The sequence below is a fragment of the Toxotes jaculatrix genome, chromosome 17, assembly GCF_017976425.1.
Source record: "Toxotes jaculatrix isolate fToxJac2 chromosome 17, fToxJac2.pri, whole genome shotgun sequence".
Taxonomy (NCBI): domain Eukaryota; kingdom Metazoa; phylum Chordata; class Actinopteri; family Toxotidae; genus Toxotes; species Toxotes jaculatrix.
In genome coordinates this window covers 20,103,497-20,234,520 of record NC_054410.1, presented here as the reverse complement: position 1 = coordinate 20,234,520, position 131,024 = coordinate 20,103,497, and the positions used below count along the sequence as shown (strand labels likewise).

The 131,024-nt window shown below is 40.0% G+C and overlaps 9 protein-coding genes across 13 annotated transcripts; 5 read left to right on the top strand and 4 right to left on the bottom strand.

Annotated features, from left to right (window-relative positions):
• Positions 1-15,634: 15,634 nt before the first annotated feature.
• kcnf1b (potassium voltage-gated channel, subfamily F, member 1b) lies at positions 15,635-17,322 on the bottom strand. The gene has a single exon (XM_041061055.1). It carries the CDS (start codon positions 17,320-17,322, stop codon positions 16,003-16,005), a length of 1,320 nt encoding a protein of 439 aa, XP_040916989.1. The 3' UTR covers positions 15,635-16,002.
• Positions 17,323-18,655: 1,333 nt separating this feature from the next.
• Positions 18,656-25,109, bottom strand: atp6v1c2 (ATPase H+ transporting V1 subunit C2). Its single transcript, XM_041061326.1, has 12 exons — positions 24,981-25,109; positions 24,357-24,424; positions 23,710-23,795; positions 23,014-23,108; positions 22,428-22,519; positions 22,248-22,343; positions 22,086-22,154; positions 20,950-21,042; positions 20,766-20,853; positions 20,566-20,663; positions 20,337-20,466; positions 18,656-18,745 (listed from the first exon to the last, which is right to left on the bottom strand). Exons 1-12 carry the CDS (start codon positions 25,107-25,109, stop codon positions 18,656-18,658), a joined length of 1,134 nt encoding a protein of 377 aa, XP_040917260.1.
• A 1,046-nt stretch (positions 25,110-26,155) lies between these two features.
• On the top strand, positions 26,156-41,580 carry nol10 (nucleolar protein 10). Its single transcript, XM_041061228.1, has 21 exons — positions 26,156-26,299; positions 26,696-26,741; positions 26,839-26,937; positions 27,081-27,158; positions 27,245-27,282; positions 27,636-27,772; positions 27,870-27,935; positions 28,112-28,172; positions 28,776-28,861; positions 29,171-29,249; positions 29,797-29,946; positions 30,205-30,271; positions 31,234-31,286; positions 33,765-33,891; positions 35,386-35,465; positions 35,646-35,744; positions 36,065-36,157; positions 36,464-36,640; positions 37,569-37,882; positions 38,174-38,276; positions 39,035-41,580. Exons 1-21 carry the CDS (start codon positions 26,234-26,236, stop codon positions 39,185-39,187), a joined length of 2,172 nt encoding a protein of 723 aa, XP_040917162.1. The 5' UTR covers positions 26,156-26,233; the 3' UTR covers positions 39,188-41,580.
• A 5,143-nt stretch (positions 41,581-46,723) lies between these two features.
• On the top strand, positions 46,724-51,847 carry odc1 (ornithine decarboxylase 1). Its single transcript, XM_041060464.1, has 11 exons — positions 46,724-46,848; positions 47,730-47,878; positions 48,119-48,256; positions 48,429-48,602; positions 48,741-48,913; positions 49,031-49,247; positions 49,336-49,419; positions 49,571-49,733; positions 49,843-49,958; positions 50,083-50,297; positions 50,466-51,847. Exons 3-11 carry the CDS (start codon positions 48,155-48,157, stop codon positions 50,602-50,604), a joined length of 1,383 nt encoding a protein of 460 aa, XP_040916398.1. The 5' UTR covers positions 46,724-46,848; positions 47,730-47,878; positions 48,119-48,154; the 3' UTR covers positions 50,605-51,847.
• Positions 51,848-52,425: 578 nt separating this feature from the next.
• On the bottom strand, positions 52,426-57,122 carry LOC121197077 (G-protein coupled receptor family C group 6 member A-like). The gene is made up of 6 exons (XM_041060463.1): positions 56,925-57,122; positions 56,530-56,830; positions 55,515-56,321; positions 54,775-54,987; positions 54,569-54,686; positions 52,426-54,110 (listed from the first exon to the last, which is right to left on the bottom strand). Exons 1-6 carry the CDS (start codon positions 57,092-57,094, stop codon positions 53,185-53,187), a joined length of 2,535 nt encoding a protein of 844 aa, XP_040916397.1. The 5' UTR covers positions 57,095-57,122; the 3' UTR covers positions 52,426-53,184.
• Positions 57,123-58,376: 1,254 nt separating this feature from the next.
• Positions 58,377-70,339, top strand: LOC121197701 (matrilin-3-like). Of its 4 annotated transcripts, none has more exons than XM_041061422.1 (16): positions 58,381-58,756; positions 59,565-59,729; positions 60,062-60,748; positions 62,443-62,562; positions 62,843-62,962; positions 63,977-64,096; positions 64,227-64,346; positions 64,556-64,675; positions 65,320-65,439; positions 65,753-65,872; positions 66,016-66,135; positions 66,305-66,424; positions 66,732-66,857; positions 67,072-67,191; positions 68,927-69,028; positions 69,342-70,339. In XM_041061422.1, the coding sequence occupies exons 1-16, from the start codon at positions 58,462-58,464 to the stop codon at positions 69,392-69,394; spliced, it is 2,628 nt and encodes an 875-aa protein (XP_040917356.1). In that variant the 5' UTR covers positions 58,381-58,461; the 3' UTR covers positions 69,395-70,339. The 4 variants fall into 4 exon arrangements, 3 of the variants coding, with proteins under 3 accessions (XP_040917356.1, XP_040917357.1, XP_040917358.1); XM_041061423.1 differs by having other exon boundaries at positions 58,383-58,756; positions 60,062-60,637; positions 69,342-70,338; XR_005896263.1 differs by lacking the exon at positions 69,342-70,339 and having other exon boundaries at positions 58,377-58,756; positions 66,732-67,489; positions 68,319-69,028.
• A 942-nt stretch (positions 70,340-71,281) lies between these two features.
• On the top strand, positions 71,282-85,962 carry wdr35 (WD repeat domain 35). Of its 2 annotated transcripts, XM_041061340.1 has the most exons (29): positions 71,282-71,337; positions 73,571-74,119; positions 74,203-74,320; positions 75,253-75,324; positions 75,421-75,513; positions 75,598-75,726; positions 75,884-76,017; positions 76,230-76,395; positions 76,503-76,648; positions 76,944-77,069; positions 77,568-77,753; positions 78,018-78,053; positions 78,160-78,220; positions 79,131-79,275; positions 79,737-79,806; positions 80,100-80,153; positions 80,260-80,369; positions 80,506-80,725; positions 80,860-80,940; positions 81,263-81,399; positions 81,727-81,930; positions 82,027-82,173; positions 82,555-82,687; positions 82,858-82,968; positions 83,718-83,882; positions 84,086-84,226; positions 84,377-84,533; positions 84,855-85,095; positions 85,218-85,962. In XM_041061340.1, exons 2-29 carry the CDS (start codon positions 74,096-74,098, stop codon positions 85,366-85,368), a joined length of 3,558 nt encoding a protein of 1,185 aa, XP_040917274.1. In that variant the 5' UTR covers positions 71,282-71,337; positions 73,571-74,095; the 3' UTR covers positions 85,369-85,962. The 2 variants fall into 2 exon arrangements, with proteins under 2 accessions (XP_040917274.1, XP_040917275.1); XM_041061341.1 differs by lacking the exon at positions 78,018-78,053.
• Positions 85,963-86,776: 814 nt separating this feature from the next.
• On the top strand, positions 86,777-89,257 carry LOC121197045 (potassium voltage-gated channel subfamily S member 3-like). Its single transcript, XM_041060403.1, has 2 exons — positions 86,777-86,882; positions 87,709-89,257. Exon 2 carries the CDS (start codon positions 87,771-87,773, stop codon positions 89,070-89,072), a length of 1,302 nt encoding a protein of 433 aa, XP_040916337.1. The 5' UTR covers positions 86,777-86,882; positions 87,709-87,770; the 3' UTR covers positions 89,073-89,257.
• Positions 89,258-95,348: 6,091 nt separating this feature from the next.
• fosl2 (FOS like 2, AP-1 transcription factor subunit) lies at positions 95,349-102,657 on the bottom strand. Its single transcript, XM_041060404.1, has 5 exons — positions 102,494-102,657; positions 101,944-102,063; positions 99,389-99,640; positions 98,970-99,077; positions 95,349-97,326 (listed from the first exon to the last, which is right to left on the bottom strand). Exons 1-5 carry the CDS (start codon positions 102,503-102,505, stop codon positions 96,754-96,756), a joined length of 1,065 nt encoding a protein of 354 aa, XP_040916338.1. The 5' UTR covers positions 102,506-102,657; the 3' UTR covers positions 95,349-96,753.
• Between the last annotated feature and the right edge of the window lie 28,367 nt (positions 102,658-131,024).

Sequence of the window (131,024 nt, the reverse complement as noted above, 5' to 3'; positions counted from 1 at the left end):
ATGTGCAATATACTCAGCTCCATAAAGTCAGCTCCTATTTTGTCTGTCTATTTGTTTCGTTTGTGTAGGAGCTGAAGCAGAAGTCTTATTTACACGGAGGCTCTGCTTTTTTATTTGTCATTGTCAGGGATATTTTACTGTACGTGCTTATGATCCCTGTTGAATGTTTTGCTACAAGACCTTTTGTACAGTTCTGTTGTGGAGAGGAAGTGGAGCGAGCTGTACTATTTTCATGGAGGTTCTGCTTTTTTTTTATTTGTCACAGTCAGAATAAATGGAGGTCAACCCCAAGGGAATCTTCTTTGCTAACCAACTCTATGTGCAAGAAAGCTAAATTATGGTCTTTTATTACAAGAGAAAATCATTTTAGAATATTTATTTTTTATTTGGTTCCAACACGAGAAAACTTGACATTGTTTTTTCTTTTTTCATGCTCAGCACTGCTTTGTGACAAACTGCAATGTGCAGCATTTTATCTTCTTTGTGTCAGTGCACAGGTTATTGATCATAAAGGTTATTGACTACATAGTTATCGATCAGCTTTTCTTTCCACGCTGCGCTGCACAGCACAGCGCATTCCCAAAGCCCTCTCCATCAGTGGTGGCTTATGCAAGTTTCTATTGCCTTTCACTACTCTCCTTTTAGCACCTGAAATGCATCCAGCTCCACGGACTACTTTAGCTGGTGCAGAAGAGCATGAAATCGCAGCCAGCCAAGAATCTTGTGAAACACGCTGATTTCTTCAGGCACAATTTACCTTGCTTTCACTTTTTTTTTTTTTTTTTTGGATATGTTTTTCATGGCACGAAATCCATGAAACCGGGCACCCTGTGTTCTTGGATTAATGTCTTTATGTCTCTGTATTTCTTGGAGTTGTCGGCCATGTGAAAGCAGAACTCAAGACAGCTGATGTTGGTATGAGCTCATGCAGCCTGTCACCATGCCTTGGCATCCACATTTAAAATGCAGGCTTTACACACTGCATTTATAATGTGTGCATAGGTGTAGTTATTAGTCAGCATAACGTAAAAAAGGTTGCAGCTGAATGTTTGAGGCTTAACTACAAGACTTTAGTGCAACTATCTGACAGAAGCTGTCACATGCCCCTTTTTACACATGCAGAGAGCAGAGTGTTAGGATCTGAACGCAATCACATCTGGTCTGGATCTGAACCTTGCACAAACCATTAAACATCTGACACGTGGATGGTGTTGCTGTGGTCTTGCAAGGTGTGAGGAGTACATTATCACAAATGAACAAGCGTCAACCAAAGCTGGAAGGAGCTCTGAAGCAGCACATCGCTCCCTCTTATGATGTCCATACCCACTAATCTCCACTAACTGCCACCTGTATGTTTTATATTACAATTATTTTGCTGTCAACCAGCAGCCACAGTTCCCTGCACAGCTAAACCAACAGGCAAAAAAAGTGTTAGGTAGTCTGCAGGCCTGTTAGTCCCCTTGAATGGCTGGAATGACAGTGGTAATTATCCTGTCATGACACAGCAATTAAACAGAGGTATTTAAAGCCAGCGCCGATCGTGAAAGAGATTCCTCAAATGATAGGCTCACTTCCCACTCTTGTCCAGCAGTATTCTCTCCTCTTCTGTGTGGGCGTGATTTACTATGGAAATAGAAGGAACATGAATTTGCATATGGCCAACACCAAGTGTCACGCTGTACCAGCTAATCTCTGGAGTTGTTTTTCATATCACTGTGTAATGGAAAGATTAAATACTTTCATTTCATCCATCACTTTAAAACCCTGAATGTAACTTGCTCTCGAAACGTATTGTGCACGATTTACACTCACACTGTTGTCAGCATTCCCACTTTTTGACTCATCATGTAGGAAAAAAAAGAATGCACAGTATGAAGCCATTTTCCCTCATGCTTTGTTGACTAATTTAAGTCCCATATTCACTCTCCTTATGGCTGGATCTTGCACTCTACCAACTCACTTTGTGTTTCAGATTCAGGTAGTAATTATGTGTGGGTTTGACCCCTTCTGCATTTAACTTTGATCAGTTATTCATATGAAAAAAGAAAATTATTAGAGGAGCTTTTGCATGAAAATACTTTGTGTTTTTGCTCTGAATGCAGTCAGTAAAAATAGAGCCATCTTGAATCAGCTGGAAAAAGTGACCAATAAACTTAAACCAATAACTGACTCACTTTTTTTCTTATTACAAATGAAACTTCATTTTGTGGATTTGTTCTTTGGCAGCACTGCATTAAAAATTACCCATGACATTCATCTTCCACAGATCAGGTTGATTTCCGCTGACTGGCTACAGGGTGCCAGAGTCAGACTCATTTCTGTCCGTCCTTAAGCAGGAACTCATTGTGGTGTTGGCATCAATGAGCCTCACTCGGTAAGCAGGTGGTGCAGGTCTATGAGGCTATTTAGTCATTAGTCATCAGCATTTGTCATGCCATTTGGGATGCATGGAGCCTCCACGTTTTTTGCTTATATGGTGGAGGAAGTTGGGCATCCTCCCGCTCCCCCACTGATTGAAACGGTGCAGCTTTGCAGTTTCAGTGCATGTATCACATGTATCAGTTGTGGAGAATGCGTTATTTAATGGTGCAAAATGCAAATAATTACAAGTATCGATGAGATTACTGTTCTGTCAAGCAGTTTAAAAGACACAGTGGCACTGGTAGCTCAGTCAGGTTGAACCACTTTGATCCAGTTGGGCGTGAAGAGCAGCACAGTAATTAGGTATAGACGCTCAAGGTAAGCTCATATTATACTTTCACGTTGCTTTCTCTTTAGTTCAAACACTTGCAGATGGCGAAGTAAATGTATATTTTTCTTTGTGTTCAGCTTCAGTGAACTTTAACTGAGGAGCTCATACAATCTAGACACAACGTGGCCAATTCACTCACAAAACAACCTCAATCATTTTAATGAGAAAAGAATTTAATGGAAGGTTGAGGGAAGTTGAGCATGCAAATGATTCAGGTGTGCAAAATGGAGTCGCGGTTAACTGTATGTAAATTTCTGGCATCCGTAGCAACAACTGAGAAACAAAACATGGATATATTTGACTGAAATCTGGAAAAAAAAACACAACTTCTTTTACTCTTAGGTAAGAACTTGGAGGATGAATTTATAATTGCAGTCTCTTTCCCTGTTTTATATTATCTGTATCTTAAGTACAGAAACAAAAGACTAGAAATGGGAAAGGAGGCAGTGACTGAGAATGTCATAATGCATGATGGATGGAGAGAGACCATCTGATGTTTTTGAAATTACATCAGTCTGGTTGACTAATGGCACTGTGGCATTGTTAACTCCATACCCATTACATGCCCACAACGTGTCCTAAATTATTGAATGCAGTGTTTTCTTTAGAGATGGAGAGGGAGCAAAGCCAGTGGACATTCACCATTTGCCAGTAACACCAGGTAAAGAGAGTGATGCATCCTCTGTCTTGTCTCACCATGTATGTAAGAGACATGGAGGACAAAGGAAAGAACAATAACCCATGGAGCAACCTCCATGATCTGTACATGCCAAGGTCACTGGGAGAGCAAGTGATGGGGGCACACCAGCGGTAGCTTCTGAAATATGTAAGGAGAGATACTACGACTGTAATCGTGTGTGTAATTACATGACATGAATGCCTGCTTAGGGATGTATTGCTGCAGAAAGCCTAGAAGGTGACTTTCATGTTTATGCACCTCAGTAATGTTCATGTGTGGCTATCGAAATCCAGATGAGTCTAGCAGCTAACTGCTTCTGGCTTTCTGAACTTCTGAGTGCAGCTTTATGTGTGGCCACTTTGTTTACAGATAGTCTGTCTCTGCAGCAGTCTGCTCTTGACCTTTATACTGGGCAAAATGAATCTTTATTTAGGTTTAATAGCTTCATGACTGCTGGGAGGATTTTCATAGTGCCGCTAAACAGAATCCACCAGGGATATATAATAACAATAATCAATATCCTCCAGAGCTGATTCGTTGACATCCAGTGTCGCCTGGGGACAAGGCATTGTCCTTTGTTCACTTCATGCTTTAGCTGAGGGACGTGGGGGCTCCCAGCACACACGGTGCGTCTCTGAAGTTAATCCTCAAGCTGTTATCAATTCTCTGCCAGAGTGGGTGTTAGCCACAAGAGACAGATCTGAAAAAGGCTGGGACAAAAAGATGTTCAGAAACGAGAGGAGGACAGCCTCCAAATAACTTTGAACATCAAATGATAAGAGGAACCTCAGTGGTTTGGGACAAAGGATTTTCCTAATGATGCAGCGCTGCAAATGCACATTGACTATATCCATTGATTCTATAATCACAGTATACAGTTTCCCAGGCAGTGGAGAGGTTAATGTGATCATGCCTACGAAGCATTTCGGTCATTAAACTTTTAGATTGTTTTCCTAGTCAAAGTAGGTGCATTCCCCCACATTTTTGAGACATATTACACTTACATCTGGTTTGAAAGTTTGAAAGAGCTGTGGGATTAAGGGAAATGCAGTCTCACAACATGAATCGCAAATTGCATTTTTTGAGATGCTTCAGCAGAAAATGTCTTGTAATAGATGCCCATAAAGTGATATTAAACATACATTTTAAATGTTATTTTTATGATAGCTGACTGTGCAGGGGTAGAAAATGGGTTGGATGATGTGTCTAAACCAAACCCACTGATGCATCTATATATATATATATATATATATATATTAAAGACCACAGATTAAATCTAGATGAGAGTCAGTCACAACTCTTCTTCATAGTATAGTTTATTCGGTAGATTCCCTGCCTTAAAACCCCAACAACCACATGCACAAAGATTGTGTTTGGCATGGTGAAACACACTGGCATGTCCTGTATCTTCAGGTTAAAGGTATACTGACTAATATTACTCTGAGCCTCAGCAGTTTGGACTCTCTTCAGTCTTTTACTTCTTTAAAGGAGCTATTATTAACTCCTGCAGAGGTGAAGCACTTTCTGGTTCTCAGAGATTAATGAAAAGGTAGTCAGCATATGAATAATTTAGACTTGTCCTCTTCACTCATTGCTGAACTCAATTTGGACAGATACCCACTTAACCCCACAGTTTCTTCTCCTTTCACCCAAAACCTCAGGAATCTGACTGTAAAGGTGAGACTTATATATCATATGATTGTATGGTTTGCATGAAATTAGAAACAAAAACTGAAATCTGTGTTAATGTGAGGGGAATGAAAACGCAGCGAAAGACTGGAATTTCAAAAAGTCAAGCCTCAGCAGTTCAGCAGTGCAAAAAGCTGTTGAGGAAACCATCATTTGACATTTTCCTACCAAATTCCTTCTTCAGACTGAAACTTCCTAGAATTTACAGAAATGCTTGGAATGCAATTATGGAAATATTTGTAAGCAACTTCAGCAATTTCTTTAGCTTCATATACATTTTTTTTTTTTTTTTACCAAGACCCAGAGTGGGTTCATTCGAATGCTGCAGTGCGCTGAAAGTTAACTTTAGAATAGCTTGTTACAGAACAGTCACCGGTTTCCATCTATCTGATGTGTCTGAGTTTTCTTGGCAGCCTTAAAGTTCAAGAGTGAACTTTCAAGCAGCAATAACCAATATTTTATTAACAAAGGATCAAATGACTACATACATGTTAAAGGGGTCACTTGCAGCGATCCAACAATCAATAACCACCACTGCAGCTCCATCAGCTCTGTGGAGCAGCACATCGTCTTGGTTTTACAGTTCGCAACTTTCCTGTTTGGGCTCAGCATCACTGCTCTCATCATATTTCCAGGTGCAGCAGGCAGCACTTCCCACCAAATAATCCCTAAAACATCAATGTGCATTAGCTACCCTGCAGAGCAGACAGACACAGTTAACGACTAGCTGGTGGTGCATTTAGCAGCTAAAGAGGCAGAAGATTTTTTTTTCCAGGAGTTTGTAGAGACCCAGACCATCAGTATTGGACTTAAACTTGCCATGTAGCCTGAGACACGATTCCAGATGAACAATGTTTCCAGATGGACACAACTAGCCCACTCAGAACCTGCCCAATCATCATAAAATTAAGTGAATACACTTGGCTGAGGTGGAAAAGTTGGTGTAACGACAAAAGAAAAATTGGACAAAATGCAACGGAAACAGACAAACATGTCCAGTGAAGCTTCCTCTCCACTGAAGAGACTAAAAATGACAGCAGATGAAAACATCAGATGTGTATGTGTAGTGAGAAGACTGTAACCAAATCAATACAAACTTAAATGCCACATCCATCATGCTCTACATTGCTTTCCACCGTTTGAGGTTAGTGATCCTTCAATTACAACATCTTGTTGTGTCGTCTTCTTCTGCAATCGATAAATGACACTGGACTGGAAAATTTGTGCAACTGGCTGGTTATCTCAACAAACCATCTTGTAGTATTCACATAATGGTCCTGAGTGAGCAGAGGCCTACCAGCCAGAGGGCCTTGTACCTGAGTACATACTCAGGTGAGGGTGCAGCCGAGGACGAGTCAAACCTGTCACCTTTCAGACCATGGACACACGCTCAGCAGGGACATACAGGGACATCTTCATGTTAAATGTGCCAAATGCAGCCCCGGGCTCTGAGGTAGCATTGTGAATTGTCATTATAGAATGGCAAAATAATAAATGAAAGAACATTGATGGGACTCAGCTTCACATGTGCTCTCTCTTTCCTATTTTGAGGATATGCACAGTAATGTAGGAATTAAAATATGGTAATGAGAAATGTGAATATATAGCTGCTGTATCTCAGTCAAAAAAAAAAAAAACTGCCTTCAAGCGAAGAACAAGCTTCCTTCCCAATCAGTTTTACTTTCAGTTGTTTGTCCCCAGGCGTTCAGAGTGCTGGAAATGCAGCTATGTACATATGGCCAAAAGTACACCATGGACTATTCTATTCCCATCCTTCCCTCAAGGAAAGATTTTGCTTGCTTGCAGCAGCTCTGCAGCCGGTGACATTTTAAAGAGCAATTTGGGGGAAATGAATGTGAATAAGAAGCTAGCTCAACCATATGATTGAGTTTCCCTCATGTCCTCAATGATATTTAGAAAGGCGTATAGCTCAGAACAGTGGAGCTGTGAACACATCATCCTCAGCTGGGCTTTCTCAAGAATCGCAAAGTTATGTTTTTGTTCTGGTCGAGGGGGCATTGATGGTGTACGGGAGAATTAACAGTCTTATCTGATTTGTTGAACAATGTTCAGCAAAATACAAAAGGTGATGATAGCTCCTCAGCTTCTGAAGTGCTGTAGCACGCATCTATCTGAGCATTATCAGTCAAAGCAATGGTCATATTATGCAAACCAACAGGGAGGGGAAGCATTGGTTATGTTACATTTTCTGTATGGGAGATACACAAATGATCAAGAGCAGATTGTGTTACAGTATTAGAACAGTCAAAGCATTCAGTATTTAAAGGGCTGCTTCAAAGAAAGTGCAATAAAAGCCTAATCTTTCACTTCTTTCACCTCTAGTGGGATCTACTTTTAAAATTTGTCTGGGGGCACCATAACCTAGTGGTCTGTGGTGTACCCCCACCTTAGACCACTAAGGTCATGGTCACCATCTTAGTTAACGTGTTAGCATTAACATATTTAACATTTAACAGACTGGTGTGATGGCATAGATTAAGAGTTTAAGGGATCGCTAAACTAACACGGCTGTTTGGTCTGACTGAGGTATTTATATGGAGCATTTTAATTCTGTTTGTGCTTTTAAACCAATTTTAATTGGAATGTTTGGCCCCAGGTCAAAGCACTTAATGTCAATAGTATGTTTCTTTGACAGGAAGTAGTTTCATTCCTGTTGCTTCATGCACTACAAAAGTATAACATCTTAGAAAAGTAAACTATAAAGAACAACAATATAAACTTGATGTGATCTACGCTAATACAGCAATGGTTAGGATGACTTTTATTTCTCTAGCCAAATTTTTTTACCTTAAACACCAGCAGCTTACTGGGGCTATGTGATTTTTTTCAAAAATTTGACTCTTTTCTCTATTTTAGTTCTTAGTTGTGGAAACAGTAGGAAGTGTGTAATTAAGACAAAAACAGACACCAATAAGATTCTGATTCATATTTATATATGATCTATTCATTGGTTTCTCAAACCTTGTCTTCTTAAGAAGTCCAAAACACAGTGTTATAGAAATCAATTCACTAATCAATCAAGTATCATTAAGGGCTGGTCAGAGGGCTGCCACTAAGCTCGTATGGTCTGAACTCGCCTTCTGTTACAGTATGTGTGCCATAAATTAGAAGGTACACGGTCAGTACATGTTCACACAACACTCCAGACAGAACAACCTCTTCACCCCCCCGCCGGCTGCGGCCTTTACAGGGAGAACATGCATTATTGACCAAGAAGTGCTTTGCAAAACTAAAAAAAAAAGTGAGAAATAAAGAGTCTCCAGCGTCGCCGTTTGAAAAGACATTTCTCTGAAAGAGGCGAGCTGCCCTAAAAACTCCAGGGAGTGACCAGCTGTGAGCGAGCTGGGGCCGAGGAGGAGTACAAAGCAATCATTGAGCGGGCAAGGCTGAGTGCTCGCTCTGCATCCGACCGGCAGACTGAAAAAACTAAACGTCTGAAAGGACCCCATCCTGATGCTTTTACAGATTAATTCTCAAGATCAATAATTTATCTGTCAGAAGGACTATTGACTCTAAGGTAAGGTCAACAAAGTGTTTCTCACTCCATTCATTAAACGTTTCCCTCCTCCACTTCCTGGTTGAATTGAGACCGAAAATGAAGTGTTTCTTGACAACACTGAGACAAAGTTAAGTTCACTCTGATAGATTTCATCAAACGCTGAGAGAGCTGAGAGGGCTGACACTGAACAAAGATGGTGCCAAGGATTCACTTGTAAGTATGGGAATGTTGTCACAGTAAAAGATGTCCACTGCACCAGTGTCAGAGGCAGAAAAATGAAACTGTTCTGAGAAACTGTGCTTTCTGTTTCACGAGCCATAAAAAATAAATAAATAAATAAAATCAAAATGAAAACCACAAAAATAACAGACTTGGACTGTGTCTGTTTGCCCAAAAGACATTTCCAGAAATACATTAACAGCTTGAGTCACTCCACAAGTAATCTATCATTAGTGAGTCTCTCTCTGTTGCCTCGAATCCCGTCTAACATCTAGCTATCGTCCCCGGTGGCACAAGTGTGACAGCTGTTTTTGGCACCAGATACATAACTTACTGTGTTTGACTGACACAAATAAAACGCAGGAGCTTGTAAGACAAATATCTCAAATCATACAACCTGCAAAAAAGTGCATTTCGACAGTCATTTCCTCAAAATACTGACTTTTTTTTCTCAAAAGGTAAAAAAAAACAGTTGGTTTCAATGATTTTTTTAAATAAACTGGACTGCTGGACTGAGTGGGTCGCCATTTTGTTTGTATCTTGTGCACATGCACATGTACATGCACTTTACCATGTTGCTTTTTAGATTATTTCACTGATCAACAAGTGGTGGTAATGTGTCAGGAACAGAAGCAATGCTACAGGAAAATGAAGGGAAGAAGAAGACTTAAAGCTGGCAATGTCATAATCTGTAAATAATGTCAAGTTATGTTTTTGTCTTGTGTCTGTTGTCTCGTGATTTCCGCCTATAATTTGAAATCTTTTCTCCTCCTGTTTCAGGTTGCTTGCCCTTCCTTCATGTTTCCTGCCGGTCTGATTGCCTTCCCCGCTCTGATTGTTTCCACCTGTTCCCCATTACCTTGTGTGTATATATTGTCTGCAGCTCCGTTTGTCCTGTGCCAGTTCGTCTTGTCTCCTCTCTAGGAGTGATTTTGTGTTTTCCTTGTTTAGTGAGCTTTTATGGTCATCTTTGTTTTTCCTTGTCTTTTTTCCCCATGTGGGTGATTATTTTTTGTTAATTTGTTAATCAAAACTTTATTTGTGATTCTGTTTCTTGGGTTTACGTGGATGTAAACTGTGTGGGTATCAAATAGAGGAAAAATCAGCTTTGCTAATGTTTTATTTGGAAGAAAAGCTTAAACACTTTCTTTCTCTGCTTATTTACAAAAAAAATTCCCCAGGGTATCTTTAATTCAAGAAATCACTTTTTTTTTTCAAAACTGTCAAGATGAGTAAACGGACGTTCAGACAGAAAATAGTCCTGGTTTGAAAAATTCTGGGGCGAGTGTGTCACTGAGCTGAAAGGTTTCTCAGATGACAAAATACTGTGCAGCGGTTTTATATTTTACTCTGAGACAGAATATTTTAAAACTCTGGAAAGTCTTTACAGTGGTAACATTTTACCTTTCGAAGCAGCGATAAAGAAATATAGCATTCACATGATTCTACCAGGAAAAGGAATTAAGATGAATGAGAAGCCTAGTTTTTTCAAGCAGGGTTAAAGCAGGTGTGCACTCATCCTAAAGGCCCCTCAGACATGCTCCTCTTTATGTAAACATCATGGTAATTTTACGTGATCTACATAAACCTCAGTCAACTGAATGTCGTCCAATTGTCGAGGGGATAAGTCTTCAGGTCAGACTCCAACAGTGCTGGGCAAGTCATTTGAAAACTGTAATCAGCTGTCAGCTCTGTCAGAGGTGCCTCTAAACAGTCCCAATCATCCACACGAACACGTCACACCATTTTGTATTTAACGCATGTTGAAACAGAAAACAAGACATTGCCGTTTTAAAATAGGCAGCCCCACGATTTGGAGGGATCTACTAACAATACAGCATCTAGCTCAGCCTCAGCGAGTGCACAGAGCCAGAAGTCCTGAACCAAGACCATGATTAAACTCTTAAAAAAAAAGAGTGACTCTGGCTAATATTTGCCACATCAGTGAGAAAAGAACTCACAAAATTGAAATGAGACAACTTTGGACCATCCACTGGTCACAGAGAGACCAAACTGATATCAAGTGCCCATCAAACCCACAGTGAGAAAGTGAACAAGCCGACCAGCAAATTTCAAAGTATCAGTCTGTTACTGGGATTAGTACCTGCACTGTCATTACTGCGTTTCAAACTGTTATAATTCCTTACACTATTTGTAAAAATATTTGTAAAAAGTATTCCATGTCTGAAGATGGTTCACTAAATGTAGCAGACACACGTTTACATGCAAAGCAGGGGAGAAATCACTCACCACCACCACCACCCACCATACCAGATTCTGTGGTCACCCATTAACCATGTCAGCACTGCGCTGAATCAGAACGTAAAAATACTGATGAGAATTTGGATGCAAGAATAAAAAAAAGGTGCTGTTCTTCAGGTAGTGATTTATCTCCAGTGCAACGCTCATATACCAAGTGGATGGAATCTTGTTACATAGGGACATGATCAGATATCAAGTAATACAACTCCTTTCCTATTTTCATGTGCAACTCAGCAACACCTTAAAATATCTGGAATGAGTCAGTGTTCGGATCTGCTTTAAATTAAATAAAAAAACAAAACAAAACTGTGTCGCTCTATTAAATCTATTACAATGAACTGCAGAGTGCATTCAATGTGGGAGTCCAGTCTAAAAGCAAAAAGGCTTCGTTGAGGCAGAATAATGAGAGCGAGACTGTTATTTAAAGACTGGAGCCATGACAACAGAAGACCACTGCTGGTGAGGGACATTAGTTGTGCCTTTTTTTTTTTTTTGAGACAGAATAAAAAAAGGAGGGGGATACGTTGCTGTAATGTTGTACACGACATAAAATGAAGGATATAAGGTTTGATTCTGTGCTGAGTGCTGTGGGTTTGACTGGCAGATGTTTCACTTAAAGGTGTACTCAGAGACAGCCTGGTGACTCAGAATGCAGATTGCTGCATGATCAAAACTCATGACACTCCCTGAACAGGACGAGTGCAGTGGGTATATACTGACTGGTCAGCTGTCTGCTACAACTGAAAAGAGGAATGATGGGAGATGAGCGTAAACCCAAACAATGAGCTAAAAGATGCTAAAAGCTCTGTAGAGCTGAGGGGAAAACCTTAAAGGTCAGTGAAGGTTTTCAGTTTTCTGAGTGCCCTTTAGCTCTGGTTAATCAAAGTGTATCCATTTTGATGCTTATATTTGTGTTGATATACACAAAAAAGAGTTGTGCACCTTTACTTGGTGACTGGGTTGCAACAGTTTGGTACAGTGTGTAAATATGTTTCCTGGTTACAGGGGCCACGTGACTCTTGACAACAGGGGCCAAATTTGCTTGATGACTATTTGTCACATAAATGAATAGAACCTTATTCTTCAGTGTGTAAAACTTCCACATACTCTTTGAAAGAAACAGACGGTGGTTCTGTAGCATTATTCCACATCCACACATATTTCACATCCATCCAACCAACTTAGCCACTTCACCCTCCTTATTATGTCTCATCATCATAATAGCTCAGGTCTGGATTATAGATATATTTTTTACATCCAGTTCAAATGGGGTTTTATTTCATATGTACAGCATTTGCCTATTTCATCCTTGTTGTTTTGGTTCATCACTTGCTATTTGATTTTTTTTTAATTAGTGGACTGATGTGTACTAATACAAATGCCCTCTTTGAGTGTGTGTAATTACGTGGTTTTTGTTTGTTTGATTTTGGTAATATATTGAGTGTGCACTTTCTCTCAACGGAGACTATAACTACTTTGATAATCATTTACCACATTTAAGTAATCTTTCAAACAAAAATGACAAACATTTGATTGTTTCGTTCTCTCAGATGATAGAATTTTCCTCCTTTTACTAAATTTAATCAATTACCTTGATGAAAAGAGATATGAAAACACTCCTCTTTTTAAAAAAAAATGCGTAATTTATGAGGAAACAAAAACAGCTTTTCAGAATTTGTTTTTGGTCAAAATTTTCATTTATAAAATTCTCTCTGTGTGCTTGCTGTGGTGCTGCTTCACCAGTGTATCAAAAAAAAAAAAAAAAAAAAAGATGCAGAGTATGTGAAATGTTAGCCACCTTAACCCATAACCTACCTATCCACACATCTATGCTGCTACATTACCATTACCAGTGGGAACTAATTAAAAATGACTAATCATCAGCATTAAACCTTCCTTCAATCAAAAGCTATTAACTGTCAAATCCTCTTCCAGACACACATGTGCACTCTGGGAGTGGAAGGATCGTGGGAGACCTCTCCTGTGAAGCATCAAAGCACGCAGGGGAAGCCAGGTATTGACAGGGAGGCTCTTACGTCTTTGATGCATTTGTTTACGGCATGTCATTGATCAAAGATGGCAGGAGAGCCGCAGAAAGAGATGAATTGTACTTTAGAACATTAGCATGTTCATCCAGTGGCTGCGGATTCTGAGCTGAGATCAGTTTTTAAAGGTCATTTCAGACTGTGGTCAGCAACATATAATTTCAAACTGTGGGTGCCCGTGCCATACAGTAGGAGTGAGACTGAGTCATCTGTAATGGTTGTTGATGCATAACATATGAAGTGCTATATTTGGTTGTAGTCAATGTCAGCTAATGTCTTTCAATGAACCACCCCCCCCCCCACCCCCCACCCCAACATCCTCACACAGATCTTTCATAGCCTTTTTTTTTTTTTTTACCTCAGAATGCAATACATTTTTTTTTTTATTTAAAGTTTTAAGTGTTTAGTTTGGCACCACTACACACCCTCAAAATATGACAGCACTAACGCTTTACATATCACTGCGTCTGATCGCTGCTCTCTCAGCCAGTGAAGCTGACAGATCATCATCTGAGACGGAGGATGAGGAGGTGGAGGCAGGACGAAGGAGTGAAAAGGAGACAGAGAGAAACAGCGGGTGGGGTGGTGGCGGGGGAGAGAGGCAGGGAGGCAGTGTTTTTCAGTGTTCAGTGTGCGTGGGTGTGTATAGCCTTACTTTGAAGTGTTTTCCCGCTGGGGATGGCAGTTTCTCACAGACCACTGCCTTGGATCGTGTCACACACGATGCACAAGCAGGAATAAAAACCGAAACTTAGACGGAAACATGCTGATGGAGACGCAGACACAGACTTAGAAATGTGTATCCACAGTCATACACACACACACATTTCACAGAATAACAACAATGCCCTTCACTTAGATTACACAAAACACTGACCCAAGCCTGTATGTGCCTCACCTACAATACAACTGTCTCAGTAGAATAAATATGAGGGGTTTTTTTATTCTGACAAATGTAGTTTTACAATATACCTTTTAGCATATTAATGCCACATCAATAAACAGGTACTCAGCCTCTTGTTACTCAGCTTTGACTGATCCCAGGCCTGAAACTGAGAATATTTGCAGATTTGAAAATGTATGAACATAAAAAAACACAGAACTTCTGTTTAACCCTTGTATTTTATTTAACTTCCTCGTCATTTGTGTGAGAACCAAAGACGCAACTGCTGTGTTTATAAAAACAATAAAATGCAAGACCAACCTCATTATTTTTTCCTTTGAATACATATTTTCTTTTCCTCTAACCTTATTAAAACCAAACACAGCATTAGACTGAGGTGACAAAATATGGAAATAAGCACTGCTAAAGCATTGCTGTTACACCACATAAGCAAATAGTGAAATAGTTTGAGTTTTCTAAGTTATATGAGCTGTGACTATTTGTCATTTATATGTCATCGTATGCAATGTTGTTTTTTTTTGGGGGGGGGGGGGGGGCAGAAAGAAAAAAGACAAAATCAAGATAGATTCTTTGGGATGTGGAAGGTGTAGTGCTGGGTAAAAACTCCTGTCAGCACAATCGTAGATAGGCATGAAAAACATGTCATCAGTCAAAAGTCATGTTTAAAAGTAATTCTCATAAAATAAAGAAGTCATTATTTGAACAGTTAGAGAAGAACCGAGGGGGGGGGGCGGGACCATAACTAAAGTATTATATGGTCCTGAGCTATAAACCTAGTATAGCTAGAGGATTAAACTTGTACAGTTACCTCAAATGAACAACTTTTGTTGACCACAAATATTAAAACAGAATATTTGTGCACATCACTGCAGGAGTGGATGAAATGAGGATGCAGCAGCCACATGTAGTTAAGGTCTGGCTGTGTTAAATGCCTCCAGGACTAAGGACGCATACATGAGAAGCTTTCAAGAAGTTTTCAAAAAAAGTTGAGAAAGTATCAGGGAAGCACATTTGTTCGTGTGGCCTTGGTTCATTTTAATGCATCATTTATTTATTTAATTATTTGTTTATATATTTTTTTTGCACTTCATGCAGTCTTTCACCATCTGCCCCCATTACAATGAATAATTCTACCTACCCTCTGAGGAGTGGGGTCAACCCTACCCACAGGGTACATCGGTTTGATTCACATGAAATACTCCAGAGTAATCTGATCAGAGATCACACACCTGTTTTCTGGGGGCTGCATCTTATGACTCAGTTTTAGTCATAAATGTTCCTCTAATGTAAGTGATGGATGGCTCTGCAGACACACACACACACACAGAAAATCTGGTACTGAAAAGACTGTGGCTTTGCACGAGCTGTGACAAATAGTGAATCTATCTTTGAAATTAAACAGTATTTGTATTAGTTTTGATTTAACTTTACTCTCATTCATGCTGATGTGACAATTCTTTGTCTGCACGTACAGTTTTTTTTTCTTCATGCACAATTTTTAATTCTACAATAACAACAGTCTTCACAATGACAAGAGTTACAGACGAGATAACTGGAACAGAGGCAAAAGCAACACATCACAAATTTCCCAGAGAAAGCGACAGCAGAGTAAAGACAACAACTCTATTATGGTGCTATGTACAGGTGTCACTGTATGGAGCTCTACCAGGGTGTCTGCAGGTCCAAATGTCTTAAATCAAAGTATTGCATACAGCTTCCTAATTTTACTTCTAAACTTTACCTTTAGATGTTTCAATTTTTGTTTTTGGTGAATATAATTATGGACAACTTTGGACTATGGACACATTTTTTTACTCTTATTTTAACATTTAGTTTGGATGTGAACTTGCTTCTACAATTCAATGTGACGGCAATGACAAGTTTTAAAAAGTCTTAACTGGCTCACACTCTTGGTGCGCCCACAGTCTCCTCTTAATTCCTACTTTTTCTGCGCGTGTCCCTGCCAGACTTCAGCTCCATCAGCTCCACCTCGTGCTTTGCTGCTGTCTCCAGCACTTTCTGCTTATTGTAGAAGATAACAAAGTTATTGATGATGGGGTGGATCGGCAAGGCGATGGCTATCACCCCGCACAGAAAGCTCACGGCTGCGTTGCACTTGCCGAGTGTGGTTTTTGGGTAGATGTCTCCATAGCCCACCGTGGTCATGGTGATGATGGCCCACCAAAAAGACTGCGGGATGCTCCGGAACAGGGTCTCTGGGTGGCTTTGCTCCATGGTGTAGGCCAGCGCAGAGAACACGAAGATCCCGACGCTCATGTACATGAGGAGCAGCCCCAGCTCTTTGAGGCTCCTCTTCAGCGCGTAAGTCAGAGTCTGCAGTCCGGAGGAGTGGCGCGCCAGCTTGAAAATACGCGCGATACGCATGATGCGGAGTGCCTGAACAGCCTGTTGGACGTTAGCCAGCTCCATCATGGATGTGGTACCGAGGTAGGTCAGAGACAGGACCACGTAGAAAGGCATGATGGCCATAAAGTCGATGACGTTCATGATGGAGAGCGCAAAGTGCAGCTTGTTCGGGGAGGAGGCGAGACGCAGCAGGTACTCCGCCGTGAACCATAACATGCACACGGTCTCGATCGCTTCCAGGGTCGGGTGTTCCACGAGTTTGCCCTCGGAGTCAGTCACCTGGAGCTCCGGGATGGTCCCCACGCACATGACCACCGCCGAGACCAATATGGAGAGGAAGGATGCGATGGCGATGATGCGCGCCGGCAGGGAGGACCCCGGCTTCTCCATCAGCCTCCACAGGAACCTCTGGCACCGCTGGGTGCGCGTAATGCACTGGTCCACCTCCAGATCCTCCAAAATTACTTTCACTTTGTTTGCAATCTCTTTCAGCTCCTCCTCCTTCTCATTTAGGTAACTTTTACAGCATTCATCTAAAACACTTTGGTCTATTTTCCAGAACTCCATCTCTTTGATGAAACAGATGGGGCAAATTCCGCGTTTGATGTGAATTTCATCAAAGTAGTAAACGTCGATGATGCACTTGAAGGCATCAGGATCTCGGTCAAAGTAAAACTCTTTTCTTCCCGGATCAAAGTCATCACAAAGCGTCGAGATAACTTCATCGTTCTGAGTCGAGCAGTTCACCAACTCCGCCAGCCTGCTCTCCGGGTAGCGGTTCAAAATATCCCCGAAAAGCACCACTCGGACTCCGCCGATGTTCACAGCAATCTCCCCCTCGGCGCAGAAACCAGTCCTGTAATTTGGCTTCGGAATCGTCCACATTTTAGTGGAGATGCTAGATGTTTTTTTTAAATCAATATCAAGTCTGTAATGTAAAACTAAAGCCTACTAACCAGAATTCACGTCCATTATTTCGGTGCGTAAAATGTCTCCTCTTCAGACTGTTTCATGCACTGAATGGCACAGCTTGAGCGGCCAGCTTTTCCTAACACTTCCCACCTCTCTCTCTCTCTCTCTCTCCTTCTCTGTCTCTCTCTCTCTCACACACACTCACACACACACACAGCAAGAGAGAGAGAGAGGGAGAGTGAACTGCAACATACACAGCTTAATTAGTGGAATCTGCTATGTTGCTAATATCCAAAGGAAACATCCGACATAAGATATAAAATCATTTATAGCAGCTGTGATAAATATGAAACTGGTAATTGCACAGAGCAGAGATAGTGCACTCTCTGGTGATCATGTGATGCATAGCATTCAGTGGTACAAAGGGCATTAACTCAAGTCCTTTAATTAAGCACAGCTTTGAGGTTGAGTATTTGGATTTTCTGTTACTTCATGCTTCTACTCCACTGCATTTATCTGACAGCTGAAGTTACTGTTGAGTTTTCAGATTAAGATTTTTACATGATCTCAATCTTGGCCTGTAACCTTATAAAACAGTGATGTGCTTGACACACCCTGTCAGGTTTCAGATGTCTAAGAGCTGTTAGGAAACAAAAAAAAACAAACAAAAAACTGACAAACCCACAATGCAACTCCACTACTGACAGATCGGTTTGAGTTTTGGGTGGGTTATAGTTGGCTGAGCTGCTAATGTAGCCTTGAGCTGCTACGCTCAGAATATACTGTACAGTATAATGTGCCCAAAAATGTACAGTGCCTTTTTCGTTGAATAATGTAGGCTGTGACCACGCATGAAGAAAAGAAATCCACTTTATTTCACTGCGATGGCTTTGAAATCTCTAGGAAGGATGTGCTCACTTCAAACACTACAGGTTCTTTCAAAAGAAAACACGGAACAACACTTTTAGATGTTAAATGTATTTAAATGGTCCCACAATTCCATGGGCAGCACATCACAAAGTGTAGTCTGTGTGCAGCTGACACTGTCGTGAAGAGAACCCAAATCCATCCACTGTTAACCTGACAGGATTATTTACACCCCCGGCCGAGGCAGCCAGTATTTTTCTTGTCTCAAGAGAAATGGTGAAAAGACATTTAAGGATATATTCTTCACTAGATCTGTTTTATTTTAGCGTTGAGAGTCTTTATGCTCCTGGCTCTGAGTGACTGGTCTGGAACAACTTGAAGCATGAACGGCAGGGCCTTCTATGCTTGGTCACTGAGTGGGTGCTCTCTTTGCTGACGGCTAGCTGATCTCCAGCACGTTGGTGTTGATGTGGAAGCAGATGTAGGAGAAGTACTCCTGCTGACAGAGTCCTGGGATGTCACAGCTTACCTGCTTGGCAGAGGAAGACACAGAGAGAACACACACACACACACACAGAGTCACACAAACCGTGGACCTGTTAAAACCCATCTCTGTGCTGTAGGAGTGTCTGTGCACCATGCAAATTCAGTTCATTTCACAGGCAGTTCTGTGTTTTGTTCTTATTTGCGTGCAGTCAATGTGCGTGCAGCACAGAAGCCCACAATTTCACTTTTCTCACTGCAGTCTGGTAAGGCCACGGATAAATTTGCATGAGACAGATGTCATTTCAAGTAGGCTGGACAGCAGATGGTTGACAGTGCTCCTCTCCACTCTGACATCAACGTGAAATCTGGACAAACGCTTTACTTTGCTGTCATGGGTCTTATGAAAATGGAAGAGCATCATTAAATTTCCCCTAAATGATTCACCACAACCACTGTCTGAATAAATTTGATAACAGTTGTTTTATCAATTTGTGATAACAAAGGTTTCAGTATAACTGAACTTTCCAAACACTGAATTTAAGAAATGGAGTAAACCCAAAAAAAAAAAAAAGCTTTAATGAAGTGGCTATAGGCAGAGGGGGAAGATGTATTCATACCCCTTCATCAAAATCTTTATATTAACAATGAATCAAATGAATATGTGTATGGGAAAGGGGTTGCTTGTACTGATGAACCCACAGATAATTGTCTGTGTGTTTTGTTTGTTTCTACAGCTTGTTTCTACTGACCAATAAAAAAAAGAAAAAGAAAAAAGTTAAAGCAGGTTTAAGTAACAATTAGAAAATTTAAAAATGGTCCTTTGTACATTAAAAACATTGCCTAAATCTGAATTATGAGATTTTTTGACCACTTGAGGGAAGCAGAAACAAACTGCAAACTGGAATAGCACAAAATGGTACAATAAGTGAAGTACAGCCACTTCAGAACTGTACTTTAGGATACTAATGTTAATGTACTACTATCTAATACTGGCTATAGTTTGATGACGTGCTGTGTCTCTCTCAAGCCAACCAGTCAAGGCAGATGGCTGACCCCTTCACTGTCTGGACAGTTTATTGTGTTGTAGATTTAATTTTAAATGCACAAACCAGCCATATTTTTCATTCTATACTCAATAATCCTTTATGAAAATATGGTTTTAGATGTTTTTTGAAAGTGTATTTAGAAAATCAAACTGAAATCCCACATTTACAAAAGTATCCAGACCCTGTGCTGTGGCACTCCAGACTGTGGTCAGGTGCATCCTGTTTGTTTTAACTATCCGTGAGATTTATGTAGAAACTGATTGGAGTCCACATGTGGCAAACTGATTCAGTCGGACTTAGTTTAGAAAGGCGCACACCTGTGTATGTAAGTTCTCACAGCTCACACTGCATGTCAAGAAGACTTGAAGCTGTAATTACTAACAAAGGGGCTAAATGCATATGTAAATGAGAAATTTTGCTTTTCACTTCATCATTCTACAACAGAATAAAGTGTGCAAAAAATGTGGGGGTATGAATACTCTTTGAAGCCACTGTAACTCACCTAAGTAGGTGACATGCGGTTGAAAGCTACAAAAAAGCTAGTAAGCAGCAACACTCAAAGCAGTGAAGCTGAGTCTGGCCTCTTACATCTGTCTTGCTGGCAGTGGCAGTGGGGTCCAGATGCATGAACAGTGAGGCAAGTTCTTCTCTGAGTTTCTTCGAGCGCTTACTGTCAGTCTGCAGCAGGAGAGCCTGATAGTTCACAGGTAATCCATACCTGGCAGGGGATATCATCATGAGTGCACTCACACACACAAATCACGCCATTTTTCATCAGTGTAAATGAGAGAAAATTGCTAATGTTACCAGCACTGACCTGAGGACCGATTCCACAAACACCCTCAGTGCTTTCAAGTGAATCCAGGCAATGAACACCTGACTGAAATTAACCTTCAGCCAACGCACAAAGATCCCCTGTAGAGGAGACATGCACATTTATAATACACTACAACACACACACACACACACACACACAACAAAAACCTCTATAGAAAGTATATATTATTTTTGACGCACATATTGTTCCTTCTTGTGAACACTAAGCTGCTTCATCTCCTGCTGCCTCTTCTCCTCCAGATCAAAGCTGTACTCACGCACAGTGAACCTGCGTGGATCATAGGCTGCACTATGGTAACTGACACAGACAAACACAGCTTTGACTTGACGGGGTATTTTCTGGGAAGCCATGCTGCTTACTTACTTGCTCTCCTGGGCTTTGGCTTTGAATTCACACACAGCTCTTTTGAAAAGTGTAACTGAGAAAACTCCCCCCTCTCCGTCCTCGTGCAGCTTCCTGATGGTCGCACAAAGTAAGGACAGGAAATATGGACAAGACACTGAAGCATGCAGCAGCAGGTCAAACTGAGAGACAACATAAGAAAACGCCACTGAAAGCTGAGTGATGTAGATGAACTGTAACGGTGTAGCCTGATGTTTCAACGTACATTGTGAAGCTTACATGGTTTTCTGATATGAAGTTAAGTGAAGGTTCCTTATATTTGCTTTAGTAAGGCATGCTTTTTGTGGCTGTTGTTTTTCGCTACGCTAGCTGACATTTGACTGATGAACAGGAATAAAGACTGAAGAAGCTTATTGCATTTCCACGTTGCCCAGCAGAGGGCAGCACAGACCTGCCCATATCAAATACAAAGCATTGTTTTTATTAGTTCCTTAGCTTTCATGAGGATGTGCGAAGCATCTTTTTCTCTTTTTGAGATGGACACACATCTTCAGTGCCAAAATGAACTGTCCATCACAGGGTCATGGGTGGGGCCTTATCATCACTGACATGGTCTGATGGGAGCCATTACAGCCTTTCACGTTACAGTTTCCTGTGGGCTAGCCTGTCCTCTGCTGGACAACACTGAAATGCAATAACCGTCTTCTCTTGTTTTTCTGTGTTGCAATGTGATGCAGGGAAAACCAGTGAATTATACTTGAGTTCAACCCATACTGGTAATATATTCTATATATATATATAGAACCATTGCTTACTTTGTCATTAGTCTCTATACATTCATACACATATTTTAAGGGCCCTATATATCCACAGTGGTGTTATCAATTACCCCGACTAGTTTGTCCTCTACTCAGGGGAAAGGTTGGTGTAGTTATGATGGAAGATATTTTGACATGTCACAGTAGGAAAAGCACAGGTGTAAGTAATAAGAGTCACTGCACAGACTCTTACTTTCTGCTGGTAATGGAACACCAGTGGTTACTTAGCCTGACCTTTTGGATGCTGAGAGCAGGTATTCAGGGCTTTGCTGCTGCGCTTGTACCTGGATCAAGTAGAATAGCTTGTCTCAGTGCCAAGAGTGTATGAAGACGGCTCACCTGCTGGACCGAGGAACCACAAACTCTGACAAAGATTCATAGGTCCTCTCCCACTGCAGGTAGCTGCCCCTGTGACCAAAAGCAGAAACACATTTACACCAAAAGAATATCACAGGTATATTACACAGGCGCGTGCACACATGCTCATGTTATATCCCTGACCTGGACACCACCACCAGTAGAGTGGTGAGGTACTCTGAGACCACCAGGTCCTCTTTTCTCACGATGTCACTCAGACAGCAAGTTAGAAGATTCCCACTGGAAAAGAGACGTTGCTGTTTAAAATATACACTGTTAATGTAATGATGTATTTTTACTTAAAACACAACTTGTGTCACTCACTCTAGTTTGTGCTCGAGGCTTTGCAAGCTTGTTTTCACACTGTTGTACGCCGCGGCCCGAGATTTCAATTCTGTCTCCACCTGAGAAACTTCCTGAAGCACATGTAGGTATTAACAGCACATGTAAGCATCAGGACTACGTGATGACCACAAAACTAATATGAGAACTTGGAGCTAAGAAGTTATACACTGAATGACTGACATTGCATGCACACGCTAAAGATATACAGCAAAAATTGTTTTATTTCAAACTTCATTTAATTTTTCAGAACCACTTGGAATCTTTATAACTAACTTTATATTTAAGCTCATTGGGCATTAAAGGGCCATTCTGCTGATTTAACATATAAAAGTTAATCTACTAGTCCTGGTTAGTACTGCTCTGCCAGTGAAAACAGTTGTATGTCCTCTGTGGCTCTGGGGTGAGCTCTCCATATTCTGAAAAAGTAACGCTGATAAGATTAGTGTCTCCCATCTTTGTGAAAGTGTGATAATACATTTAAGGAGGACTCCTGTATGGTGGTTCTGATTCTAATAACTGTACTTACATGCCACCTGTAATCATTCTAGTTTTCATTGGTTTGTACCTTGTTGATGATGTCTGCCAGGCTAGAGAGAGGCAGAGCTGTGGGATACTTGGCTTTGTCCCACTGAAACTTTGTCACATAGCTCATCAGGTCCACTGAGAAACACACAAAGTTATTAAGTCATGACCTAATGAGAAACCAAAACTTGCACAGATGTAAAACACACGCACCAGCACGCTGTGGAACAAGAGTGTCATTCAGAAAACAAGAGGACAAAAGCACTGAAAAATGCACAAAGGATTCACACAACTTTGCACTCCAGCTCAAAGAGCAAACTGCCAGCAGTTAAAATACCCCTCAGAGACTTGAGGTAAGCTTTCAGGGGCGACAGGACGGCTTTCCGATTCGTGCCGTGGTCTGATGGGGAAAAGTGACCAGAGACAGTGGTTAGCCTGGTTTGTGCTGGGCAGCTGTTTTCCTGCCATTCACTGTCCTATTGCCTCTTTGCACAAGGCCATTATAAGGTAAAGTGGTGAGCGTAGGCTGTGTTGTCTCTGAGTGCGTGCGTGCATGTGTGCGTGGGGATGTTTGTGTACACATATGGACCTTGGTTTAAGTAGCTGTTTAGTCTCATTTGCAATGTGCATGTACCCTGGAGCTTCTATGCACTTACTTAATGAGTTTCTATACAATGTAATTAACACCCTCAGCATGTGTTTGTATGTGTGTGTATGTGTGTGTTTGTGTGTGACTCACCTCCATTGGCTAAGGCATTTTCCAGCACTTTGTCAGTAGAGTGCTCCATCACTTCCTTCATACACTGACATGTTTTTTTGATCACGCTGACCAGGCAACAGGAAAAATGTCACTATTACTGAGTGTTTATATGTTATTTAATACAATTTGAATAATTTACAGCTTTCATTCCTGGAAATTCTTCTGTAATTGACAATTGAGATACACAATGAAGCATTAATATGGAACAGGGGTTTCATTTATCCCTGTAAAGATCTATAACTGAAGACAAACTCAGAAAACAATGAATAAAACTTAATGCAGGGTATTTGTACTAAGATATAGAAGAATTCTGTCTGGTTTGATCTCCGTAGGCCACATTTCGATGTTGTAAACAGGCTTTAACATCCCCACTCATGCTATGTCAGCTCAGATACACCAACAATGAATTTAAAATCAGGAGGGAAAACTAACCGTCAGCTGCCCCTGACCATCAATTAATCATGGCGCAGACCGCACACAAGCTCACAGTTACTAGTCTTAATTATGGACAAAGGTCCACATTAAGCTACAAACGTGCAATGACCACAGAAACAAACAGGTCCCATGTGCTTCAACAGAGCATTGGCAGCATGTTCAGCTTGGCTCATCCTTGCTGGACTTTTTACCTTTCAGTCAGCGTGTCGAGCTTGAAGAGATCATCTGACGTACTGAGCAGATTGTCCAGGATTCCCACCTGAGGTCGCAGCATAGACAACACAGTTACTGTTACTGATGCTGATGCATCATCTGTCTGACATCATAGACAGCTAAATCATTAAAACAAGAGCAACAGCTCTGCACGTATAATCACTTGCGGGCTTGGTGATTTTTAGAATTCAGCCTGGACGTGTCCACATATCATATTCAATATAAGGTTTTTCATGTTTGAACTCTTTATATAATAATAAACACACACACACACACACAGCTGTTAAAATGTGATTCCTAGCAGCCAAGGTGAACATTGATCACGCTGAGTGAAATGGGTCAGATGGAAATTTTGCCTCAAACTGTAGAGAGCAACCTGAGCCTTTATCCCTTCACCAGAGAAGGACACCAAACACCATCATCCTCCCCAACGACACTCTACTGTACTGGTGTAAACACAGGACTAACATACAATGTTGTTCTCACAGGAGAGAGAGAGAAGACAGACTCTTTAATATCTACTCTTTGTGTGTTTATTTACTCTGTAAACCTCATTTGGTATCATCAGGCTCTTCACTGGGACAGATGATTAACAGCCTCACCTTGAGATCTGGAATGGAGAACTTGCAGCAGGAGGCCAGGTTGGTTTTGGCAATGGTGCGCTTGAGTTTCTCTACACTGGTTAAACTGGTCTTGTCCAGTGGGACAGAAATCAACCACAAGTCTGTCATGACTCCAAGTTTTTCACGATAGAGACCTCCAGTCAGAACCCTCCCCACGAGAACAGGCTTTGGCACCAAACAGGCTGTGACCCAGAGGAAACAAACATACAGTAAGATGAACTCTGTCATCAAAAGCATATACAGCCTTTCACGCTAAGTTGACTAAAATTACATGTAATGATTTTACACTTGTTTATAATTTTATCTAGTTTCCAGTGAGTTGTTGAGTGTCCTGTGATCACCTTAACATTTCCCCTGGTAATGGCTACACACAGTTAAGGAAAATACACACAAAAAAAAATAAAAAAAAAAGAAAAGAAAGAAAGAAAGAAAGAAAAGAAAGAGCATTTCAAAGCAGGGATCTTACCGTCAGGTCATCCTCATGACCGTCCTGTGTCAGTCCCACTGTTAGAGTTGGGAGAGTGTGAGCAGCAGCTCCACCTGGGTGAGACTGACTGACAGCTGACAGCCAGTCCACTGTCTTCAAGGATCCTAGCAAGCTGTTACATCACTCCAGGTGATTTGGACAACATACAGGCTGTTTTAACATTTAACTTTAATTTAAAAACCTTGGCAGCTCTAGCCCCAACATAACACTGAGCTTACATTTTAACGTTGCAGTATGTTTGTATAACGGCATTATGCCGTTATACAAACATAAGATGTTGTATGGCAGGTGTGGTCTTGAAAAATGTCTTAATATCATTCTCAATAATTTGTTTCATAAGAATAAATTGATGTTTTCATTGAAATTTAAAACAACAACGGAAACTACTCTAGCTTGCTTCAAGTTCAGTTAACGTTACGGTCAGTTAATTTAGCTGTGGCTAGCTAACTTAACTGACCTAACATTACAGATAAAAGCTATGCTATTAATGTGCAACGTGAATATAACTTTTTGTAGTGTTTTATTCATTTTATCGAGTACGTTATTTCTTTAATTGTTTAAACCTAGAATAGGTTTGGAGAGGAAGGGGACCGTTATCAGTCAGTGTTGTTTCTACTCGGATGCATTTCAGAAAACTCACCCTCACTTCCTGTTTTTGCTTCGGAGCAACAACGTGGATTCAGTGCAGTTCACCGGTGTGCAGTAATAGTGTTATGTGTGGCCAGAGTCTTGTTCTCTCTCTAAAATGCAGATATCTAGTGTGAATGATGTGAAGATTTACAACTTAAGCCATGGAAAGTCTCTTCCCGAGGTAAGAAACGCGACTCGCTCCCAACGTTAAGTTACATTTAACAAGCTATGAAGTTACTGCTTACCTCGAACCTAGCTAACTAGCTAACACACATAACAAGTCAGCTAACGTTACAAGAGAAGTCCTAACATTGTGCACTGAGGGAAAAATAAGCTCCTTTCAGTAACACACCACCTTAATGTAACCCATGTGTGTAGTAGAAAGTCATTTTTGACACCTCAGTTCAGCCCTCATCCCTCTTTATGCATCATTCATTTCAGTAAATGCTGTACACGTAATCTTAATTGACCTAAACTAAAGTTAACTACACACTTATAAGATCTGAAAGCATTGCTAAGCCCCGCTCTGTTTCTCATCTGCATGCAAATCCTAATCAACTCTACTTCTGTAATGTAGTGGTTGTCAGATCGGAAGAAAAGACAGCTCCAGAAGAAAGATGTGGGTGAGTTTACAGCTACAGTTTCACCTTTACAGATAGTCAGTTTTCTCCAAAATGCATTTCATTGTTGTGATCTCTATTTCTGGTCATTCCCCCCCAGACATCCAGCGTAGGATTGAGCTCATCCAGGACTTTGAGATGCCCACAGTGTGCACCTCTATCAAAGTGTCGAGAGATGGGCAGTTCATCCTGGCAGCAGGTAAGATGAGCTGAGGATGGCGTTTCAGCAAACCTTCCTCAAAAGTGAGCCTGGCTTCAGTTGTCAGGACAGGGCTCCAAGAATGTTCAGGTGGTCATTTCATTTCTTTAATTTTTGACTTACAAAAAATCGATTCATCACAGGCACTTACAAGCCCAGGATTCGCTGTTACGACACCTATCAGCTCTCCCTGAAGTTTGAGCGCTGTCTGGATTCAGACAGTAAGTCAGCAGACACACCTACTTGTTCCTTGGCCTCCGTGTTATGAACGACTACATTTGACAAATTTTTTTTTTCTCCCTGAAAGTTGTGGCCTTTGACATCCTGTCTGATGACTACTCAAAGGTAAGACATCAGGGGCCTGTTGCCCTTCACTTTACCAAAGCTTTTGGGATTGTTGGTTTTTGTGTATGATCTGTGTGTTATATGTGTTTGTGGTTTGTAAATGCTTAATATTGTCTTGCCATCACTAAAAATAGTTTTGTTCTTTACAGGGTATTTTGAAAAAAAAAGTGTAATCCTTGTAGTATCTTCATAAATAGCACATCTGCTTATGGTCTTATAATTTACATGTTACTCTCATGATGTTAATGTAATTTAGTGTCTGCGTGTGTGTCCCTGACATGCCTGGTGTTATTCAGGACTTTGACTGCACTTGCTTTTAAACTCACTGTGTGTTTTTCTGCGTGTCGGTGCAGCTGGTGTTTCTACACTGTGACCGCTACGTAGAGTTCCACTCCCAGCACGGACACTACTACAAGACACGTATTCCAAAGTTTGGACGGGACTTCTCTTACCACTACCCGTCCTGTGACCTCTATTTTGTGGGGACAAGGTGAGAGTGTGATGGAATGATACTGTGTCATTCTGGCATGTTTCCAGATTTATCCTGCACATGTCTTATGATTTTTTGTTGTTGTTGTTGTTTTCAGTTCAGAGGTGTTCAGACTGAATCTGGAACAAGGGCGCTTCCTCAACTCACTCCAGACTGATGCTGTGTAAGTATTACAGAGGGTTGTCCGTGGGTTAACTCTATATTCAGCCAGATGAAAACATTGACTTTGTTGTACCAGTAAAGTCTACGGTGCAGCCTGACATTAACCGATCAGCTCTTTGCTATCATTGGTCCTAGCTGATGTTCATGGTGCCTCTTTTATCTTGACTTCTCAACCAGGGAGAACAATGTGTGCCATATCAACCCCGTCCATCATTTGTTTGCCACAGGCACCTCTGAGGTAAGTGTCATAGCAGACTGTGTGTGAAATGAGGCACCAGTAATTAGCAGATATCAGTGAAACAGTAACTGTGGTTGGCTGTTTGTTGCTAATTGGATTTGAGAAAATACTAAAGTTGGCATATTGATCAGAATAAATGTCCTCAATAAGGATAAAAATGTATGAAGTGAAAACATTAGAAGTTATTTTTGCATTATTCACTATTGGGCTTCTTTGTGTTACATGTGCTTGAAGTAAAAGAGAGCAATTGCACAGGGTTTACACATGAGCATTTTTTGTTTTTGGATTCCTCAGTGGTGAGTCCCTCTCCCCCCTCTCATCATCGCTTTGATATTGTTTGGTATAAAGCATCACACACCAGCTGGGCTGATAAAAATAAGCGTGTTACATGATGATTTCTGGGTGTTAAAGTTCAAGTTTTTCAAACCGTTACCTCTCACTTACATTAGGAGCTGCCAGCATGAGAAGTTACCCAGTGCAGCTTTTAACTGGTCTTAAATTCAGCCCCAGTTAGTTTTAGAAAGTCTTGAGTTGTAAGCTTGCTAAAACCTACTGTCCCTGCATTTTCCTGACTGGCTGACACTTCTTCCGTTCGGTCACCAGGGAAGGGTTGAATGCTGGGACCCTCGTGTCCGGAACAGAGTGGGCATGCTGGACTGCGCCCTGAGCAGCCTCGCTGAAGGAACAGAGTAAGTACCAAGCTGTCGCAACTGAGATGTCAAATGATTTCAGCTGATCTCAGCCTGACGATGCATATGTAGCCACATGGCACTTTTCTCCACTGCCTGTATCTGTGCTGCATTAAAAAAAAAAAACAAGCAGCAAGCTGTGCATCATTATGGTACGGTGCAGAAATATCCAGCTTTTATCAGATCACAGATAAGAGCTGCAGTGTATCTACCATTATTACCTATTTTTTTCCTGTTGTGTACCACTTTTGCTTTTTTTACCCTCTATAAATGACTGTTCTGTTGATGTTCATGTGTTTTTGTCTGCAGAGTTCAAGGTTTGCCCTCCATCAGTGCTCTGAAGTTTAATGGCTCCCTCACCATGGCAGTCGGCACCAGCACAGGACAGGTGAGGGAAACGCTCACACAACATTCATCCTTTTCTTACTCCATCAACTTTGTTTGTTTTTTTTTGGCTGATGATTCAAAGAAGTGGGACACGCAGTATTTTCACGATGACTGTCAGCAGCAGCAGCAGCTGGACATCAGCACTGTTTGCATCAGTGTGTTCAGCTGTCTGTGGCTACATTCTTTGCTTCCTCTCTGTTTGTTGTTGTTGTAAACTCTCAGCTGCCCACACGCTGTGACATTCCGCCTCTTTTTCCTGTGATTAGTCAGCTCACAATGAATTGGCTGATGTCGGGCGGTCTTTCCTAAAAAAAGAAAAAGTGACACTGTTCTCAAAAAGAGCTCAGTTTCTGCCTGTAAAGGTCAGGTGGAGCCAGGTGCCCTTGTAATGTCGTCTCTTTTGGTTTGATGTAGCCGATTTTGCCGTTGGTTCGGATGTGACCGCTGCGTTTGGGGATAATATGGAGTAGAACACATCCTTAACTTTTCAGTATCATTTTAGTTTAAATTTCAGTTATCTGTTATCCAACCTTTGCTTTGTTTCGAAGGTGCTGCTGTACGACCTGCGCTCCAGCAAGCCGCTGCTGGTTAAGGACCACTTCTACAACCTTCCAATCAAGTCACTCAACTTCCACGATCAAATGGACCTGGTTGTGTCTGCTGACTCCAAGATTATAAAAATGTGGAACAAAGACAGTGTAAGACCTGACTCATCTGACTTGTGCTGCCTGTAAATGATCATGTATTAAGTCTTATTTTCATATTAACACTTTCAAGCATGCTTACACTACTATAAGCTTATGTAAACCAGTAATTGTCAGACATCTGTGCTTGTTCGCTATATGGACGTTAAAAACAGATCTAGACTGGACTGTGTATATCTGTATAGACTTTCTTCTTTCTTTCTTTCTTTCTGGTACCAATCATTTCATGTCTGTTCCATCTGTTCACTACAGGGCAAGGTGTTCTCCTCCATACAGCCTCAGACCAACATTAATGATGTGTGCATGTATCCTCATTCAGGTGAGAAAAACCTCTCCAACAAGACCACAACATAAGATACAGTTGTATTAGTCTTCTGTAGAGAAGCACCAGGGTCACAGCAGCAGAACCACAAGCACAGATGCATGAAAAAGAACTTTAAGAAAAAAAACGTAAATAATATGTGCACAATGAACATTGGCTATTTACAAATGAAGAATGAAAACAATTAAATAATGGTACTAAAAACTATATATACAAGCATACATTTCCATACATTTATCTATCTATAAATACCAACTATAAAGTCTCTTTAGAGAATAAAATAGCATTTTAATCTGCTTTGGAGACGAATGGAAATCATTGCTTCATGTGGCAACAAAATGGTCAAACCTTTTAAAAACCGTTTAAGATTAGTGCATCCTTGACACAACCTCTAGTGTTCCTGCAGCTCTTTTCCACCTGCAGGTGGAGCCATCTTACAGCGAGTTCACACACACTTGTTTGACTTTGCAGTTTGATCTTGTCTGTCATTTCACACCACACAGTTTATACAAGATACAAAACTGAAGGTGATACTGACACTGAAATCTTTATTTAGTTTTGAATGGATGTTTTTTTTTTTGTCTTTTAACTGAGGGTTTGTCCTTAAAGCTCTTATAGAGTAATGAAGTAAAGATACTTTCCTACGTTAATAGCCTCACAAATTCCTTTGTTTCTTTTCTTTACTACCTCTCAGCTGCCTCGCAGCTTTTAAACACTTCTCCAGCTCCCTTCTCATTACTCGGCAGAGCGTAATTGTGCCTCAGTCTATCCAAATTCAATTCTTAACCAGCAGCTTTCATTGCCGTACATACCTGTTTCATTTTTAAAAAAGTGTAACCAGACCTTGAAATGTATATTACTGGAACCGAGTTCGGTGTTTACACCACAGAGGAGCTCTATTAATATCTGCCCATTTTCCATCCTCATTGTTTTGCCTGCATCCTGTGTATCATTGACAGGTATGCTCTTCACTGCCAATGAAGACCCCAAGATGAACACGTTCTACATCCCGGTGAGTGCACAGGCTTCTACATGCCTGATGTGTGACTTTACAGCCAGCGTGCAGCAGACAGGTCATCACATCCACACCCTGTTCGCTAGGTGCTCGGCTCACAGACACATATCTGAGGCAAATACTTCACAGTGCAGTAAAAGATGGCAGCTTTGTGTACAAGCCTCAGTGACTCAGGTGATTGAAGGACATTTGTAGGAACAGGCAATAGGGTGTGAGGCTGCTACTTTACTGTATGAATAATCAGATACTCACAAGGCCTTTGCCTCTGCTGGAGAAAGCTTGTTGTCATCAGCAATTTGTCCTGTGACTCTGATATGATCTTATGGAGTGTGTTGTTCTAGAGAGCCTGCTGTGTGTACAGTAAACTAGACTTTGCGTTGTGTAAATGGGTAAATTCCAGACATGATAGACGTGGATGTGCTGAACTTCGGCCCCTCTGTCCTGCATCAGAGGGAAGGGTTAGGTGTCCTGTGAGTCGAGCAAAAAAAATGTGAAACCTTCTCTATTTCCAGCCTCTAAATTTAAGGATGTGCTGATTATCTTTGCCTCGGGTGAAAGTAAATATCAATGCCATCAATTCAGTATCTTTAGAGTTTGGACTGTGGGTTTGGCTTAATACAAAAAAATCTGAGGACGTAGCCTTTTGCTTTAGGAGATTGCATCTCTCCCTGCGTTTTTACGTTTAGTCGACTACACAATAAAGTGATTGAGAAATTAAATTAAACGATGATGACTAAAACAATTCATTGCAGTCAAGCTCAGGCTGACAGTTGTGTGTTGGCTCCGCCTTAAACCACAAGGTCTGATGTCAGGTTCTGAGAAATAATCTCAGGAAACAAAGTACTCGGGAAAAACTGTACATTCAGACTTCTTGGAGCAATCTGCCATTCGTGTTTCTACAATGCTCCCTCGTTGGAAAACTGCTCTCGGCCTCCGGCTCATCACGTAAGGCAGGTTATCTGTGAGGGACAGCTCGGAGCTTTATCAGCTATCATCTCCGCAGCGATGAGACTAAAGAATGACAAGGCGCTGGACGATGGATTCTGTTGACTTTGGCCTCAGTGTGTGACGCCATGTGACGTCATCACATGTGTGTGTGTGTGGACTGAACAGATTCCACAGACCGGGGGGTGGGGGGGGTCTGGGTTTAGCCTGTTCAACAGGACTCCTGTCCATCCACTGATTACAGCTGAGTGAAATGTGGCAGTGTGCATCTGACCTGCTCTGAGCGAGCTAACCCTTAGTTAGCTTTGGGTTTTGTTCAGTTTTTTTCTATCTTCACATATAAGCAGGGTAAAGACACACAACATAAGAGATAATGGCATAAAGGAAAATATATATTGATATGTGTTGGCAGATGTATGTAAGAATATGTGATCGGAGTGAAAACTGATATAAATAGTATTATTTGCCAGGTGTTGTCTTTCCTTTCACTCAGCATTCAGTGTTATGCAATACTGTATAGGATCTCACGTCTGTCTTCATACAGCAGTCACATGCCACATGTACAAAGAGTTATGTCAGTCCTCCTCTCCTTAGCAGCCATGACGCAACACCTTCATAGTGCCGCTCAGATGGGAAAAAAAATGGTATTCTTAAAAAGCTACAGTCTTTTTAGTACGAAGGCCCCTCTGTGTGTCTTCATTGTCTTCCTGGACATTGTTTCCTTGGTGAGACATGAAAATGGGATAGTTCCTGAGAGTCACATTAACATTAGCTGATGGGATAAAACACTCTCTCAGTCAGTACACAGACAAACAACTGCCAGGATGAAGAAAACCTTGAACCAACTCATACCACTGGGGCTTTATAATAGATGAAACTTTAGAATCCATTTTTGTACAAAACAAGGATTGTGGATTTTTCCTGCCCATGTCTCACACAGCAGTCTCCCAACATGCAACTTGATTTACACCCAGTACAGAAAGGAGGGAGGATTACAGTTAGCAGGAATGTAGTTTTTCAGGGTCATTTTTTTACTGAACATGTTAGCAATTATTTCATTATTTAAAAAATTACACAACACAAAGTACGCACGTTCTACCTTAATAAAATGTTTTTAAGATACTGGTGTGGCTTGTAATCATCACAAAATCCAACTCATTTCAGTATAGTATAAGTAATAGTAATGAGACAGTGGCAGAGACATGTCCGTGTTAGGAGAGTGGAATGGAATTGCTTCTTATTGCTGTGAAAACATTAAATGTGTAATGAAAAGGTTTTTCTCATCCTGAGAGGCAGCGGTACTTTGCAGCGCCGATGCTTTTGTGGTATCACTGGTGCTGGGTAGACATGTCGGCACAGTTCCCCAGTTAAAAGGGAAAAAAAAAAAAAAAAGAAGAGCTCAGTCATTTCTAACTGGAATGGTAACATAACCTCAGACAGTCAGTCTATTTTTGTTTCAACAAATACGTGACAGGTTTCATACCTACTCCGTTTTCTAAATCTGAACCAGGTATGTTTGTGTGTGTTTAGGCTCTGGGCCCAGCTCCGAGATGGTGCTCCTTCCTGGACAACCTGACAGAGGAGCTGGAGGAGAGTCCAGAGAGCACAGTGTACGATGACTACAAGTTTGTCACCCGGAAGGACCTGGAAAATCTGGGTGAGACCTTGCTGCCTCACATTGTCCTCACAAACCTCACTGTATGTGCACATGGAACCTGTACACAATTCAGCCGCATCCCTTTATCCTTTGTCACGAGTGATGCATGCAGTTAACGCATTTAGTCTTTTAATTAAAAGCACAGAGGGATAAAGAGATCACTGTACAAAGAGGGAACTTAAATCCCAGCCTTGCAAGTTAAACAAAACTGTGAAACAATGTGAGCAGTTTGCCGTCTCTTGGGGGCAAAGACTGTCTAAGTATAGACCTCGGGAATGATTGAGAGGCCTTAGGTAAGAAAAGTAGTGTGTGTGGGGGTGGGAGGAAGGAGGGTCGAGGGAGTGGACACTGGAAGGGTTGAATGAACATTGGAATGCAGGCTCAGCAGTTAAGAGATCAAATGACAAGAAGCAGAAAGGTGGTTGGCTAATGTGGAATAAACGGAGAGGAGGGGGCAGGCAGGGGAACAGCGGTGTTGATTTACAGGAGCCACGCACTGTGTCCCTGTTATGTAACCTCCTGCTCTTCCCAGGATGATCCTGGGACCAACTTGCTCCACATTCTCTGTGTCCCCCTCTCATCTACATGCACCTAAATGTTTGTGCACCAAAACCTGTGCAGGCTACGGTTCACAGTTCACACCTGAGAGTGAGCCATCTCAAGTTGGACATTCTCAGAACGTTCTCCAGTTTTCGTCAGTGATACTCAAAGTTACCGCTCATGTCATCCTGGTTAGTCATGCAGTTCATGCAAAGACATAATGTCGTGAAGCCGGTTTTTCACTCCCATTTTTAAATCTACAGACAAAACGCTATTTAAATAGTAAGATTTTGAGTTCCAAGGTGTGGTGTGGCTATTAAATAATAATAGACTAATTCTAGTTTGACTTACATAAGATAACTTTTGTTTTTTTAATAGCCTCACCTCATAAAGGAGGGGTGCTAATACGACAACACATTAGAGCCTTAGAAGCTAAATCAAAATGTGTGTAACTCATCCATTTGGCAAGGTGTGTGGGATTTAAGAAGAAGTCTAAGTAAAAGTGATATATTTAAGCAAAAGAAAGGTATTCCTCTAACTGTAAGTCACAATGAGAGCAGCTCTCTGAGACTCTACTCAGGCACAGCTGTGTTTTCACTTTCCCCAATCATCCTGAAGGGGGACATGAATTTATGTGCCAAACCTCATGGTAAACCATCCAGTAGTTGGTGAGACATTTCACTCTGAACCACAAATGCTAACCTCAGGGTGGCACTCAGAAGGAAAGTCAGGAGATCGCAGAAGTCAGTGGGATTTATCCTCTGGGGAAAATAAATGTCTGCACAGAATGCCTCAGTAGTTTCTGAGATTTTTCAGTCTGGACTCGAAACTGGTAGACCAGCAGACCAACAGACTATCAATGCTAACATTCCTCAATAGATTTCTTCTTCTGGCTTTATGATATATTTATTCCTGCAAAGCCCTGACTTTGTTTGTTTTCCTTATTTGTGCCAGGTTTGTCTCACCTGGTGGGATCATCTCTCCTGAGAGCCTACATGCACGGCTTTTTCATGGACATAAGGCTTTACCACAAGGTACGGTGTTCATCTCTGTATCATTTTTTTGTTTACAGGTCTTGAACATTTAGCTCAGCTGTTAAAGTCAGACTGATCATGGTATCGGCATGGTAACAGAGAAAGTCTAGTGTAAAAGTGCAGTTATTCTGAAAGGGGAATGTTTGGATTTGACAGTTTTGCCGTTCGGTTTGTCCGCAGGTCAAAAGCATGGCGAATCCTTTCGCATACGAGGAGTATCGCAAGGATAAGATCCGCCAGAAGATTGAGGAGTCCAGGACTCAGAGAGTGCAGGTTAAGGTGAGAGGTCCTGACAAAATGTCCTGTCTTTCCACCAGTGGTTAAAGGCTCGCTCAGTTTTTAGAGTGTGTTCGGGTCTCTGGTTCTTAGAAATTTCCCTGAGTCGAACTTGGTGTGGTAAACTGTATCTCTCAGACTGGTTTGTGCTGGTTATAAGCAACTGAATGCAACTTTGTTCACATCCTGTCACACTCATTGTGAAAGTGAAAACCACTTGTTTGATGTCAGTAGAAACGTGTGTGTTGTCTCACAAACCAAGCTCATTGGATCATGCTTCCTGTTTGTGTAATCAAACGCACAATTTGTTCTGACTGAGGCAGAAGCTGCCCAAGGTGAACAAGGAGCTGGCTCTCAAGCTGATGGAGGAGGGTGATGACGCAGCAGAGCTGGCTTCTAGGAAAAAGAAGGGCAAGGTAGGTGGAAAACAAAGATTACGAAATCAAGGTGCTCATATCTCCATCTGTGTTTCTTAGATCTCTGAAATGACTCATCCTGAACATGCTGTCTTCATTACAGAAACATTCCTTAAAAACTCGTCTGCTGTCATCAGTTTTTGTTTTTCTTTGGCACTCGGTTGAAACTTTTACCAAAAATTTGATTAAAATCAAAGTAAAGTTTTAAAGTTTCTCCTCTGACACAGCTTCTGGGGAAAAAATGTTCATATCAACCAACCAATCAACCCAAATCATTTCCACCCTCTCAACTTTTCCAAACAACAGGCTCTCCCCAGCATCCTGGGCGACGACCGCTTCAAGGTGATGTTTGAAAATCCAGACTACCAAGTAGACGAGCAGAGCGAGGAGTTCCGCCTGCTCAACCCCATCGTCTCCAAGGTTGGACAAAAAAGGAAGAAGAAGCTGCGTCTCCTGGCTCAGCAGGCCGCAGCCTCCCAGCAGGTAACGCCCCAGACGAGCTTTTTCCACTGATAGCACTGGTGCTCCTTACTGAACATTTCAGGAGAACTGGGAGGCCAGACACAGACCACAGGCCCGTACATGCTGCTGTTCCAGGTCACACCTGGGAGTGAGTAATCTCAAATTAGAGATTCTCAGAACTCAACTCTTCGTCAGTGATACTTGAGTGTGGCGTGTGTTACAGTTATCATATCATACATGTAATCCTGACAGTTACACAAATTCATTAAACTGGTTTTTCACTCCCTTTTACATCTACAGACAAAACGCTGTTTAAATAGTAAGATTTTGATATGTGAGGTGTGGCTATTAAAATAATGAGACTAATCCTGGTTTGATTTACATAAGCTAACCTTTGTTATTTAATAGCCACACCTCATAAAGGAGAGGTGCTAGTATGACAACACATTAGAGCCTTAGAAACAAAAACAAAATGCGTGTAGCTCATCCAAACCCAATATAAAAAAGATATATTTACATGTCACACCGGAGCCAAAAATGGTCTCAAACTGTGACTATATGGTCTCAGTCTGGAGCCTTGTTATGTTTGACTCCAGGCCTTTAGAGATGCAAGTATGAGTGAAGAACACCAGACTTGAACTGCCACTTTTTAAACTGCTTTCATGTTATAAAGGAGGGGTTTTAATTGGTTTGAGCCAGAGGGGAGCAGTATAACTAAACAGTGGCTTTCCACATTCAGCTGGAAGTAGTACATTAAGTGTGATATCAGTTTGCATCAGTCCATAATCCAGACACGGTCATCTGTTTGTCTCTTGTTCACAGGCCTCTGGAAGCATGCTATGTTTGGTCATATATTCTAGACGTGCTTAAGGATGAATGGTCAGACCCCTTGTCCAGAGACAGAATATCACATCAATTCATTTTTCTAAACCTTAATATCTCTGTCCAGGCAGCAGAAGAGGAGGAGGAGCCCGAGGGGCGAGCCAGCTCCGAGGAGGAGAGCTCGGACGACGACAAGAGCTGGGTGGAGGAGGTGAGGGAGCAGCGGAGGCTGCTGCGGCAGGAGGACCGAGACCGCCGGCGGCAGGAGAGGAAGGAAGCAGACCGCAACACTGTCCTGCTGGAGAGGGAACAGAACGGAGGAGAGAAAACCTCAAACATGGCTGAGAGCAAGAAGACAAGTCAGCCTCAGTTTTATCAGATCAAAGCCGGGGAGGAGTTCCGAAGTTTTAATGACATGGCCCGCAAGCAGAAACTACAGAAGTATGTTTTTGGAAATGTATTAAATAGAACTGTTAGTGCTGGCTCACTGTGTGGGACACTTTGCAGCTTTCACCTTATTCACTTTATTTGTACAGCGACACAAGAAACTTACAGGGTTACAGGGTTTTTATAAATAAATAAATTTACAATCTTAAAGCTGAAGGTCAGCACGTAACAGAGTCAAAATAAAGACAAACATACTGTGTATCTCTGTACTAATACTTCCTGACTGTGCTCTGTTATATACTGTGTGGTATATGACATGTGAGGAACATGTGTGTGTTCTCCCAGGGCTTCTCTGGAGGACCGTCTGAAGTTGGAGGAGCACTCTGGAACTAGCAACATGGCCGACACTGCAGTTGGTAGCAAACAGCTAACCTTCACTCTCAAAAAGGTAACCCTCCCTGTCACTCCATTATTCAAAGCAATGACACAGAACACTGTATTCACTGTAAACCGAGGAGCAGCAGCAACGGTTTCTCTTCTGAGCTTTCAAAACATTGTTTTAGAAAGACGACCCAAGTAACAGAAAATCAGCTCCTGCACACTGTACACACCCATGGTAAAGTTATTTAAAAGCTAAGCTTTGGCTAAAGTGACCTTTAGCCTGCATTTCATATAACAAATGTCAACAAACCAGCACAGCACATACCACTAATAAGATATTCAGAACTGGTTTAAATGAGCTGTGGCTGATGTCAGCAAACCTCAGAGAAGAGCAGAGTGTGATTAACTGTCTTTACAGACATACAAACACAAGAACTTCATTATGTATAAAGATCATAAAAACACAAAAAGACCTTCACAAATGGTGAAAGCAGTGAAGTAAAGCACTGAAAATACACAATGTCCATGGAAGACATTACTGTTTATAATGATCAATGGTCAATAGTCATGAACTTTCTCATTGCAGTATAAGAACAGCTTAAAAAATAACGAATAATAAGTTAATTTTAAAAAAATGCTCTCAGGGTTAGATGAAGCAGCCCACAAGACTCTTAAAATAAATAAAATGTTGAAACACAAAAAGTGTAAGGCCCAAAAACATTTGTTTCTTCCTCTGATTATTCTTGGAAGGGTGTAGTAATTAATTCTTCATCAATCTACAGCACAGCATTATTTAGCTTATATAATTCTGTCCTCCTTTGGCAGTCGGAGCAGCAGAGGAAGCAGCAACAGGCAGAGCGGGAGCACCATGAGGAGAGGAGGAAGGTGAGGCGCTCGGCCGGGCACCTGAGCAGCGGCCGCGGAAGAGGCTGGGGCGGCGGCAGGGGAAGAGGAAGAGGAGGAAGAGGCCGGCACTGAGGAGCGTAGCTTCATCCTCTCGTGGATGGACAACAGAGGCATTCCTGGCAAAGTCCTCACCTAAAAATCTAAGGTTTCGTAGTTTCTGCCATTGACTCAACTCTGACAGTCTTCAGTTGTTGAAGAAAGCTGCTCTGAAGCCTGAGGGACATTCTGCACAAGGCACAGACTGACACCGGTGAACAGATGATCCTGGTCCTGCTCCTGGGTGGTCTGAGCCATGTTTTTAGCTGCGCTCTGCAAATTCAGAGCATTTTAAAAAAAGATTACCTATGTTGCTGCCTCTGTGCATATAGCACGTATGCCATTATCCAAAAGCATCTTGACTACATTGTGTTTTTTTCGGTGGGGGTGGCTCCAAGAGGAATTACAGATGTGAGGAGCTGAAAGGACTTGACATGACCTGCCTTCTCTTGGGCATTTAGTTTCAGTGGAGCCTACTTCTTCTTATAATGGATTGGGAAAGGCTGTGAGTGTAAAATGATCATTTGCTCATTACTGTATATTGTTAAGCCAGCATTGGATTAACAACACTTGTACTATTGGTACAACACTTGCTCTTCTACTTTGTTTTTATTCCTGAAAATCAAAATATACCATTTTCCACTGAGCGCCAAAATGGCTTTAAAATGTATAAATGCTAAGTCAAACTAGACCATGCTTCCTTTGCAGCAGATTACTACCTACTTGCGTCAGAAGAAGTAATAGGAGGGGAGGGGGAAAATGTGAATGAGGAAAGTTTTTTTTTTTTTTTTCCTTTCCCCCGCCAACAACTGCAGTTCTTGGAAAAAGGAGGACTGCTTGGGTGTCCTTCCCATCCCCCAATGTGCTGATGGTGATGGTGTGAACCCCCTCTGCTCCTGTATTGGCCCATTTCGAATGGGAGGGAGGTGCGTTTCAGCGCTCAGCATGCCAAACATGGCCCTCCAGGCTCATTTGAGCTCATTTGATGTCACCATGCTTTTTCACCATGGCCCATCTGTCAGGTTTTGTGGCAGCATGAACAACACCTCACTGAAGAGCAATCCAATAAATTAGCATGTTAATTTCTCCCTGGACATTTGCTGCAAGAGCCTTACATACCATCAGAGCTGTGAGCTTTATAACTCTCATATCTGTACAGTAAATATGAAGCTAGAGCTGGCAGGCAGTTAGGTTAACTTAGCATGAAGACGGGGAAACAGCTAGCCTGGCTTTGTCCATATATCTTATCTGTTTAACACGTACAAAAAAATGAAACAGATTTTTAAAATGACAGTGTCATTTTATGGGGATTTCTGTGCAAGTCTGTTGCCTCAGGGTTTAACATACTCTAAAAAAGAAATTCATGAACACAAAGCCCTTCTGGGATGAACAGGAAGTGTCTTGTTCCTACCCAAGTATTTGTTGAGAGATTTTTGTCAGTAGAAAGTGTGTTACTGAGGCTAGATGACAAAGCTCCATCCTTTGTGTTGGGAAACCAGTGGCACTGTCATACCATAGAAAAAAAACCCCATCATTTAGCTAAGTGTCATCTGGTATAGTTGTCTAATCTGGGTTCCAGGCAAAGTGCCCCCTTTTTCTCTCACAATGCTTTGACTTCACCATGACAACTGGCAACAGGGCCACAGGAAGTGGGTCAACCAAACCTGTCACAAAGAATGAGAAAACAAACCGAACTTCCACAGAGGCAAGGACAGGCTATGTGAGATAACGTCCCTTATAAGCCAACCCATTGGGTGGACCTGCATTATGCCACGTGGTTTGAGCTGTCTTCAGATTTTCTGACTCGAGACACTTAACAAGGTTTTCTCTGGAAATGATCAAACCTGTTCCTTACTTGAAACCACGCAAATTAGAACTAACCGGGAAAAAAAAAACCAGTCCAGTCACCTCCAACTGGACGGTAGTAACCTCAGATATTTTTAAATCTGGATCAATAAAACCAAAACTGTCTGCATGGCTAGTTATTACTAGGGTAAAGTGAGAAAATATGAAAGTACATCTGCTGATTGACAGTCTAGGTGGTTTTATGTGTGTACACAAGTTGTACGTTTTGTTTAATGTGTTCCTGACTTACTTCCATACTGTTCCATACTTGCTGTAGTATGCAAATATGAGGGAACCACATTTTGAACCTCATTTACATATTATGTAGGTTTGAAGCCATAAAGCCTGCAGAAATATCGTTTGTGAACTTAGTAGTGTGTGTTAACATGAGAATCCTGAAATGAAAACATATCCTTGTTTGAGCTCATACACACAGTGTTTGCTTAAAGGAGACTGCAGTGTGCATGGGCTTGCTGGTTAGACTTGTTTAGTTCTTAACTAGCCCCCCCCAGGGATTGTGTTACCCAATCTTCACTTCATTGAAAAAAAAAAAAAAAAAAGTTTTTAGTATTTAATGTTCTGGATAACTTTTCAAACCACGCAGCTGCAGAGCCTGAGCGACTTCATGCATCTGTATGGGAGTGTAAAGTCATAGATTCAACTTCCTTTTAAATATTTCTTGCCACCTTAAATAAGGTAGAAAACATATTTCATTGTTTCTGCATTTGCTTCCTTTTCATCATCACACAGCGATACTCAGCTTTAGTAACCTAAAGTGGAGTTCAGAGGATGTCCCTGATGCTAGTGTGTGTGTCGCCCCCCCTTACTTTATTCCCATGTTTCCTGTCTACATCTGTTGCCCACTTTAGAAAATAAACGGCATGGAGTTCAGATCATACTACAGCATGTCAGTGGGGATACCGATGCCACGGTGCTACACCCTTTGTTAGCTTTAAGTTGGATCTTTGTAGGAGTGTGGCTGTACATTATCTATGAACTCCACTATATTGCTTGCTCCTTTGAAATCCCTTTATGAGCGTACAAGGGGTGATTGGTAGGGCTGTGGCCTGAGATAGAAGAAGATGAGTTTTACAGCTCTCATTTACATGCAGATGCAGTTTAACTCTTTGATTATGCAAAAAGTTTGAAGGTAATAACTTTTGTGGTATTTCTGTTTCAGGGAATTGAAAATTGCAGCACAGTCAGCACTGTTTGAGAAAATGGACAACATCGGCCGGTCTCAAGGGCTTATCACCCCAGGATTATTTCTACCTTAGGCCACGAACTTCTCAACCACCCCTCATACAAGCTACCTTCACGCTGCCACATCCCTTGTCCATCGTCCCCCATTAAGACAGAGGCTCTTCAGTATCAAATGCAGAGCCTCTCAGGTCCGAAAAAGAAATTCCTGAGGTCTACAATAGTGTCACTTTTCTTTTAATTTTTTAACAAATGCATACCAACTTGCTGTGACATTGCAGGAGCTCTAAGCTCATAGCTTCTACTCCTTTCATCCTAATTTTCTTAGAGAAAATATGATTGTTTTAAAGGTTGAACCACCTAAAATGTGAAGCTGCCCTTTCCTCTGTCTTTATTCTCCAGAAGGATCAAAGGAGTGAAATGTGCTGATGCAGCCTGTCCTGCTTCAGAACAATCCAGGAAAGCACAAAAGAGGTTCAGTGAAAATATGATCACACTTTTTTTTTTTCTCCTCGCATTGGTCTCCACACTGCCGAGCGGACTAACCCTGGGCAACTCAACCTTGAAAGAAGAAGAAATGATGAGTCAGCAGCCAGATTAAACAAACTCTCCTCTCATCACTCCAGGGACAGAGCTGACAAGTGGGCAAGTGGGGCAGCTACACAGGCTAATTTCATGATGATGACCTTTTGATATCTTTAAGAGTGGAATTATCCTTAATTTAAATAATTTGTTTTAATGAAATATATGTATTTAGATCATTTGATGTGTAAAATTCATAACATTTGAGCATTTTTGTCACATTCAGGAATATAATTTATAAGGGGTAAATGTTTCTCTGACGCTGTCTACTTGTATTTAACTTCCTAGCAGGACTGACAGAATGTCATCTGCTGCAGGCTGTTTGTCTGGGCCCCAGGGCTGTTGGGTTGTATTGTGTGTTGCCTACACAAACACATTCAGCAGGGACATAGCCTGCAGGATTTGAACAATATGGACTCAGCCCACTGTAACTTTTCTTAGCTGTTCAATCACCTGTTGGCTGTTTCTGAGCCTGTGCAGTCTCTTGTGAGAATCTCTTCTTTCTTTTTTTGTGTTTAAGCTTTGATATAAGTAATGAGCTTAAAGTAACTACGGTATAAACCTTGAAATCCATGATTTTTAGAGTTCAGTTGTCTTTTTTCTTAGTGAATGCTAAGAAAAAACACATAAGAAAAAAAGTTTTGAAATAAGAACTATCACATTCTTGCTTTTACAAATTCAGAGTTAGTCAGTCAGTCAGTCAGTTATTGTCCCAGAATTTCCATATGTGGCTTCAGTTGCTGCTGTTCAACAAAGGAGACTTACTCCTGCTTTAAAAAGACAGAAGGAAAGCAAGAGTTTCCTTTATTGGTGGTGGTGGTGAACCATTTATAAATTCCAGCACCGTGCAATAAAAAGGGTACAGTTCAAACAGTGGCCTTTAAAAAAAACGACAGTTTCTGTATGTGTGTGGTACAGAGAGTGAGGACATGCATCAAAAATAGATTACCTAGACAAGATGTCAAGAACAGACTCGCAAGACCAAACCTTTAATTTACTTCTTTTTTTTTTAAAGGTATTATGGTGACACGTCAGACACTACAGAGGAACCGAAATTACAAGCGACCCATTGTCTGTGTATTTTATGAAAATAATCTTGACATCTATATCTCTTCCCTTTGTCACAGTTAAAGTCATTCTTGTTTGGCATGCTGCGTCTCTGGCTCCTTCGTTCGTGCCAACCTGCCCTGACGTAACAAAACCAGCATCAGGTTTGTGTCCAAATTTGGGGATTACAACGATTTACTTCCTTTTTGCGGCTGTGTGATGGAATGGTTTTAACTCTACCCAGCTGTCTGGATGGAGTCTGCGGCGTCATCAGAGCTTTAAGTTTGTTAAGCTGTGTTCATTAGCTGTGTGTCAACGCGCTGGCGGGGGTTCGCCCCACCAAAGTCACCCTGTATAATATGAAATGACAAATGAAATATAGTCAAAAGAGTAAAGAAATACCTAAGGTACCATCTGCTCACATTGGTCTAAGGCTGTGTAGAGAAACACACTGATTTCCTGTCTCATAACTAGCTGTCTGGGCCAGTCAGAAATGCTGTGGTATATTGAGGTCAAGCCTCAAGACTAAACACTTGGAATCCTCCTCTGCTAACCCCTCATCCTCATAGCTGTTTGAATGAATGAGTCAGTGAAAATGAATGAATGAATCACAGGCTGTCATTGGCAACAGGCTTACACAGAGTAACTGTGTGTACCTGTGTATCAGTATTACGTAACTAATAGACACCCTTTACATTCAGTATACACTGTCACTGTGATGATTAATAGATGCCAATGAAACTTAAGCCATAGCTCAATAAATGGAACCATTTAAAACATGATGTCTCTCCAAAACATAGCATGAAACAAACCACTGTGTGCAGAATAATCTGACTTAAGTGATGTTATTTGTTCCAAACATCCGCTTCCTTCACCTTGGTACAAATAAAGAAGAGAACAGTTTATTCTCCTGAGAAATGTCAGGGAAAGTTGTGGTTACAACTTGTGGTTACATTGTGCAACTATGAGGAAACAAAGAGGTGGAGAGATATAGAAAGCGAGACGCAGTGATACACATGACAAACAGTCACCACGTCCCCATACACTGCACTGTATCTTGTGGGTGGCCAGTAACAATCATCACGCTTGTCTTTTGTGAAGCCTTGTAAAATGTGGGGGTCAGGCCACAACGGTCCACAGTAACGATAACACAAAGTCCACACAGAACGAGAGATAGACATTACAAGAGGACGAGAAGGAGACGGGTGAAGGAGGTGGCATACAAAAACAGAAAGGCAGTGACTGGAGTGAAGAGAAACAATCTATTTGGTTTGCTATGTAGTACATTTTGAGGGTTTTGTGATCTTGTGATTATGAACTTTGAAAATGAATTAGTCCCCAAGTGTGAGCCCACTTCCTGCCTCAGAGGCATGGGTTTGCATAGGAGGGGAGGCCTCCTAGAAGGAGTTCAGACTCAGGGCAGAACTATAGGAAAAACTGTAATGTATGAAAATGACTGCAGATTATGTCATTATACAAGTTTGCCACTTAACCTCATTTTAGCTTTCTGATCCATTCAGAAAGGGCTGTGCCTATTACTTTTTGATAATTAAACTCCTTGGAAAAAATGACTTCATTCACCAACCCTGCATGAGATTCGAATGGAAACCCTTTTGAGCAAAGAGTAGAATGCCATGTTGATTGTGGCCTCAAGACCAGGAAAAGATATTAAGTAAAGCCCACAGATATGCGATGCTCATGAAACCCTTAAGGTTCCTGTGAGTGTCCGGGAAATGATTCCTGTGCAACATTTCCACATGTACTGTTTGGTCACATTGACCAAATTCTTCATTTTCCTCCATTTGGTAATGTCTGCTTGCAAACCAAATGTCTATGAAAGCTTTCACCATTTGGACTGATTAAACTGTGCAGTAAGGGTGGAGGGTCTGGGGACAAGAATTTGATGGGTCTGGATGAAAAAGCAGTTCACTGCTTAGAAGTGCTAGCACCAAGAGAGGCTTCTTTTTAATCTTGCACCCCATTTTCAGTTGCTTATGTATTTTTTTATTCATGGAAAACATTTGTTTTAGAAACTTGGACAGGAATATAGCCATAAAAAAAATGTGCCACTTCCTTAGGAAAAACTCATGAGCGCATTCATCTATATCTACATCTATAGAACTTAGCTTTACAGAGCTGTTGTGACATATGTGCCTGTGTTGATACTTTACCAGATCGAGTCATCTTGTGATCTTTAATCTCATCAGGCAGGTCAAGAGCTCCAGAGCAGACTGCTGACAAACCAGGTCACATGAGACTGTGCAGAGACCAGCAGACTGTTGAAGTCTGCCAGCGTGAGTGAGCATCTCTGGGATTAACACAAATGCAGTATGTTGAACCTGCACTGACCATTATCATCATCATCATCATAATCAGATTTAAGCATGAAATATGCTTGTGAAGGCTTCAACTAAGGATTATTTTTATTATCACATAATCTGTCAATTATTTTCCTGATTGATCACTTTGTCTATAGAATTCATCGAAAACATGGATACACTATTTTTTTTTTCAGTTAAGTAAGAAAATTTGTCGAAAGAAACAAAAGAGGTCACGATTTTTTAAGTGAAAAGTATAAAGGCTGAGCCTAAGCTGTAATGCCACTGATGACTAACCTCCTTATGTGTCTGGCCCTATCTTGTGTTTACCACAGTGTCGTGACAAGCTTAACGTTTATGCAGATAGGAGGCCGATTTAAATTGGCTGTTACCTTAAGCAATCTAATGTGCGTTAGTTGTCTAGCGGCTCCTGTCTGCCTGTCTCCCCCACCATGTGGATGAGGTGACAAGTATAAACCGGTTCATACGTGGATGAGAGGCCGGTTTCAGCTGGCTGCGTTGCCTTAGTAACGAGCTCTCTATAAATACTGTCAGGATCCTGTGTGCGCCTCCACTCCAGTTTCAGACGTGGTAGAGAGGCTACGACTCCAGCAGCGGACTTTCAGTGAGAAGGGAAACTGCCTTATTTTTTTTTATCCCAGCATTCGGGTCTAATGGACAAACTCTTTGTAAATGCTTTTTAAGGTAAGTAAGGACTTCTCGATATCATACTACTTAGAACGTCACATTTTATCGTAAATGTTTAATTAACAGTAGCAACCGTTAGCTAGCTGGTTGGTTCAGTTATGGCGGCTTAAAAAGAACAATGAAAAGGGGAGTTAGGGGTTAGGGTATTCTTGTTATTTCACTATAACCTTAGCGTCAATTTTATTCAAAATTGAATCGAGTGTTACCTAACATTACGACGTGGCCAGTGTTGTAGACGGCTAGTTTGTTAGCAATTATTAATGTTAGCTAACCTAGGTAATAAAGCGGTATGGCGTAAACTTGAGATGATAGCTTTTCAGGGCCGCGGACTTCTCTGTGTTGACGTTACGCTAAACACATTTTTGATTTGCTTGTGTAAACTTGGATAAACTACGTTGACCGTAACTTCCAATGCTAAATCGCCTCATGGCATGAAGAACTCTAAGCGGAACCGGCATATTCGCGTCAGCGTCATTTGTTACTCACTGATTGGTTCATTTTCGTGCCTCCTTTTTTGAGTTCAAGGCGGATCCTTTTGTAATTGGATTGAATCTTGACTGGGCGGGGCTTAAGCGTTTAGGGGGTTTCAGTGACTTCTTTTTGCATATGGTGTCAAGTTGTCATGACACGGTTATAAAATGGGAGCGCTGTAAAAGACCTGAGCTCTACGGCTTTACTGACCACAGATTTGTGGTCAGTAAAGTCAATTATAATGATTTTAATAGAATATTCCGTAACTTGGTTTAAATTTATAAATATAACGTTCTTAAATAGAATAAATGTATGTTGAAATGTGTACTCAATATAGCCTTGAGCTAAAACTACTGAGAACTGTGCTGTTTTTATGCTAAACTCCTTTCAACTCTTCTTGTCTGCAGAATCATAACTCTAGGAAATCGCACACTGGCTACTCAGCAGGCCCTGGCCTCGAGTCTTATTTGAAGGGGTTTAACTTCACTGGTGAGCCTCCTTGGCTTCTCTGCACCTGAGTAACAGCAACACTTAATTCCATCTCTTTCGTATCCAAGTAAGTGTATTGTTGTGTGTTTGCAACTTGATTCAGCAGTGCGTTGTCATCCTGTACAGATAATACTGTAACAAAACCTGTCATTCATTCAAGTACCATCTTTGAGAATTCCTCACAATTGCACTGTTTGATAATCTTTTAGTGGGGAATAAAACCGACTTTAGTAATCAAGGACATGAAAGACACTGTGTTCTCAAAACTGAATGTAATCTCGAAACACGCCTCCCCTCCCTCTTCCAGTTTACTAGCGACTAATCAAAAGGAGCTCTTGTGACCATGAACACTGCCACTCCCACTGAGTTTGAATTCCTTTTCCTGGAGGAAGGATTCTCTGCCCGGGATATTGTTGAGCAGAAGATCAATGAGTCATCTATGACGGTAAGCATCCTGTGCTGGCATTGTTTAGAGGAAGCACAGATGTCACCATTTGTTAGGTGATGAATGTTAACAGGACCCAACAAATGATTGGATGTAAATGAAAGCAAACTGGTGTTTGTTACAAGGCTGCTTTTGTTAAATGAATATGTCCCTTTCATGTGCTCCATTACAGGATGACAGGGATGCCTTCTATGTCTGTGACTTGGGAGATGTGCTTAAGAAACACCTGCGCTGGATGCGGGCCCTGCCTCGTGTCACTCCTTTCTATGCTGTCAAATGCAACGACAGCCGGGCTGTAGTTATGACACTGGCATCCCTGGGAACTGGCTTTGACTGTGCAAGCAAGGTATGTGGTGGAAAATTTCCACAGTATTAAATGTCCTCAGAACACAAAGCTCTCTTGATGGCTGAAATTACTTTGGCAGCTCGTGTTTTTAAATTAGCACGTTTTTTTTTGCTGACTGTTGGTATTGTCCCCCTCTAGACGGAAATTCAGCTGGTTCAGTCTCTGGGAGTGGATCCAAGCAGAATCATCTATGCCAACCCCTGCAAGCAAGTTTCTCAGATCAAGTATGCGTCTGCCCATGGGGTCGAGATGATGACCTTTGATAGCGAGGTGGAGCTCAAGAAGGTGGCCCGCTGTCATTCCAACGCCAAGTAAGATTTTTTTTTTTTTTTTAGCATCCATAATACAAAGGCTTTAGTGGCATTTCATCATCTGCCCTCTCTGAATTTTTGTCCTTTTCACTAACTTTGTTTCTGTTTTGTGCCCAGACTGGTGCTGCGTATTGCCACAGACGACTCAAAGTCGGTGTGTCGTCTGAGTGTGAAGTTTGGGGCCCCACTCAAAGCTTGTCGAGGTCTTCTGGAGCAGGCTAAAAACCTGGGCCTGGATGTGATCGGCGTAAGCTTCCATGTTGGCAGTGGCTGCACCGATCCCAAGACCTACGCACAGGCCATCGCTGACGCCCGCTGTGTTTTTCACATGGGGGTGAGTAGTGACTGAAATACACATACAACTGATTTTGTGGTTTTTATCCAGCAAAGTAAACTAAGACTCCTAATTTTGTGACCTCTAGGAGGAGCTTGGCTTCAACATGGATCTCTTGGATATTGGTGGTGGTTTCCCTGGTTCAGACGATGCTGAGCTCAAATTTGAAGAGGTAGGATGCTGCTTCCTTTATTATAAATGAGTTTGCTGTATCACAAGCCAAACATACTATTCATGTTTGTTTGTTTTTGGACATTATTAAATGAACAAGACAAGTGTTTTTACAGTCTGATTTACGTGTGGACACTTTTTGTACTTTCCAGATCACAGCCGTACTGAACCCAGCCCTGGACAAGTATTTCCCTGCTGATTCTGGTGTTAAGATCATTGCCGAGCCAGGACGCTTTTACGTGGCTTCCGCTTACACACTGGTTGTCAACATCATTGCCAAGAAGGTCATCATGGACGAGGAGTCAGCCTCTGACGGTAGCAGCCTTGATTTAGAAAAATCTACCATGGTTTACTGAAACGGTTTGTTGTGAAAGCAGATTTGTAATGTTTCTCAGTAGTAAAATTGTTTGTGCTTTCTTCACAGAGGAGGGTGATGGGAACAGTGACAAGACTCTGATGTATTATGTCAATGATGGAGTGTACGGATCCTTCAACTGTATACTCTTTGACCATGCTCACTGTTTGCCAACACTGCATAAGGTAACTGAAAATCAAGGACTGAAATGGCAACAAAGTTCCTCATCATACATATTGCTCAATGAGAGGGGAAACAAATGCTTATGGTAAATGTCTTTTTCTCCTCCCCACCTCCTAATACCAATAGAAACCAAAGCCAGACGAGGCCATGTACCCCTGCAGCATCTGGGGCCCAACATGCGACGGCCTTGATCGCATTGTTGAGCAGTGCAACCTGCCTGACCTGCAGGAGGGAGACTGGCTGGTCTTTGAGAACATGGGCGCCTACACCGTGGCTGCCTCCTCCACCTTCAACGGCTTCCAAAGACCTGACATCCACTATGTCATGTCCCGCCCTGCCTGGTGAGTGGTGTCACAGATGCCGAAAGTGGTAGTTAATAATAAATGACTTTCCGGATTTACATCTCACGGGGAAGATTTGCAGGTTTAAGTGCATCTTGTGTTCCTAGAGAATAACTTTTTTTTTTTTTTTTTTTTTTTTTTTTTTTTTTCTTGCATTTTCTTCTCCAGGCAATTTGTACAGCAGGTTTGTTCCCAGGGAATGCCAGCTCCTGTGGAGGAGTCCAACCTGTTTGAAGTGTCAGCCTGCTGTGGCCAAGAGACGAGCATGGAGATGCCCCCCAAGCCTTGCCAGGCCCACGTGGTTTAAACACAGCAATGTTCTCCACATCTAAACTTCCTTTGTTATGAAATATTGGAGAAGGCCCCCTTCCCCCCTTCTCCCCAAATGTACGTGAAATTTCAAGGCCAGTTACTTGACAGGAGAATGAGAGGGACTTGTTGTTGCACAAAATTTCTGTGTTCTGTATGGAAGCTGGGGATCAACCCCCAATGAAATGAGGCTGAATCACACTCTGAGTGTCTCTATGGGTTCCAGGCAGAGCGTTACAGGGTTAGATGCGTACTTGAACTGGAGTACTGTAGTTTATAAAGAACCTATTTACTGAACTGGAATAGTGTAGGGAAACAAAATAAATCCCCAAACTACTTGTCTGTAGGTGTCCCATCACCACAGGACTCACAATACTTGAAACTGTAGCAGTAGTGCAAGAGGTGAAGGGTTACTCATACTATTAATTTCACAGTATTAAAAAACGAATAGTGCCAGACTGCTTACAGCTTAGGCATTCAGCAGATGCAGAATGTAAGGGTAGTTATTTAACTGCTGACCCTTCAAAGCCCTGTTAACAGCTAATGTCACGTCCCTAGCTAGAGTAACTGGTGGAGGAGTGATTTAATTCCTCAAAAAATGGCTGCTATTTTAATATTTATCTTTTCCATGATCTCCACTTCTGTACAGAACCCTTCAAGTGTTAATCCTCAAGATGATAACCTATCAAGAAACACTATTTATTTTCTTTTATTTAACTCATCATTTCCATATTAACCATCCAATGTCTTTGTGTTCTGGAACTACTTCTGTCTGTTGTGGCCAGAGTTTCTGTTTCCCACTCAAAATCTAGATACTGTACGTATACTCACAGGAAGTGCCATATGCATGACTGATCCTCTGAGTGTGCTGATATGGCTGCAGCAATTGAAGGAACTTGTCAGACAGCATTGTAGATACAGATGCTAAATAGACATTTCATTTTGTCCTGGTCACCAGACGCCACCAAAAATCAATCTTAAAGATTAACACTTAAAACACAGGGACTCAAGAAGCAGACAGCCCCTCTTCTTATCTCCTCCTTCTTTTCTTTTCTTTTTATGTTTTGTAACTTTTAGAAAGCAAGAAATCTGTTCATGATATTAATAAGGCGCAGTGTTTAACCATACATTTGAAATTTGATGCGAAAGAGACGGGATTGCTAATTCATTATGCTTTCCTATGGAAACTTTTTGAAGTTTTGTATTTTTTTAATAAATAAAACATTAGGTGCAGAGCCGCATTATGGATGTTGTGTGTTTTGTACTGATGGGACCACATACAAACAAGTGCTGAGGTACTTGTACAAGCACCATGGACTTTATGAATGTTATTCACAGGATGCTTTGAGAGCCCAACCTACTGGTTGCAGACAGTAATTACACCCTCAGCTTTGCACTTGCACAGCTGAGTAGACTTGAATAATAATAGCTGTGACGTGGATGAATTTTCCTGCTTGTCAAATGTCATCTGCTTAGCACGCATGACAGCGCTGCAGACACATAAAGCAACTGGTTTTTGCATGGCAGTGTAGAATCATAGTACATGGTACTTATCTGGGTCTGGGATTTAAATTTGAGCTCAAGTTAATTCTGACCTTTGCAGATTTTACACAACAGCTGGATTGTTTTCAGAACTGTTTCTCAACCAAGTGTCAATTAAATCTGTTACCATTTACCCTTAAATAGTATTATGTATTAAAAAATATAAAGGGGAGTTGGTTCCTCTGCAGTCACAGTATTATATGTTTATATCGGTGATATTGCATCCATAGCAGTAGTATTAGTAAAAACAGTTCCTTTCCATGAAATTATTGACTTTTGTATTTTAATGTACAGCATTGTATCATTCATATTTATTTCTTATTACTTTTTTTTTTAAATAGTTTGAATTAATTTAGCCAACAAATTATCTTTGTATTATTACAAACGTTAACCCTTTAAGTCTGTTATTTTGTTATTGTGGTTTATTACGTGAACACACAACAATGCATTTTAGGAATCTCAGTTCTGCATATTATCAGTGTCTCATCAACAATCTAGATAAAGTAAATACAACTGGAAAAGAGTTCAGTATAAATACACCCCAGAAACTAAAAATAATGTCAAAAGACAGCCCTTTGTGTTCTTCCATTATGATGCATTGTCCACGCAGTGAAAACTCCATGCATTGTAGTAATGTAGTATTCACAAAGAGAATGAAAGTTAAATATATTCACAGTATCCAGCCATTCACAACGTAACATTTCCCTAAAAACATCTCTTTACAGATAAAGACATCACCTAAGTCTATTTTTTTTTAATTCACATTGCAAAGTGTAAGAAATTAAGTCATCAGTTTCAGAAAAGAAAAACAACTTCAAAGACAAAATTACATGTTCAAGGCATAAAACAATGCCAACCTAACCAAACAGCTGGTTTTTATAAAAGGTATCAATTTATACAGATACAGTTGATTAGAAACATGTTCCCACTATGGTCGATTTCTTCATTTTGTGTATTCAGTTAAGAAATATTTCTGTGGTGAAATATAATAATTATTAACAGATAACACAAAAGATTTATGGATGTGCGTATGAGATTAGGATTTCACCACAGCCAAGCCTTTCTGCTCGTAATGCTTCTTGATGTACTCAGTAATGGCGTTCTCATTGTTAAGCTCTTTCCTGAACACCATAATGTAACACTTGGGGGCCAAATGGCAGGTGAGGATGCTGTAGCTAGAAATGAGTATAGCTGCGCATTCTATTGCCAGTTTGTACTTCCCATACATGTTGAGGTAAATTGGGATGAAGAGGATCCAAATGATTACAAATAGCAGCATACTGACGGCGACTAAACTCGCGTTTTTGTACAGATCTGGCAGCTGTCTGCCTTTGAATGCAAAGAGGAAACAAATAAAGGCCAAGAAAGCGTTGTAGCCTAACATGGCTCCAAAAAACGCAGTGGAGCCATTTTCACAAAGGTGCAGGATGGTCTCGTTTTCTGGCTTTTTCTGTGGAAATGGGGGGTAATAGTACAGCCATGGCACACACAGGGCTAACTGGATCGCAGACACGACGGTCACCACAGCCAGTGGCTGATTGAGCTTCTTTATCCAGGAGCTTATTTTCAAGTTAAAGCTGAAGCCTACTGAGATTTGAAGCAGGTTGGCCAGAATGCAGGAGATGCAGAGGGAAAAGGCGATGCCGAAGAAAGGCAGGTCTACCATGCAGGAAGCCTTGGTGGGCTTTCCTATGAAGTTACATGTAAGGCAGAAGCAGAAAAGAAGGGCAAAAAGCTCCAAGAAACACAAATAACCTCCAACTGCCTTCACAATGGGTGTGCTACGATAGATTATAAACAGAACTGCAAACACGAAAGTAACAATGATGCCCAAGATTCCGAAGCAAGCCAAAATGATAGCGAAGGGATCTTTCCATTTTAGGAATTCATCTGTTTTTTGGAAACACTTATCCCTCTGCGGAGATGAGTATTCGTCCTGACCGCAGCGCTTACACTCCTCACCTACGGATGAAAACAAAGAAATGCAGTTTTAACTGTATGAGGAAAATATGTTTTTTTTTTTGTTGCTTATTCAGCATAGAGTTTTAATTTATAAACACGTGTTTAATTTTGTTTTACACGAATGGGGAAGTACCCAACCCCAGCGTCTGATCACATTCACAGTACAGTAGTGTGTGAAGTTATACAGCATTTGCAAATTAATGTAAAACCGGTGGGAATACAAGGCAGGCAACAATAAGAATTAAACCTGAACACTGTATTCAGTATATACACACGAGAGATTTTTAATCAGGAAAACAGGACTTATCACTCCTAATGTGTGATTAGGGCTGTGTAAAAATTGTCCTGTTGGCGTATTAAGTGTGCCATCCATGACAAGGATCCTCTTAGGAGACAGGGGCTGTTCGCTCGTCTATAGAAATGATTATGTTACTTTAGATTTGTAATCAATCACTTACCATCGTTAGTGGAAAACTCTTCATTTGCACATGGAACACACATTTTGCAGCACTGGTGGCCTTGTTGTTTCAACTCTTGGCCTGGTTTACATGTTTTAGAGCAGTTGTAAACGGTCACCTGTGAAGGACAAAACAGAATCAGTACTATATTGATATTCATAAATGATTCTGGGTGATTATTAAATATGATGAAATTTTGAGCTCACATTCACATTATTCATATTTTTAACAAGGTCTTCTGGGACTTGGATTTCTTCATTTGGCCTGTATTCTCCGATGGTTATTATGTGTGTGTGCCTTGTGGATTCATTCATCTGCCAATGTAATATGTCATATCCTAAACTGGGGTCTCCATTGGTGTCAAAGAACACATTTGTGGTGTTCACAGTGAAGTTGACTTTCCGGATTTCTGTGAAAAGCTGTGGAGACAAACATAAACAAAAAATACATAGCTGTAAAATCGAGAAAATGTGTTATTATCACCTCTGTTACTGAGGAAAACAACAAATCATAACATTAGAAACATTTCATATAGGAGACAGCTAGAAATGCTGAGAACTTTGCAATATATGTAGAATAATAGAGCTTTGTCAACACACTTGGAAATGTCCTTATTTTTTTTCTTGCAGAGTTTTAGATGAGGAGACTGATACCTTTTTCATAACTGACTAGACTACGGGCAGCCGTTGGTTAATGTAGCTTAGCATTAGGTCTAGAAACATGGGGAAACAGCTAGTTTGAATCTGTAAAATGGTTTTTAAAAAATCCTCCTTCCTCCTTTAAAGCTCATGATTTAACATGCTATAACTCACTTGTTAGTCTGCACAAAAACCAAAGAGTAAAGACAACACTTTGTAGGTGTGTTTTGGGTATTGTGTGTCTCAGCCTTGGTTTTCTGTGTTACCGATCTGACTGCAAGAAAGCAAAAAGATATTTTTTACCCTACCTCCAAGGCTGTAAATCCGCTCCTGCGGTTACACTGTTGGTTGTCACACAGCAGGCGTTTGATACCCTCAGCAATGACTTGAACAGCTAAGTATATATTGTATGATTCATCCTGGTCAATTTGTTCGGCCAAGCAGCTTGGCTCCAGACACTGGTTGGAGCTCTCCTGGCTGTCTGGCAGGGTGCAGTTATAACCTCTTTTCTCAGAGTGATTAGAACAAAGAGGGTAGCGAGTCAGGTAATCTTCAAGAAAGGCATTAGTGGTCCTGTTGAACATTGACATGACGTAGTCTTTAAAACCAGGCACCTCATTCCTCTTAGAGATGAATCCAAAAACCTGCCCGGCCAGCTCAATGCCATGCTTTGCAGAGAGCTTTGTAGACGTGGACCACGTATCACTTGCAATCCAAGTTCTGTTGAGTTTGTACTGAACAGCTGCTGTCATTATGATGTCAGCATTGGTGTCCCTGGTGAACAAGATGATGGCCTCGGCAGAGGATTTATTGATATTGCTCACCAGATTCATCAGCAATTTACGGGCTTGACTATTGTTCTGGGAAAAGTAACCAGGCAGGATGTCAATAAATTCAATGCAGATGTTCATTCCTCTGAAGTTGTCCACAAGGCGGTCACTGCCGTACTTCCCATACTCATCGTCACTTCCTACAATGGCTACTGTTTTCCAGTAAAACTTCACCACCAGGTCGGCAATGGCCTTTGTCTGATATTCATCACTGGATATTGTTCGCAGAAAAGTGGGGAACTTCAACTTCTTGCTGAGCAGCTCGCTAGTTGATGCGTAGCTAATCTGTAACAAACAGGAATCAGATAAGGTTGAAACAGTTCTGCCTGCAGTTTTCAGCAGTGACGCATTAAATTTTTGAATCTAAAATTCAGTTATAAAGTTATACAGCATTAGATTAAGATACAAAATTCTGTCATAATCTAATTATTAGCTTTGTGTGTATTTCTAACTATAGTTAACAGGACACTATAGAGTATAGGAGAGGACAAACCTGGGCAACTGATGACAGAGCAACAACTCGTGCAACAGCTATTGATACTTCAGAATACCTCTCGCCAATCACCACTTTCGTTTGGGGTTCAGGTAAAACAGAATGAATGTTTGCAGGCAGTAAACAGCTCTGAGGGTCTGACTGGTTCTTCAGCAGCTGAAGTGCTGCACTGATGGCGATGCTGACATCTCCACAGGTGTCATAGATGTCATATCCTATGGTGAAGTTGGGTAGTTGCTGGTTTATTTCTCCGATGGCGTATATCATCACTTGAGAACGTAAGAACGTTTGTAAGTCATAGCTGCAAAAATTGACAGATGAAATTTTAGAATGAATTCCGTTTTTTTTTTTCATGTGTGGTGTAAGTGGACTTATTTCTGAGAGGCCGTACTCACCCACTGCAGGAGAGTGGTCCGGGTGTTGTGGTTCTGTTGGTTTTTAAGTGAATGGGCAAAAGTCCTCCAACGATGATGTCCCCAGGAGAGTACGCATGCAGCAGACGGTTCTCTCCTGAAGACGAACCACATGCACTCATGATACTGACAAATAACCACAACAGGAACATGGTGTGTGCACAGTGGTGAAACAGAGGTATATAATCATTTGTTCCTATCTCTACAGTGTGACTGGGTTCTTGGACAACAGCTCTCATATAACTTCCCCTTGTGGGAAGTTACACAGGATCATTTGCATTGTCAGACAGAATCTGAAACTTGATGCAAAACATTCACTCTTACCAACACATCCTCTAAACTCTAGATTGGCATGAGAACAACAACATGATTTGAATTGCTCACAGAGGAGGATTCATTCAAGGTTATATAATATAATACACTATCAGTGTCTACCATCTACCATCTTCCCCTGATAAACTGGGTTGGCAGGTTTCTGTATTTCACTGTATTTTGAGTCACGCCACGTCCCTTTGATTCAGGACAGCGACTTCAAAAACACTGGAGCACAGTTTACACCACAGGCCAGGAGAGGGCAGCATACTACATAGAAACTTCAGTCACCTCTATGCCTTAAAATAGAAATTATTTCAAATTTATTCAAGCCCACAGAAGTAGTTTATTATTGGATAAATGGTCCTAAAATTGCCCAGAATAGTGGAAAATATGAATTTGGACATCCACATTAGAACTGAGCCAACTCCATCTGCTGATGAAGACAATGTTATGCTGTCAAAAGCTCCAGAAGGCCTTGGGTTGTTTGTTTTACCAAGTCATGAATAATAATAATAATAATAATAATAATAATAATAATAATAATAATAATAATAATAATAATAATAATAATAATAATAAATTGTCCCTTTTTATGTTTTATTAGTTTTTCTACAGCTGGTATATTAATTTATAACAGTGCATCACAGTTTATATGTTACCGTTGATAACTATGAAAATTTTGGATCTTAAAAGTACAACAACTTTCTGCTAAATGTGCAGGAGTAAAAAGCACAATAATCACCTCTTAAATATAGTGGAGCTGAAGCATACACCTCAAATCCTTAATTAAGAAGAGCACGTGAGTAAATTTCCTTAGTTATATTCCAACAAAAAATATAGTATGTATTTAATAACTACTATGGTAACAGTCAAAATTCTTTGATAATATTGTTTTTTTTCTTAATAAATAATACAAATCATGTATAAAGTTTATGATAACAAAAATGTATGTCAGTCAATGTCAAGATCAAGTCCTGGAAATCAAGGATTTTATTCATAAAATTCAAGTGCAGAATCCCAGAAAAGGAAGGCTGCTCTGAAACCAGCCTCGCTTGATCAACTTCCTGCACTTCCTCCATCTGTCTCTGGATTGGGCCTCCTGCTCCCCACGCCTCGTACCTGACCGTATAAGAAGGCCACGTTGAGCGGTGGCGTTCTCAGAGGGCGGCCACCAGAGAGGGACGAGGAACCGCGTGCAGACAACATGACTCCATCCATGAGGGGACTGCTCTGCTTCATCGGCGTCCTGGCGTCGGGAATTCTGGGATCTTCAGTCTCACAGGTTCACTCGGCTGGTCGAGTGTCCCCGCGCGTCCATCCAAGGACATCTAAGGACATCAGATCTATTGAACAAACTTCAGACGAAGTACGGAGTGCAGAAAGTTTTCAGGAGGTGCAGCTGGGTGAATACACTGTGCGAGACTTCCAGCGGCAGCAGAGCGGCCGACCAGGTGCCAACAACCACCTGACGCAGGAGAGACGGAGACCTGACAGCGGAGGTTGGTGCCCGTTATTGGATTAAATTCACCTGCCTTGCATACTGCTGTGTACACTGATAACCTTTCTTTTTCTTTCTTTTTTTTAAAAAATCTGTTTTCCATGTGTTCAGTGTATCTCCAGGTGATCTTGGAGATATATAATAAATAACCTGTGACCTATTTCTACAATCAGACCATCAAAAATGACATCTCCTTTTTCATTTTGTAGATGTTAGAGATGTTATGTCAGCCTCGGTATAAGATAACTAATGATAAAATGTTTAGATTTTGTTTCATATCATACAAACTGAGCACAGAAGCCATTTTTCAGCAGTGTATAGACGAAGAAATGCTGTGGCACAACTTAAAAAAATCTTTTCTGTTGTGCAGAAGATGGAATATGGTTTTAGAGTTGATGCTTTGCTCTGTGAGTTGAGTGTAATAATTACACACAAACTGAGGTACAAACTGGGGCCAAGTTTAAATTGCCTCCACAGACATAATGAAATGACCAATGCACCACTTTTGTAATATGATATAATGCAATTATTTAATATATATTCAGTACATTTGTTTATACCACAAATTAGGCAGCACATAATAGCATCAGTAAATGTGCAGATCACATCATATATGATGTGTTATGACGGCCTTAAAACCTTGTAGTGCAGACTCTTTGCCCTCCAGTGACATTCGCATAGAAAGTGTTATTAAGCTAATTATCAGTCATGCATGCCTGCCATGTGGCATCTGAGTTTGCTTGCCTTAAACCAGAGTAACCACCGCTCTAATGCTTTTCCCCTCTGCCTTTTCCTTTCCTTTGGCGAAGTTGGTGGCAGTAATTCCAGGGTTTATCACCATCAGCCTGCCCATCATCCGCTGCTAAAGAAAAACGAGCTGCCCTCACAGCTGCAACACAATGCTGCACCATTTGCATCCTGGCAGCCTGCTAAAGACTCGAGTGGCTCTCCTGCATCCATCACGACTGCCGCAGGTAGCCACGGCTAACACATAATCATTTAACTGCCAAAAAAAAAAAAAAAAAAAAGCCATGGATTGTGCATCCTGCCACATGTATAAATCTTGCAATCCACATGTGGTGTCTCTGTAGCTGCCATAGCCCCAGTGTTCAGTTTTGTTTTTGAGGCACACTACAGCTTTGGTGTAGCGTGTGTGTGAACAGCTTAACTGTGTGAACAGCTTAACTGTGTGAATTCAGACTGTTTCCTTTCTTGCTACTAACAGTTTCAGTATTGTACCTTCAGTCCAAACCACTGAAAAATATTCTTTTAAATCTTTTTAAAATGTTGATTTATGTTTTTACAGCAACAAGGTCCAACTGCAGAAATCGACCAATAGATCTGGTCTTTATCATAGACAGCTCCCGCAGTGTACGTCCTGCAGAGTTTGAGAAGGCCAAGGAGTTTCTGCAAGACATGGTGGACACCTTGGAGATTGGGTCCGATGCCACACGTGTAGGCCTCGTCAATTATGCCAGCACAGTGCAGATCGAGTTTCTGCTGAAGACCTATTTTCACAAGTCCGCCCTGAAGCAAGCACTGGCCCGCGTTGAGCCCCTGGCTTCTGGCACCATGACAGGCATGGCCATTAAGACTGCCATGGAGAAAGCATTCACCGCTGAGGCAGGGGCCCGAGCTAGTTCCAAGAACATCGCCAAAGTGGCCATCATAGTGACGGACGGGAGGCCCCAGGACAAGGTGGAGGATGTGTCAGCAGCAGCTCGTGCATCTGGGATTGAGATCTACGCAGTGGGAGTAGACAGAGCTGATATGATGTCCCTCCGCCTCATGGCCAGCCACCCACACGATGACCATGTCTTCTATGTGGAGACCTATGGTGTTATAGAGAAGCTCACTTCCAAATTTAGGGAAACCTTGTGTGGTAAGGATGATGATAACGGGAGTGCGGATATTCCATTAAATGGTGGAATTGATGGTTATGGACTAGACCTAAATGGAATAAATAATGAAAATGACGGTAAAGGAAACAACGGTATGTCAGACCCATCTTTTTAAATTTACCTGTGATTATATGGGCAGCACCATAGAGGGAATCTCCATTCTAAAGTAAACAGTCCTCTTCTTTGGTCTTCAAGAAAAAAGGCAAGGTAACCAGTGATTTACCGCCACTTTCTGTATTTCCCACAAAATGGTGTTTACTAACCCTTGCCATGCAGATGGTGAAAAATAGTTTAGTGTTAATGCAGTGAGCATTAAACATCTACAATAAGTACTAACCAACTTAAAGAAGAAGACAAACCTCTGATCACTGGTTGATCTGGAGAAAAATCTCCATACTTGAATACTTTAAAATGACTGAAGCCTAAAGTGATGCTGTCTATACTCTTCACAGGGAGCGCGCTGCTCTTTGCACTCTGCGCTGCACCTTGAGCCTGCGTGCCCTGCTCAGTTACCTGAAGGTGTGCTTAGCTACCCAGGTCCACAATCTGGGCTTCTGCAGACATTAACGGCCACTTATGCTGCAAAGCAAAAACTAATTTAGCTTGCACTAAATCTGACCAAAATAGAGTTGAGTGGAAAGTTTTTAAGAGAACTTAAAAAGGCAATAGAAAGCTCATGTGCTTTCTAGCTGGAAAGTTAGACGAGAAAAAGCGATGCCACTCTCAAGTCTGTCCGTTCAATATGAAGCCGGAGCCAGCAGCCAGTTAGCTCTGTCCTAAGGTGACAAAATCTGCCAGCCAGCACATTTAAGACTTAATAGTTAAGATACTCAATCTAATTTGTTCAATACTTCAAAACCCCACACGCTTTGTAAAACCAACAAATTGTGAGATTATTTCTTGGCTTGGTGCAGTGACTTCCTGGTGTCTCTGCTCGTCCTCTTCTTACCTCAGAACATCTAAATGTTCCTTTAAAGCAGATTATTTTGTACAGAGCCCCAAAAGTCACATTTTACTCAGAAATACTTTTGCATCCCCTCACAATGTTTTGCATTCGTTTGCAAAAAGGTTTGTGTTCACTCCCAATTAATTTACAGTCCCTGCACAATATATGGTGTTACTTCACAATATATTGTGTCACTTCACAATACTTTGTTGCGAAGCACAGCTGGAGCTCCTGTGGGGTATATTGGTAACACATCTGTTATAGCTGAAGCACAGAGTTCAAACCCTGAGTGTCTTTCTCAGCTAATGTGAATAGATTAGGTGCTGTAACTGAAACAGCCACAGCTGCAGCTGCAGCCCGACCAATAACCATAATCACAGTGACAGTCCCAGCTACAGCTTCAACCACAGCTCAACCCACTGCCAAGCATGATGCTACAGCTTGGTCCTTCTCTGTAGATAAAGAGGAATGCGTGAGAATGCATGAGAAAAAGTGTTACTTGCGTTCAGTTTTGTAATCGCATGTTCTGTACTGTGTGGGGTTTTCTGTTGGAACAGTGGGATTGATATTTATTCTGGTGACTTAAATCCAGAAGCCAGGATAATATGTCAAAGTGATAAATGACTAAATCGCTTCCTTCACAAATATCGCAAGAATTTAAACAACAAAACAAAATCGCTTTAACATCACCATCACTGAAGCACAGAGATCAAGCAAACTAATCTACGTGTGGCTAAATAAAAATCTATGCATGCTTACAACTTACTAATATTCCTGTAACAAAAGAGTAATGATTTAGTTAGACTTAAGCCAATCAGACACTGAAATGTTTCTTTTCAGGTTTGGATGCTTGTGCCCAAGGACACAATTGCCAGCACATTTGTGTCAACAATGGCAACTCATACAGCTGCAAGTGTCGCTTGGGGTACGTCTTGAACCCGGACAAGAAAACATGCTCACGTAAGAATCTTTATCTTTGTCTTTTTTTTTTTTCTGTCCAGTGTACACTTGTCCAGCACTATTCAGTACAAATTAAATAAGGAGGAAATGATGAAGCCCTCGATCGATGAGAGGTACAAACTGTAAAAGTAACTGGTGCACAAAAGCTTTCTTAACTGTTATCTCTAAACTGGGTACGGTGTCGGTCAGATGTGGGGAGATGTGAGTGTCTCTCCTGGCTTGTTGACTTGTTTAATTAGACGATTTTTGGTTGGTTAGCTGTGGAAGTGTCTCTTTACAGGTTCAGATCCATGTGCCCATGGACATGACTGCCAGCACATTTGTGTAAACAGTGATGACTCGTATATCTGCAAGTGTCGAGAGGGATATGTGTTGAACTCAGACCAGAAAACATGCTCACGTAAGAACACGAATATTTCTGATAAAGTGTGCTCTTTGGTTTTTGGCCCGTTCCACAGGCATGTGTTTTATATGACTGAATACTTCAATATATTTTTATGGCTTCTAAGCTTTAAATAATTTAAGTTATCCAAGTTCAGCTGTAACCTTCATATACAAAGCAAATGCTGGTCTATCATCTTGTGTTGCGAGGCCTGTTTTGATTGACTGGACAGGAGATGCTCTACTTTATGTGAACTGTAACATTAACAGTTGCCAAAAGCTCCATAATGACTTCCACAATAAGAGCTGCATATCAGTGAAGTTTGCATACATGTTCCCAGGGATTTGACTGCCAACGTATTTGTGTCAGCACCACTGATTCATACATCTGTAAGTGTAGAATGTCACATAAGATAAAATGTGCATGTTGTTTTCTACAAATTAGATTTTATTTTTTTGATGTGCTGAAACAAAATTTGTAGAAATACCTTGACTTGGGAATTGGTGAAATAATTTTGTATCAGTAGTAGGAACAGTCAATTGGTATTGCTGAAGAAGTTTTTGTGGAGCCACCATAGAAGGAACTGTCTCCTGAGGTGCTTCCACACTTGCTTGCTTCAGTTTCAGGTGTGGTGGTAGGGGCTTAGATTTTGTCAGTACTTCTGATTAAGAAAAGTGGATGCTCTGTTCAGCTTGAATTTCAAAAGTCAGGCACAGGTCAGCTCTTGTGACTAGTTTTATGACGTCCTGGACACATGTGACCAGGGACATGACTGCCAGCAAATTTGCGTCAAAGATGGCGATTCTTACCTCTGTATGTGTCACAAGGGATATATGTTGAACGCAGACAAGGAAACATGCTCACTTTAAAACACTTGTTGTTGTTGTTGTTGTAGTCTTTGGAGCAGTGAAGAATTCCTGAATGGAGCATGTCATCAAACAGCAGTAGTAAATGGAGGCTCCAACCATCCAAACTCACCTTCACTGATGTCACGAGATGTCAGTTACATGTGGACCTCTGGTCTCTTTTCAGGTTCTGATCCATGTGCCCATGGACATGATTGTCAGCACATATGTGAAAACAATGAGGACTCTTATATCTGCAGGTGTCGAGTGGGATATGTGTTGAATATAGACCAGAAAACATGCTCACGTAAGAATCTGAATCTTACCCCTATATATGTTGTATGCATGCCAGGAACAGTGGCACATTAAAAGGCTAAGTGCTTCTGGACAAATATAATTCAGATAATCCATCTACAAGTATGAGTGTCTCTTTTCAGGTTCAGATTCATGTGCCCAGGGACATGACTGCCAACATATTTGTGTCAACAGTAATGACTCGTACATCTGCAGATGTCGAGAGGGATATGTGTTGAATACAGACCAGAAAACATGCTCACGTAAGAACTTGTGCTTTATTGTTAGTTTTGATGTGCATGTGTCTCGCTGTGTGGTTATCTACAGTTGTTATCTACAGCTGCTGTTATTGTATATTCTTGGATAATTCAGAAAGAAGCACAGAACAATTAGTCACAGCCTTTATACGTTTTGATTTTGGCTAATCAGGAGCTTCACCAGGGAAGTCAGCTGTGTAAGTGTCTCTTTTCAGGTTTGGATACATGTGACCAAGGACATGAGTGCCAGCACATGTGTGTCAAAAATGCTGATTCTTACCTTTGCAAGTGTCATGAGGGATATGAGTTGAACAGAGACCAGAAAACATGCTCACGTAAGAACAATTTTATCTATACTGTATTAGATATGCATGCCCTTCATGCAAAGTGTCAGATGTCTCATCAAATTCCAACATTTAAGATACCTGAATTATTCTACAAGAGCAAAGTTCTAAAGGATAAAGCACTGTAATGTAATGTACAGTTAATAGTGAATGTATTTCAAATAAGCACCAAGTTTGGGCACTGGGACTGATGTACATAGGGGAATAGATTGTATATCCATCACTTACATAAGCTGTAAATTAAGTGGGATGAGCTGACACTGTCTCTTTTCAAGTTCAGATGCATGTAGCTAGGGATGTGACTGTGAGCACATTTGTATGTATTTTTCCCCTTGCATGTATCATGAGGGGCGTGTTGAAAGCAACAATAATGACCTTTATATCAGCAAATGTTGAGAAGGATATGTGTTGAGTGCAGGTCAGAAAACATGCTCACCTGAGAACTTGGGCTTTATCCGAAGCTGTGCATCTTTTAGCAGTTTGATTGATTTAATGAAAAAAAGAGCCATAGATTTCATGGCCTTTATGCCTTTTTTAATTAATTTTGGCCAATCGTAAGCTTCGCCAAGCATTTCATAACTGCTGGTGTGCCTGAGTTAGCTGTGGGTGCTAGCTGTGGAGGTGTCTCTTTTCAGGTTCAGATGCATGTACCCAGGGACATGACTGCCAGCACATTTGTGTCATAAATGGCGACTCTTACCTTTGCATGTGTCCTGAGGGATATGTGTTGAATGCAGACCAGAAGACATGCTCACGTAAGAACCAGAATTTTCTTACCTCTGCATTTTACGCGCTTGACAAAATACTACGGAAACCATTCACTGGAGGACTGAAAAATCTCTTTAATGTTAACAAAATGCTTTGCAAATGCAAAGTCAGTTACACTTGAAAGTGCCTCGTTTCAGGTTCAGATGCATGCACTCAGGGACATGCCTGGCAGTCCCTGAGTGCAGTGTCGTTGGTTTTCAAAATTGAAAATGTAAATACTTGGATAAAGGCAGTGTATTTTAGTTAATACTGGCCTGTCCTGATGGTGACAGTGTTAGCAGTGGAAGTGTCTCTTTTCAGGTTTGGACACATGTGCCCATGGACATGACTGCCAGCACATTTGTGTAAACAGTGATGACTCGTTCATCTGCAAGTGTCAAGTGGGATATGTGTTGAATCCAGATAAGAAAACATGCTCACGTAAGAACTTAGATTTTTTTTTTAAAGTGTCTAGGGTTTGGTTCACATTATTATACGTGCTTGACCACAATAGCCCAGGCAGAGCATTACTTACAAAAGGTTCTTTGATTGTTGTAGTTAGATGTGGGAGTGTTTCTTTTCAGGTTCAGATACATGTGTCCAGGGACACGACTGCCAACATATTTGTGTCAGCACCGATGACTCGTACACCTGCAAGTGTCGAGAGGGATATGTGTTGAATGCTGACCAGAAAACGTGTTCACGTAAGAACTTGGACCTTTCTAACCGATTTTAGTTGAGCTCATTCTGAACAACCACTGTGTGATACATTGAGAGAGATGGAGCAAATGGCAGTAGTTAGGGTTCCCAACAGATAAGGGGGGCCTTGACTGATAGGCCAAGTCAGTCAGATGTGGAAGTGTCTCTTTTCAGGTTCAGATCCATGTGCCCATGGACATGACTGCCAGCACATTTGTGTCAACAGTGATGACTCGTATATCTGCAAGTGTCGAGAGGGATATGTGTTGAATGCAGACCAGAAAACATGCTCACGTAAGCATCCGAATTGTTTCATTATGCATGTTTGGTATCCGTGGCTGTCCAGCATCTCAGATATTCCACAAAGCACCACTGCTGGATTTTCAAAGGGCATCAACTGGACTGGTTCATCAAAAATTTAAAACCTCCCTCTGGACAGTAGTACTTGATGAGACAACCTGTCTTGTGGACACTTCACGCCACCACCTTTTCCATTATTCTTCTGTTAAAGGGAGCTGTGACTAAAGGCTCTCCAAAAAGCCAAGTGATTGTTTTAAATGTCATAAGACTAAGTCACTGAGATGTGAGCTTTTCTTTTCAGGTTCGGGTTTGGATGCATGTGCTCAGGGACATGACTGCCAGCACATATGTGTTAACAATGGGAACTCGTATATCTGCAAGTGTCGTGTGGGATATGTCCTCAACATGGATAAGAAAACATGCTCACGTGAGAAAATTCTTCCTTTCAACATTTTTACAATATCTCAAGATGTTTTGTGTCGTTCTGTAACAGGTCCAAGAACTACTGAGTCACTTGTATTATGCTTTACACATGCATGTCATGGTTTGGCTGAGGATTCCGTGAATATTATGGGAATTGTAGCCAAGTGCTTGTTGACTCAGTTACGAAGCCAGTTAGATGTGGGAGTGTCTCTTTGCAGGCTCGGACGCATGTGCTAGGGGACATAGCTGCCAGCATATTTGTATCAACAATGGTGATTCTTACAACTGCAAGTGTCGAGTGGGATACGTGTTGAATGCAGACCAGAGAACATGCTCACGTAAGAATTAGCTTTTTTCATCTTGCATAATGGTGTGTGCGTATTGTCTATTGAAACATGTACTGAGCTCATCCTGACTGAGCACTAACCTCCCAAGAGCTGTGACATAAATGGACATGGTTTCTGTGAGTCCTCCAAACAACTGTATCAGGCAAGGGTTCATCAGCTGACCAGGGGCTGGTTAAATGCTCTTTCCCTATGATACTTGAAGAGGCTTTAACAAAGACGGGTTGATCCATGAGCTTGACTTGACAAAAGCCATTCTCAAACCATCCAAATCTGTGCAAGACGATTTAAGGTGAGATTCCAGTTTTCCAACCATTGTGTGTTTTAACTTTTTGATAATCCATGATCCAGTGTAGATTTCCTATATATCATGTCATATTTTACATAGGCTCTGGCCTCTGAAAGGGTCTATAGTCTTGACCATTTTCTACACAGAGAAGTACTGACATTTACATGTGTGGTCAGGAAATCAGGATGAGTGCAGCCTTTTGCATGAAAGCAGATTTGACTGTACACAAAGCTGCCATGACTTTAGCACTCACTGTGTCTAAAAAGACTTGTTTAGACCTAGAGCTTAAGATTACCAGTCAAAGTTAACCCCATCACTGCTTGCAGTCCAGACTGCCTAGAGAGAATGAATCAATCAAGACTGTAGAATATGCTCACTGTATATTGCTGTTCAAATGAGATTGCCTGGCATGGGGAATTCAGCTCATGTCCTAAAGGTTTATGTTTTTATCAAGCAGATTTGGCTCAACATGACAGCTCTCTATAAGAAGAACTGAAAAGTCCTATTTCCTGTGAAGGCAACCACCTCTGTGGCAGCAATGAATGACGGTCATTAGGTTAGGATTTGCATGTAACAGGAAGAAGAGATTGGTTACACACCACCTCACACCTGGAGATGCTGACAGAGATCAAGATAAACTCCACAGAAAAGAAAAAAAACGTCCTTATTGTCTATGTCTACATGTAAATTTCAGTGCATGGCTCCAGGTAGAAGGATGTTCAAGCCTATGACACTGATAGAGTGTTTTGCCTATGTCTGTTAGGGTCAAAATGTGTCATTTTAATTTTAACAGTGATCATATCTTATGTGCCTTTCTTTTTCCATTCCTCAGTGGTGGAAAAGTCTGTAGTTGACATCAACCAGAGCTACTGTGTCCAGCTACAATCAATACAGCACTTCTACTGGTCCAGCCATTTACAGCACAGTTTATAGCACATACATGTGATGTGCTGGTGTAAGGAATGAGAGACTGTGAGCTCACTGTGAACCTTGGTCTGAATATAGGACCAAAGAACAAAAAAGAAATTGGTTGTAATTTATTTGCCTGTTGTCTTTTCAGTGATTTGCTATATTACATGTATGTGAGTATATTGCTTAAATGATTAAGATGTTAATTAAAGCTAACCACCTATAAGACTTCCTAGTTTGTAATTAACTAGTTGAAGTGATTGAAATACTATAATATAATATATTTTCTAATCTCCCTCACAAAAGAAAAATCATGATTGTATGTAATCTCAGCTATACTATTGAATCAATATTGATTGTGATCATTTAACTTTAATTTTGTCAGCTTCCAAATGTTCATTCTGAACATCAGCATCGAGTTTTTAAAAATGTTTGCTTTTCTCTACTGAGCATCCAAATGAAATGTTACGAAGAGGCTACACTGAACACCACTCGTTTGCTGAGACTTTCTCTATATTCTCATTCTTTCAGAGGAAATGAGAAGTGAAATAACCCAAGATGCCTGCATGTGTGAAGCTCAGATTGTGTTCCAGAAAAAAGTACAGTCAACCATTCAGGAGCTGAGCCGAAAACATATCCTTTTGCATCTCACAAGATGAGGCTTGGGAACATCCACAGATTGGATTTTAAGATTTTAATTATGAATATTATGTGACAGAAGTATCTGCTTTACATTTTGTGTCTCTAACTATAATGGACATAGGAACTAGTTTAGACAGATATTTTTTTCTATTAGCGCTTTTCAGTACAGTAAGTACTAATAAATCTGGATCTAAACCTTAAGTCTGCTGATTCCTAGATGTATATTTTTATGATTCTACTGTGTCATGAACTGGTGAACATTACATCTGAAAAAAAAAAAAGATTTCCTTGACTGTCTGTGTACTAGATGAACTTTCAGACAAAGTGAATCTGATTGAAGGTCAACAACAATATTAAGAACAGCGGTGCCATCAGAAGACATGTATTCACTTTTCTCAACTAGCTGAAGTCATCTGTAACACTCAAAATCTCTTTATGTTTCATATCTATTGTGTATTCAAGATTTGGTAGAGGTCTGCATGGTATTGATTTCTAATGCAGTATACTGGCAGCATTATTGTTTTATATTATAAACCTGCATTTGTGCATTCACAACACTGTCTGTTATTACTTCTTACAGTAAAGTCAGGTATAACTGGTGTAAATGTTTGCATATACCTGTGTATTTTTAAGAAAAGTAACGTTTCCTTAAGCCATTGAGTTCAGATTCGCATAGATTCACGCACTGCAAAGTTAATTAGGGAATTTATAGAAAACGTAGCTGCGTTAACCTCTCAAAAAAATGTGTTGTGCCACATTCTTGTTGCGTATTCACAGTTTCAAGAGCATTTCTTGGTCAGTGTTCTTGTTTAGTGTTTTTAGTAGAACACAAAGACTCCATACATAACCATAACACAACAACTAATCTCTTATGCAACAAGAGCATTGTTGCTGTACCTTGGATTGCTGCATTATTACGCAAAGACCAAAATGAAACTTGATCCAGTTGGCCCCTGGCAGTCTTAAATCACAGAATTACTATAATCCTTTTCATTGAACTGAAATATTTTAACAACTTTATTGCACAAGATCGATTAGTAATTATTGTTTGGTTTGTAACAGACAGGTACAATTGTTTTGGGGGGGGCAGAGTTTCTCGCAGCATAAATAATAAATAATACACACGTGAGATAAAAGTGAAAGGTGGATTTGAGGTGTAGGCCTCTGTGTAAACTGACAGATATATGTTTTGGTGCTTTGTGCTAGAAAACAACTTCTCTGTAAATTTTCCTTTGGTATTACAGTTGCACATGGAAAATAAACATTCAGAACCAATGGCTCCAATATAACTCTCGTATGTTTTCAAACTTTGTTATCCACAGTCTGACTGAATAAAGCTATAATATGGACATTTGGCACAAATCTTCATACTGAGTACTATATAACTGGACTAACGATTTGCTGTACGTTGTCCAACATAATTAAATGCAACATTTAATTAAAATCCCCATTTATTTTATGTTGTACTTATTTCCAGAGGTGGGTAGTAACGAGTTACATTTACTCCGTTACATTTACTTGAGTACGTTTTTGAAAATAAAATACTTCTAGGAGTAGTTTTAAATCAATATACTTGTACTTTTACTTGAGTAGATTTATAAAGAAGAACCAGTACTCTTACTCCGCTACATTAGGATATACTGGGCTCGTTACTTTTATCACAGATACTGGATAAAGCTTTAAGCTATCCAGTATCTCTACTTTTATTTTGTCAGAGAGAGACCTCCGCCCAAGGATCTACTGCGTGACTGTGTTTAACCAATGAAACGTAGCCCTAGCCCATTGTGCAGCCTCGTCACGTGACCATACTCAATCTCAGCGGCGAGACCAAGGTTTCAGCAGTGAGGATCACTTCCGCGTTCAAAAGTTGCAGTTCCTCGGCTGCCGCTGGGAGCTGGCTTCAAAAGTGAGCAATTCTCCATTGACCCCCATGTTAAAATAGCCAACTTTACAGCTTAAAAAACATATTTACAGCCTGCTACATTTTTTGTTTTTGGTCTCTATTGATAGTTTCCACCTCCGTGAAGACTGTGGGGTGGAGGGGTTTAGTGTTATTTAGGCTTAAATTAGAGCGTGGTTACGTTGAGTGACAGCTCCATAGACAGGCACTGGCTCTTAGCTCTTTGCTAAAGCATCTGCTGGGCTAGGCGGCTACATCCTGAGGCCTCCGGCTACCTCCAGCGGTTGCAGTGTCCGTATTTGTTTGCCAATGTTCGGATAGGTTTTTGTGACAATATGGCTTGTTGTAGTGTAGACTGCACTAACGGACCGTCGAAGGAGTCTGTGTTGCAGTTTTTTCGGTAAGTAAATTTCTCAGTATTTTACCTGAATGTTTGCTCTAATTAGCATGTATTAGCATATTTAGCCGCCGGCTTATGACTTAATTGCCGATTTCTGGTCGCTGCTGATACAGATAGAGGACCGGAGCAGCTAATGTTAGGAACGCTGTTGCGGTGTGTTCCGTGCTCTCAGAGTCCGTTTATTGCGGGAATACTAGGCTACAATTTTATTTCGTCTAATTTTTCTGTTTAAAAAGTCCGACATTGCATGGACAGAGCAGCTCCGTTAGTAAGCGGCTGCTGTTGTTTGTGTGCTGCTGTAACTGTAAGTGGATAGTGGATGGAGGTAGCGGTGAAAGCCGGTAAGTATTAAATATTAAATATTGCTCCGGTAAATATTAAATATTGCTCCGAGCTAAGTGGGCGGGTTCTCGGCCGGCTGACCCGTAGAGTAACCGCCTCTCCGCCAAATATGGAAAGTACACTCCCACTAAAATCCAAGATGGCGCAGCTCAAATGGCCATGTTCCACCCCCCCCCCCTCAACTTTATTTAATAAATTGTGCATAAATACAATGAACATAATATATATGCCATGGGTACAATATTTCTTACAGTTCAGATAAAATTCAGTTCCTTTAGGATGTTAAAAGGCCTTGTTGCCTTTTGGTTCTCCATGTGTTCCAGAATGAGTCCATATTTATTCAGTTCAACAGTGAATGGTTCAAAAGAGGTTTGGATCCAGACCATTTGGGTTTATGAATATGATATTTCCCAAGAATGATAAGAATCTGTATAGCATGGTTCATATTTTTCTTTAGCTTATAATCAACAAAATATAACAACACATTAAATACATTAATAAGTACATTTGTATTTAATTTTTGGTTTATATATAATTGCATATTGGTCCAAAAATTAAGTGAATGTGTGCAATGGAAAAATAAATGAAATATAGTTTCCTTGTTTAGCTTGCAAAAATCACAAGTATAATCTATATCCAATTTAAATCTTTCTAAAACATCTTTGACAGGATAAATTAGATGTATAATCTTAAAACATACTTCCTTCATTTTATTATTAATGCAATATTTGTTGAGAATTCCACAAGCTTTTTCCCAGTGTAAATCATCCATCATAGAAGACCAAAAGAATTTTGCTGCGGAAGGTACATAAACGTTCAAAGAATTTCTTCTGTTACTACACTGTTTAGAATTAATGTCTACATTTTCAATAAAAATTTGAGTGAAGTATGTAACATTAATATCTGTGATAACAAATGCCCATGGTTTGGTCACAAAACCGACTCCCCGGAACCAATGGGTGACGTCACGGGTGCTACGTCCGTGTCTTATACAGTCTGTGACAACACCTCACTGGAGAGTCACTCTGCTGCATTGGCTTGTAGACCTGCCAACACAGGTCTTCCTGCATCTGCAGCCTCTGAGAGACTTTTCAGTCATGTAGGACTCGTGTTCACTGCTAATCGATCACTGCTTCATGGCAGGAACCTTGAGAGCCAACTGCTGTTGAAGCTTAATAGTCACATCACTGAGTGATTCTTTGGTGAAAATGTTTCTTTCTGCATGTTTTGTCACAAACGCACAGTTTATGAGAGTTTATGGCCTTGTTCTGCCTTATGCTGAGACACATGCACAGAGTTTATGGGATGTCTTGTTCTAGTTCTGCCTGCTGAGCCTGGTGAAAAAGTAGAGAAGTTTGGAAATTTGTGTTACTTGTGCTGTAATTTAAGTTATTTTGTAAATATTTAATTTTTTATGTACTCCTATTATTTCATTGATTTTATTTTTATTGAGGTACTTGAATTTACCTAAAGATTATTTTAAGACATTCTTTTATTATTTATTAATTTAATTATTTTATTTTATTTTATTATTTTATTGATGAGATAAACTCTCTCTACTCTCTGTAATTTTGTTTGATTGAATGCGCAATAAATATAAATCAGATGTTACTCAATAGTTACTCAGTACTTGAATAGTTTTTTCACCAAGTACTTTTTTACTCTTACTCAAGTAATTATTTGGATGACTACTTTTTACTTTTACTTGAGCAATATTACTCTGAGGTAACAGTGCTTTTACTTTACAATTTTTGGCTACTCTACCCACCTCTGCTTATTTCTGGTTTATTAGGATGTTTTTATTTTAGGACGGTACAGCAGGTTTTACTGTAGGCTAAAGTAAGTGCAAGTTATAAAAACAAAGCTAAATACAGTGTTTGCTTTTCCACAGAAACTCAAATCCTGAGTAAAAGTCAAATGGAGGGCTCCATTTAGTCGGGGAGCCAATGGAAAAAGAAGCTCGAGCAAGAAAAACTACAACTACCAGAGAAACCCAGCTCTTCCGGTTTACGGTTACCACGGGAGACCGAGGGAAGCTGAAGTCTGCCAACACAAGCAGTGAAACGTCTCGAACGTCTCGTCTTTCCAATACTTTTGCTAACGTTATTCACCGTAATCGTAGTCAGACCTCGACTTTGTTAGGCTGCGTTTAACGTTAACCATTCTGGGAACCAGGTAACTGTGTCGCGTTTGGCTGCTACCTAACTAGCAAAGCTAACGGTGTAGGCTAACGTTACATTCACCACACCGAGGCTGCATGATGTAAGCTAGGGTTAAAACGTTAGCTCGCTTTAGCTGTCTAGTTTGCTAACTGACATTGGGTTAGTTTCTTGTTGTGTTTACTAGTATAACTCGGCTGTGAGCAGTTTATTTTGGAGTGATAGAGGTCTGTAACGTTATCACCACCAATACCACCATGTTTATTTACCTCAGCAAGAAGGTGAGTGCTCGGCCAGCTACCTAACCATCTGTCAATACATCAGTTAAAACAGAGCGTTGGTTAACGTTACTCGTGTCTCATAGATTGCTATCCCCAACAATATCCATCTAAAATGTGTCTCCTGGAACAAAGATCAAGGCTTTATTGCCTGTGGAGGGGACGACGGTCTTCTGAGAGTACTCAAGCTTGAAACTCAAACAGGTAAGGTCGAGGTGTGGTGCTAACAACCCACGCGGCTCCTGTACACACTGTTGTGATTTCCAGGATATCTTTAGCCACACCTTGCCTTAAGAGGGCCAAATGGTAAAACCACGTTTTTACAAATGAAAGCCTGGCAAACCATAAAACACCCTATATAACTTTTAAAAACATATTCTTAACAGTGTGTAACTGTGGCATATACTCAAGTATAGTACTGTCGCAATGTCCATGTCACTCATGTCACTAGACTAACCGTCTAATTGTTGAAGTCCAGCTCTAGTTTTTTGGTGAGGTTTGTTGACATTATAATAATGCTTCTATGACATAGATGCAGTCTAGCCCAAGGTTATAATGACAACCTGCAAAATTTCTCTTAAAGAAATCCACTCTTGATTACCCACACACTGATGGTTTTAGGAGTTTTGCATCAGTTACACTGTGTGTCCTTGTTCAAGTTTAAATATTCTGCAAATATTTATGTTTGCTGTTATGTTGCTAAAGTTTTTTTTTTTTTGATTGTGTTGAATAATGTTCTGTTCATTCAACTATGTGTTAAAGTTTAATTGTCACAATCCATGCCATTATGTAATACCCATATGATTGAGATTTGAAGGCTATTACAGTGTGTAATTAATCTTTCATAAGCCTTTTGGCTCTATTCTGGTACCTAAGTGTCCAGTCACTGTAAGTAGAAATGGTACCACCTTACCCACTCTGTCTGTTGGACAGATCTAATGTTAATTATGTTAAACAAATGTGAAGAACTGCCAACAGTGAAGTGAAAGAAACACTAAAAACTCTGTGCTGATATTTATTGACACACTCAAGTATCTGCCTTATAAAACTATTTTAATAAATTTGGTCACTGAGTATTACTTGTTAATTAATTGCTGATACATGTAAACCTCTCTTTGACTGTGGTTCCTCAACAGATGATGCCAAACTTAAGGGTCTTGCTGCACCCAGTAATCTGTCAATGAACCAGACTCTTGAGGGACACAGTGGTAAGCTGTACTCAGTCGTTGCCTAACCTGTAATGCAAGGACCTTAAGTGAGCCATAGACAAATTGTCTGAAACTTCACAATTACATCACTTCCAGGTGCAGTGCAAGTGGTCACATGGAATGAACAGTATGAAAAGCTGACAACCAGTGACCAGAATGGACTCATCATTGTATGGATGCTCTACAAAGGTGATTACTGCTGCAACCTAAAAAATTTAAAAGTCTTGTAAAAGTTTCCGCATTTCTAGTTTGTTGTCTTTTTCCGTCCGCAAGGTGCGTGGTATGAGGAGATGATCAACAACAGGAACAAGTCAGTGGTGAGGAGTATGAGCTGGAACGCAGATGGTCAGAAGATCTGCATTGTGTATGAAGATGGAGCTGTCATTGTTGGATCTGTAGATGGTAAAAAGCTTTACACTGTGATTACTAAAAAAAAGCAGATCAATCACAACAGTCTTCCAAACAGATTTAGCTTAAAATCACAAAGGTTCCCTTGACAAGGATTGCTTTGTTTATGTACTGGTCAAACTAGTAGCTCATAAAGGCCTTGTTTTTGTAGGTAACCGGATTTGGGGAAAGGAGCTAAAGGGAAATCAGCTTGCTCATGTGGCATGGTCGCCAGACAGCAAGATCCTCCTCTTTGGCATGGCCAATGGGGAGGTACAAATCTATGACAATCAAGGAAACTTCATTGTGAGTACATAAACTTAAGTACATAAGCATGTCTTCGTGACTCATAGGGTGATAATTTTACGAATACAAATGCAGGTGCTCTGCAGAGTGAGGTGTGTACAGGGTGTAGCAATGCACACTTGCTGTTTTTGTAGGTACGCTCATGGAAACAGGGCAGATTCAGGAGGAATCTGACTGAATGCTGACTTTTGTTAATCTCTGTTATGTTTCAGATGAAAATGACCATAAGCTGTCTGGCTAATGCCACTGGAGCTGTCAGTATAGCAGGTATCCACTGGTATGCAGGAACTGGGGGTTATGTAGAGCCAGACTGTCCATGTCTTGCTATCTGTTTCGACAATGGAAGATGCCAGATCATGCGCTATGAGAATGATGAAAGTAAGGGGGAAAAAAAGTCTTCAAAGCCTGCATTATATTCTCCAGGTTACACTTGAAATGAAATATTTACCAGTGATGATGAACTGTTCCACTTCCTTGTTCTGCAGACCCAGTGTGTATTGACACTCTGATGAATGTGGTCAGTATACAGTGGAATCATTGTGGCAGTGTTCTGGCGGTGGCTGGTTCTCTCAGAGCCTCAAATATGGAGAAAGAGTTCAATGTCGTGCAGTTCTACACTCCATTTGGAGAGGTGAGGGTAAAGATTTTGTTCCTTTGCTTAGACAGAGTTTAACACCTGAAAGCTAGGCATATGCAGTGCTGTACCATGCAGTCTTCCAGTCATTAGAATTTACATTTAATGGACTGAGTTGACAGAGAGCACACTATCTTTTGTGTTTTCATCTTTAATTTTTTTGTTTTAAATTCATTTAAGAATGACATACCTTGCAACAGCAGTTTCTCTGTTGCACCATTCTGCACTGTAGAGTAGAGGGGAAATACAAATGAAAGTTCTTCACTCGAAATGCTGTTTGGTGTTTAAACAGCATCTGAGAACTCTCAAAGTTCCTGGGAAGCAGATGACTGGAGTTGCCTGGGAGGGAGGAGGTTTACGTATTGGCCTGGCTGTGGACTCCTACATCTACTTTGCAAACATAAGACCAGATTACAAGGTAAATGCCAACACCTTTGGATTTCTTTCAGTTAAAGTTTTTTTTTTGAAAGAAACAGTTCTTCAAGATCGTATTACACAGACAACCTACACTCATTCTGGCATGAGTATGGTTAAAATGCTGGCTAGTTGAAAACTGAGGGTATTCATTGGCGAAGGGTTGTCAAAGTAGTAAAGTAAGACTTGCTTCTGTATTGAGGTGGTGACCACAAATCCAAATAAACAGTGTTATCAATATTAATCAGGCCCATCTGTCTTCAAGTTCTTCAGTTGCTTGGATTATACAGAGATAATAAATTTCATGATGGAAAAGAACAGACAGACATAGATCAGTAGGGGCACTAACGAACACCACTGTCTGAATTCTACAGCCAGTCTGGACAGCACATGGTTTTAGAGGTCAGGGATTACCAAAGTATCTTTGGTCACACACTCTCCCAGGGTTTAGAAACCCCACGCAGAAGGTAAATCTCACCAGCTCTTTCATGTTTCTTAACAGTGGGGCTACTGTTGCAGCACAGTGGTGTATGCTTACACAAAGCCAGAGCGACAGGAGTACTGTGTGGTATTCTGGGACACCAAAAACAACGAGAAGTTTGTCAAATATGTCAAGAGCCTGATGTCCATCACAACCTCTGGGGACTTCTGCATCTTGGCCAGCAAGGCAGACGACACTCAGCCTCAGGTACAAACACAACCTTACAAGGTAACAGTAAGAGGGGAGTGAAAAAAACAAAACAGAACAGGATTTGTAAAACATTGCAGGTACACTTTATATGCTAGTTACTACACTGTTGGACTTAGACAAGAGCTATATTGACACTTACTCTACTGAGTAGACTTAGAGAAATACTATAGGGAAGACATACAATAGATATAGAATGAGCTAAGGCTCACAAATGTTTCTCTGCTGTCTTGCCTCCTGTTTTTCTAATTCACTGCCACACAGGAGGATGCTGAGTTAGAGTCTGGGAGTCATGCAAGGGTAAAGTACAAATTAAAACCACACTCCCAAAATGAGGACTAATTGTTTTGATATGGAATCATAAGTCGACCTGTAGAATAATGTTGCTCTACTCTGTGTTTTTCAGTATGTCCTCATTCTGTGCAACTCCATTGGGACTCCACTGGACTCAAAATACATTGACATTGGTGAGTGTATACAGTGAACAGAGATACATTCACCAGTCAGTACGTCTTTAAAAATATACCATGCAGTAAACAAGCTGTGCGCCCTGCAAGCTGGCATACAGAAGTGAATTCTTGCAGCACAAAAGTGGGTTGATAAAAGTCCTAATTTAACATGAAGTATTTCTTCAAGACAATGTGACAGATCGCACCCTGTGTATAGATAGATGTGAAGTGGTGGTTGGCAGTCTGCCTCCTGTCGCCCACAGTTCTGTACTTTTATGGGCCCACAGCATCCTATAGCAAACAGACGGTGAGTACAGGGCGTCTTCATATCTCACAAATATTCAGAATTACGTTTCTGCCACAGACACGGTCAAATGTTTGCTGAGGAGCTCGTGCCAAGATAGTTCAAAGTCTGCAGGTTTGAAAGACTCAGTGGTCTGAACGGGTTTGAGAGATCCCACCTCAGTAAATAATAAGAGAGTGAGCTCATGTGTGTGCCTTTTGGAGGTTTTCTCCTCTTGTGACCTCCTGATGGCTTTTTTCACCAGACTCGTCAAAGAGTATTATCTTTTCAGGATTTGCATGTTGTACATGGAATTGAACTGAAAGAGAATAACTTCTGTAACTTTTCACCAGTCAAATAAAATGTGAACACCTAGCTACTGTTTATGTATATGTACTGAGACTGTATCTTTTGAGATGAACAAGAGCAAACAAAAAACTCTGAAAGCCTCTTGATTTGTGACACTTGTGAGCACAGTCCTCTATTTGAAATCTGTGTATAAAGCTCCTCACACATAATCCACCAAATGACACTGGCAAATAGTTGATCCAGATTAATTTGCTCCCAAATTACATAAAGTCATATATAAGATCTACACTGATCTTTATCTTTGTAGTTACATCTGCTACTTGTTTATTTGGTCAGATCCATTGTTTGTCACCATGACCAAGACCCATGTGATTGCTGCATCCAAAGAGGCTTTCTACCTGTGGCAGTACAGAGTGGCAAAGAAATTAACTGCCCTGGAGATCAACCAAGTGACCAGGACTAAGAAGGAGGGAAGAGAGAGGTGGGTTTTGTTTTTGTTTTTTGTTTTACTTTAACATTTACTTTACAGTGGAACTGCATCTAATCTTGAAGTCATGAGGTCTGTATTTAACAAAGCCAGGTACAAGTGGATGGGGGACAAGACAGAACGGCCACATCAGAACTTACAGTACATATCAAGCAGATCACGGAAAGTTACAAGGAGGCAAGATAACCACAAGGCTGGATTCTGTGAGTCAGTGGATGAAACCTTGGGATTATGGGCTGACTGTTACATTGTAGAGTGTTGGTACTGACAGCGCCATGAAAAGGATTCATTCATCCATCTGAACAAAGTGCCACTGAGGTTCCAGACAGGCCGGGCATGACCTAATGTTCTGCCAGGACCATCCTAGCATCGAAACCACCAGTCACCTCAGTGGAGAGGGCAGCTATTTGTCTGTCTGGCTCTTTCTCATTTGTTTTCTCTTCCTGCCCCTTTAGGGTCTATCACATTGACACCAGTCCATCTGGAGCCGGTGACAATGGTCCAGATTTTGCAAAAGCCTTCACAGTAAGTGACAAAAACATTTCTGAGGCATTTTAGCAAATAAAAAAGTTTTTAGATTCAGTACAGTTATTTCAGTATTGTGAAATAAAATACATTTTCAGTGAAACAGTAAGTGTTACTGTTAAATTGTTAAAGTTTCTATATAAAACTAATGAATTAAGAAATATGAAATTATTATAATAATATGATACTCATTATTAGCTCAAAAAGGAATACATTTAAACAAAAAAAAAGGAAATTTTCTTACTTAAGAAGATAAATTGTCATGCTTCATGTATACTTCTGCTCTGTTTCAGGCAACCCGAGATCCCATCTGCTGCATTACAGCAACAGATAAGACCCTGATAGTGGTATGTACAGTTCTTTGTTTTTATTACACAATTTTGAATTGTGCAGTAAAATGAAAAGTAAAATTAAAGTATAACCTTTAGTGTTTGGGTGTATGTGTACTTACAGGGCCGTGAGTCTGGCACCATCCATAGATACAGCCTCCCAAATGTTGTTCTCATCCAGAAATACACTTTGAACAACAGAGCCTACTATCTGTCCCTGAACTGCAATTCCAGGTAAGCATCGAATCGTGTTTTGGTGTTAAGAATTGTACAGTGTACAGATATTTGTTGTTGGCTCAAAACACTTTGTTAAATTTGATGTGGTATTTTTGGAACAGTGCTGTCACATAATAATCATTATTCTCATCAGTCGTCTGGCGATAATCGACATCGCAGGCGTGCTGACGCTGTTGGACCTGGAAGTTCGTGGCGCCGCGGGCGACGCCTCTGGGAACCAGTTATCTGCAGGAGATCCATCAAAGTTTGAGCGCAAGGATGTTTGGGACATGAAATGGGCGAATGACAACCCTGATCTGTTTGCCATGATGGAGAAGACCAGGATGTATGTCTTCAGGAACCTAGACCCAGAGGTGAGTGATCAGTCCTTGTGTGATGGTCAGACACCTTCTCATTTAAAGCTGTAACCTCATCTACATTGTTGTTTTGTTACTAAATAAACATTTAGCAACTGTTGCGAATATTTCTTGTGTATCTTAAAAAACAGGAGCCCATCCAAACATCTGGATACATTTGCAACTTCGAGGACCTGGAAATCAAATCTGTCTTACTTGATGAAATCATGAAGGTAAAGGTTCAAAACATGTGGCACTTGGGTTGCCTGAATTCCCAACACAATTATAATCATATTTAAAACATAGCCAGTTATACTAATATCATTATAGTTATTTTATCATGGTGTCAGTTGAAAGTTTCATTTTTCATCTTAAATATCTAAAATCAGAAAGAATTACTGTGGTTTGAAGAGTTATAGTTATCTTGTCTTACTTGGATGTTGCTAACATGTAACACCTGATTGCAAAATGATGAGAATTCATCAGTTTCATAGACATAAAACTAGAACTGTGTTGTCTCAGTAATGTCTCAGTTAACTGAGGGTTGTCTTACAGGATCCAGAGAGGCCTAACAAAGACAACCTCATCAACTTTGAAATCCGCTCCCTGAGAGACAGCCGTGCACTGATTGAAAAAGTGGGGATTGACGATGCCTCACAGTTCATTGAAGACAATCCTCACCCGAGACTCTGGTAAATTCAAAATGGATGGTGACCTTTACTGCTGATTTGCGTGGAATGAGGCTCTAAGTGTGACTGTGCATTAAGAGTTATAATTTAAAAGTAGTATTAGTAGTAGCTGTCCTCCCTGTTGAAATAGCATAAATAACAGACACACCTTTGCGTTTAATGCAGTGCAATTCAACAGTGGCGCAAATCACATCCTCCCAAAGCTTAGCCCCGAAAGCTTAGCTCTGTCAATGGCTCTATTCCAGTCTGTGGGGATATAAGGACTTATGCATACACATCATGCCATGTAATTCTAACCGCCCCATGTCTCTATTGTCTCTAACCTGTCAGGCGTCTGCTGGCAGAGGCAGCTCTGCAGAAGCTGGATCTGAAGACAGCCGAGCAGGCCTTTGTCCGCTGTAAAGACTACCAGGGCATTGAGTTTGTCAAGCGCCTGGGGAACCTGCAGAGCGAGCCCATGAAACAGGCGGAGGTGGCAGCTTATTTCAGCAGGTTTGAGGAAGCTGAGCGGATGTACCTGGATATGGACCGCAGGTACATTCGGCTATTATTTTTTGTATCAGCTTTACCTTATAAGATGAGTTGCCACCAGTGTTTCAGACATGACAATGAACATGTCTTTCTCTGTAGGGACCTTGCCATCAGCCTCAGGATCAAGCTGGGAGACTGGTTCAGGGTCCTTCAGCTCCTCAAAACGGGCTCTGGGGACTGTGATGATTCTCTGCTAGAACAGGCGTACAATGCGATCGGAGACTACTTTGCTGACAGACAGAAGTGGTATTGGGATTTTGTTTTGCCCTTTTTTTCTGATTCTATCTTTAGTGCATAGTTACATTAAAAATGCCCGCATTTGCCTACAACTGTATTACAGTATGCTATAGTGTGTTACCATGGTACCATAGTTTATATGGTGCATACAGATGTAAATGGGGGGTTAAAGTAAAGTGTTATCCAGTATTTCAGCCAGTGTGATAGTGTTTTATGTTCTTTGTGCAGGGGATATGCATCAGTGCCACAGAGAAACAGCAAAAAGAAACATGTCATTATTGATTAGCTATGGTGTTGTGATTGTTGATACAAAAAATATTCCATCATCATGACCAAATGAAAAGCTGTTAAGCTGTTAGGTGAACTTTTTTTTTTTTGTTCTGTTACCAGGGTTAATGCAGTGCAATACTACCTTCAGGGCCGTAACCAGGAGAGGCTGGCAGAATGCTACTACATGTTAGAGGACTATGATGGCCTGGAGGGACTGACCGCTGTGCTGTCGGAGAATCATAAACTTTTACCAGTGAGATAAATGTTCAAGATTGTCCAAAAATAATAACTCCTGTGATGTTCTCCCTCCACTTTATAAGGAAGTTACAGATCTTAGTGATTATAAAAATCTGTACCCTTAAATATAAACTAACTCCACAGTATCCTATCTATTGCCTTTCTCCATCTCCATCTTTGTTGTAGGAGATTGGACAGATGTTTGCCACTGTGGGCATGTGTGAGCAAGCTGTGAACGCCTACCTTAAGTGCAACCAGCCCAAAGCTGCTGTTGACACATGTGTCCATCTTAACCAGGTGAGAGACAGACAGACAGACAGACAGGCAGAAAACTTGGACAGCTTTGGATCACAGCAGTCACTGTGGCACCTGCTGTCCTCCCACTCCTGTCCTCATCCTGAGTGATATTTAGCTCGGGAGTGTGAATGCTTCTCTCAAACTATGTTTTTCCAATGTAAATTCTCGCATTTGGAAGAAAAAAAAAATATTCAGGGTGGAAACTGTGAGACGGGACATTTTAGCTTTATGTGTTTGACAAGAATAGAGCCTCAAAATCTTCTGTGTAAGCTGCAGCTGTTATACTTGGCCACAGCTGGCTTTACTTTAAAGGATGTTATATTTGTGCTGTAATTGACCCTCTATTCATCCAAAAGCAGAAGTCATTAGCATTCCCAGCTTCCTCTCTTCGAGGCAGTTTCTCCTGCTGCGTTAATGCTCTGTTACTGGCGATGAAATGGACGGGCTGTCACTTTAATTGTTTCCACCTAACCTTTGCTTTTGCCACAGATGGTTTGAAAAATACAGCGTCTTCTAATGCTGCCTAAGTGTTGTTCTCTTACTGAAAATAAGATTCAACTGCAGGTAGTTTTGGGGGTGTTTTGCTGCATTTAATCACTGGTAAATTACGGGGTTTCACTGATACCTAATTTCAAATAAGTGCTACATTTAAAATGGGCACTTTGTTCAATACCATGTTCAAAAATCTACCATTAAAAGTAATGATGCTGTGATTATGTTTTTGAATGAATGATGGGATTTTCCTTCAGTGGAACAAAGCGGTGGAACTTGCCAGGACCCACAACATGAAGGAGATTAAATCTCTTCTCTCCAAATACGCCTCACATCTCCTTGAGAAGAATAAAACTCTAGAGGCGGTGGAACTGTATCGGAAAGCTCACCATTTTCTTGATGCAGCCAAACTCATGTTTAAGGTAGGTTTGTTTTTGAATCATCATAGCTTCATGAAATTTGAATAAAGGTAAACCACACCTGGGACCTTCTCTTTACTGGCCATGTTTCTCAAAAAGATATTAGACAATTTGATAACTGAGAGAATAACTCTTTAACAAACAGATCCTGCTGGTACAGCTTGCTTGTGAACGCATGCAGTGGAATTTGTGGCGACTGTTTGCAGGTAGCACACGAGGAGGCGAAGAAAAGGACCCGGCCGCTGCGGGTGAAGAAGCTCTATGTGCTGGCAGCACGTCTTGTTGAAAATTACCACGAGCAAGTGAAAACGTCACAGCAGAGCAAAGCCAAAGGGAAGAAGTCTGAGGTGCTTTGTATAGCCTTCAAATACTGTTTAGACACTGTACAAAGTTGAGAGCCTATTTCAAGAGAACAGAAACTCATCATACACTCTAATAACTTTATTGTACTGATGCTGAAATGCATTTCATGTTAATCCTTCATTTGTTCTAATTAGGCTACATTTGCACTCGCTGGGCTGCTTGAGGAAGATGCAACCTCTTCAGACAATCGCATTGTGGACAACGCCTGGCGTGGAGCGGAGGCCTATCACTTCTTCCTGCTTGCTCAGAGGCAGCTGTATGCAGGCTATATGGAGAACGCCATGCGCACAGGTATCAAATCACATAGGACACTTCACCATAGTAAGGTCATCGGATAATCTTATAAGTATTTTTTTTCTAGGAAATATGATAAACAGTCACTGTTTCCTCTGTTTTTCTTGTTCTGTAACACTATAACTTTACTAACATCTGAAGTTGGGACTTTTGTCAGGCGGGCAGACTAAATATAAACCCACACTCAGACATCTCAGAGGCAAACATTTCAGCTCAAACATGGAGGGGCATTACCCTAAGAACCTGTCTGCACAGTCCTGTCAGTCTGAGAGGACTGTACAGCGTCCAACTCTTTACTATTTATCTCCATTTTTAAAGCTTTACACCTGCGTGAGTATGAGGACATCATCCCAGCAGTGGAGATCTACTCTCTACTCGCCATTTGCTCAGCGGCCAACCGGGCGTTCGGCACATGCTCACAGGCCTTTATCAAGCTGGAATCCCTGGAGAGCCTGGAGCCCGAACAGCGGCAGTTGTACGAGGATCTGGCCCTGGAGATCTTCACCAAACACACCCCAAAGGACAGCCGCATGATGGAGCGGGAAAGATCATCAGAGGGGTGAGAGAACCTCCTGTTGGCCCTAGTGCTCCATAGGGCCCTTTGACTCTTTTTCTGCTGCCGTAGTGTATATCAGAGTAGTCGCTGGAATTTCTTACATAGATTTTTTTTTCCCCTTTTAGGGCAGAGGGAAAGTTACCCACATGCATCGTGACCGGTCTGCCGATCGAGGAGTACCAGTTCTGGATGTGCAGTGTGTGTAAACACTGTGCTCTCGAGCAGGAGATCAGCAAATATAACTGCTGCCCGCTGTGCCACAGTCCTGTAGCCTGAACTGAAATGATCAAATGTGGTGTCAATAGTCAAAACAGCAAGATGAATGTTCATCTGAAGCTTCATCTTCTCTGTCTGTAACAACTGAGTTAGTTTGTTAGTTATTTTTTTATACTGAAGTGAATAAACTGTCATATACAACATATTTTGTATAAAAAATATTTTATATTATATATATATATATATATATGAGAAATATTTTGCAATCTATTTTTATGAAAACTAGAAGTCAGTGCCCACACAGCCCACCACTTAACAAGTGTCTGTGCAGACCATTTGTAAGGAGCTCTGTTCAACCAGATGACACACCTGTTTCAGGGATGTGTGCTCTGTGTTCTCCAGAGGTCAGTTTGATAGATAACAAGGACACGGATCAATGGGAAACACTGATTTGATTGTGGGTTTAATTCTTGGTTCATGAGCTGGAATGAACTAACGTGCACATGTTTAGACTTTTACACAGCTGTGTCAAGAGAAACACATTTGCCTGAATGTGGGAAAACAAAAACAAAACTTGACCATCAACATTAATTACACTGTAAATAATGCAGAAAATAACATTAATGAATTAAATGTATCCTGATGGCTCCACCATTCAGGTCTGTGCTGAACTGATTCTTGTTTGATCCCATGCCTGGTGACCGGACTCTGATCTGGTCTTCTTCTGCCACCTGCTGTCAGTGCATGGCTTCAGTGAGTAGACCACAGTACTGTACAAAGGCTCATATCCAGCTTGTCTTACCTAACTCAGTGCTCCAGTTTTTTTTTATATTTTAGGGATATTTCCCATAATATTGGAAAGGATTTGGCTCGGTGATCGTATTCCTGATGTTCTGATGTACTGGAGACTCTTGATGTGCCAGTGCAGATTGATTTGCTGTGACTTATGATAAGTATTGACATTGATGAATGATTATTTCATCTTTAACTGAGACTTTAATGAGGAGTTTCAGTGTTTCATCAACGTTTTAAGTAACCCTGCTTAAATTTGTTTTTCTTTTTCTTTTTCAACATATTCATTCAGATCTTTATATGCTTTAGATCAATCTGCTGTATTGTATGGTAGTTTTTCCAACTTATTTTCCCAAAAGTTTCCTTTGAGGTGATTAAGAAAATAATTATAATTTAAAAAAAATAGAAATAAAAAGTCAGCAAAAAAAAGGCCACGTGTCAGAAAAAAACCCACACTAAGATGAAAATAAATTACAAACAACGCGCGCGGCCTTTAAAGAATAATGTGAGCTCTAAAGATTCATCAAATATTTACAGTGATAAATTTGGCTCACCCTGAGCCCTGGTAACACATTACACATCAGTGTATTCTACATTACGGCCTGTTAGTGGGGAATGATGCACCAGCCCTGTGATCAATTGTCCTGTTCAGCTGGGTCCCGCCCTGCGCCGCGCTGCGCTCAGAGACACCACACCGCTGCTCTGCGCGCTGCACAGCCCGGACCGAGAGGAGCAGACCGGCCACAGGACGCCTGCGCCTCCGGGCACAACACATGGTCCAGGTGAGCTGCTGCCAACCGTTTTCCTCCAGTTTCCTTTGTCTGTGACGAGATGTTTGAAGGCCGATGGTTAAAATATGATTCTCTTGCTCAGGATTTGTTTTGTCCGCAGTTGGAGATAGTTTGATACAGTCGTTTTAAACAGCGCAAAAGTCTGTTTTGTTTTTCCCCCCACTTTAGTATTTGACTCTTTTCACTGCCTCATCATTGACTCCTTTTTAGAGGTTGCAACAACTTTTGTGTTTGTGAGTCGAATCTGACCTTGCCTTGCGGTTCGCTGCAATTTGAAACGCTACATCACCGCGCGTAACCCAATACAAGAGCTACAGGACAGACCGCAGGTACAGTGACTGTTGACGGAAACCAGCTGACTGTATGTGGAGCGTACTTGCTCTAGTTATCTTAGCTTTATTTAAAACACACAAATGGTGCAAATATTGAATATTGAAATTGTACCAGCACTGGTTTTATGATCTGAACCTTTTGTTAATGTTTTAAGGTTTAAGTTCATTTCTGTTGCGTTTTTTAAAAATCTCAAAACGTTTAATAATATTTATTATTTATTGTAAGTGAATGCAGTCAGTGAGCTCTGTCATGATGTGTAACACATGTAACTTGAGACACAGATAGATGTCGTGACTGTATATTTTCACATCAGATTTTAAAATGCACAGCAGGAGGTGCTGTCATTTAACCAACCCATTACAGGGCGTCACAGGAACCCAGATGCTACTTGATACTGGATGGCTCTGCTGTAATGCTCCTCAGTGTGATCAAATGTCATACAAGAATGTGTGAGGTGTGCTAATTTCACTGTGTTTCTGTGCAGGCGACAAAGCCTCAGAGATTTTCACCAGGGATAACCAAACATCATCTAGCAGCTGCTCCACCATGGTGTATGGGCAGGTCTTTCATCAGCACAGCTCTGATGGCTGTTTTATCAACGTTAACGTTGGAGGTTTCAAACAACGAATGGAGCACACTGTTCTGAAGCGGTTCCCTCAGACGCGCCTCGGACGTCTTCTGTGTTGCAGCTCCAAGGAGGCGATCCTGGAGCTCTGCGATGACTTCAGTCCCTCTGAAATGGAGTACTATTTTGATCGCAATCCTCGGTTCTTCTGCTACGTCCTCAACTTCTACCTCACAGGTAAAATCCACCTGGCAGACGGATTATGTGTGGTTTCATTCGTTCAAGAGATTGAGTACTGGGGCATCAAGGAGCGTCACCTGGACTTCTGCTGCAGCAACAAATTCCACGAACTGATGGAGCTTGCTGGGGATACGCGCTGGGATCAGAGGAGCGATGAACTGCAGCTCCACAGCTCAGAGTCTTCCATGGAGGAGCTGTCAGCTTTGGAGGAGACCACAGAAATGTTTGAAGGCTCCTGGTGCGCAGATGTCCGCAGGTATATTTGGATCCGACTTGAGAATCCAGGTTACTCCACATCAGCCAAAGTGATGGCTGTAGCCTCCCTGAGCGCGGTCATTGTCTCAATAGTCGCCATGTGTGTCCACAGCATGCCGGACTTCCATCAGGTGGATGTCAACGAAAAAGAGATCGAAAACCCAGTGCTGACTTTCTTCGAGAACCTCTGCGTCCTGTTCTTCTCCGCAGAGCTTGTTCTTCGTTTGGTTGTTGCACCGTCAGCAAGGAAGTTCCTGTGCAGCCCTCTCAATATTATTGACTTAATGTCGATCATGCCCTTCTATGTCACTGTAGCCTGTGACATAATGGATGGAGGTGAAAGCACAGATCTGGAGAATGTTGGCAAAGTGGTGCAGATCTTGAGGCTGATGCGAGTGCTTCGCATCCTAAAACTGGCTCGCCATTCAGCTGGCCTCCGCTCTCTCGGTGCCACGCTGCAGCACAGCTCCCGTGAAGTTGGGATGCTGGTGCTTTTCTTGTCTGTGGGTATTTCCATGTTCTCAGCTCTCATTTACTTTGTAGAGAAAGAATCTCAAGAGTCAGAGCTGCAGACCATCCCCATTGGCTGGTGGTGGGCCACCATTAGCATGACTACAGTGGGCTACGGGGACACCTTCCCCGTTACGTTTGCCGGGAAGCTGATAGGAACCCTGTGCATCATCTGTGGACTGCTGATCGTAGCTCTGCCCATTACTAACATCTTCAACAAGTTCGCCAAGTTCTACCAGAAGCAGACACGCATAGATCTCAGGAGAAACAATAACTGAACCCTCTCAAGCGAGTGTTCCAGAGAGCCACGCAACATTACAAGCCATGTAACTCCACAAACTCATTCATCACACACCACTCAGGAGAGGATGTATTAGCTGTCACGCACACTTAGTTAAAATCAGGATTAAGCTTGTTTCAGCATTTTCTATGAGCAAGAACAGCCACAAAACAAACTGTATGAGAGCGACTTAAATAAACGAGAATCAGTGATCAAGCAAGTCTTAGTCTCTTTGATCAATCAGATGTTTGTTTGGTTTCTAAAATGTCAGATGATGCTGAGAACGTCCATCACAAAATGTTTCTAAAATCAAAATCTCTGTTTGTCCAACCAACAGTCCAACCCACCACACGCCTCACTAGAGAACTAGAGAGAAAATAATAAAAAAAAAAACGATCAGTTATCAGTTTTTAAAATGTATTTGTCAGTCGATTCATCTGTGAACTGACTCTTCTTTTAGCTTTAATGTGCTTTATTGTACGTTTGACAGTGAAACAGGAAGTCACATCCACCCTTGCGGTTATAGCAAGTTTTGAAAACTTCTGAGACGTGATGCAGCGGTCCATAGTTCTGAATGTCCTCTGTCCAAGCCCGTCTCTTACCATGCTGTTGCAGTCCACATCGGATATTGATCCACGAATCTCGTTGTCAAGTCTCTGTTGTATTTTGCTTCAAAAGGCTTTTAATTGTTCAGTCCAATGAGAGGCCTCCTGCTGTTTGCCCAGGTCATCAGTGTAATGAGTTGGTAATCGATGTCCCTGGGTCAACAACAGTTAAAGCCAATAAAAATCCTTCTATGGTGCTGAATTCACAATTCATCCTATGATGAGGATCCATATTCTTCAAACAAGAAAAAAAAAAGAAGAAACCTCACAATAACATTATTGTGTCTGTTTTTTTTAAAATGATCATTAGCAGGATTTTTATGTCTTTGACGAGGCTTTTATGTTATATTTCACATCTGCTGAATCTATATCTGGCTAAACTTTCAGTCATGCTGAGGTTTAAAGCTCTTTCTCTTGCCGCAGTCACCTTCATCAACAGTATATGTGTGTGTTTATCTGTGTTATCTCCTCCTCAGATAAGAGTGTGCCGATCAGTGGGCCTGCCCTCTAAAAGATGCCAATGCTGTAGATAACAGAAACTTGTCTGGACTCAGTTGATTTTAATGTAAATCAGGGGCCTCTGTAAATACTCATCTCTGTGGTGAGGCTGTGATCTTAAGTCGGATTTGTCCTACTCACAGCTGATGACCACAACATTTACAGTATTTTACCACCATCAGCTGTCAGGGAATTGCTAAGCAGCTTGTGGTTTCGGTCTTTAAATAAACGTCTACATCAGCAGGGCCCAGGGCTGTGGCCACCTTTACTTCCCGGGTCCCCTCCTCCTGTTTCCCCTCCTCTCTGCTCAAAGTCACACAGCGTTGCTCTGATTCATTGTTTCATGGCTTCAGTCTTTATGAGTGAAAGTCACTGTCAGCAATATCTGCTGTCCTCTCAGTGCTGAAGGACAGCCAGAGGAACACAGAGGTTCTTTCTGTGCTGTTGGTGTACTCTAATCGTTCAAAGAACAAAACTAAAAGCCTAAACATGCCCACATTATGATGATGGTATCATCAGCAATGTTAACATGTATGTTAACATGTAGAAGGAGCCACATGCAGTAAAAAAAGGTGGGTGTGTTGGACTGAGCTTCTTTTCAGGCTGCTTATTTACTCATTGTTCATCACTCTATGCTTTAAACAGGAGAAATGACTCTCTGCGTTTTATCCACACCAAAGCACCACCACCCATATCCGTTGTGCTTGGTCGAGGGATCCAACCTGCAATGCTCCGAGCTCAGGCCGGTCCAAAGCCGCACTCTTCCACTCGCTGCACCACGGCTGTGTGCATGGATTGCGCCTTTAAGGTAAAGACACAGCACCCTCGGTCGACCTCATGCAAACACTTTAGTCCAAAGCGAGCACTTCTTCCATGAAACCACACACATTGTTCACTCTCAGCACCAGTTGGTGTCACTGTTGGTGTTTCAGTCGAAATGAATGAAACAAGTTTAACAGCACAGGTGGCAGCACTCACAGTGTGAGTTTCATTATATTCAGATGGTGCATTTAACTGGATTCTATTATACAGTACATGTAAACATGTTTATGTATTAAATATGTAAATGAGTTACACTTTGTGTTTTCAGTTACAGTAACTACAGTGAACAGTTACATTTCATTTTTGCTGTCTTATCTTCAGGACTTTGTAGTGTTTCTTTTACTGTGAGTAACGTCTGCAGAGCAGTTCACTGGCTATCGAACAGGACCTGGGCCACATGTCTCAGTATCTCTGTGTTCAATGTTTATTAGCGGCGTTCGTTGGGCTTTTACTGCTTTGTTAGTTTCACAGTGGCTTCATGAGACAGAAATCAATTTCCCTTTAATTACCCTTGTGAGGTTATCAGCTCCTCTGCTTGCTCAGCACACACACACACGCACTCACAGTGAACATGCCGTGTTCAAATGGAGGCTGTGTTCTTGAAGTGCAATGCTTACATTTTCTGGTTGAAACATCACCTGAAAAAGAAAAGGGCGAAGGAAAAATAAAAGGTCATAACTATATTTATAAATCTTAAATTGACTGTGAGCTGTAATCAGATCTCAGGGCAGGAATCGATTTAATCCAAGCACATGAGAGTGACAGGAAAGAGGGAGAGCAGAGGAATCAGTACGCCCGAGTTGATGCATGCGTCCAGCATTTCATTTAGCTTGAATGTTTGAGTTGTGTGTGTTTGTGTGTGTATAATATTTACAGAATGTCATAAATAAGAGTTAGATAGACTTACACACTAAACAAGTTCACAGTTCGGTCTATAACATCTTCTCTGTCGTAACAGCTGACTTTGGAAACCAGTCAAATTCATCTGTAACGATTAAATGACACGATGACTCTGTGCCAACCACCTGACTCAGCTGCAACGCACACAAAGATCCCAGAAAGTGTTTGATTTCAAGGAAAGTGCCCATGCTTGGATTTCAGCTATTGATATTTGAATGGCACTGACCCACAAACTCAAGCATATTAAATTCTTCCTACATTTGAAAATGATTAAACAGTGTCAGCATCCTGCTGGATGTGGGCAACTGAGCACTACTACTCTGTGGTGGCTCAGAGGTCAGGATCAAATTTTCTGTTTGGCATGAAAATTGTTTGTGTGTGTGTATGTGTGTGTTGTCTGGAAAGATGAAAAAGAAGTAGAATGAAATTGAAATCCAAATGAAATCGAAAAGCTGATGAGTGGAAGGAGTAAAAGGAGGCTGAGGAAAGCACAGATGAAGACAGTGGTTCTCAACCTTTTAGAGTCTTGACCCCCCCCCCCCCCCAGAATAATCAGGTTGGTGCTGCTGGTTGCAGAATAACATTGTGTATTCTTGTCTGATTTCCTCTTGGACCAACACAATTTCTGCTCGAGCCTTTTAAACTAGTCATTTACAGTGTGACAGCAGTAAGTGTAAATGTGTTCATGAGGAAGGCAGAGGCTGAAGGAGAAAGGAGAGGTCAGGTTGATTTTTTTTTTACCCAGCAGGACAGCAGCACAGTTCATAACCTCTTTCAGCAGCTGTGTTCAGAACTTGCTGCCTGACTTCAGAAGAAGCTGCTCTGAGTGATGTGTGATTCATTTAGGGGAAACGCACTCGCTTGGTAACCTATCTTCACTATATATATAGATATATATATAGATATATATAGTTATATATAGATATATATATATAGATAGATAGATAGATAGATATGCACTTTTGATAGGCAGATAATTAGGGTCAGGTATTCACTGATGTGAATTCATCAGTGCTAACACTCTCTGCACTTTTCATACTTTAAGTACATTGTGCTAATGTCTGTATTTTAATTTGAGCAAGACTTGAATGTAGGACTTTTATTTAATGGACTATTTTCTCCATGATGAGTTCACACTGCCTCCCGGTGGTCATCGTTTGCAACTACACCTATTCAGAGTGAAGAAGTTCAGGTTGTTTCAAGCGGAAGTGTTGCTACGATGTGCTTATGTCTGACTTGGTGTTAATTGAGTGCAGTTGTAGTTACTCCTGTCGACCACTAGAGGACGTAAAAACCCCTGAATATAAGTCACACAGTCTATCATACAAATCCACGTTTTGAAATTGTAATGACTAAACTTATACAAGCTGGATGCAGGGAGACATGTTAGTTGGTGTAGAGCGTTTTTCTTATTCTTAACTTTAAAGAATAGTTATGTTGGGCACTTATCCAATGATTTATATTTTCAAACTAAATAATATTACTCCAAACCCAAATCTACCGTTGTAATTCTTTCTGTGACCACTTGTGGGCAGGAAACGCTCGTGATTTTGAACCTCACACTCATCATAAAACATTCACAGCAAAGGCAGACATAATAATAGGCCTAAACACTTCCGGTGCCTGCTTTCAAAGTAAAACAAATACATTGTACCTTGGTTAAACCGACTGAGTGGATAGAGAGGACGAAACATCCACAGTGTCAGCACAGGGACGTTGAATTGTAATTCATTTGTTGTCAGTTGCTTCTAAATGAAAGACAATAATTTTCCAGCTGGTTTATTTCTGCTTTACACCTTTATAATGTGTAGAAGGACAGGAGCTACCGTCCTCTTTATAAAAGCATAGTGCATCGAAGTGTCGATTCAGGAAAGGGACATGGGCCTGGAGAACTACATATAAACTACACACTTTATTTATGAATGAAGCCTGACAATGTAATTTCATTTTCAGCTTTTATTCTAATTAACTGCTGGCATATACAGTATAAGAATGGTCAAAATGCTTTGTTTAACTGAACAAAATACTAACACAACTATGATTTCAAATACTGAATCTACTGTAGATTAAAGGCTATTTTCCTCTGGTAGTTTTCAACTGAAAAATGATGCTTTCTAACTGATTTGTTTTAACATTATTTTACTTAGTAGGAAAAGGATTTCTTTATATTACAGACATTCTATAGAGTCTGTATATTCCACATCTCTGCACTGGAAACATTTATCTGGGAATCGTTTTAAAATTGAGCCTTTACTGTATAAACTGTATAAACTATAAATATCTTGTACATTCTTGATTATTACAGTATTACCGTGTTCTCTGTCATTGGACCAAGAGGCTGTTAAAAATAATGTCTTTCTTAATCTGAAGTGATAAAAAGTGATGTACAGCGTGGTGATGTTTTGAACACTGGACTGAATCACAGGCCTTTGGAAAAAGGGTGATGTCAGTTACCTGAATTACTGTAGGTGCATTCCCATGAACGAAAAGGGACAATTGCATGTTGAAAATGATTTTTTTTATTATTATTATTATTATTCATTTAAATTAACAAACACTGCTATACATATTGCTGTTTTTTATTAATTTTGAATCATTTTAAACAGTTAAAGCATTTGGAAAAAGAAGTAATAGTAGTTGAAAACAGGCGACAGACAGTAGATGACATGTACAGTAGAAGATCTACAGTCAATGGCTTTCCTATGTGTCGAGGGGCTTCAGAATATTTCAACATACAGACATCAGACTTGCCCACAGTAAAAGTTTTTGGTTATCATTTCACCTCTTTATGTCGTCATGTAGGATCAAAGATGTCCTGCTGCATCACATGATACTTTAAACCAGTGATGTTAAACCCAACTCCAGTGAAATATAAATAGCCAATATGGTTTTTCCAAACAAGTAGCAGCAGCTCGTATTGAATTTCAAAGTCTGTTTTCTGCATCCAGCGCAACAAAAGTCTTCCGACCACAACTTCTACTCCCCTGATAACAAAAAGGGTTCGAACACGGATGACACCCCCTCCTGTAAAACCCCTTACGTTATATTCATTAGGAATGTTTGAAGTAAACAAAAAAAAAAGTCCCAGATATCGCTGTTGTGTCCTTCTCAGTGCACGTTATTGAAATCCCTCATCCCTTTAAGATACACACATAAAAAATAATGAAAAAGAAGTGCTTCATTGAACTTCAGAAATATTACATCTTCTCAAGGTGTCCCCTCTTTCATCTCAGGCCAGCTGTAGAGAGAGTCTCTTTATCCCTTTCTTAAGGTTCCTTATAGTCAAAATGCAAACTGTGTCTGGCCCTCGTTTAAAGCCAGTAAGGCTTCTGCTGAGCTTCTATCGAGTACCTCCATGTTGGCATATGTTCATACGCCCATAAATCAGCACATCTGAGCTGAATTTAAACATCGTTTCTTTACTAAAAGTGACAGATTTACAAACACAGTATAAACAGGGTTGACATCATTGGCAGCTGGCGACAGTCTAGACCACAGTGGCTTTTTGTTTTTTTTTTCCGAATTTGAGCAAAATCCCTCCTTTTTTAGACAAAGACGGACGAATTACAGGATTACATGTGTCATACGAACCTTTTTGGCTTTTTGAAACCTGACCTGCCCTGAGAGGCGGTGTTGAAAAAGGTAGGAGCTGTATTTAGAGAATGTGGGAAACAAAGAAGTACGGCATCCAGTGGAGGAGGGTTTTGTTCAAACCTTTATGTCTGAGCGAAAAGACAAACCTTTCTCAATGCGACACAATGAAGTGATGAAGTTTATCGTCCCTACTCATTTAGTACCGACTCTGCAACACTTTGGCTAGACCATTCAGCAGCCAGCAGTCCTGCAATGCTCTTTACGATGGGGTTCTACTACACCAGAGAGATATCCCTGACATCAATGTAAATCACATACACTTTGTCATAAACAGGTTGTAAAGTTCAGGTACAGAATCACTGAGGAAAAGCACACCAATACTACTGTAAAGTCAAGCCACTATGGCAAAATAGAAGGTATAGAGTATTGAGGAACTAGTCATTGATTGAAAGTTGGCTCGTATCGTTTGCAACACTGAGGAGTGCTTAAGTCACCCTGCAGGTGACCGTTTTGCTTTTCTACAGGCATATTAAGGAGAGGACAATGTCTCAACAAAACACTTTGTAAAATTTAATCAGCACAGTCCATAAATACAATTAAAGAGATGGAAATAACATCAGAAATGTGTACACACTCGTGGTAGCAATTCCTGAATCAAGGTCCGAGTTATGAAAGGACAAAATCTAAAGGGGGGGAAAAAAGACGAGAGGAAGTCTTTGCTCATTGTCTCTTTCTCTCCTTGGAAATTCCAGTAAAACGCTGACCTCGTTGAGTGATTTATTGATTCGTCTTGGCGGAGTGCAAGTGTCGGCATGGCTTTTCAAACAGATTTTTTAAAAATATATATATATATATTAAGAACACGCTCTCTACTTTTAGTCACATCAACTCACAATTGCCACACTTTGGCAATGGCTTTCTTCAGAACTGTCTGCCCGGTAAACAAGTTGACACTCGAGTTGAAATGGCGAAGGGATGACACTTTTTAGGATTGGTGCACACACTTTTACGATTAAAAAAATTTTACACTGAAGCAGAACAAGAAGAAACACGCGGCGTAGCCCTTGTGGGTCTCCCTGCAGAGGGGAAACGGCTCACATGGTCAGCTTGGTCTGGACTTTAGAATTGAATGTGCTCTTGGGTCTTTTAAAGACACTGGAGGGGAGGGGGGGTGAGGGATGCGGGGGGCGCGCAGTCGATCCTCATGCTTGCCTTCAGCCACAGTGTTTGTTTCTCAGCTGCGCCGAGCCGAGCCCTTGCTCAGAGGGCCAGGAGGGTGGGCGAGTTGAGGGAGTCTGAGGACTGGTCACCGCTGCTGCTGCTGCGCCGGTGGGCCTTGGAGCAGGACTCAGAGGAGGGCGAGGGGCTCTCGGGCTCCAGCATGCTCGGGTAGGTGAATATGAGGCTTGGGGCATTGGGTGTGGCGGCTGGGGTGGACGCTGCCACCACCGGTGTGTTGAGGCTGTCTCCATCTGTGCAGTATATCCCACCGCTGACACCGCCGCCACCCAGGCAGATGGGCTTGATGACGGAGCGCTGAGGCTTGCCCACATCGTCCTCCTCGTTGTCCTCCGGCTCTTGCTTCACCACCACTTGGTTCATTTGAGCCCGGGTGCCCATGTTGGGGCGCATGGTCAGGGGGAGCGGGGCGCACTGCTGCTGCTGGTGCTGCTGGTGCTGCTGGTGCCCCGATGACTGGTGGCGGTCCTCGATGGGCAGCTTGCACACGGGATTGTGGGCAACCAGCATGAACTCCAGCTTGTCTTTCTCCTTCTGCAGGCTCTCGATTTCCTTCTGCAGGTCTGCTTTCTCCTCCTCCAGCTTCTCAGTCTCCTGTTGACAGAAAAACAAGACGTATGAGCACATTTTCATTTCACATTCATTTTTTTGCCTTTATTTGACAGTGACTGAAGTAAGATGAGCATAAATGAGGGAGAACAACATGCAACAAAGATCTCCAGTCAGATGTGAACCAGGGATGCTGCAGTTCATGGTTGGCACCTTAACCACAAGGCCACCAAGACGACCTACGCATGTTAATTCTGAGTTGATAAAAACAAATACCACCACAGCCTTTTCATGGATATTCAGAGACAAAATTCATAGCTCCAAAAAAAAAAAAAGATCTTAAGCCTGATCAAAGTTTTTACTTTAATCAGGCTTCAGTTACTTCAACAACAAGGCAGTGCGACTGTGTGGGTGTTCCTCCAAAGCGTCAAAAGAGGGCACTGTTTGTTTGCTATGGTTTCTCATAGAGAGAGAGCGTGGCACAAGCAACACATTAAATCAAGAATTTGTCACGGGCCATTTAGACGTACAATGTGTAATCTCGAAGCCTTCTGCTTGAATTCGAGTTCCACATAATGAACGCACATTGTTTGTGTCTCAGAGATATGAGATCTGCATCCACAATGTGTCATTAATATGTCATATGAAAGACAAAGACAGATCCTGTAAAAGCTGTTTGCCAGTCACAGGCATCAGACAGATAATGATATGCTGACATGCTGTCTGAGAACTTTGACTCATGGGCAAAGGTATGAGGAAGTTGTACTCAAGAAGCCAAGAGAGGAGGTGCTCAGTGGGATACTTATATGACTTATATCAGTAAATCAAAGAGGAGCTATTGCAGGAATATTGCTCCTTCTTTTCACTGGAAAGCGACACTTCCTTTTTTGGAATTAAAAAAAAAATAGTGAAGAAGGAAGGGCTTTTTTTTCCCCTGGAAGCACTGGCTGAAGCGTGTGTATATACGTGTGTGTGTGTGTGTGTGCACAAGCAGCATGTCTCTATGTGGGATTGTGAGACAAGCAATTTGCCCCTTTTACAAAATGTCCTGCATTCATGAAGACAGCTGCCTACAGCAAATTCCGTTCCTGGGGTTTTTTAAGGCCTGACAAGCTCAACCTCACTGTAATTCGGCTAATTAGTCAATTTAGATGCCGTTACTGTCTGCCAGGCAGGGCCGCGAGACAGCCCTACCTCTGTCTACAGCTGCCCGAGACAAAAAGCTTTTCATCGCCTGTCATCTTTTCACTCAGACCTTGCACTCAGAGACGCAGCGAGAGTCAAACCAGTAATACGAGGTTGTGAATTTAGGTGTGGAGTTCAATCACTCATCAAAAATCTGGACTCCTGCCAGACTTCTTAACAAGTGTGACCCCCCCACCCCACCCCCACCTCCACTCCACCACCTCCACCCACCCCGTGCACTGTGCACTCTCTGTGTGAAATTTAATTTCTTTTTGTTGCTTTTTTGGGACATTTTTTTGATTTTTTGCATCAGCAGTAAGCGTGACACATTTCACCAAAACGCTGGGTGAACGGCTGGGTGTTTATTAGCTTGAGCTCTTTGCCACATAAGAGGAACAGAATCCTAAAACACTTACACTGATTTGTGGTTGTTTTATACTATTACAGCAGAACCCGCTGGAAGATTCTGATCTGCTCTGGTGGCTGCACAGATTTCTACTCACCCCTTGGAGCATCTCGGTGAGCTCTCGTCTGCGGTTGCGGCATTTGGCGGCGGCCAACTTATTCCTCTCACGCCTCACCCTCCTCTTTTCCTCTTCCTCTGGGGTGAGCTACGGGCGAGCAAAGAAGGAACACGGCAGGTAAAATAAGAGCCACTTGACAGACACACACAATCAATACGAAGTGAAGAGCAAGAATTTAAACAAGAGCTGGATGATGCTGTTGCCTGACAATAAGCAGAGTAACAACACAAAGAATTTAAAGGCAGGATAAAATAAACTTGATGATAAACATATTTTTTCAGTGATTTCCAGGTATAGTAATAAGGTATTTTGCTTGGCTTTCAGCACTTCGACAGCAGTCGAAGTGCAGTCTTTTTGCAGTCATGTTGCCCCCACCCTGTCGTCCCCAGTCCCCTCACCTGCTCATCCCTCTTGCGTCGGCTTCTGGTGTCCCCGATGGAGCGGATGACCCCGGGCCGAGCCAGTGTGTTGTGCAGGAGCCCCGGCCCATTGCTCAGGTGATGACCATACGGGTGGGAGCGGGAGTAAGGGTTGGACATGGAGGTGATGACAGTGGGCTGCACCATCCACTGTAGGTCTTGGCTGGTTGTGATTGCATTGATGGTGGGTATGAAGGCACTGTTGGAGCCGGGCATGTCGACCCTGTACTTCTGAAAAGAGAAGGAACAAGAGAAGCGTGATGAGAGAGGCTGCACGATGGAAGAAAATTTTCCAGAAAAGTGGTGTTGGCGCTCACGTGTAGGGGAGTCAGCCTGTATGTGCTGGTGTGGAGTCAGGGCATGAATCTTAACAACAACTTATCTCTAAGCATCTCAGTTTCTGTTGATGGGACCTGATTCATTTTACTGACAGGACAATCGCAGAGACGCACAGCACCACCCACCATTATTAAATTCATATTTTTCCGCATTTCAAGCTTATAGTAATGATTCAGTCCACACAGGCAAATATAACCCACAGAGTGGAACAGTGACACATGCTGTGAATCATGTGGGTAAGCCCAAAGTGTCCAGTTCATCTCACTTTACTACAACAACCATGAAACAAAAAAAAACTGAGCTCTGCCGTGGAGTTACACATATCTGGACTGGTGGAGGGGGTTAATATGCTCTTAGCTGCTCTATAGACAGGTCAGATCTAAAACGTAAAAGGTTGTTTGATGGATTAAACCTTCTCTGTTAATTAATAAACCGTTCCACAAGGAATTATTTTAAAATACAAAATCTGATAAAAGAAAGAAATTAATATTTAATTCTTGGAATCAACCCTTAAACCCCCCCCCCCCCCCCCCCCCCCCCCCCCCCCGCCCAAAAAAAAAAAAAAAAACATGCTTGTGATGCATTAGTAGTCAATGTGTGAGGACATCAGAAGGTATAATGGGATGCAGATTGCTAATGGGACAAGAACATGACTCCAAGCCTCTCAAATTATGTCCCCTAACCCCTCAAATAGAGAGACACGCCGTTTCAAATAAACTGTACAATCCTGCACGGTCTTCATGTATGAGTGAATATGACTTGCATCATAATCACCAGTATGTGAACCGGTGTCAGGTCAGCATCGCTTCATGTCTCTGGAGCTCACAGACAGACAGACAGACAGACAGACAGCCGGGCTGCCTGCCTGTGAGCCTAATTTATGCACGTCCCCATATCCCCGTTATTCCCGACTTTCCGTCGGATATCCTGGCAGTCTACTGGAACTTTGTTTATCTGGTGAGTCATTGTGTATGGGATTTGTTAAGCACATGTGAAACGCAGTCAGTTCCAGTAAAGGGGGGAAGCAGCCAGCTGTAACAAGCCAGATAGTTAGCCAGAATTATGTGAGCGGAATTTTCGGAGGGCTTGGCTTCAGTATAAGAGAATTAAAAGTAAAAAAAAAAAAACAAAAACAAAAAACGTTTGAATAAATTGTTTGCAATGGAGTGTGAAGGACATAAGCATTCAGTGGAGTCATTACACTAAATATAGAGAAGCCTGCTAAAAGTTTTGGTCTGATAAAACATTCTATTGGTCTAATAAAAAGGAGGAAAAATGCCTTGTTTTGATATGTCTCAATAAACCTAACAAAGAAGTCATGTTCCAGCCCGCTGTAATGGGAAACAGGCTGCCAGTGTGTGTTTACAGGGAACCAGAGCAAAGATAGATACGGGCCAAAAGTCGTTTACCGTAATGTTGCGTGAGCCTGACGCGGCTTTTCCAGAGAACTGTACTATATGCAAGACTTGGGTGCGGGTAAACAACATGCCTCTTCCCGGATTTGTATCCTATCATTTGTGAATATAAGGACATGGCGTCCTCATAGCCGTCCACCGGCACAGAGACAGTATATATGTAGGTTATACCTCGCTGAGAATGTCTGAAAGCACAGCCTCTGATGAAACCCAGAGAGGGGGGTTTAATTACAGGGATTGTTGTTAGAAGCGCAACAACAGGGTTCTTGGCATTTTGTCGGGGTAAGAAAACACAGGCTTTTGGTGGCCGTGCGCTCCGTGCGTCTGTGCGCGCCTCAGAATGTGCCCCGTGCAGCCCCGAGACCCGACTGATCAAACTAACCTACAATCCGAGCCATAAGCACGTTATTTCTGATAATCTCATAAGAGGAATATCTGGCACGACTACTTTAACCGAACTGAAAGCTCTTTCTGCAGCAACACATGCGCTTCGGCGGATGTCCACAATGACTCAACTCCTGGATGAGAAAAATCAGACATATCCAAACCCTCGCGTTAATGCCTGAATCAAGCAGCACTTGCCTGTTGCATTCACTATAAGCTCCAGCTCTGCCCAGTTTATTGCCAGACCAGCGCAAAGTGCATACAGCTCAGAGTATGGTACCTACGTGCTCTAAACATTTATAGTCCTTATAATGTATGAGCGAAAAATGCGCCTTCACATCAAATTCTTAAGAGGGTGTTATTTGTAGGTGATGTCGTGGCGTTTCCTTGTGTTACCTGGTACGCTGAGGTAGAGATCGGACTTCCGATCGTGCTGCTGCCGCTTGTGAAGGACTCTGGCTGGGCCGGAGAGGTGCTGCTGCCGCGGGACGAGGTGTCGTAGTTCCCGGAGTAGTCCTGGTACATGATCCAGGAAAGAGGGAGATTTCAGTAGACTGTTTGAGCTCTGAAACCTTTTTGTTTTTTTTTCTTTAAATCCTCGCAGATAAAAGGCACCAACAGAAAAATCCTGACTGGAGACGTTGTTAATTTGGAATATCCAGAGAAGAGTAGGCAAAGACAAAGTGCAAATAATGCTCCTCTAAACTAACCTAAAACATCTTACAAATATTGCGAGTTAGAGTAAAAAAAATTTTCTTGTTTTTTAGCGTTTCTTTTAAAGGCTACGTCTTATTGTGCTTTAATTATTCTTGAGCCGCAGGTAAACCCTAAACTACACTATTTAAGATCCTCTCAGGTGCGCAAACTTCAACCTTAAGTCAGTAGCACACCTTCAGCAGCCAAATCCAGTTGAGACAAGTGAACCTGTAGTTAAAGAGTGACTCACGCAGGTTAACATTCGCTTTAAAGCCTATTGCCTGTCTAATCTTCTGAATATTTTCCGTCGCCTTGCCTACTACACACTCTGTCCGAGCTCTCTGCTGTTCACGGAACAGTTCTAAGTTGTTTTTTTTTTTTTTCTTTTCCTTTTTACCACACTAGCAGGAGATGACTCACTTCAATGGCACTATGAAGAACTGCAACGGCTTTTCAACACCAACGACAGAGCTACGTCACGCCTGGGCGTTGCGACTCCGTCCAGGGAGGGGTCGTCTCTGGATAAGGCAGAGAAAAAGAAAGATCCGCCGTGACCATGCTTCGCCCGGCGGACACTGGAGATGTAATAGAAACACACGGATGCAGTAAAAGTGGCAAAAATATGTCTGGAGAGATGTATTTTTTTCTGTCACGGACGTCAGTGCCCGCTGTGGAGTTCACTATTTGTCTGACTTGCTTCGGTCCATTGACGCATGTTTCCTGAAATGGGCAGTTGCGTCAGAGAGCGCGTGTGGGTTTCCTTGGTAAAGGAAGCGTCAGACACTGGAGGGATTCCCTCCCCTCGCGCACTGCACTCCGGACTCGGAGCTCACAGCGCGCTCGGGTCCCGGTCCGGTTACTCATCAGCGCAGGAAAGCGAAAAAATATTAAAGCTTTAAAGGTATAGAGATAAAGACAGTGTGAACGCGTGCTGGTCTCGTGTTGAGGGGCACGCGTACACACATACCCACACTCAGAGTGAGTTTAGAGCATTAAAAGCGTCTGTTGGAAGTTTCCTGTGTCAAAAATTAATTCGATTTCCGCATCTGTGTTCAAAACTAAAATCTATGGACAGCAGAGCGAGGCCACGCGCATGTAACAAAACACCGTTATTTCTATTGCTAGAGGACTCGCGGGCTCACCATCCTTCCGTCTGCTTCTGTTCCCGTTAATATATATATAATTTTTTAAAAAGCGCTCAAAATGATTGGACATGCGGCGTTTCTCCACAATTGAGTCTTTGTGTTATTTGGCGGCAGCGCGTTGTGCGTAATTTGGACAGGTGGCATGGAGAGCCAAAGAATGGCACAAAACACAGCGTGATCCTGCGCTCATGGTCAGATTAATGTGGCCCATTAGGTACAGTGCAGCAAGGCTGCTTCAAAGGAATCTCAGTGAAATGTGGGCTAATTGTAATTCGGACGCACCTCATAAACAAGGGCACGGCGCCCAGAATATGACACGTTACACGATATGAAATGGCGTATTAAGTATAATCCAATCTGCCATGGTTCCTATTTTAATCTGTATCACCATAACAGGTTATGCTGAGCTCTCCTAAAGCTGTTTGCCGCGCATCTCTTTGCCAGAAAGAGTCGCTCCCATCAAAAAGTTTCAGCAGCAGTTGTTCAGTCGGGGGAAGTTGTGCAGAGGGAAAATAATCTGCAGGGGGGTTTCTGAGGTGACCACTCGCCGCGGAGGCACCGAGTTTCTGTGCTTGCTCATAACATGAACACGTCAATTATACTGTAGGTACTGCAGCCCTCCGATATGTCACCCGTTCCGGAGTTACTGGGTGTCATTTTCGCTGCATTACCTTTTGACCTGTGTAGCGATCTGTGACTGCTCTTGTGGAGAGGCTTCTTTAAAGTCACTCGGAGTACCGCTCCGAGTCCTTTCTTTTTGGTTTCTCAAAAGGCGACAGAGAGCACGCAGATGTTCAATAAATCTTTATTTGAATGATATTAATTAATGATTAATGTTTATCATCTGCCAACGGCACAGCTTTTGAAGGGTAACGGTGTTGCTAAGCGACACAGTTTCTCCTAAATTGCCTGAGGAAATCTAATCTGTTATAGTCCTATAATTAATGCAGTAATATAATTTGAGATGCACCCATCGGCGTCAATTTGGGTGAAGCAAGGTATGGCACTGTGACAGGTTCTGTTCCTATATGAGTCCAATTTTGATCTTTAAGTACATAATGAGATATCAAGCAAAAATTTGGAATCAACAACAAACAGCGTTATGTGATGCCTGTCACTCAGACGTTATTGCTCCACTTATTAGTGTCATGGATATTGATGCTAAACTACAGATTCGGGGACTTAGCGCTGCTGCAGAGCTGAGCCGACCGGGGAAAACGGTCAGGTCGGGTCAGGCTCGTGGGTCAGCGTGCGCACTGGGGCCGGCTGATCCGCAGGTCGTGCGCCACTGAAGCGTCGGTGTCTCTCCATCATACATCATAAGGAATCAGCCACACATAGAACATCTCATCCAGGTTGCCGTCACCGACAGACGATAAGCAAGAGGCTTACCTGGCAGTGATACAGGTGCTCGTGACGCCAGAGGGCCGATGGCCCTAATGCTGCCTTCAGGTACCTTCTGATAAATCCGAATGGTTAAAGCGCTGTCGGTCGAGAGAGGTGAAATAGTTTTCACAGTTTTAACACCAATTTATGCACGCGATGCCCTTAGCATCTAAAAATCAATTATTATTTACAATTAAAAGAATAAACGGACAAAATGCCAAACATGCACTTTTTCTGTTGTTTCCACTGGATACTTTGTGCTGCTTTATAACTCTGCATTTCTGAGGCAAATATTCTACTTTTTACAGTCTTTTAAACATGATGCTCTATTACAGATTCCATCAAATGGAGTAGAGTTAGAACCACCCAACCAGATCTGGTGGAGCATAAAGGCACATGGATAGGTTACAGAGGGTCATCATGGAGACAAGTACGCATCTATGTTTACATTCATTTGTTATTATAATAAGCCAAAAGTTACAGGTGAATCTGGTTAAAGAATAGTCTGGCTTAGTTTAAATGGTTTGCGTTGCACCTTCCTGCTACAGGGCGACATTGTTGTGTATTTTTTATTTTATTATTTTTTTGTCTGTGGTGCTCTATGGTCTGGAGTAAATGAAAAAAAAATCCTCCAGCTACAACATTACAATACTGCTGACGTGTAGATATCAGTAATATAGTAAGCTTATAATAATGAAGGAGTTAATATGCTACATTCTTTATGTACATTTTTCACTTTTACTCAAGTAACATTTTGAATGCAGGACTTTTACTTGTAATGGGGCATTTTTATATAAAAGCATTGCTTCTTTTACCCAAGTACAGCAGAATACCTCTGCCACCGGCTACTCCACTGTCACCTCAGAGAGGATTGTTAGAACGAGAGTTTGTGTATAAATCTGAAATAAAAGTCATCACCTCCACTCACATCCTGTCGTTTGTTTGTTATTAGACGCTGTGGATTAAATTCAGGCGTGATTCAGATGAACTGTAAACCTACTCAAAAGTGCATTCATAGAATTTACAGTATGACTGACTCACTTTAGAGCTAAATAACTAGCAGGGAAAACAACTCAGTGGAACAGAGTGGAGGAGACTGTTTTCTCTGAACTGAAACTTTTCCTCAAGTCAGCAAGTTCAAAATTCACAATGAAATTTGGTTTAATTTCTGTTTTGTTTTTGTTTTGTTTAGTTTTTTTGCCCTTGCCTTCCTCTGTTTTCTTCCCTTTAGCGTCACTCACCTGTCATGTTGTAATACCTTAACCTGGATAACATGATCAGCATGGCTAATCTCACGGCTCAGGTGCAGCCAGTAGGACACACGCAGGCACCGAAGTGCTGACTAGGGGAGTAGAGAGTGGGTTAAAGAAGAATCAGCGTGACTGACAGTGGGATTTATTGTTGTGCCAGTGGCCTGTTAACACATTTATGTTTAGTTGTGTTTCATGATGCAACACTGCAAAGAGGCAGCAATGCACTGCTGCTAAGTTTACTGCATGATACAGGAAGCTGAGCAGACCTGCCAGTGAGTAACACTTTCCCTTGTCTTTTTCCCACACTGTTGACAGTAACATGAAATCTATTGAATCCTATACCATATGACTTGGTTTGGCCTGACAATGCAGTGGCAAACATGTGCACTCTTGTCACAGCGCATCGTGCAGATTGGACTTTTTAAATAGAAATCTAATCAGCAGTTTCATCAGGATGCCCACTGTGCAAGAACATGGCTTTAAAAAGAGGCTGGATGCCAGACTGGCAGACAGCTCCTGTGAATTAAAGTAACCATCCTTCAGTGATTTCATTTACTGGTTGCCTTGGTGACTCTTGTAAAGCAGTCAGGCACAACAGCGCAGAGGGATAATTTGATCGTTCTTGACCTCTGGAGTGTGGGATTGTGGAGAGAAGAATATGAATTCATTGGCTGCATATCCTCCAACAAGGCCAATCACATTCAGGTATACAAAAAAAAAAAAAAAAAACGGCAGCTGCTCGACAACATCTTCCTCTTGTTCATATGCAAGCCAGACAGATACATTTATGTTATGTCAACCAAAACAATTAATTAGCACTTGTTGTTCATGCATTCAGTGAAAGTTGCAACTAGGAATGGATGAACCTGGTAATGGTTAAATACTGTTTACTGTCTTTATATAACAGCTAATTAAAGGGGCACTTCAACAATTTTACACAAGAAGATCATGTCACTTCTCATGGCGAGTAAAATCATGGTCGTGGTCATGGTGGTGGTGGTGGTGGTGGTGGGGGAGAGGGGCTTTGTGAAGTCTGAGAAAATAACCCTGATGATGTCATAAGGGTCGTCTCAGTTTGGGCTTAGAGATTTTGGATTTATAGATGTGTGGAGTTCAAAAGACATTGGCAATAATGATGCAAGTATGGTCAAAACAAGGACATTGTTGGAACTGCATTATAGGAATTGTAGGATCCAGTGGGTTTTTTGAAGTTTGACACACACTAGGGTCAAACTAAATATCAAATTTGACAAAGAATCAGGATTTCTTAGTCTCTGGCACCTTTTTTTTTTCTTTCTTTCTCCCACAGTCTCCCAACATTATGTTAGCACAGTACTAAATCAGTGGAGCACCCATGTGAAAAACATCAACAAAAAATTAACTAATGTATTACAATTACATTTGTAGTCTATGGGTGTAATCAATAATGAGCTGCAATGTAATAATCAATCCACAAATGGTGATATGAGGTAGTGAGGCAATGTGCAAGAACAACGGCGTAAGACTGAGTGTAAGAGTAGAGAGGATGAAAGGGTGAGTGCATACGTGCATGTGTGTGTCTGTGTGTGTGCAGCTGTGCACTGATGAGAGGAAGCGAGAGGGAATGAGGCTACTCGCAGACGCAAAGGTGAAGAAGTGTGCATATGGGTGAAAGAGACACAGGATCTTTAACTTGAGGACCAGTCCCAATTTGGCCTTTACCCACTGAATTCTATCCACCTCAACCAGCACTGAGGTCCCAGTGCTGCAGTGTGTGATGAGATGAAGACAAAGGTTCTTAGAGCGAGGGAGAAAAACAGAGCATGCAGCACCTGTCTACAAAGGTCGCAAACAAAAGAAAGATAACAAGTGATCAAATACTGAATTCCATGTGGGTTACGGTGTGCATGTCTAAATCTGGAATGAATTCAAACACTTTGCTCTCATTAGCTAAATACAGCCCCGAGACTTGCTCTTGCTCTTACATGGTGACCAAAGGTGCGTCTTTTAATGTCCGGTGAACAGCGCGGGGCGCAGGTCCAGGCAGAACAGTTGTTTTTCTCCCACAGCTCGTCAGCTGGAGATCCTCAATGATCTGCCGGACGACCGGCAGACCATTGAGGATCAGCATAATGGGCTCAGAATGAAAGTTGCAATTTTGTGAGAGAAATTAAATGAAACATGAAACCTCGGCCAGAGGTTTGTTGTTCTTTGTTCTTCTTCCTGCAGGGCTACGGTATCTCTTTTTGAAAAATGGGACACAGATAATGCTCCATAGCAACAACTTGTCCCTTTTTAGACTTTGGTTATAGCATGTTTTTTAGTATTTTAGTAAGATATAATGGGTTAATTAAGGAACTTTAGAGATGCTGGTAGGAACATTGTTTGTTTCCTTGCAACAGAGCCAGGACAGCTGCTTCACCCTGTTTCCATGTTTTATGCTAAGCTAAGATAGCTGGTTGTTGGCTGTAGCTTTATATTGAAACAACACATATGAACTTGGTTTCAGTTTTCTCATCTAGCTCTCATCAAGAACACAATGAAGTGTATTTTGCAAAATGTTGTACTATTCCTATAAGCACTGAAAGTAGAGGAGACTGATTGATTGATTTTCCCGATAAGTACAAACTTGGAGGAAGGTCCAGGTTTTTCTATGGTAATTATTGGGCTTGATGCTAAATATGTCATGTTGTTGAATATTGATTATGTTAAGTTCTCCTTATTTAAATATCAATCAGCGTGGTTAAATGAAAAGGTTGCAGTTGGGAGAAGCGCTTACTTTCCTGCAGGGTAAGTGTTGCAACCTGAAACCTGCCCACACATCAACACTGCTGGATATGAGGATGAATCTCTTTTTACAGTAAACAAATGCATTTAAACCATTTGATTTTCTAGATGTGACAAAATAAATAAATGAAAAAATAAAAAATAAAAAAACAATCCTTTTCCTGAATAGGACCACAAACTAAAAGAAGAGCAGAGTTGGAATTGCTGTGAGATGGGAATCAGGGAAGCGTCTTGTTAAATGCCATCACATAGCAACAAAATGTTTTCTTGCTTGTTTGCTGCTGCAGCAGGGAAATAAACCGAGTGACCTCATCTGAGTTAACTTGAGCGACAACTTGTTTTCATGCCATTGTGCTCTAGGTCCTCTAGGTAGCATGTCTAAAATATATTTTGTCACAGGAGATTGCAGTGAAGCAAGGTGCTTTATTCTGTAATTTAGCAGGCAGCTCTGTTTAATCAAGTGACCACAGGTAAACAGCCACGTGAAGACACATATAAAAACCTGTTTTAAGCGTGCAGCACCTTCCAATCAGCACACCCGAGCGCACTCTTGACAGTAATTTCACAAACATTAAGGTATCAGTTCCTGATACAATGGAAGGAAGTGCGTCACAGACATGCTGTACCTCGAGACAAAGAAGAATGGAACGCTGCTTGGGCAAAAACAGCAGAGAGAGAGAGAGAGAAGGGGAAATGTTGGAGCATGTGGTGGAAGAAGTGAACAAATAACAGGGTCTGAGAGAAGAAAAGAGCGCGAGTGGTCGGGGGACTTCTGAGCAGGCACGGAGCGGTCAACACAGCCACCTGCAGCTCGCAAATAAACAGGACCCTGACGTTCCTTCCACTTTTACTGGACTGCTTGTTTTCAGTGGAAGAAAACAAAAGTCCCCCCCCCCCCCCTCGATAATAGAAACCAAGGAAAGGAAAATGTTGGCTGCGTGACAAAAATGGGTTTTATATCTGCGTATTATTTTGTTTTGGTCCTTCTGTGTGTTGTTTTCCTCGTTGTTGGCCCCAAACAGTCAAATCAAATAGTGTGTCTGAGAGACGCATCTCTGTGCAACCACAGTTCGCACACAATGGGCAAGTTTATCTCACTCCGTCAACAAGGTTGTCAGTATAATTTATGAGTATGCTGGTCTGAGAGCAGGCTGAGGGCTGTGCAGCTTGGAATGTTAATGGGTTTTGGTTGAGGAACTGAGTCGTCCTGCTGGTGTTTGACCTCAGCTGAAAAACCATCACACTCCTTTCCATGGTTTATGATTATTTGAACCAAGCCAATATAAAGTCAGAGGAGAAAAACCACCTTTAAATCTCCATCTTTATCTGAATCTGTGTTCAGCGCTAAGCTTCTGAGGCAGTTTTGTCTTCTGCACTACACTTCCCAGAAACTGTCAAAGTAAAAGTGTGGGTGGTGGGGTGACATCATTTTACTTTGGCTTTTCAGATGATGATGATGATGAGTTTCATGGCTTTTGATCTGTTGTGCTACCTGTCTTAACTACCCATTTCTTCTGGAAGTCTGGAAACACAAACACATCACTTCCTGTGCAACGAAAGCTTTTTCCCAGGAAGTGGTAAAAGTGTTTAGAACGAGTTTTTGCACTGGAGGCTGAATCATGCTGTTACTGTAAAGTCGACAGACTCACCCTTCTGGAACAAAACAGTGGATTTCAGATATAGCATTATCCATATTGAAATTGAAACTCTTAATCAAGCAGAGCTGTATTGGAAAACTTCACTGCATGTGCTGTTAAAGCTTAAGGGAAGATTAGTGCTGTTGGCATGTCCTTAGAGGCAATCGTTCATTCTCAGTGTTAACATAAAGAATTCTTTGTGTTCAGCTTTGCGTTTGCCAAAATCTCACTTAGTCTCTCACATGCCACTGTGAGGCTTATCTTCCCCTGTAAAATAATCCACATTGTTTTAGCTTGTTTTATCTGCGTCCTTAGAGGAAAATGTGTTGTGGAATCAGATGGGAAGATACCAGTGTTGTAAGTGATTAGCTTTCAGACTGGCTCCACTCTGTGATATCTTACTCCATGACATGTCATATTCGGATACCTTAATTACAATTTGAGATAAGAAGGCAGTTTTATTTATATACTCTCAAATCAGAAATATGTTCAATAGAAAAGCAAAATCCAACAAAATCAACGAGTATACATAAAAAAAAAAAAACAGGAAGAGGCTTGATCGACACTACCTTTGGTCATAGTGACAAACAAAACAAGGTCATCTCTACAACACGAGCACAAAGCACAGGGGGAGGTGGAGAATACAAAATGCTCCTCAGTAATTTAGCTCATCGTTCCAGCATTTTAACCATCGTGAAATTACAGACTGTGGTCTGTAATAGACATGGACGTGCAGCAGCACTAAAGACAATCCCAGTACCAGTACCTGCACCTAACATTACATCAGACCATTTGACAAGCTTTTAAGGGGTCTCGCTCCCTTGATGGCTTTGATTTATAGATAGGTCTGTATGTTGGTGTTCACATATTTCTTTAAGATTTGCAAAAACATTTTAGACTTAAATCCATTTTCAGACAGAAGTCAGTAAGAAGAGCTGTAGAAGTCTAAAATCCACTTTAAAATACAAGGATGTTGCTCCAGATAGGGTTTAAATTACAGGAGGACACAGTGAGTTCAGTGAAAAACAGCAGGCAATTGTGGCTGTATTTATTACTGCTGTGCTGTGGGAGGGGGGAAAATTATGCTCATACATGTTCCAGATAGGATTTAAATCACTGACCAGGTCAGGTAAAAATCAAAATAAAATAATCTAGTCTGAACTGGTCAAGAGTCTACAGCCATGCTAACAGCTCTGGGAGACTGTAGTGAGGCACAGCAATATGTCATCCTATGCTCCTTTACCCAGAGGAGGTACCCAGAGATTTTTCCATATAAACCGACATTTAAAGTTTATCAACATTTTTGATAAAAGTTTTTCCAAATGTATGACAAATAAATTATTGTAATCATCGATGATGAAACAGCTGATTTCCACTCTTTGAGACTTTATTCATCTGACTGATATGCTTTCCATCATCAAAGCCAAAATGGAAATGAATGTCCTCAGATCATTTAAAAATAACTCCTACCTCTGTGGTGAAGTTCTTTTATTTACAATGGAAAACAAGTCAAAAATATTAGAACAAAAACAAAAAAATAAACTTTGGATACTTTCAAAATGAATGTTTTGGGTAATATGACTTTTGAATAATAGAATTTATATATAATTTTAAACTGTGCCTGGGGTTTACCGAACACGTGTGGATTCAGGCTTATGCAAACTTCCATATGTTATTGAACATAATATTAATTTCTTCTTCTCAGGCGTCTCTTTCACTTTAAGTGGAAATAAAATCAACCTAACATTTTTTTGTGTGTTTTTGTGGACTGCACTATGATGAGCTGAGATTACAGGAAAAACATGTTCATAGAGTCAGTGACATTACCAATGAGTTCTCTGAAGCCATGTTTTGAAGCTTGCTGGCATCTTGTCAGTCGTTTGGAGCGAAAAAAAGAAAAATTTCAGTGGCAGGGCGGAGACGGAGTTGAGCCGAAGTGGGGCAAGTAAGCAGCCACACCACAGACTGACTATGATACACAGAGACACCTGTCAATCAAGGAATACACACTGAAACATACTGTACCTTTCTGGGAGCCGTCACATGTTAATCAAACAAATTACCACAAAGACGTGGTAAGTAAGTGAAGTCATTGATTGAGATTCTAAAATCTTAGGTAAAAACATTAATCATTAATCGAACAGAAATGTGAAATTACATGAAGGAATGGGAAAGGAGGAGGTGGGGGTGGTGGCTGATCTTCTTCCTGGGGTCGACTCCTCTGGTGCGTCTATTCCTTCTGGCTCAATGGATGCTTAATGTGAGTGTGGAAAAGTGGAAAATTTAATTAGGCTGCCAAGGGGGGTTTGTGTCACTTGGCACGAGCCATCCCTCACCCTCCCACTACCACCATCAGCCCCCCACCACCACCCCCCTTTTGCCCCTCCTCCTCCCGCTCCTCCTTCCACCCTCACTCACCCTTTGCTCTTATCTCATTTGTTGAAACAACCCCAGTGTTTGCACGTCTCTTTGTATTTTTACCCATAGTCCTTCAGGACATGACCCAGCGGGCTAAAGGAGCAGATAGGGGTCAACAGTTTACAGCTGCACAGATGTTGTGAAGCGGGTGATACCTGATGTGGTGGAGCTGCCACTGAGCACTTTTGTGTGGATACACTTTAGCAGTGTGGCTGCTGTGTGGAGACAAGGGCAAACATGCTGACTTCCATTTTTAGGGCCCAAGCACGAAATTTGTACAAAGCCCTATTGTAACTGAAGGGATTATTATTATTCTCCTCTTTTATTTTTCTTCCGCTGCTTCTTCGGCTAATTTGAACCCCTGAATGTGCTCCAAAAGTCACCAAACTTTGCCCAAAATTGTCCCCCGATGAAAATTCGTTTGACACTGCAACAATTTTTTGACTTCTTTTGGCCGATTTTGATGCCATACTATACTATGACGTTTTTTATGACATTTTGAGGCCAAAAAAAATGTTGACTTTTTTTGCCCGAAAAAAGCGCCATACTATACTATGACGTTTTTTATGACATTTTGAGGTAATACTAAAGTATGACTTTTTTTGGCCGATTTTGATGCCATACTATACTATGACGTTTTTTGGCACATTTTGAGGTCATACTAAAGTATGACTTTTTTTGGCCCATTTTGATGCCATACTATATACTATGACGTTTTTTGGCACATTTTGAGGTCATACTAAAGTATGACTTTTTTTGGTCGATTTTGATGCCATACTATACTATGACGTTTTTTGGGACATTTTGAGGCCAAAAAAAATTTTGGCTTTTTTTGCCCGAAAAAAACACCATACTATACTATGACGTTTTTTATGACATTTTGAGGCAAGAAAAAATTTCGACTTTTTTTGCCCAAAAAAAATGCCACACTATACTATGATGTTTTTTATGACATTTTGAGGCCAGAAAAAATTTGGACTTTTTTTGCCCGAAAAAAATGCCATACTATACTATGACATTTTTTATGACATTTTGAGGTCATACTAAAGTATGACTTTTTTTGGCCCATATTGATGCCATACTATACTATGACGTTATGGCATAGTATAGTTGACGTTCTTTGGCACATTTTGAGGTCATATTAAAGTATGACTTTTTTTGGCCGATTTTGATACCATACTATACTATGACGTTTTTTATGACATTTTGAGGTCATACTAAAGTATGACTTTTTTTGGCCGATTTTGATGCCATACTATACTATGACGTTTTTTGGCACATTTTGAGGTCATACTAAAGTATGACTTTTTTTGGCCCATTTTGATGCCATACTATACTATGATGTTTTTTATGACATTTTGAGGTCATACTAAAGTATGACTTTTTTTGGCCGATTTTGATGCCATACTATACTATGACGTTTTTTATGACATTTTGAGGCCAAAAAAAATTTGGACTTTTTTCTCCCGAAAAAAACGCCATACTATACTATGACGTTTTTTATGACATTTTGAGGTCAGAAAAAATTTGGACTTTTTTTGCCCGAAAAAAATGCCATACTATACTATGACGTTTTTTATGACATTTTGAGGTCATACTAAAGTATGACTTTTTTTGGCCGATTTTGATGCCATACTATAGTATGGCGTTTTTTGGGACATTTTGAGGCCAAAAAAAATTTGGACTTTTTTTGCCCGAAAAAAACGCCATACTATACTATGACGTTTTTTATGACATTTTGAGGTCATACTAAAGTATGACTTTTTTTGCCCGAAAAAAATGCCATACTATACTATGACGTTTTTTATGACATTTTGAGGCCAAAAAAAATTTGGACTTTTTTTGCCCGAAAAAAACGCCATACTATACTATGACATTCTTTATGACTTTTTGAGGTCCTTACTAAAGTATGACTTTTTTTGCCCGAAAAAAACGCCATACTATACTATGACGTTTTTTATGACTTTTTGAGGTCATACTAAAGTATGACTTTTTTTGCCCGAAAAAAACGCCATACTATACAATGACGTTTTTTATGACTTTTTGAGGTCATACTAAAGTATGACTTTTTTTGGCCGATTTTGATGCCATACTATACTATGACGTTTTTTATGACATTTTATGGCCCAAAAAAATTTGGACTTTTTTTGCCCGAAAAAAACGCCATACTATACTATGACGTTTTTTATGACATTTTGAGGCCAAAAAAAATTTGGACTTTTTTTGCCCGAAAAAAACGCCATACTATACTATGACGTTTTTTATGACATTTTGAGGCCAAAAATTTTTTTGACTTTTTTTGCCCGAAAAAAACGCCATACTATACTATGACGTTTTTTATGACTTTTTGAGGTCATACTAAAGTATGACTTTTTTTGGCCGATTTTGATGCCATACTATACTATGACGTTTTTTATGACATTTTGAGGTCATACTAAAGTATGACTTTTTTTGGCCGATTTTGATGCCATACTATACTATGACGTTTTTTATGACATTTTGAGGCCAAAAAAAATTTGGACTTTTTTTGCCCGAAAAAAATGCCATACTATACTATGACGTTTTTTATGACTTTTTGAGGTCATACTAAAGTATGACTTTTTTTGGCCGATTTTGATGCCATACTATACTATGATGTTTTTTATGACATTTTGAGGTCATACTAAAGTATGACTTTTTTTGCCCGAAAAAAACGCCATACTATACTATGACTTTTTTTATGACTTTTTGAGGTCATACTAAAGTATGACTTTTTTTGGCCGATTTTGATGCCATACTATACTATGACGTTTTTTATGACATTTTGAGGTCATACTAAAGTATGACTTTTTTTGCCCGAAAAAAACGCCATACTATACTATGACGTTTTTTATGACAATTTGAGGCCAAAAAAAATTTGGACTTTTTTTGCCCGAAAAAAATGCCATACTATACTATGACGTTTTTTATGCCTTTTTGAGGTCATACTAAAGTATGACTTTTTTTGGCCGATTTTGATGCCATACTATACTATGATGTTTTTTATGACATTTTGAGGTCATACTAAAGTATGACTTTTTTTGGCCGAAAAAAACGCCATACTATACTATGACTTTTTTTATGACTTTTTGAGGTCATACTAAAGTATGACTTTTTTTGGCCGATTTTGATGCCATACTATACTATGACGTTTTTTATGACATTTTGAGGCCAAAAAAAATTTGGACTTTTTTTGCCCGAAAAAAACGCCATACTATACTATGACGTTTTTATGACATTTTGAGGCCAAAAAATTTTTTGACTTTTTTTGCCCGAAAAAAACGCCATACTATACTATGACGTTTTTTTATGACTTTTTGAGGTCATACTAAAGTATGACTTTTTTTGGCCGATTTTGATGCCATACTATACTATGACGTTTTTTATGACATTTTGAGGTCATACTAAAGTATGACTTTTTTTGCCCGAAAAAAATGCCATACTATACTATGACGTTTTTTATGACATTTTGAGGCCAAAAAAAATTTGGACTTTTTTTGCCCGAAAAAAACGCCATACTATACTATGACGTTTTTTATGACATTTTGAGGTCATACTAAAGTATGAGTTTTTTTGCCCGAAAAAAACGCCATACTATACTATGACGTTTTTTATGACTTTTTGAGGTCATACTAAAGTATGACTTTTTTTGCCCGAAAAAAACGCCATACTATACTATGACGTTTTTTATGACTTTTTGAGGTCATACTAAATTATGACTTTTTTTTGCCGATTTTGATGCCATACTATACTATGACGTTTTTTATGACATTTTGAGGCCAAAAAAAATTTGGACTTTTTTTGCCCGAAAAAAACGCCATACTATACTATGACGTTTTTTATGACATTTTGAGGCCAAAAAATTTTTTGACTTTTTTTGCCCGAAAAAAACGCCATACTATACTATGACGTTTTTTTATGACTTTTTGAGGTCATACTAAAGTATGACTTTTTTTGGCCGATTTTGATGCCATACTATACTATGACGTTTTTTATGACATTTTGAGGTCATACTAAAGTATGACTTTTTTTGCCCGAAAAAAATGCCATACTATACTATGACATTTTTTATGACATTTTGAGGCCAAAAAAAATTTGGACTTTTTTTGCCCGAAAAAAACGCCATACTATACTATGACGTTTTTTATTACTTTTTGAGGTCATACTAAAGTATGACTTTTTTTGGCCGATTTTGATGCCATACTATACTATGACGTTTTTTATGACATTTTGAGGCCAAAAAAAATTTGGACTTTTTTTGCCCGAAAAAAACGCCATACTATACTATGACGTTTTTTATGACATTTTGAGGCCAAAAAAAATTTGGACTTTTTTTGCCCGAAAAAAACGCCATACTATACTATGACGTTTTTTATGACATTTTGAGGCCAAAAAAAATTTGGACTTTTTTTGCCCGAAAAAAACGCCATACTATACTATGACGTTTTTTATGACTTTTTGAGGTCATACTAAAGTATGACTTTTTTTGGCCGATTTTGATGCCATACTATACTATGACGTTTTTTATGACATTTTGAGGTCATACTAAAGTATGACTTTTTTTGGCCGATTTTGATGCCATACTATACTATGACGTTTTTTATGACATTTTGAGGCCAAAAAAAATTTGGACTTTTTTTGCCCGAAAAAAATGCCATACTATACTATGACGTTTTTTATGCCTTTTTGAGGTCATACTAAAGTATGACTTTTTTTGGCCGATTTTGATGCCATACTATACTATGATGTTTTTTATGACATTTTGAGGTCATACTAAAGTATGACTTTTTTTGCCCGAAAAAAACGCCATACTATACTATGACTTTTTTTATGACTTTTTGAGGTCATACTAAAGTATGACTTTTTTTGGCCGATTTTGATGCCATACTATACTATGACGTTTTTTATGACATTTTGAGGCCAAAAAAAATTTGGACTTTTTTTGCCCGAAAAAAAACGCCATACTATACTATGACGTTTTTTATGACATTTTGAGGCCAAAAAATTTTTTGACTTTTTTTGCCCGAAAAAAACGCCATACTATACTATGACGTTTTTTTATGACTTTTTGAGGTCATACTAAAGTATGACTTTTTTTGGCCGATTTTGATGCCATACTATACTATGACGTTTTTTATGACATTTTGAGGTCATACTAAAGTATGACTTTTTTTGCCCGAAAAAAATGCCATACTATACTATGACATTTTTTATGACATTTTGAGGCCAAAAAAAATTTGGACTTTTTTTGCCCGAAAAAAACGCCATACTATACTATGACGTTTTTTATTACTTTTTGAGGTCATACTAAAGTATGACTTTTTTTGGCCGATTTTGATGCCATACTATACTATGACGTTTTTTATGACATTTTGAGGCCAAAAAAAATTTGGACTTTTTTTGCCCGAAAAAAATGCCATACTATACTATGACGTTTTTTATGCCTTTTTGAGGTCATACTAAAGTATGACTTTTTTTGCCCGAAAAAAACGCCATACTATACTATGACTTTTTTTATGACTTTTTGAGGTCATACTAAAGTATGACTTTTTTTGGCCGATTTTGATGCCATACTATACTATGACGTTTTTTATGACATTTTGAGGCCAAAAAAAATTTGGACTTTTTTTGCCCGAAAAAAACGCCATACTATACTATGACGTTTTTTATGACATTTTGAGGCCAAAAAAAATTTGGACTTTTTTTGCCCGAAAAAAACGCCATACTATACTATGACGTTTTTTATGACATTTTGAGGTCATACTAAAGTATGACTTTTTTTGCCCGAAAAAAACGCCACACTATACTATGACGTTTTTTATGACATTTTGAGGTCATACTAAAGTATGACTTTTTTTGCCCGAAAAAAACGCCATACTATACTATGACGTTTTTTATGACTTTTTGAGGTCATACTAAAGTATGACTTTTTTTGGCCGATTTTGATGCCATACTATACTATGACGTTTTTTATGACATTTTGAGGTCATACTAAAGTATGACTTTTTTTGCCCGAAAAAAACGCCATACTATACTATGACATTTTTTATGACATTTTGAGGCCAAAAAAAATTTGGACTTTTTTTGCCCGAAAAAAACGCCATACTATACTATGACGTTTTTTATGACATTTTGAGGCCAAAAAAAATTTGGACTTTTTTTGCCTGAAAAAAACGCCATACTATACTATGACGTTTTTTATGACATTTTGAGGTCATACTAAAGTATGACTTTTATTGCCCGAAAAAAACGCCATACTATACTATGACGTTTTTTATGACATTTTGAGGTCATACTAAAGTATGACTTTTTTTGCCCGAAAAAAACGCCATACTATACTATGACGTTTTTTATGACTTTTTGAGGTCATACTAAAGTATGACTTTTTTTGCCCGAAAAAAACGCCATACTATACTATGACGTTTTTTTATGACTTTTTGAGGTCATACTAAAGTATGACTTTTTTTGGCCAATTTTGATGCCATACTATACTATGACGTTTTTATGACATTTTGAGGTCATACTAAAGTATGACTTTTTTTGCCCGAAAAAAATGCCATACTATACTATGACATTTTTTATGACATTTTGAGGCCAAAAAAAATTTGGACTTTTTTTGCCCGAAAAAAACGCCACACTATACTATGACGTTTTTTATGACATTTTGAGGTCATACTAAAGTATGACTTTTTTTGCCCAAAAAAAACGCCATACTATACTATGACGTTTTTTATGACTTTTTGAGGTCATACTAAAGTATGACTTTTTTTGGCCGATTTTGATGCCATACTATACTATGACGTTTTTTATGACATTTTGAGGTCATACTAAAGTATGACTTTTTTTGCCCGAAAAAAACGCCATACTATACTATGACATTTTTTATGACATTTTGAGGCCAAAAAAAATTTGGACTTTTTTTGCCCGAAAAAAACGCCATATTATACTATGACGTTTTTTATGACATTTTGAGGCCAAAAAAAATTTGGACTTTTTTTGCCCGAAAAAAACGCCATACTATACTATGACGTTTTTTATGACATTTTGAGGTCATACTAAAGTATGACTTTTTTTGCCCGAAAAAAACGCCACATTATACTATGACGTTTTTTATGACATTTTGAGGTCATACTACAGTATGACTTTTTTTGCCCGAAAAAAACGCCATACTATACTATGATGTTTTTTATGACTTTTTGAGGTCATTCTAAAGCATGACTTTTTTTGCCCGAAAAAAACGCCATATTATACAATGACGTTTTTTATGACTTTTTGAGGTCATACTAAAGTATGACTTTTTTTGGCCGATTTTGATGCCATACTATACTATGACGTTTTTTATGACATTTTATGGCCAAAAAAAATTTGGACTTTTTTTGCCCGAAAAAAACGCCATACTATACTATGACGTTTTTTATGACATTTTGAGGCCAAAAAAAATTTGGACTTTTTTTGCCCGAAAAAAACGCCATACTATACTATGACGTTTTTTATGACTTTTTGAGGTCATACTAAAGTATGACTTTTTTTGGCCGATTTTGATGCCATACTATACTATGACGTTTTTTATGACATTTTGAGGTCATACTAAAGTATGACTTTTTTTGCCCGAAAAAAATGCCATACTATACTATGACATTTTTTATGACATTTTGAGGCCAAAAAAAATTTGGACTTTTTTTGCCCGAAAAAAACGCCATACTATACTATGACGTTTTTTATTACTTTTTGAGGTCATACTAAAGTATGACTTTTTTTGGCCGATTTTGATGCCATACTATACTATGACGTTTTTTATGACATTTTGAGGCCAAAAAAAATTTGGACTTTTTTTGCCCGAAAAAAATGCCATACTATACTATGACGTTTTTTATGCCTTTTTGAGGTCATACTAAAGTATGACTTTTTTTGCCCGAAAAAAACGCCATACTATACTATGACTTTTTTTATGACTTTTTGAGGTCATACTAAAGTATGACTTTTTTTGGCCGATTTTGATGCCATACTATACTATGACGTTTTTTATGACATTTTGAGGCCAAAAAAAATTTGGACTTTTTTTGCCCGAAAAAAACGCCATACTATACTATGACGTTTTTTATGACATTTTGAGGCCAAAAAAAATTTGGACTTTTTTTGCCCGAAAAAAACGCCATACTATACTATGACGTTTTTTATGACATTTTGAGGCCAAAAAAAATTTGGACTTTTTTTGCCCGAAAAAAAACGCCATACTATACTATGACGTTTTTTATGACATTTTGAGGTCATACTAAAGTATGACTTTTTTTGCCCGAAAAAAACGCCACACTATACTATGACGTTTTTTATGACATTTTGAGGTCATACTAAAGTATGACTTTTTTTGCCCGAAAAAAACGCCATACTATACTATGACGTTTTTTATGACTTTTTGAGGTCATACTAAAGTATGACTTTTTTTGGCCGATTTTGATGCCATACTATACTATGACGTTTTTTATGACATTTTGAGGTCATACTAAAGTATGACTTTTTTTGCCCGAAAAAAACGCCATACTATACTATGACATTTTTTATGACATTTTGAGGCCAAAAAAAATTTGGACTTTTTTTGCCCGAAAAAAACGCCATACTATACTATGACGTTTTTTATGACATTTTGAGGCCAAAAAAAATTTGGACTTTTTTTGCCTGAAAAAAACGCCATACTATACTATGACGTTTTTTATGACATTTTGAGGTCATACTAAAGTATGACTTTTATTGCCCGAAAAAAACGCCATACTATACTATGACGTTTTTTATGACATTTTGAGGTCATACTAAAGTATGACTTTTTTTGCCCGAAAAAAACGCCATACTATACTATGACGTTTTTTATGACTTTTTGAGGTCATACTAAAGTATGACTTTTTTTGCCCGAAAAAAACGCCATACTATACTATGACGTTTTTTTATGACTTTTTGAGGTCATACTAAAGTATGACTTTTTTTGGCCAATTTTGATGCCATACTATACTATGACGTTTTTATGACATTTTGAGGTCATACTAAAGTATGACTTTTTTTGCCCGAAAAAAATGCCATACTATACTATGACATTTTTTATGACATTTTGAGGCCAAAAAAAATTTGGACTTTTTTTGCCCGAAAAAAACGCCATACTATACTATGACGTTTTTTATGACATTTTGAGGTCATACTAAAGTATGACTTTTTTTGCCCGAAAAAAACGCCACACTATACTATGACGTTTTTTATGACATTTTGAGGTCATACTAAAGTATGACTTTTTTTGCCCAAAAAAAACGCCATACTATACTATGACGTTTTTTATGACTTTTTGAGGTCATACTAAAGTATGACTTTTTTTGGCCGATTTTGATGCCATACTATACTATGACGTTTTTTATGACATTTTGAGGTCATACTAAAGTATGACTTTTTTTGCCCGAAAAAAACGCCATACTATACTATGACATTTTTTATGACATTTTGAGGCCAAAAAAAATTTGGACTTTTTTTGCCCGAAAAAAACGCCATATTATACTATGACGTTTTTTATGACATTTTGAGGCCAAAAAAAATTTGGACTTTTTTTGCCCGAAAAAAACGCCATACTATACTATGACGTTTTTTATGACATTTTGAGGTCATACTAAAGTATGACTTTTTTTGCCCGAAAAAAACGCCACATTATACTATGACGTTTTTTATGACATTTTGAGGTCATACTACAGTATGACTTTTTTTGCCCGAAAAAAACGCCATACTATACTATGATGTTTTTTATGACTTTTTGAGGTCATTCTAAAGCATGACTTTTTTTGCCCGAAAAAAACGCCATATTATACAATGACGTTTTTTATGACTTTTTGAGGTCATACTAAAGTATGACTTTTTTTGGCCGATTTTGATGCCATACTATACTATGACGTTTTTTATGACATTTTATGGCCAAAAAAAATTTGGACTTTTTTTGCCCGAAAAAAACGCCATACTATACTATGACGTTTTTTATGACATTTTGAGGCCAAAAAAAATTTGGACTTTTTTTGCCCGAAAAAAACGCCATACTATACTATGACGTTTTTTATGACTTTTTGAGGTCATACTAAAGTATGACTTTTTTTGGCCGATTTTGATGCCATACTATACTATGACGTTTTTTATGACATTTTGAGGTCATACTAAAGTATGACTTTTTTTGGCCGATTTTGATGCCATACTATAGTATGACGTTTTTTATGACATTTTGAGGCCAAAAAAAATTTGGACTTTTTTTGCCCGAAAAAAATGCCATACTATACTATGACGTTTTTTATGCCTTTTTGAGGTCATACTAAAGTATGACTTTTTTTGGCCGATTTTGATGCCATACTATACTATGATGTTTTTTATGACATTTTGAGGTCATACTAAAGTATGACTTTTTTTGCCCGAAAAAAACGCCATACTATACTATGACTTTTTTTATGACTTTTTGAGGTCATACTAAAGTATGACTTTTTTTGGCCGATTTTGATGCCATACTATACTATGACGTTTTTTATGACATTTTGAGGCCAAAAAAAATTTGGACTTTTTTTGCCCGAAAAAAACGCCATACTATACTATGACGTTTTTTATGACATTTTGAGGCCAAAAAATTTTTTGACTTTTTTTGCCCGAAAAAAACGCCATACTATACTATGACATTTTTTTATGACTTTTTGAGGTCATACTAAAGTATGACTTTTTTTGGCCGATTTTGATGCCATACTATACTATGACGTTTTTTATGACATTTTGAGGTCATACTAAAGTATGACTTTTTTTGCCCGAAAAAAATGCCATACTATACTATGACGTTTTTTATGACATTTTGAGGCAAAAAAAAATTTGGACTTTTTTTGCCCGAAAAAAACGCCATACTATACTATGACGTTTTTTATGACATTTTGAGGTCATACTAAAGTATGACTTTTTTTGCCCGAAAAAAACGCCATACTATACTATGACGTTTTTTATGACTTTTTGAGGTCATACTAAAGTATGACTTTTTTTGCCCGAAAAAAACGCCATACTATACTATGACGTTTTTTATGACTTTTTGAGGTCATACTAAAGTATGACTTTTTTTGGCCGATTTTGATGCCATACTATACTATGACGTTTTTTATGACATTTTGAGGTCATACTAAAGTATGACTTTTTTTGCCCGAAAAAAACGCCATACTATACTATGACATTTTTTATGACATTTTGAGGCCAAAAAAAATTTGGACTTTTTTTGCCCGAAAAAAACGCCATATTATACTATGACGTTTTTTATGACATTTTGAGGCCAAAAAAAATTTGGACTTTTTTTGCCCGAAAAAAACGCCATACTATACTATGACGTTTTTTATGACATTTTGAGGTCATACTAAAGTATGACTTTTTTTGCCCGAAAAAAACGCCACATTATACTATGACGTTTTTTATGACATTTTGAGGTCATACTACAGTATGACTTTTTTTGCCCGAAAAAAACGCCATACTATACTATGATGTTTTTTATGACTTTTTGAGGTCATTCTAAAGCATGACTTTTTTTGCCCGAAAAAAACGCCATATTATACAATGACGTTTTTTATGACTTTTTGAGGTCATACTAAAGTATGACTTTTTTTGGCCGATTTTGATGCCATACTATACTATGACGTTTTTTATGACATTTTATGGCCAAAAAAAATTTGGACTTTTTTTGCCCGAAAAAAACGCCATACTATACTATGACGTTTTTTATGACATTTTGAGGCCAAAAAAAATTTGGACTTTTTTTGCCCGAAAAAAACGCCATACTATACTATGACGTTTTTTATGACTTTTTGAGGTCATACTAAAGTATGACTTTTTTTGGCCGATTTTGATGCCATACTATACTATGACGTTTTTTATGACATTTTGAGGTCATACTAAAGTATGACTTTTTTTGGCCGATTTTGATGCCATACTATACTATGACGTTTTTTATGACATTTTGAGGCCAAAAAAAATTTGGACTTTTTTTGCCCGAAAAAAATGCCATACTATACTATGACGTTTTTTATGCCTTTTTGAGGTCATACTAAAGTATGACTTTTTTTGGCCGATTTTGATGCCATACTATACTATGATGTTTTTTATGACATTTTGAGGTCATACTAAAGTATGACTTTTTTTGCCCGAAAAAAACGCCATACTATACTATGACTTTTTTTATGACTTTTTGAGGTCATACTAAAGTATGACTTTTTTTGGCCGATTTTGATGCCATACTATACTATGACGTTTTTTATGACATTTTGAGGCCAAAAAAAATTTGGACTTTTTTTGCCCGAAAAAAACGCCATACTATACTATGACGTTTTTTATGACATTTTGAGGCCAAAAAAAATTTGGACTTTTTTTGCCCGAAAAAAACGCCATACTATACTATGACGTTTTTTATGACTTTTTGAGGTCATACTAAAGTATGACTTTTTTTGCCCGAAAAAAACGCCATACTATACTATGACGTTTTTTATGACTTTTTGAGGTCATACTAAATTATGACTTTTTTTTGCCGATTTTGATGCCATACTATACTATGACGTTTTTTATGACATTTTGAGGTCATACTAAAGTATGACTTTTTTTGCCCGAAAAAAACGCCATACTATACTATGATGTTTTTTATGACTTTTTGAGGTCATTCTAAAGCATGACTTTTTTTGCCCGAAAAAAACGCCATACTATACAATGACGTTTTTTATGACTTTTTGAGGTCATACTAAAGTATGACTTTTTTTGGCCGATTTTGATGCCATACTATACTATGACGTTTTTTATGACATTTTGAGGCCAAAAAAAATTTGGACTTTTTTTGCCCGAAAAAAAAGCCATACTATACTATGACGTTTTTTATGACATTTTGAGGCCAAAAAAAATTTGGACTTTTTTTGCCCGAAAAAAACGCCATACTATACTATGACGTTTTTTATGACATTTTGAGGTCATACTAAAGTATGACTTTTTTTGCCCGAAAAAAACGCCACACTATACTATGACGTTTTTTTATGACATTTTGAGGTCATACTAAAGTATGACTTTTTTTGCCCGAAAAAAAACGCCATACTATACTATGACGTTTTTTATGACTTTTTGAGGTCATACTAAAGTATGACTTTTTTTGGCCGATTTTGATGCCATACTATACTATGACGTTTTTTATGACATTTTGAGGTCATACTAAAGTATGACTTTTTTGCCCGAAAAAAACGCCATACTATACTATGACATTTTTTATGACATTTTGAGGCCAAAAAAAATTTGGACTTTTTTTGCCCGAAAAAAACGCCATACTATACTATGACGTTTTTTATGACATTTTGAGGCCAAAAAAAATTTGGACTTTTTTTGCCCGAAAAAAACGCCATACTATACTATGACGTTTTTTATGACATTTTGAGGTCATACTAAAGTATGACTTTTTTTGCCCGAAAAAAACGCCACATTATACTATGACGTTTTTTATGACATTTTGAGGTCATACTAAAGTATGACTTTTTTTGCCCGAAAAAAACGCCATACTATACTATGATGTTTTTTATGACTTTTTGAGGTCATTCTAAAGCATGACTTTTTTTGCCCGAAAAAAACGCCATACTATACAATGACGTTTTTTATGACTTTTTGAGATCATACTAAAGTATGACTTTTTTTGGCCGATTTTGATGCCATACTATACTATGACGTTTTTTATGACATTTTATGGCCAAAAAAAATTTGGACTTTTTTTGCCCGAAAAAAACGCCATACTATACTATGACGTTTTTTATGACATTTTGAGGCCAAAAAAAATTTGGACTTTTTTTGCCCGAAAAAAACGCCATACTATACTATGACGTTTTTTATGACTTTTTGAGGTCATTCTAAAGCATGACTTTTTTTGCCCGAAAAAAACGCCATACTATACAATGACGTTTTTTATGACTTTTTGAAGTCATACTAAAGTATGACTTTTTTTGGCCGAAAAAAACGCCATACTATACTATGACGTTTTTTATGACTTTTTGAGGTCATACTAAATTATGACTTTTTTTTGCCGATTTTGATGCCATACTATACTATGACGTTTTTTATGACATTTTGAGGTCATACTAAAGTATGACTTTTTTTGCCCGAAAAAAATGCCATACTATACTATGACATTTTTTATGACATTTTGAGGTCATACTAAAGTATGACTTTTTTTGCCCGAAAAAAATGCCATACTATACTATGACATTTTTTATGACATTTTGAGGCCAAAAAAAATTTGGACTTTTTTTGCCCGAAAAAAACGCCATACTATACTATGACTTTTTTTTATGACTTTTTGAGGTCATACTAAAGTATGACTTTTTTTGGCCGATTTTGATGCCATACTATACTATGACGTTTTTTATGACATTTTGAGGTCATACTAAAGTATGACTTTTTTTGCCCGAAAAAAATGCCATACTATACTATGACATTTTTTATGACATTTTGAGGCCAAAAAAAATTTGGACTTTTTTTGCCCGAAAAAAACGCCATACTATACTATGACGTTTTTTATGACTTTTTGAGGTCATACTAAAGTATGACTTTTTTTGGCCGATTTTGATGCCATACTATACTATGACGTTTTTTATGACATTTTGAGACCAAAAAAAATTTGGACTTTTTTTGCCCGAAAAAAATGCCATACTATACTATGACGTTTTTTATGCCTTTTTGAGGTCATACTAAAGTATGACTTTTTTTGGCCGATTTTGATGCCATACTATACTATGATGTTTTTTATGACATTTTGAGGTCATACTAAAGTATGACTTTTTTTGCCCGAAAAAAACGCCATACTATACTATGACGTTTTTTTATGACTTTTTGAGGTCATACTAAAGTATGACTTTTTTTGGCCGATTTTGATGCCATACTATACTATGACGTTTTTTATGACATTTTGAGGTCATACTAAAGTATGACTTTTTTTGCCCGAAAAAAATGCCATACTATACTATGACATTTTTTATGACATTTTGAGGCCAAAAAAAATTTGGACTTTTTTTGCCCGAAAAAAACGCCATACTATACTATGACGTTTTTTATGACATTTTGAGGTCATACTAAAGTATGACTTTTTTTGCCCGAAAAAAACGCCATACTATACTATGACGTTTTTTATGACTTTTTGAGGTCATACTAAAGTATGACTTTTTTTGCCCGAAAAAAACGCCATACTATACTATGACGTTTTTTATGACATTTTGAGGTCATACTAAAGTATGACTTTTTTTGCCCGAAAAAAACGCCATACTATACTATGACATTTTTTATGACATTTTGAGGCCAAAAAAAATTTGGACTTTTTTTGCCCGAAAAAAACGCCATACTATACTATGACGTTTTTTATGACTTTTTGAGGTCATACTAAATTATGACTTTTTTTGGCCGATTTTGATGCCATACTATACTATGACGTTTTTTATGACATTTTGAGGTCATACTAAAGTATGACTTTTTTTGCCCGAAAAAAACGCCATACTATACTATGACGTTTTTTATCACATTTTGAGGCCAAAAATTTTTTTGACTTTTTTTGCCCGAAAAAAACGCCATACTATACTATGACGTTTTTTTATGACTTTTTGAGGTCATACTAAAGTATGACTTTTTTTGGCCGATTTTGATGCCATACTATACTATGACGTTTTTATGACATTTTGAGGTCATACTAAAGTATGACTTTTTTTGCCCGAAAAAAACGCCATACTATACTATGACTTTTTTTATGACTTTTTGAGGTCATACTAAAGTATGACTTTTTTTGGCCGATTTTGATGCCATACTATACTATGACGTTTTTATGACATTTTGAGGTCATACTAAAGTATGACTTTTTTTGGCCGATTTTGATGCCATACTATACTATGACGTTTTTTATGACATTTTGAGGCCAAAAAAAATTTGGACTTTTTTTGCCCGAAAAAAACGCCATACTATACTATGACGTTTTTTATGACATTTTGAGGTCATACTAAAGTATGACTTTTTTTGCCCGAAAAAAACGCCATACTATACTATGACATTTTTTATGACATTTTGAGGCCAAAAAAAATTTGGACTTTTTTTGCCCGAAAAAAACGCCATACTATACTATGACGTTTTTTATGACATTTTGAGGCCAAAAAAAATTTGGACTTTTTTTGCCCGAAAAAAACGCCATACTATACTATGACGTTTTTTATGACATTTTGAGGTCATACTAAAGTATGACTTTTTTTGCCCGAAAAAAACGCCATACTATACTATGACGTTTTTTATGACATTTTGAGGTCATACTAAAGTATGACTTTTTTTGCCCGAAAAAAACGCCATACTATACTATGACGTTTTTTATGACTTTTTGAGGTCATACTAAAGTATGACTTTTTTTGCCCGAAAAAAACGCCATACTATACTATGACGTTTTTTATGACTTTTTGAGGTCATACTAAATTATGACTTTTTTTTGCCGATTTTGATGCCATACTATACTATGATGTTTTTTATGACATTTTGAGGTCATACTAAAGTATGACTTTTTTTGCCCGAAAAAAACGCCATACTATACTATGACGTTTTTTATGACATTTTGAGGCCAAAAAAATTTTCGACTTTTTTTGACCGAAAAAAACGCCATACTATACTATGACGTTTTTTTATGACTTTTTGAGGTCATACTAAAGTATGACTTTTTTTGGCCGATTTTGATGCCATACTATACTATGACGTTTTTTATGACATTTTGAGGCCAAAAAAAATTTGGACTTTTTTTGCCCGAAAAAAACGCCATACTATACTATGACGTTTTTTATGACTTTTTGAGGTCATACTAAATTATGACTTTTTTTGGCCGATTTTGATGCCATACTATACTATGACGTTTTTTATGACATTTTGAGGTCATACTAAAGTATGACTTTTTTTGCCCGAAAAAAACGCCATACTATACTATGACGTTTTTTATCACATTTTGAGGCCAAAAAATTTTTTGACTTTTTTTGCCCGAAAAAAACGCCATACTATACTATGATGTTTTTTTATGACTTTTTGAGGTCATACTAAAGTATGATTTTTTTGGCCGATTTTGATGCCATACTATACTATGACGTTTTTTATGACATTTTGAGGCCAAAAAAAATTTGGACTTTTTTTGCCCGAAAAAAACGCCATACTATACTATGACGTTTTTTTATGACTTTTTGAGGTCATACTAAAGTATGACTTTTTTTGCCCGAAAAAAACGCCATACTATACTATGACGTTTTTTATGACATTTTGAGGCCAAAAAATTTTTTGACTTTTTTTGCCCGAAAAAAACGCCATACTATACTATGACGTTTTTTTATGACTTTTTGAAGTCATTCTAAAGTATGACTTTTTTTGGCCGAAAAAAACGCCATACTATACTATGACGTTTTTATGACATTTTGAGGTCATACTAAAGTATGACTTTTTTTGCCCGAAAAAAATGCCATACTATACTATGACATTTTTTATGACATTTTGAGGCCAAAAAAAATTTGGACTTTTTTTGCCCGAAAAAAACGCCATACTATACTATGACGTTTTTTATGACTTTTTGAGGTCATACTAAAGTATGACTTTTTTTGGCCGATTTTGATGCCATACTATACTATGACGTTTTTTATGACATTTTGAGGCCAAAAAAAATTTGGACTTTTTTTGCCCGAAAAAAACGCCATACTATACTATGACGTTTTTTATGACTTTTTGAGGTCATACTAAAGTATGACTTTTTTTGGCCGATTTTGATGCCATACTATACTATGACGTTTTTTATGACATTTTGAGGTCATACTAAAGTATGACTTTTTTTGCCCGAAAAAAACGCCACACTATACTATGACGTTTTTTATGACATTTTGAGGCCAAAAAAAATTTGGACTTTTTTTGCCCGAAAAAAACGCCATACTATACTATGACGTTTTTTTATGACTTTTTGAGGCCAAAAAAAATTTGGACTTTTTTTGCCCGAAAAAAACGCCATACTATACTATGACGTTTTTTATGACATTTTGAGGCCAAAAAAAATTTGGACTTTTTTTGCCCGAAAAAAACGCCATACTATACTATGACGTTTTTTATGACTTTTTGAGGTCATA

What these genes read in the sequence shown, in the direction of transcription:
- kcnf1b (XM_041061055.1), bottom strand. Translation starts at nt 17,322, where the DNA reads ATGTGGACGATTCCGAAGCCAAATTACAGGACTGGTTTCTGCGCCGAG.
- atp6v1c2 (XM_041061326.1), bottom strand. Translation starts at nt 25,109, where the DNA reads ATGACAGACTTGTGGTTGATTTCTGTCCCACTGGACAAGACCAGTTTA. An exon ending in TGGCAGACATCATCAACAAG is followed by an intron (nt 22,520 to 23,013) that starts GTACAAACCAAT and finishes CATGTGCTTCAG; the next exon opens with GAAGTTTCTCAGGTGGAGAC. An exon ending in GCCAAAGCCCAGGAGAGCAA is followed by an intron (nt 20,854 to 20,949) that starts GTAAGTAAGCAG and finishes TGATCCACGCAG; the next exon opens with GTTCACTGTGCGTGAGTACA.
- nol10 (XM_041061228.1), top strand. Translation starts at nt 26,234, where the DNA reads ATGCAGATATCTAGTGTGAATGATGTGAAGATTTACAACTTAAGCCAT. An exon ending in CTCTATTTTGTGGGGACAAG is followed by an intron (nt 27,773 to 27,869) that starts GTGAGAGTGTGA and finishes TGTTGTTTTCAG; the next exon opens with TTCAGAGGTGTTCAGACTGA. An exon ending in GAAGGACCTGGAAAATCTGG is followed by an intron (nt 33,892 to 35,385) that starts GTGAGACCTTGC and finishes TATTTGTGCCAG; the next exon opens with GTTTGTCTCACCTGGTGGGA.
- odc1 (XM_041060464.1), top strand. Translation starts at nt 48,155, where the DNA reads ATGAACACTGCCACTCCCACTGAGTTTGAATTCCTTTTCCTGGAGGAA. An exon ending in GTTTGCCAACACTGCATAAG is followed by an intron (nt 49,959 to 50,082) that starts GTAACTGAAAAT and finishes TAATACCAATAG; the next exon opens with AAACCAAAGCCAGACGAGGC. An exon ending in GTCATGTCCCGCCCTGCCTG is followed by an intron (nt 50,298 to 50,465) that starts GTGAGTGGTGTC and finishes TTTCTTCTCCAG; the next exon opens with GCAATTTGTACAGCAGGTTT.
- LOC121197077 (XM_041060463.1), bottom strand. Translation starts at nt 57,094, where the DNA reads ATGTTCCTGTTGTGGTTATTTGTCAGTATCATGAGTGCATGTGGTTCG. An exon ending in GCGGATTTACAGCCTTGGAG is followed by an intron (nt 54,988 to 55,514) that starts GTAGGGTAAAAA and finishes TTGTCTCCACAG; the next exon opens with CTTTTCACAGAAATCCGGAA. An exon ending in AGAGTTTTCCACTAACGATG is followed by an intron (nt 54,111 to 54,568) that starts GTAAGTGATTGA and finishes TTTCATCCGTAG; the next exon opens with GTGAGGAGTGTAAGCGCTGC.
- LOC121197701 (XM_041061422.1), top strand. Translation starts at nt 58,462, where the DNA reads ATGACTCCATCCATGAGGGGACTGCTCTGCTTCATCGGCGTCCTGGCG. An exon ending in GGACAAGAAAACATGCTCAC is followed by an intron (nt 62,563 to 62,842) that starts GTAAGAATCTTT and finishes GTCTCTTTACAG; the next exon opens with GTTCAGATCCATGTGCCCAT. An exon ending in TGACCAGAAAACGTGTTCAC is followed by an intron (nt 66,136 to 66,304) that starts GTAAGAACTTGG and finishes GTCTCTTTTCAG; the next exon opens with GTTCAGATCCATGTGCCCAT.
- wdr35 (XM_041061340.1), top strand. Translation starts at nt 74,096, where the DNA reads ATGTTTATTTACCTCAGCAAGAAG. An exon ending in TGTATGGATGCTCTACAAAG is followed by an intron (nt 75,514 to 75,597) that starts GTGATTACTGCT and finishes TCCGTCCGCAAG; the next exon opens with GTGCGTGGTATGAGGAGATG. An exon ending in TCCCTGAACTGCAATTCCAG is followed by an intron (nt 80,370 to 80,505) that starts GTAAGCATCGAA and finishes TATTCTCATCAG; the next exon opens with TCGTCTGGCGATAATCGACA.
- LOC121197045 (XM_041060403.1), top strand. Translation starts at nt 87,771, where the DNA reads ATGGTGTATGGGCAGGTCTTTCATCAGCACAGCTCTGATGGCTGTTTT.
- fosl2 (XM_041060404.1), bottom strand. An exon ending in GACGCAAGAGGGATGAGCAG is followed by an intron (nt 99,078 to 99,388) that starts GTGAGGGGACTG and finishes GCTCGCCCGTAG; the next exon opens with CTCACCCCAGAGGAAGAGGA. An exon ending in TCACCGAGATGCTCCAAGGG is followed by an intron (nt 97,327 to 98,969) that starts GTGAGTAGAAAT and finishes TTCTGTCAACAG; the next exon opens with GAGACTGAGAAGCTGGAGGA.